General features: G+C 42.2%; 2 protein-coding genes across 7 annotated transcripts; one reads left to right on the forward strand and one right to left on the reverse strand.

The window, feature by feature from the left end:
- Nucleotides 1–921: 921 nt before the first annotated feature.
- Nucleotides 922–73,482, forward strand: ENPP2 (ectonucleotide pyrophosphatase/phosphodiesterase 2). 6 transcript variants are annotated; one of them, XM_075141245.1, is made up of 25 exons: nucleotides 922–1,017; nucleotides 16,966–17,068; nucleotides 22,938–23,093; nucleotides 25,189–25,314; nucleotides 27,361–27,421; nucleotides 28,646–28,743; nucleotides 29,844–29,923; nucleotides 31,119–31,238; nucleotides 38,574–38,629; nucleotides 40,856–40,921; nucleotides 41,650–41,722; nucleotides 50,217–50,328; nucleotides 51,697–51,822; nucleotides 55,289–55,320; nucleotides 56,134–56,261; nucleotides 58,369–58,456; nucleotides 58,589–58,676; nucleotides 59,606–59,778; nucleotides 60,067–60,115; nucleotides 62,635–62,771; nucleotides 63,263–63,398; nucleotides 64,601–64,678; nucleotides 67,224–67,356; nucleotides 67,963–68,119; nucleotides 72,866–73,482. In XM_075141245.1, exons 1-25 carry the CDS (start codon nucleotides 997–999, stop codon nucleotides 73,034–73,036), a joined length of 2,568 nt encoding a protein of 855 aa, XP_074997346.1. In that variant the 5' UTR covers nucleotides 922–996; the 3' UTR covers nucleotides 73,037–73,482. The 6 variants fall into 6 exon arrangements, with proteins under 6 accessions (XP_074997346.1, XP_074997347.1, XP_074997342.1 ...); XM_075141246.1 differs by lacking the exon at nucleotides 922–1,017 and adding an exon at nucleotides 15,763–16,114; XM_075141241.1 differs by lacking the exon at nucleotides 922–1,017 and adding an exon at nucleotides 16,405–16,525.
- A 39,776-nt stretch (nucleotides 73,483–113,258) lies between these two features.
- CCN3 (cellular communication network factor 3) lies at nucleotides 113,259–119,531 on the reverse strand. The gene is made up of 5 exons (XM_075144568.1): nucleotides 119,457–119,531; nucleotides 119,129–119,360; nucleotides 118,533–118,784; nucleotides 116,463–116,671; nucleotides 113,259–114,451 (listed from the first exon to the last, which is right to left on the reverse strand). The coding sequence occupies exons 1-5, from the start codon at nucleotides 119,529–119,531 to the stop codon at nucleotides 114,155–114,157; spliced, it is 1,065 nt and encodes a 354-aa protein (XP_075000669.1). The 3' UTR covers nucleotides 113,259–114,154.
- Nucleotides 119,532–144,179: the final 24,648 nt, after the last annotated feature.

A 144,179-nucleotide genomic window follows, 5' to 3' on the forward strand; every position in this document is an offset into this window, starting at 1 on the left:
GCTGACCTTAACGAGGCACACTGCTATTGACCTTCCCTGTAACCTAACAAAGAATCGCTCTGAGGGACCTTCCTTTGACCTGCCATAGCTGCAGCATTCGCTACGGTATCCCAGCATAAGGATGATAAACTCCGTCTTCACCCCCCCCCTCCAGCCTAGCTATAGCGATATTTGGATTTCATGTGTGCTATGTATTGACAGCTTCTATTTTATATCCAGTCAAGTAGGAAGCCTTCAAAATACTTAAAAACCACAGTTACCATAAATGAATCTATAATAAATAAATAAGACACTCCAATCCATTAAAAATCCAAAGGCTCTGTTGTTCTTATCTGGATGCATAAATTTAAACCTATATGCACTCTAGCAAAGGTGACCTGAGCTTGGAAGTGGCTCACAGGCTGGCTCAGGACACGGGATTGGAAGTTAGGGTGCTCTGGTTTTGTAGTTAAATTCCTAAAAGCAGATAAAAGCACTCCAGTTAGTAGATTCTGGTGAAGAACTTTGAAAAGTGAAGAAAATAATCCTATCCATTACTGAATAGCTCTATTAAATGATGAGAAAGAGCTTGGCACCACCTTGTTATCTGCACATGACCTCTCCTGAGGCATCTGTGGCCAAAAATAAAAAAGAAAAGAAAAAAAAGGACAGATTAAGCAAGCGCCGCAGACTGCTGCGTTTGAAAGCAGATCTTCAGGACAGGGCTTTCCATAGAGTCATTTGAGGCAAAGGTCACATGTGTGCATATAAAATCATTCCTGAAAGCAGCGCCTTTGTCCCCCAGCTATCTCCCAATGGAGCCATTGTCCCGACGGAGCAGCTGGCACCCTGACTTCAGCTGCACAGCATCGGGATCCCAGGCCCAGGGTGGCCAGGCAGTCCCCCCAGGAGCCGGCCCAGGGCCAAGGTAGCCCGTGACTTCCCCAGGCAAGTGCATCTGCCAGCAGCCACTGCTGGGGCCAGGACGAAGCAAAGTTTCCACGTCAAACTTCAGTCATGGAGAAAAAAGACCCACTGGTACGGTAGGAGCATCTTCCCTCCCCTTCCACCCTGTGTGTTCTTCTGGCTTGTTGAAGTAGTCTTAAATAAATATAATTACAAGTAAAGTCAGGTTATGAAGTAGCATGAATGTGTTTTTGCCAAGTGCAATTTGGATTGGGATTTGGCAAGTTGGAAGTCCTTTCAATGTGCATTCAGGGGTGATGTCGGAAGTGCTCTGATTCATAAGTGAAGTAGCAAGTGTTATTTAATGCACAGAGAAGAAAATGTATTGTAAAAATCATAGTAGATCTCTTATAGCTTGTTTTACCTTCTGAAGATGTCTTCTCTCTTAAACTTTTTAATATAAACTGTTTCATATAAATTGTTACCTTATAGCAATGTTAAAATTGGCATCAAGCACAGACACAAGCAAAGTATCTTGTGTTTTGCTTGTATTTACCTCCTACAATATTAATATTGGGCAAGTACATAATTATGAGTTTAAAACTCCCACATCGCTTGGCTTTTGATTTATATTAAAATTTTCAGTGTCTGGAGCTTCACTGGCAAAGTCTTGGGCTTAAAGGCAGTCTGTCTAAATAAGGTTCCTATTACAGGCACCTCTATCTAAGCCTTTTTCTCCAGAGGAAATATATGGATTTCTTTAATCAGGGCAGTAACATCTCAAGGGTCTGTAATTTTTTTCATAACTCCCTTGCCACAAATGTAAAGTGCTGATTAGAGAGGCAAGTTGATAAGGAGTTAATAAAACAGTGCATGCCTTGTAGTTCTCCTCCGTATGGTTGGACTCATAATGGTTTTGATTACTCTGATTTTGAAGTATTAATCATTGGGTCCATCTTTTGAGTCTCTTTTGCTTCTGATTTGCTTAGATTTTAATTGTGATTTGCTTCTAATTGCTACTGATCTATGCAAGCTTCCTGCCAGCATGCGTCAGTGGTGTGCAGGCTGCTCCTTATTGCTATCACATCTGTGATGGTAACGCTGAGCTCTGCAAGTCAAAGCAGGGCACTGACTTGTCGGATTCAAAAATAGAGCATTTCTGTTGCAAAGCAGGTGTTGCTCCCTTTGTCTGAAACACTGCGTTACCAGAGCGGTGTCGAGGCTCTGTCTGCAGCTTGAGCCAGCACTACATGAGTGCCAGTCTTCCGCACTGGACATGCGGTGGGGTGGTGGGAGTGGGCTGGGGCTGGCAGAGAGCACTGGCTGTGCCTGGTGGGTAGGGAGAGGTTAGCAGGGGGCTGCATGTCCCTAAAAGACAGAAGAGGCTGACTCTGCCCCTAACAGTGCCTGCCCACAGGTGACCTGCTGAACTGTTCAGGGACGGCTACGAATATTTTTAGATTAAGAAAGAGCTCCTCATGAAGTCCAAGGCTGTAGAAATACTTCCTCCTAGCAGGCCTGTGTAGGATGTTCAGAAAACAAAACAGTGCTCCATTTGTGTAGCAATATTTATTCTACAAAATCTTGCCTTATTTCAGAGGATGTAATATGATGGTTAAACTATGAGTTTAAAATCACTGCAGCGGGGAGGTTTCCAATTATTCATCAAGGATGCCAGCTGAATTTGAATGTCAGATAGCTAAAGATATGTTAGCATCACTCTTGAAAGCTGTAGCTGTTAATAACAGCGCTCACATAGCAGCCTTCATCGAAGGACGCCAAATGTAATCCTTTGACATTAGTTGAACTGGAAGTGGAGGTAATGAATATTTCTCAGAGACAAATGAAAGGTGGTAGCATGACACTGCTCCTGGCAGCGCTGGGGCTAGCACCACCTTGTCCGAATTCCCATGCACTATTGTAAGTGCTCGTTTATGGCGCTTCACTAAATTAATGGGTCACTTATGAAAATGGAGCAGAACCTGTTATTGCTGACATGCCAGTAACACAAACTGGTTTTCATGTGCTTGCAAATCTGGAGGCATCCTTGACCTCCGCACTTTGCTGGACAGGGGCTTTTGAGACTCCCAGCGCTGCTCTCCCCATGCTGCCCGCACCAGCCCAGCTGGGATGCACCCTCCCTTGGGCTCTTCACCGGGTGGAATGACGACTATGTTTGCAGGGTGTTAGACCAAATGATCTCACAGGCTTTCTTTGTCTCAAAATCCATGAAACTGCACTCCATGCACTTGGAGTAAAGAAGAACAGGGTCACTGTCACTTCAGTACACAAAGACATGTAAATATAGAAATAAAAACATATGGACTCTATCAGCATTGGATAAATATTTTGCTGTTGTGTGCTGTTTAAATTCCATGGGAAAGATTCACGATAAATGGTCTTTTGTCCTAGCAGGCTTCATATTTCAAAGTACTGAAGTGAAGAATTGCTTAGAAGTTCCAGTTGCTAGTGCTGTACATGAAAAATTGGATGAAAAGAGATTAAAAATACAAAATAGTAGCAGGTATGCTCAGCTCCTGTCTTCTCACCCTGAGCCAGACAGAGTTTTTCTCCTATTGCAAATGGGCCTTCCTTACATCTGTGACTTGAAGATAAATTGTGTCTTCAGATAACTCCTCTTCTAATAAAATTCTTGTCCAGCCACTCTCTTTTCATTTCTGTGGGAGACTTCATGCCCTCTTTCCACTCTTTTTATTGTGAAGTACCTCAAAATTTTAATCTATAAGCTTTCCCCTTTGTTTATCTAATTTCATAATATCTTATAGAGATTTTTAATAGGAAGCTGTGGTGGGCTGACGTTACCTGGCTGCCAGAGCCGCTCTCTCACTCCCCCTCCTTAACAGGGAGAAAATATGATGGAAAAGCTCATGGACTGAGATAAAAACAGGGAGATCACTTACCAGTTAGCATCATGGGCAAAACAGACTCGACTTGGGGAAAATTAATTCAATTTATTGCGAATTAAAATAGATTTAGATAGTGAGAAGCAAAGACAAAAATTAATACAGCACCTTTCTTTCCCCTTTTCCCAGGCTCACCTTCAGTCCTTCATTCCTGATTCCTCCGCCTCCTCCCCACTACCCCAGGCAGCATGGGGGGTTGTGATCAGTCCATAACAGCCTCTGCTGCTCCTTCCTCCTCACACGTCTCCCTGCCCCACTGTGTGCTCTTTCCACGGGCTGCAGTCCTTCAGGATAAACCCACTTCACCGAGGTATTTTCCATGGGCTGACAGAGAATCTCTGCTCCGGCGCCTGGAGCACCTCCTCCCCTCCTTCTTCATGACCATGGTGTTCTGCAGGGCTGTTCTCACACTTCTTCCCTCACTCCTCACTACCTGCACAGAGTTTTTTCCCCTTTCTTCAATGTGTTTTACCAGAGGTGCCACCATCTTGGCTGAGGGGCTCAGCCGTGCCCTGCGGTGTGGCCGCTGGAGCCGGCTGGAACCGGCTGTGTCTGGCACGGGGCAGCCCCGGCCTCTCCTCACAGAGGCCGCCTGCAGCCCCCACTGCCAGCACCTGGACACGGACACCCAATACAGAAGCCTTAAATCTTGACCTCATATCTACAAAAATAATGCACAATTTTACATGTTGCTGGACTCTCACCTTCTGATCTTCTGTTTCCATGTATTTTTTGGCTATTTAAATATTTTAACCTGGAAGCCTTCTAGTTTTGGAAGGCATCTCTGGCTTTGCTATCACTCATCTCTTCATTGGCTTTTTCTTTTTTTTTTTTTGTTTTGAGGAGTTCTTGGGAACTCATCCTTGAACATAACCTTATTTTTTCCTCTCATGTTGTCTGGTGTAGAAACCTGCACATCATTTGTGGAACATGGCCAGAGTTGTTCCTGCTGTTCTTCTCCTGAAACCCTCCCTCCCACGGCAGCTGCCTCCCATCCCCATTACTGCAGTTTCCCATTTTATTCTCTTCACAGCTCTTTATTTTTTGCTGCTTGTTATTAAATAGCATGTTCAGCTGAGGTCCTTCCTCTCATCCCTGTGGTGCTCAAAGAACTTGGGATATATGAACTGTCCCGGGTAACACCACTTTGTTCCTACAGGCTTTTTGATCTAATGCCAAATTTCAAGCTTCTGGCTTTGATTGGCATGTGTCAAAATGCAGGTAGCTGTAAGGACACGGCAGGGTGCGCTTCCTAGGCTGTCGGGCCACGCGTGCACTTAGCTGGGACTAACCCATGAGGAGATGTTCCCAGACAGGTCCATACGCTTGTGTTTACAAACAAACCATCCCACCAGGTCATTCTTTTGCCAGACATGGATAATTTGCAAGGGGGAAACATGTGGACCTGAAGAAAGGATGATTTTACTGCTCTGTCCGTGCTGTAGCAAAAGTTGTTAGAGTCAGTGCAGGCAGGACATCTCTGAATGGGCTCCTCAGGGAATCACTCCAGATTTTACGGAGAGCCCTGTGCAAACCTGGGACAGGATTTGAACACTTGTCTCAGCACTTTGCAAACAGCATAACAAAGCAGAGGGGAGGAAATACAGCCTAGGGACACCCCATCCCATACCCTGTGTTTTCATTGACTTGACTCTAGTGGCTCAGCTCTGCAGAATTTCTCCAAACTGCCTTATTTTAGTGCCAGTCCTTGAGGCAGGACGAGATTTTGGTGCAGCAGGAAGCACCAGCACTCTTGACAAATAGCTGTAAAAAAGGTGAAAGAGAATAAAATTAATTTAAAGATAGAAGTTACTACAGAATATCTAAGGATACAGATAGCCGTAGAAGTTATTTACAGAATATTTGCGCACCTATTGCTGTATATTTCCCCTTGCAGAAAAACCTTTTCAGTCATATTAGCTGTATGTGCCTGGTGCCATTGCTGAACGTGACAGTTTGAAAAAGTTTTCTGGCCATGGCAGGAGAATAGGGAATGGGCCAAGGGCTAGTGGGCGTTACTGGAGCTGGGACAGGATGGTGGTGAGGAACCAGTGTTGTGGCAGCAGCAGCAGAGGGACTGGAGGATCAGCCCTGCACCAAATTTAGTGTCAGGGCTACCAAAGCTGGGACAGAGAAACTCTGATTGCAGCTGCAGGGGCTGTAACAAATTGCTACCCCTCTGGTTGCTCCAGTCCACAGTTTGGTATGTCAGCACGGCCTTGGACATGAGTGGGGTGGTTGGAAGAGGCTGAAGGCAGCCTGGTCCTCATCTGTATCAGCATCAGTGAAGAATGTTGGGTGCAATACTTTCATTTCAAAGTTTTAATAGGTTGTATGAAGAGAAAATATGGCTTCTTTCAGCCATCTTTGGAGAAAGAAGAGCATGAGCTTGTGGCTGGGATTGGTACCGGCAGCAGATGACCATGGTGGGATCTGGAAGATGAGGACGATGGCTCCTCCATGCGGCCTGAGTGCGTGGCTCAGGCCGGGAGAGTCATTCCTCAAAGACTCTCTTTGCACTCCCAAAAGGAATTTTGGCTGAGACAATCAAAATCATCCCATGGATGAAAATATGGCCATTACGAGGAGGTGAGGAAAAATGTCCTGATGAAACAACACTTTGTAAATAATTAACTTGCTATCACCTGTAAATGCTTGCTTTCCTTTCTTTGCATGCTGCGGCTGCATAGCTAAGGTGGCAGTGAAGACAACAGGCAAACCCAAGACAAGGTCACCCCTTCAGGGTGGGACAGAGGGGAGGGATCACTGCTATAAAATTGGGTGAAATTCCCTTGGACTGATGGCCCTTCATTCAGGATAAATGTAAGAAGCCCTTAAATGCCTCTTGGATACCGAAAACAATAGGATTCCTTTCCCTGCTCAGGGAAACAGCATTTTTTTGTACATTCTTTGTAAATGACAGGATTGTACTAAAGAATTGCTTGTTGCCACAATCTAAGTCCTCTCTTAAAGGAAACAACCTGAAGGGTCTCAACCTCAGCTGGCTGCCAAGTCCAAAAGGATTCATTACTTAGGTCATTTGTGCTTGACACATAAATTCAATGCATCTAAATAGGCTCTAATTTTTTAACATCCCTTAATGTATATTGGACTTGTGCAGTACAACTGAAACAGAGCATTAACAATAGACTAGAGATCACAAGGACGGTTTTCTCTCCCCAAGCCCCACAACAGAGAGAACAAGAAGGAAAGAATCCCTTTTGGAACCTCCAAAGCTCTGTTCTCCTAATATATTTTGTCTCTTTTTTCACCCCCAACACTAAGATGTCTTTTTCTGCCCTTCCATTGCTCTGCCCAGGCAGCCCAGCATTTTGCAGGAGATGGCTGTGACAGTCATGGGATATTGGGTGCCCGTCACCTACTGTGCTGTCCTGGCAGTTCCTGCTGGCAGAGTCAGGCCTGGTTTATTTGCTGAAGCTGCTGCCTCTCCAAAAGCCTCCCACGCCTCTGCCCTGTGCCCTCTGTCCTGCAATCTGACTGCACTTCCACCTGCCCTTATACAATGGGGCTTTGGAGTTAGCTTATTTGTTTTATTTATAATGCGCCAGAGTAGGAAGCAATGAAAATAGAAGCTTTCTTAGTGTCATTTTTTTAAACCAATACCTTCCAAAACCATGCTGAATTATCTGCAGAATCAGGCTGCCTACAAGCAGGGGTATGAACATGAAATTATAGTCTAATACTCATTTTCAAAACAGCTGTCATGGCTTAAGCTACCACAGAGGAAGTTTGTATGTGCTCCTGTTCTGTCTCAGTGCAAAGTGAACCCGGTTTGCCCCAGGGGTAGGGATGTTCCTCCTCTGCTGACTTCAGCTGTCACCTGAAGATATTGCTGCTCCCTGCCTGTTTCCATCGTCTATCCTGGCTTCTTTAGCCAAAGTCTGTTGTTTTGTTGTTGTTTTTTTTTAAAGGTGATTTAATCATAGTGTTCCTAAGTACCAGGCTGGAGGAAGATCACCCAAGCAGTGAAACTCCTGTGGTTGGTGCAGTGTGGTGCAGAGGAGGGGGAACCAGGCTGGGCAACTCTTCATCCGAAAGGGTGAAATGTTGAGTTTGGTGAAATGTTGAGTTCGCACACCTGAGCAGGGACAGCAGGCACTGGAGGCCTTCCCTTCAGCTGGGAAAGCTGTTGCTGGAAAAGGAGGTGTCTCCATTCTCTTCACCAGAATGGTAGTTTACTCAAGTCCCTTTTTACGTGGGTTGGATCAGACGTTGCCTTCAAAGGTGTTTGGTTGCAGCGTCTTGGAGACGGGGCAATAACGGACAGTGAAAGGACGCTAAATTAAATAGCCCCAGCTGTTTTGCAGGCTCTCTGTGGTTGCCCAGGAACATCTGTCTGCCCTGAGAAACTTCAACAAATATAATTTCAAGCTGACTTTAGTCTTGTCTGCTGTGAAAAAGAGATTTACTGGGGTGGGGAGCCTTCTGTGAAGGCTGAGCAAAGCAGAGCTGCTTTTGTTTTACAGCAGTCAGCAGCCATTAAACCGAGGAACTGATTATTTCTGAAAATCTGGTATTGCTAGATGAAAAAAAAGATAAGTTAGAGGAACAAAACTTAACTCAGTAAGATTATTTGCTTTAAAAGATTGAAGAAATCTATTAATATTTAAGTGGCCAGAGTTTCCCTGCAGTCTACTTGTTTAATCTGTTAAAAAAATGATTCTTTATTCCTTTTCAAAGTTTTATGCTAAAAGGTGAAAAAAGTATTTACATCAAAAAAACCTCAACAGTCCTTATGCACACCCATGCTAGCACAGTTGCATATTTTTGATTTCTAGTACTTTCCTTTATTTTTTTTATATTGCATTCCTGCAGAGCTTGAAATTTATTGTTACACATTATGATATGGGTTTTAAAAAAAATCCAGCAATGGATCACATTGTTTTGTTGTTGAAATGTCGTTTATACTTTTCTCGCCCGGAGAAAACAGGGAGTACTGTTCCAACAGGATGTTTTTCCCTTTGTACTTACATTTGTCATCTTTGCACTCAGCTGTAATCAGAAAAAAAAGCTGGCATTCGACTAAAGCGGTGGTGACATGGTTCAACTTAGGAAAATTTGTGATGCTTGGAAAGTAGCCCATCTGTCCGAAATGACCTAAAAAGTAATATGCAATTGTTTTACGCTTTTGTGTTTTGCCATTAAAACAGGCAGCAGCAGATGCTTGTGAAGAAATGGAGAAAGCTGAGCGCATGCTGCGGTGCCGCTGCTCCCCTGGGAGCAGCAGCGAGTCGGGGGGAAGAGAAGCGCTTGTCTGTGCTCTGCCCTCGCTCCCCTGGCCACGGGATGCCACTTACAGCACCAGGCTTGAGGTTCAGAAGCAGCAGCAGCAGCTTGCGGCTCACTGTATCTCACAGACACGCTGCTTCCAGGGCTAAGGAGCAGAGCAGGGAACTCATCCAACTGCAAAACCTGTCAAAGGAAGGGAATTCTTTAACCTGTTTTGACTTGCAGCATGGCCCTAGGAATGGTTGTTTGGGGTGAGAGGGATGGAAGTGATGGCAAGGATTAGGCAGTCTGCCAGGGCTGCTGGTAGACGCTTGGTATCTGGACTCTACCTGCTGGTTTTATTTCTGTTCTGAAGGAAGAGGGCAGAAAATCCAGTTATTTCCAAGTTAATTAAATGCCTCACCCCTCTCAAAAGCTGCGGATAGCTTAAGCTTTCATAAGTTATAAAGATGATTCTTTCAACTACGACATAAATCAGTACTTCCAAAAAGCAGTTGCAGATGGGACTAAGTCTGTGACAGTGTTAGCTGTGTCTTCATTTTATGCGCTTTTCTTTGAGCAAAAGCCTGCGCAGTTCCTATTGTATCCTCCTCCACAGAAGTGTTCATGGGGCCACTCAGTGAATCAGATCAGGCAGTTTAGCCAGCTTTTAATAACTTATTTTTCTTTTTCAGAGGACACCTGAAAAAGATATCCTGATTTATTCAGGATTTTTCTTTAATAGAGGTTTTCCTTCTCTTTATGCTGGACTGATTGCATTTAGTGGTGCAGTCTTGCAGTCCCTGTGCAAATAAAATAGCTCCGCACTTGAATTGGATTTGTGTTCATGTGAAGTAGCTTCAAGGCCCAGAAGGCCCACAGCCTTTTTTCTTAGCTGCAACACTGTCACAGCCTGTCCTATGTTCATGCATTCATTTACCGTGCCAAAAACGCTTTCATAGGTACAGACACCTGTAGGTCACCATAACAGCAGCCAGTTCTTCAGTCTTGAGATGCCTCCTTGTGCATAGAAACAGGGGGAAAATGTGCCCACATGAGGGCATGTCCCTGTTTGTTGTGGGGAAATCCTCTGTTTCCAGCCTGATCGCACTTTGCTTTTTCCCCAGAAGTATCAGTGCTGCCGAGCATAGATGTCCAAAGCCTCAACTGCAGGCAAATTGAGAGCAATATTCTTAGTGACATATCTCTTTAAACTGAAATCAAATAGGGTTTTGCTATTTAGAAAATACCAGTGTTTTTTTAGATTAACGATAAGAAAAATATTAATTAAAATACTTCTTTTTTGATCCAAGTGCCAAAAACATTAAAAAAAGAGATTTAAAACAAACAAATAGAAACTCTTGTTTGGCAAAGAAAACAAACTCAAAGTAAACAAAACAGTATTAATTATATCCACATTTTACTTGTAGGGAAGAGATTAGCACTTGGAAATTTTTTAATCATAACCAAGCCTTGAGCTTGAAAAGGGTGCCAAAATAGAGTTTGGGCTGCGGGTAAATATGATTAAGTAGGAGAGATATGTTACGGGATTATTGTAGAAGTCCCCGCGAGAAGTTTTATATACCCAGGAAATTCAAAGCTAATATTCTACTGAGAAAGGTTCGAACATGGTAAAGGATGTACGTACAAGTTTCACAAAGAAACTAGGAACATTATTTGAAGTAGAGAAAACCTGCTTTATTGCATCTTTAAGTATCTTTCCCATATTTGTTCTGGGTTTTTTTTCGTCTTTTAGCTTTAACTTGTTTCTAAAGGGCTGTGGTTTTTGTGGGACAGAATAGGTTGTATCACTTGTAAAATTCAAATAAATTAACAGTGATTGTGTGTGGCACATAGACGGTACCATGCAAGGCCCTTGAGACCTCCAGACTACTGTCAGGGGGTAGGTGGGTGATTTTCACACCACTGAAGCCTACAGCTCTTTTAAAAAGATGGATGTAAAGTCATTGATGGGCATCTGTGATACCCATCACCATCTCAAGCAGCAGAAAGCAAGGACGAGGACCTGAAGACATATTTAGTCTTGCATGGGCTGCATTAAAAACACATATGGGCTCTTTGGCTCTGTGTTTCACTCATTCATCCCCTCCATGAAGAATTGATTTTTCATCACGGAACAGTTTTCATTCTGCAGAATGCTAAATTTTTTATATATGATTATCTTAAGAAATATAGTTCTGAACTCAGTGCATTTTAGTGAAGTACTTATTCTGCTTCATAATAATAATATTGTCCAGAAACTGAATGGGAAAATGTTAGTTTCTTTGAAGATGATGAAGATATGTATGTTGGACTAGTGTTAATGTTGCTGTTGCTGTCATGCGTGCAGTTCACAGGGAGAGGTGTAATACTCTGTATTGGAGCGGTTGGTCTATTAGCTGTAGTACTGCTGGGAGGAGAGAGACAGGCATTCAGGCATGCAAAGCTTTCTTTGGGTCACTGAAAAATTGTCTTCTTTTTTTCAGCTAACCTAGCTGCTCTGATAAAAGACATGACCTCGCTTATAAACCTTGCTTTGTTTGTGTGTGGGCATAACTGGTGATTGCGTGTGTAGGATGCACTTCAGCTAAGGTCCCTCCACCGGCATCAGAGGCAGCTTCAGGACCTGCAGTGCTCTTGCCAAATCCACAGCCCGCGTTTAGCCACCGAAGCTGCTGTATCTGATGTGGGGTGTGGGAGAATTTATTCCTGTACTGCATTATGCCCTCCTTTTTTCACCAGGTTACTCACCAGCGTTTCAGTCCTTGTCCTGGTGAGTATGTAAGTGTTTTATATGAGTAAAGCAGAGAGACTGGAACTCAAGTCCTCCCTTGGCTGGCCATTTCTCTTCTCTCTCTGGGTAGGCAGAGCATGTAGGCTCAGTTTCAGACAGGTGTGCACACCTTTGTTTTTTGCAGGACGTGGTTTGGTAGCTGTCCTGGGAGGGCACTTACAGGAGGGCGAGACGAGGAGGAATGCGACGTGCTTTGCTGGTCGTCCTCAGTGAGATTAAGGCCAGGTTCAGACGCTCAGCTCCCAGCCCTGTGAACCCTGCAGGCGTTATGTAGGGTGCTCAGAAATGTTGATGGACCTATAGGTGCCTAAGGCACTTGGTGCCTCAGGGGTTGGGCTGCTGCAAACTGCAATTTTAAAGACTTTAATTTGTCCATGATCATCCCTGAGGGTCTGGCACCCCTTTATGGATCTTTCTGGTCGAGAAAGTTGTCCTCAGCATGCTCCTCTGGTGCACCAGGCACTATTTGCATACCATTCCCCTCAGGGTGGTGATGAGCAGACAGATAATTGGTGACTGTTCATCAAGCTGCAAGGTGCTGTCAGGTGGTGCTCTGAGGTACTGCGGTGAGCAGGGTGTACTTTCATGAGCACAGCTGGTCTGTGGGTCTTCCCAGTCTCAGGGGATAGCAGTGGGCATGGTGGTGCAGCTCCTCGGCAGTCAGTCCTCCGCCAGGGAAATTACCTCCTTGACAAAATGCAGCTTTTACGTGTGTAAGAAAAAAAGATACTTGCAGAAGCTTCTGCGACTCTGACAACATGTCCTAAAGTCCAAGGAAGGGACAGTCTGACCCTTGTCTCTGCTAATAGCTTCTTTTCCTCTATAGCCTGCCTGCCCCCTTAAAGCATCCATGCAAACATCTGTGTTCTCTCCTACCCTTTATGATCAGATTATAATTTTTTGTTTCCAAGCCAGCTTGCCAGCCATTTGAAATCTATCACTTGCTGGAGTGTTTTGCCTCCATCAGGTAAAAAGGACTTCTCAATGACCCTATTGTTGGGGCTTCAGTGGTACTCTTACAGACTGAGCAGATACAGGTCCCTCGTCCTTCAGCAGCTCTTGTGTATTTTTTCCTGCATACCCAGGCTGTGCAATCACGTTTCTGGGCTCCTGTGTGGGGCTGCAGCCTGGATCCTGGCCTGATCTCAGCTAAGGGACTGCTCGTCGCAGGTCATCACCCTCCTGCACTGACTCTTACTCTTTTTGCCTCTCTTTTTGTCATCAGACTGCTGACCCTGGCTGGCTTTGCTGTCCTTGCCCTCACACGCTCGCCTTCCCTTCCTTCTCCGTCTTGTTTATCAGTCACTGCTCTGGCTGAGTGCCAAAGATATTTGGTTTTGATCTATAAAATCCTACAAAAATATGGTTTAAAGTCCTTTATACACAGAAATTGGCTCTTCTTGTTATGTCGTGCCTCTTTGGTTTTGCTAAAATCCTCAAGGTGTTTTCAGTGAGGTACCCATATCTTCCCATGTTCATTTCGGCTGCTGGAAGCTTATTTGGTTTCACAGTGCTTGTATCTGAGGAGACTCAGTGTGGACACTGCTTGAGTTTCTATAGCTTATCAAAAGGTTTTGTTCTTTGAAATTGCTATTTCGTGTATCAACTAACTGTTTTGCTTGGCCACAACTGTATGTGGAAGCTGTGTTTGGAAGGGTGAGAGCTCTGGGACAATTTGGGGAAGTCCTTCACCTTTCTGCCTTTCATGCTGCTGTCAAGCATACTGGAAGCTTTCACCCTGGTCCCCCGATCACCCGATGTGGCTGCACCCAGCAGTGCAAAGTGGAGATGAGTAGTTGGGGGTTGGACTAGATGACCTTTAAAGGTCCCTTCCAACCCAAGCTATTCTATGATTCTAAAAAGGCTCATTTCTCTAGAGCCCACTCCATCCCCAACCTCTGACTCAGCCAACATACTTGATTTCTCTGCATTTTCTTTTCTCATTAAAAAAACTGCTCAAGAAAAATCAGTTTTATGTAAGACTCTAAATATTGCCTTTCTTATATTAAGTCTGTGCAATAGAAGGACAGGAATGCTTGTAACTGTGGAAATGTTACAATATGAACTTTTCATTTAAAGTGTCACCTAGTGGCCGGTAGGAAGTTTTGCATCCCGAGTTAAATAATAATCAGTATGATCATATAAGCCATAAAAGCCAAAGGCCAATCCTTATGCACAATAATTGATGAAGAGGCATTTCATATTCGGTTGATCTTGTTAGAATTCCTTTTGAATGTGTTTCATTTAAGCCCTAAAACTTGCACTGAACAACTGTGTTCTTGGGCCAGGAATACATTATTTCAGCTTTAGTCTTCCCTGTTCTGATGAGTAAAATGGCAATTAATCGCTAAAAAAGTTAATTGCCAGTGATCCCAGCAGTGAAATTTTGCCTGAACAAAATCATTAGACCTTGTTTATGCTAATAAGTTCCTTGTGCATCTGCGGGGTGGCTTCAGGCAGAATCCTTGTGACACAAAGATGATTGTGCATCTGAGTATGCGGTCAGTTCAGAGCTACTGGAGAATGTGTCTTACATAACACATATGAAAAAGATTAGCAGTTTCAAAGTCGTCATCATCTATAGTTCTAAAGGATATTACAAAGGAGGTTAATTAATATAATGTACTTGGAGCATGGACCAGGAAACATAAAATGAGCTCCTCCATTTATGTGAAATTGTGCAGTTTACAAGCTCCAGAGAGGTTAAATGAATGGAAAAATGAAATATGTATTTTCAAATCAGTAGAAGTCATCCATGATGCTGTATTTTTTGGTTTTTTTTCTTGCTTTATTTTTCTGGGTGGCCGTTTTTAACTTATGTAGGAATTTACTTTCAAAAGAACTGAGCACCTGTGTGTTAGGAAGATATGCAGGAACAGCAAAGACTCAGAATCTCTGAAAATGAGGCTGGACGTATTGGCTTGGGCACTCAAAATTGGCCACCAAATTTGAAAATTCAGTTGTATTTTGCCTGGGTCACTTGGTGACTCGAGGGTCCCAAACTGGAGGAGAGCTTGGGCCTGCTGATTCCCATGTTTTGCCCATGAAATCATGAACTTCATTAGCTGAGGTAGATAGACAACACCGTTGAGTGAATTTATTTGATTGATTTGACATCTTTGGTTTCTCTTCTGCTGCTGTCACACACTGCTGTACTTACCTAGTGCTTGGAGTTGAAGTTGTTTAAACACAGGATATATCAGAGGCTAAGGCTGAAGAATTTTATAGGAACAGCTAGTAAAAATTTTGGTGATTACTTTTCTCTAGACCTCTGGGCGCAGTTGTTTCTGCTAGAAAAATATTGCATATTGCAACCTATTTAATTTTCAACCCAGCTAGTGATGAAGTGAACATTAGAAGATGGGTCTTGACTTCACAGTCCTGGTCTGTGCAAGGGAGAGGAATACGATGTCCTGGTGTAGCTAATATATAGGTCTTCTCAGGCTAATTACATTTCCTGCAGGCTTGCAGTGCAAAGATGCAGCTGCACAATGGAGCCACTTTTGGTTAAGAAACTGCATAAAAATGATCAGCTCCTAGCAAAGGCTGGCAGGCTGATAAGATGTGGGTAGCAAAGAGGAGGGCTTTTTAGCCACTGCCCGGTAAAGCTACATGATGGGGAAAGACAGATATTGCAGCAGGTAAAAGGTACCTCTAAACAAAGCTCAAAATTGTACGTGTTTAATATTGCAAGATAGTTTAAGGAAAACTACTGTGTTTCTTAATGCCAGTATAGAATATGGGACAAGTCCCCAGGGAAGCTCAGTCCATCTGAGGGCTTACAAACCTTGACTCTGTCCCTTTAAATGTAATTGTTAGTAAACATCTTAATGAAAGAAGCTTTCATCAGAGAAAAAAATGGCAAACTACACTGGTAAATAATTTGCCTTGGCAAATAATATTTAAGCCACTGATTTGAACCGTAATTCTGCTCAGCATTATCATTTGCTTTGTAAATAGAAGTGCTTATCCAAACAGCCGAGCTTTCCGTTGTTGTTGATGAAAATGGGAAAATGTGGGGCAGAGGGAACATGTCACTTCCCTTCCTTTCTGGAAGTCTGTGGTTTCCAGCTATTCAGATAAAACGGCTTGCGTTTCCATCGATCCGAGCCTTGCACCGCCACAGGAGCGTGGGAGAACAGCGTTTAAAAAAATACCCCCGCTCTGAAGGTGTCCCCAGCTTCGGGGGACTCTGCTCCATGACCCAGTTAGAAACTTCAGCAGCACCCTTGGAGAACGAGACGGGCACCCGAACTCCCAAAACCCACCCGGCCATCGCAAGGTCAGCAGCTGCGGCAGCATGCTCACCCCGTGCGCCGAGCCCACCACGCAGCAACGCCTGCGATGTTGGGTGACATTTGAGGGTGGCATTGGGATATTTTCATTTCGCAGCCCCAAGCGAGCTTCCCCCCCTTCTTCTTGGAGCCAGATGGAGACGCATTTGGTTTCTCTTTTAACCATGTTACTTTTGCGAGGAGAATAAAATGAGCAGGAACAGCTATTGGCCGCAGCAACATAAGAAAGCCCTGCTTTGCCAGAGGAAACCACATAAAAGCGTGCGTGTGTGTGTTTGGGGGGAGGGCGCAGCGAGGGATGATGCCTGGAGCTTCTTGCACTCGGAGCTGCGATTTGTGAGTGAAACATGATGAAATCACCCCCTGGACAAATCACACGAGCCTGTCAACCTCACCAGGTGGGATTACTTGTAGCTAATAGCCCAAACTCCCAGAGCAAAGAGAGCTCTGCGCTCACTATAAAGAAAAGGCGACGGTGCCGCGCAGGCTTTTCAAGAATTCCCTAGTATGGCTAAGAAGGGCTGCGTCCACTCGCACCAGGTAGGGGAGGAGAGGAGCGTGTTTGCTTTTAGAGGAGGAGTAGCCCGTCTCTCCTGAATAAGTTCCTACAAAAAGGAGTGTTTCAGCTTCGGAAAGAGATGTTTTATTCATAAACCCCTTCTGGTTTGTGTTACTCTCCAACGGTGACGCTGTCAGCTGCTGCTCCAGTGATGGGAACTGCAGTGCTGGGGAGCTTGAATGTACAGAGGACCATCTCTGCCCCTTTAATCGTAATGCGCTTAGCTCCCAAGTCCTGCTTTTTGCACAGTTTGCTCACTTTGCTGTTTTACTTTTGCAGGTTATATCTTTATTTGCTTTTGCCTTTGGAGTAAATGTCTGCATGGGATTTACAACAAATCGATTTAGGAGATCTGAAGAATGGGATGAGGGCCCCGTCTCAGGTACAGTAACACATAAATTATACATCGCAATACCCTTATGTTATATGCTGTGATTAGAAACCACTCCTACTCCGAAACAGTAGTTTGCTTGTTCCTTTTCCCTCTAGGATGTAGAAAAGAATAAATAACTTGCCGAGCCTGAGTCAGTTGACCTTTGGGACTCACCTATAGGTCTCCTATTTACTTAAACTTTTGCTCTGTGTGCATGTGACTATGGAAAATCTAGCTTATTTTAGGACTGAGCACTGTCAGTCTCACAGAGACCTCTCTCATCAGCTCCTACAGGGCATTTGCCATGTCTTGTGCTCTGCACTGTTTCCGTCTACAACTAAGAGAAATGCCCCAGTGGGTTTAAGGGTACTGGTTTTATTTTGGTAGCTATTGAAGCGGTTTCTAGAAACTTGATTAATGCTTTCAAGAGGCGCTGGCGAGAAAAGCTTTTGGGATTTCTGTGGCTCCTGAGGTCATGCTGGTTTGTGAACAGTAGACGGCAGACATCTGACAGCGGAGAGGGCTGGGGAGAGGAGAGCAGGTGTTCGCACAGATGTGCTGTCACCGAGTCGTCTGTTTTTCTTTCGCCTCCCACTTTTTTCTTTGGAGGAAAGCAAGAACACGCCACAGAAGGGACTGTTGTTTGTATTCTGGGGCAGTATAGGGTTTTGTGAGCTCAGGCATAGTCCAAGTGGAAAAATATATAAAATGGAAAACTAGTCTTTTTTTCTTTTAAGAAAAAAAGTAGGCTTGACTTGTGTCTCTGTTCCTTCCTTTGGCAGGAGAAAGGAAACCTGTGGTCATTCACTTAGAGCTGGTTAATACAACTGAAGTGAAAGGATTTCATTTGCAATACCCGTCTGTAATGATAGCTTGTGAATTTTAATTATAAAATTGTTTACCGTGTCCTGAGTTTGTTGTTTTCCTGGTAATGAATCTGTGTCCCTCTCTCCCCCGCCTTTCACAGGAATTGGTGTCTAATCACAGCCACAATCAGGGCTGCTGATCTCTGAGCAGAGGCATTTTAGGTAACCAGAAAGATAATGGCTGTTGCTTTGATCTTTATATAACAGTAAAAAAAATTTACTTGAAAAACAAATTTATTTCTGTTTTTATCTTCTAGTACTTTAACCGTAGAGCAGTTGCGTAGCGTGTGTAATAGTGACATGAAGGATTTGCATTTCATGTCTTCAACACCTGACTGCCAGTTGCTTTGCTTTCACTGGTGACCATCTAGGCTTTATGGCAGGGCTGCTCAGTTGATTTTTACTGAGGTCCTAAAGGTCTGATATTGGGGACCCACTGCAGCTCATCAGTGCCAACTCTGCTGAGCCAACAGCACTGTTCAATGCTGCCAGGGCTGGAATCAGTAACTGCGGGCTGTTTCCAATAGCAGGAGGTTTAGCTCAGCATTCCAGGAAAATAGGAAGAAATACAGGATCTCTTGCAAGAGGGCAGGAGGTGGGGTACTTTTGGCAGTCTAATGAGAATTTGCTTACAGGTGGGATTGGACCAGCACTTGGCATGGAAGTAGTCCAGTCCAGGGTGCAACAAAGAGAGACAGAAAAGTAACGGAGGGTTTTGTCCCTTCTGTGTTTACGCAGCTTCGTTGCTTTTATTGCAGTAAAAAAAAAGGATGTGATAGCAAAGAATAAAGTATTATAGTCACATCTGTCTAAAGGAGAAAGTAAAAAGTTACACCGGAGAGGTGCTTTTCTTATTAAAATTAAAAGACTGTGATGAAAGAACCTATTTAGGCTCTCATAGCTGCATGACATGCGGTTGTACTTCTTCAGAAGCCCAGTGCAATGAACTATCCAGAATAAAAAGTTGTTATAAATTCTTTTTCAAATCCACTCTGCTTTGGCTTATTTATTCCCAAGTTTCTTGGTGTTTAGAGTTAATTATTTTGGATTGACAAAACACTTTCTCTTTACCAACCATTACTGTATATGACCAATTTGTTATTTCTCCAGGGGTATGCCATGATTGTAAGCAAATTTCAGTTTTCATCTAGCATAGAACTCATCTACGAGTCAAAACCATGGTTTTTTTCCTAGTCCCTTATAAATGCATGTCAAAGAAGTACCATAATGCCTAAAACCCTGCCCTTGTTCTCTTTTTACAGTGTACAAATATATATATCCCTTTATACATTTGAGATGTTTAATATTTGTACCCATCAAATTATTTCATTGAAATAATTTTTTAACTTAAAATTTCTAAAAACCATTAGAAAACCAAGGCTTCCATTTTTTCATAACTTTACCTTTGCAAGTTATTTGCTTTATGAACTTTCTACACATCTTTGTAAGTACTTTCAGGGAAAATGGCCTTAGTAGTCTCTTGAAGCATGTTTTGTCGTGATAGGATGATATCTTCAATTTTGGAAGGAGAAACTCTGACGTTTTTCTATCCCTTCTCACTGAATTTTTAAGCATGTCATTAAAAATGGAGTCATCTCTTTCTTGTGCTGCAACAGTTAGGAGGTATTTTTTACTTTATGTGACTTTTCATTGAAATTTTATTAATTGCAATGGCATTCTGCAAAATGAAATGCAAGTTCATAATATGAATATTTTCTAGCAAAACTGGTGTTCCAGATGTTTTGTATAGGTATTTAGTTGATCCATATAGGTTCCATATAGGATCTATAGAATTCAAAATGGCAAATTCTTACCAGGTAGTTTCCTTCGTGTAATGACTGTGTATATATTGTGTAGTCTTATGATTGAAATACCACTCAAAGTAAATGGATTTTTTTTTTTTAAATATTATAATCAGATAGAATCAGAGCAAGTAGTTTTATATGGCACTTCCCAAGGTAAATACAACACATTTACAATGGAAATGTAATAACCTCCATGGACTGAATCAGGAAGGCCCTATGTAACTTCTCTCTCTAACTTATGACATAAGAGACAATCCTTAGATGGTTGTTTTGAGCTTAGTTAGCCAAAAAAAGAATGCATAGAAAAAGATATGAAAAGCTTTATGTATTAAATAAGGAGGGGAGGATCTTCATGTTGAGGTCACTCTGCTTGCTGCATGGTCTGATTGCAGGAGTTGTGGAGGGATGCAGGAATTTTGAAAAACATTTTGAAACTGTCTAAGTTTGTTCTGTACAGGGGCTTCTGTTAATTTGAAAATACTCACCAGGGATGGAGCTCCTGATGATATATTTTCAAACTATTCTGCATGCACCAGTACCCATGCCATGGCATTGTGCACGACCTGAAAATCATGGTTTGGCTGCAAAGGCAAGGTCAAGCGTGATAAACAAAGGAACGATCTTAATGTATTCAGAGATCAGGGAAATTAAACTAAGTCCTCTTTTGCGTTGCTATATGGAAAGTGTCCTACATTGACTCAGGAGGTGTAACTTGAATTTGCTAATTGGAGATAATTTGTCACATCAGTAATAAAGCAGTTGTCAACAGATGTGAAAAAATAACAGACAAGGTAACTGGGCTAAACCTTTTTTATGTGAAATAGAAACCCTACCTGCAGTTATAGAAGATGGAGCTAGAGGGGATAGCTCTCTATATCCCAAGACATGGTCAGTTATTACTGAAGCGCTCCTGACAGATCTTGGTCTAACCTGTTCTTCAAAATCTCCAAGATCAGAGATTGCACAGCCTCTGTGGGCAATTCGTTCCAGTGGTTTCCTGATAAATGAGCTGCTCTTTACAACAGCTAGACATTCCTTGAGCTGCAGTTGACTCTGTCCCTTATGTAATCTGCAGTCAGATTTACACCTTCTCTTTCCTAAATGCATATTGATATGTGTTTTTTGACCTTTGGAAATGCTCTCCCTCTCATCCCATTTGGGGAAATGAAGAGGGCAATGCCAGTGTAAGGGATATATAGTTTATGCTGGTATGTAATACCTTTGAATCCATAATACCTTTGATTTGCAGCTTACTGGATCTGTGATTATATATTACCTAGCTTCCAAAAGAAGCAGTAGAAGAGGTTAAGTAACGTGAAAATATTCTTTAGTAACAGATTTTCAGAAGCGTTTGGCAAGAAGCAGCTGTCACGAAGAATAAGGAACAAGACTTCATATCTCTGAAAATCTGAGGGTTAGCATGCTTTGAAACAATTCTCATGTGATTAATTTCCAACATAGCTTTGTGGCCTATTTATGTGAGCAAAGACAATACTGATCTGTGTGTTACCAGCATAGATACACCTTTAGTTTCTTGGAACTTCAGATGGCCAAAATATTGATGGCTCATTATGAACATACTTACAGGTTATGTACCTTATAGAGTGAAACTTCACTGTGTGTATGACATTACTTGCTCTGATCATTACTGACCTGATTGATTGAAAAAACCACAAAAGTAAAGAGAGGCATAGTTGTCTACTACTACCTTTTCCAGCAGTTGTATGAATGTGCCTTGCCACTGCCATGATCCATGACTGCAGCCGTGGTAGGTTTAGTTTTCTTATCCGTTACCTTGCTATAGGGTTGATTTGCTGCCAGGTTTGCTCCCGGAATTGGTTTATGCTCGTGTCCAACCAGTGCCAGTGCCACTTCAAGGGAAGCGGTGGACCGGTAGTGCTGGGGATGGGAGCTGGTAGGACATCAGCTACTACAATGTCACCTCCAAACTCCCCCTTCATCTTCTTTTCCATTCATTCTCACAGTGTTAGGGTAATGCCATCTTGTTTGGGAAAACATTTTCCCTCAGTTTATTGGAGACTAAACTTTCAGCTATATAAAAGAGTAGGGGAAAAATCTATAAGAAAAGATCAGAGCAATGGTTTCCCAAAAGTGCCATTGCATCAGTCCTCTTAAGATCATACTGCTAATCATGGTGAGGTTTGCCAAAACCAAAACCAAACCATGGTCTAAAAGAAAACAAGACGATTTCAAAGCCTTAATTTTAATAGGTCTCTCACGGACCAGAAAGCATTGTGAAATTTTCCTTGGAACACCTCTGTTTTTAAAGAATAACATACATTCATTATTTTATTTCATAAAATATTATTAACCCTGGAGAGTAGCAGACAATTTTCCTGCTTCATATAAGCTGCTGTGTATGATTCTCTTATAGGAAAAATGTATGAAATGTATAAAATATATAAATTGTATAAAATACTAAGTTTTGAGAAAAAAGCAGAGAAGTACATATCAGCTTTGACAGTAAGGGCCCTTACTAATAAATAGATTATTGAAGTCTAATACATTATTCATGGTTTTCAGACTGGCAGTTCTGCATCTAGTTATACACATCAAATATATTGATTTCTTACACACTTTTGTATTTTATTAAGTTTTTATAATTTAATGCTCTGCAGAAGCCCACCAAAAGGCCTTGCTTTGTCTCTCCATTAATTTATAAAGCATCTTACAGTTTTCTTTCACACTTGACATTGATTTGGTGCCTTCCAGTATAGCAAACCAAGTCCTGCTGACTGCATGTAGATTAATTGCAGTCCTTTCCTATGCAAACTGCCCAGCCAGCCATGAAAATGTCACTTGGTTTCTGAAAACAAAGGCCTGCTTCTGAGGAATTGCTGCAGCTCCTGGAACAGGGCCGTGGAGACTTCAATACATTTCTGCTAATGATCTCTTGATTGTTACAGAGGTAAAGCCAGGGCTGTTTCTTTGCGGGACATTATCACAGCACGCTGCTTCCACCTTTTTTTTTCCCCTTTTTATTTTTTTTTCTCCACAAAAAGAGCAACTTTTTTGGAATTTGTTCTTTTTTTTTTTGTTTGTTTGCCACCCTCCTCCTCTCCCTGCTCCCTTCCCTTCCCCTTAGCAGGCAGCCGAGGTTTTGGTCATCCGAGTGGCTCAGGGCTGAGCCGCCCATCCCACCACTGCTGGCCTGACAGATGTTGCCCTGTTTCTTGTTCCACACAGTCCTGTCAGATTCCCCCTGGATCAGTACCTCTGGCTCCTGCAAAAACAGATGCTTTGAACTTCAAGAGGCAGAGCCTCCTGGCTGCCGCTGTGACAACCTGTGCAAGAGCTACAACAGCTGCTGCTTCGACTTTGATGAGCTGTGCTTAAAGACAGGTACGATGGGTCTCCTGTCCCGCACTGCCAGGCGCTGCTGATGCCTGGCTTATGCCAGCAGTCGGAACCTGTCACAATAAACCAGAGCTCCCTGCCATAACCTGCATCTCCTCTGCACTTCACTTTGCCAGGAAGGCTTGGCTCAGCCCAAAATGCAGCCCATGTTTCCTTGCAAGGAACTGTAGGGATGCGCACCTATCGCTCCTCACTGCTGGGCTTCAGCCATGGTTTCCAGGGCAGAAAAAGCAGGGTACTATTCATACTACGTGAAAAGTAGATCTTCTGATACTCAATTAAAAGCAATAATCAGCGTTCAGGCACCAGTTTGACCTCCAGGTTACAATGAAAAGCGCCATGGTAAAGGCTGGAGGTTGGTCATTCCTTTTTTCTCCCAAGTGATAACTTAATATTGGAGCAATTCATGCTTGCTTGTGGACTGTGCGTTACGGTTACTCATGAAGGCGCCTCTGAAGCTGGGAGCATTGAAGCGGCACAGGTTCTCTTGGAGCGAGCTGCAGGTGACAGTCTGGGCTTGTTACCCTTGCCCCAGACTCCAATTTCCAGATGTCAGGATGCATATAACACACTGGTAAAAACGTTTGACTTCAATTCATTGGACCCTGGGGGATGGAAATACAGCACTGAGTTCATTTTCTTTTTGTTTTTTTCATGAGTCATAAGCAAGGAAAACTTCAAAGAGGGCCATGAGTTATGTTTTACTTCTTAGCATAGTGCATTTAAATTATTAATTGTACCCATCTCCTTGAGTGTTTGCACAGTGGTCAGAGTTGACACAGGTGCCTTCTACTTTTGCCATTAAACATTTTCTTGCTTTATCAAAGAATTACACTTACTAAGCAGCCAGAAGAGAAGTCTAAGGATTAAAAATATCATTGACCACGGATGTGCCATGCTTGAGAATCCTGACTTCCTCAGTTCTGTTTATAATGATATCATTTTAATAGCTTGGTACAAAAAAATGGTGAGCTAATCCAGTATAAAAAACTACTTCGGTTCCAGGCCAAAAACTTCTGAATTTTAGGCTGACGCCGTTTTGCCCCTAGTGTAAATGACTGCAGAATGAGAGGCTTTTTTTGAAGATTTCTAGCACAAAACAAGATCTTTGCTACCAAAGGGAAGATTTTCAGTTCCTTAGCCTCCTGCCCGCAGCGCACCACGTCCACATGTGTGTATGGATACCTGCATAGCCCTTGGGACTGTTGTGTGAATTGTCATATACTCCCATAGGCATTTATTAAGGCAATTATCACATGTACCATCTGTAAATATTACTTATTTATAGAAAAAAAGCCCCAAATGAAGGAGAAAAGAGGGTAAAAGACATTGCTCTGATGTGGTGTGTTTTTTACTGGGTGCATATTGTCTAAAGTGATTTTTAAAGTTTCTTGTCGGTTGGGCCAGGAAGTGGAAAACCATATGCTTACATCCTTAGGACCTATTCCAAAGTGTAGCAATGTACTGCTCTTCAGAGACCACCCTAATTTAGACAAGCCCTTAGATCTTAAGCTCATTTGCAAGATGAGAAGAGCTGGAGTGTTTTACAGCAGCTGTACCATGCTTTTCCTTGAAGAGCAGCTCTTGTTCTCATAACTTTGCCGTTGGTGCTGAATGACCTGGGTGAGGAACTGATGGGAGTAAAGCATCAATTTGTATCTACATAGTCTCTTTTCAACCTTCTATTATTTCCCATGGATTGAACTAGGGTCTGGAATAGTTGGGATTACCAAAGAAACACCAGAATTCTTAGTTTGTGCTCCAGGCTCCACCATTTGTCTTTCAAGATCCTTTCTTGTCTTCTCCTTTCCACACTTTTTCTGGCATTCAGGTTGTACAAAGCCTGGAGTACAACACCTAAGAGTAGCAGAAGCACTTGTGTGTGGGTGCACCTGCAGGACACCAGGGCTCTTTTTGTTTCTGGTTGACATGCCCAGTTCAGAGATCTTGAAATCACTAAAATAGGGCCATAAACTTTACATCCAACTTTAACGACTGGAGTGTTGTCATTATGGCTTGAGTGAATACTATTTGTTTTGATTATAATCTCTCATGCTTGCTTACCTTGTGAATATTTTAGCTCGGGGCTGGGAATGTACCAAAGATCGCTGTGGAGAAACCAGGAATGATGACAATGCTTGTCACTGCTCTGAAGACTGCTTAAGTAGAGGAGATTGTTGTACTAATTACCAAGTCATTTGCAAAGGTACGACTTTGGTCTTTCTACCTCTTATCTATCCAAACCTGACAGAAGACAGCCCTGTGGGTATAGAATTTTCTTCTAAAGAAGGAACCCTCTCCTTGTTTAGTTCTGATTTTTGGGAGGAGGGGGGAAAAATGGGGAGTTATACTTGTAATTTTTTGGGCACTAGCGGAGGTGAATACTTCTAATTTGTTGATAGTAGAAGGAGGTTGTCTTTGCCTGTAGAGATACTGATAGAAAGAGAAGAGGCGTGGCTGGATGAAGAAGAGTTTAAAGCAAAACACAAAAGTGTTCAGATACATTTGCACCACAGGGAAAGCAGGGATATCTGATGGTCTCAGAAGGAATGGAGCATTCCTAGATATGTTATCTCCATCTCAAAGACCTCTTCTCACCCCCACCACAAAAGTTCCTGCTCAAACTACTTGGCCTAACACCTATAGACTTTGTTTCTTATGGGAGAGGGGTTGCAAGAATACAAGGGCTGTATTTCACAGATGGCTGGCACAGGTTTCAGATGACACATTGGGGATGACCATGCCACCTTCTAGACACACCATGGCTGCAGTATGGCCTGCACTGGTTAGTGGGTGGATGGGCTGTGAAGGCTTAATTTTCATCCTCTACCCCGATCTCTTGGAGCATGTCCTGCTTTGTGTAATGTGTCTCCCATTTGGAGCAGGTCTTCTGATCCTTGGTAACGAACTTTACAGGTTTTCACTTTTGTATCTCAGCTAGTTCTTAGTTTTTTCATTCATTAACTTTACTGGTGGAAGGGTTACAGTTCGAAATTTTTTCTTCCACACCATTTTGGCCAACCGCATATGTTCAGAAAATGATAATAGTCCAGATCCATACTTTCTTGACTTCTTTTCTTCTTTACTTGAGTTTTGCTGTTGGGAATCCAAATGAAATATTTATCTTCCAGCAAGTGCCCATAGACTATATTCTTCCCCTTCCCAAAGAAACCCAAGGCTGAGAAAGCTTAAATACTGGTATAGTTTTCAGTTCCTGCCTTTTTTGTGAGCTCCCTCTTACAAGGGTCAAGACAGAGGAATTTACATGTCTCCAGCTTTAATGTACATAATCTTTATTTAATTGGCTAATAACAAATGATCTCAATGACCCTGGCACTCTGACAGGAGTCAGCCTTATGTGAGAACAGTGTTTCCTCTTTATTCGTGCCTTTGCCTATCTGCGGATAGTGTGTTGTTTTTTTTTTTTTCCCTTGGAAATTGTCCCTCCACCTCCTGTCATGGTCAGTTGGAATTGCTGCAGGACACATTTCCTGCATTTCTTTTCTATGGTGCTTTTTGTTTTGTTCTTTTAATTGAACTGCAGTTCCTTTAATAGTCCCAGGTTCAGGAAGTGAGCCACATTAGCTAATAATTTGTTTTTCAATTGACCTGTGAAAGTGCAAGTCATGAGCCACTCTATAGTCAGCATTCAGCAGTGAAAACCTTAAGAAAATAGTTGATTACATAAAGCAATTTTAACTAATCTTGCTCTGAAAGAGTATTAATGCTTTTTTTAGCTGTGTCTGACTCTCACCTGATCCATGAGCTGATCAGGTCTCTAAACCAGCTGGAAACTATTTAGGGTTGTTTTTCTTCCCCAGAATGAATTTTGTTTTGTGTTTTTAGCTAGCTGAATCAGCTCATGGAGACATCAGAGCTGGTGAGGAGGAGGGTGGGAATTCACAGCCAGAAGCAGCACTACCTGTTTTTGACAGATCGAAAATAAAAAAAATAAAATAGATGACCACTGTGCCTAAAGCGTTACCACTGTCTCCTGTGGTCAAAAGGACACTTTTAACTCCAGTTTTAACAGCTACTTCTAGGAGTGCTAGTTTGGATATTCTTGTTGAATAGAATATAACCAGATCATTTGTTCAGCTTTGTGAAAAGACCTGCTCATTATTCATGGGAAGTATGACAAGATAGTGCATTAACTGGAGCTAGACTTTATTTTTTTGACATTTTCTGTGAAATCTGTAGCTGCGTCCACAGTTTTTTTTTTTTTGAAACTCCAACGTGACTTTTCTGGTAGGAGAAACCCACTGGGTGGATGATGACTGTGAAGAGATAAAGGCTCCTGAATGTCCAGCAGGGTAAGTGTTTTGCACGCAACTGGACAGTCAAATTCAGCAAGGCCAATGATCCCCTGCTCTGCCCTGGACCTCTGAACACCGCATTTCTGCACTGGCCCTGTCATGCAGGCTGAATGGCTGTGGGTTGGATGCTTTCCTGTGCTTCACCGTTTGTACAATTAGGTTGATAATATTGTAATGCATTTATCTTTGAGCTGCTGGGTGAGTAGTGGTGTATGATATGTGGGCTTGAACTCTTAGTCTTTGATCTGATGGGTTTGCCTGCTTCACTTACTGGCATAGGGAAGGTAACCAAACTCCCTTGAAGTCAGTGGAAAGGTTTAGATTTTTCTGATTTCAGTAAAATTCAGGTTGAGCCATATGTGAACACAGTTCAGGCCATTTTTTTTTTAATTGAATTTTGTCATTCTAGTGTTTTATTCCTAAATGAAAGGATTTCTAAACTGCAATGGGATACAGGCTTGACTTAGTGAGGTATTTAAGCACATGAATAACATTAAGAAAGTAAGCACTTTTGAAATCAGTTGACTCACTATAAAGGTAAGTGTCTGCTCAGGTGCTGCATTGCGTTGCAGCTCAGCCTGCGCTATTAGAAGGAGATAGGAGTCTCTGCTTCTCCTGGTGACAGTGATGGCTACTTACCCCCGCAGCAGGTGACTAACATTAAAAGCCCAGGTGTGTCTGTCCAGGGCACATCTCTGCCTGCTTAGGGTCAACTCCCAGTAGCAGTAGTAAATAAAAATGTAATAAAATAACATGAAATACTGTCATCTTTAATATGTGAGAATGAGCTCTGCCTCACAGAGCTCACTCAAAATGCCACATGGACTTTTCTTTGTGAAGAGAGAAGACCAACTGTCATGAGACATGTGGTTTTTAACTACAGATTGTATGCTAGGGTGGGTACTCATGCATACTATTTTTTTTCCTTCTCCGTCTCCTTCTATAAGCACTTGCCCTTTTGGACTATATGCTTTTAGCGGCTCAGGGAAGATGCTTTTATGTCGGAGCTCAGCCCTTTCACTGATTGTGAGTGAACACTGGATGTTACAAAGCGTGAAGATTATCAGTTTGTGCTGATCTGTTAAGTAAGCAAAAAAATTATAGACATATAGCATATGCAGTAACTGTACTTCAGATTCTCTGGAGTCTCAGTGAGCAAGCAAATAAAAAAGTAATTTTTTTTGAAATGCTGTCTTACACTCCCACTGCTTTTGCTTTTAGCTTTGTTCGTCCTCCTTTGATCATCTTCTCTGTTGATGGTTTTCGTGCATCATATATGAAGAAAGGGAACAAGGTCATGCCCAATATTGAAAAACTGAGTGAGTACATCTGTTTTCCTACAATAAACGAAAGACAATCTCTTGCAGCCCCGTTGTTTTCATTTTCCATTGAGCAACAGAAGTCAGCATGGACCTGGTGGGTAGAAGGGCTGCGCCAAACACAGGGCTCCTCTGACTGAAAGATCTAACAAAAATTAAGTCTTTTTCCATGAAAGTGAAATGGCAGAAGTCCCCTTTGGTTTAGATGGTATCAACTGGTGGCTTGAAAGGACCCTGGTTAAAGTGGTGCACAGCAATCAGAGAGTGGGGAGAGAGCTGCTGCTTTGGGGAACGCTGCTCAGAATTGGTGGCCTTCATATGGTTTTGTCAAGAAAGAAATGCATCTTCAGTACATGATATGTATCATGCACTCTTATAGTCTAGTTGGGACGTGCCCACAAAATTTTCCACTTGATTCAGAAATGCTGAAGATATGGGTAAGTGGGTGCAGGCGCTGCAGTGAATGTGTGATAACTGGCTGGGGACATGCCCCAGTGATGAGCAGCCCTGCACTCACTTCTGAGGGAGCGGGCATCCACCTGCGTTTGTGGAGTACTAGATGCAAAGCATATTTGAGCTTCTCAGTATAGCATGGTAGTTTGTATGTGTGCCCATGCCCTTGAAAGGTGTTTGTTTTTTTTTTTTCTCCCCTGTGTGTGTGCTGACCCTCATATTTCTGTAGCGATCTGGGGAGCTGTGGCCAAGGCCCATTGTGAAACTGTAGCTTTAGTATGTCACTCAAAATTAGCCTGTGTTTTCTCATGTTGTTTTACTTAGCAAGATAATTCCAATGATTCTGGACTCTGGAAGGAGGCTAGCTCAAAAAGGAAAACATTCTATGGAAGTGTAGCTGGTTCTGTAGTCCTCTGGCTGCATTATTTCAGTTGTTTATTGTGAAGGACAAAGAGCGTGTGAGTGGATTTACTACTGTCTCGTGGGAAGACCTGCCAATGTTAAGCAGCAGAATGTTCATTTAAATTGGTTAAAATTTAACCAGTTTCTGCAGCATTTTGAGTCACAGCGATTGACTTCCTCTGTTTTTATTTTCCATGTCTGAGAGCTTCACTTCCTAATGTTTGCATTCCCTATTGATTTTTCAGGATCTTGTGGAACACATTCTCCTTACATGAGACCTGTCTACCCTACAAAAACCTTCCCCAACTTGTACACCCTTGCTACTGTAAGTCCCTGGGAAGGACTTTTTGATGATAAAATGTTGCATTGCAGTTGTAGGAAGCAAGATTTTTTTTTTTTATAAACTTCTTCGCTGTCCATCCTTTTCGGCCTTCAGTTATGTTAAGTATTTTCTTCAGTATTTTGAAGTTCTAAGATAAAATGTATCACACTATCATACACTGTGTTACAGCTTTCCTGTACTTTCTTATGCCTGCTTTTGCAGCTATTTGTACTGCTGTGTAATTACAGGTCACAGTTTTTCTAAGGGGGAAAAAAACACCCCTGAAATCCTACCCAGAATACAACCAGCAGTTGTTCCTTCATTGGAGTAGCTGAAGTCAGCGGGGCTGACTTAGCAGCCGACTTACAGTTCACAGCTGCTGAGTGTGTCTGGATGCTGCGTTGGTCCTGCAGTAAAACAAACCATCACTTCTGCACTCTGGTGGCACAGCTGGTGGCCAGGTTGTCCCCACCGTGGGATGCGAACGCTCCTGTGTGACAGTGACAGTGCTCCCAAAGCTGGGCTGAGGGACTTCCTACCTGCAGCTGCATTTTTTTCCCTTCCTTTTTTTCCTGCAGCCTCTGCATAGATGTTAAATGGGAAGAGAAAGGAGGGGATGAAGAAACAAATAGCTGGGGATGGGAGAGGGCCAAGAGAAAGGGAGAAGAGCAGAAACCTCTTAAATTGCCTTTACTGCTGGACAAATTGTGATATAAAGCTATGGCTTTGGGTGACTTGCTTCGTTTTTTTCTTGGAAATAACTCTTATCTCACAGCGGTTCTGTGAAGAGAAAACATTGTAAAATGGAAATGCTATGTGTTACTTTTGCAAGTAGAGAATGAATTACTGTTTCCAGAAAGGGAATTCATGAAGAGGAACTGAAAGTTCAAATCAATCTTCTTTTCATAAATCTTTGCTTACTTTAGATGGCCTCAAACTAACATTTAACCAGTGTGAAAATACTTTAAAGTATCGAGTAACAGGAGTTTTTGTGCTTTTTAGCACAATTCAATCATCTCCTACTGCTTTCATTACTACAGCCAGTTTTAAATCTGCTTATCTTAAAGTTACAAACTTTTCTGGTGTGCGGTTACAAAGATACCTATTTTAAAATAATTTAGTGGTATTTGCAGATAGCCATGAAGAACTGGATTTGTGCGCATTAGGATTTTACTAATTAATCTACTTCTGCACAAAGGGACTCTATCCTGAATCACATGGAATCGTTGGCAATTCGATGTATGACCCAGTGTTTGATGCCAGCTTCAGTCTTCGAGGGCGAGAGAAATTCAATCACAGATGGTGGGGAGGTCAACCAGTAAGTTTCAGATTCCCTCCTACTCCTTCCCTCCTCCCTCTCCTCCCCTCCTCTGTGCTGTGGAACATAGCCAAAATAATAATTAAAAAAATACATCTGTGAACAATTTGTACCTAATCTCCCCCCCGGCTGGCCCTGTGTCTATCAATTTAATGTAACATTTTGAGTTGGCTTTTGCTTTTCAGAATAATAAAGCCATTGATTATGGAAAGGTACTTGCGTTGATAAGTATAAATTAGATGTGGCTAGGAAAAAAATCCTCGCTTTAGGCAGCAGTTTAACATGAATTACTATATTTTCGTCACCGTGGCATAATGTTTCCTTTTCATTATCGGTTTCTCAGGTTTTCGTCCTAGTAATGTTCTTGTGGCAGTTTTAGTATTAATGTTCTGTCAGCGTAGCATGGCACAACTTCATAATTATTATTTGTTAAGTCCACAAGCGATGCTGTTACCTGACTTGCTGCAGAGGCTGTAGAAGTGAGTTAATTTCTGCCTTGAGCACAGCATCAGTGGCCGAACTAGGCCCTCTCTCTTAGATTAGTGTTGGACTTGGTGGTTTCTCTAGCTCTGAATCCTTATTCTGGGCAAGGAAATGGCCTCCTTCAAAAGATCTACTACAGCTAAGAAGGTCCCCTTGCTTCTGCTGCACTTTCCCCTATTAGGCATGCTGTGGTGGCTTGCTTTGCCAACAGAAGTGGGTTTAAATTAAGCTAATAAGTTTTATGTGCAAGCAGCCAAGGTACATGCACAATTCATTGCACTGATTGCTTAGGGACCTATACTTTAAAAGCTCCCTGACCAGTTAACCCCATAAAAGAGTGGGATGATAGAGGTGGGGAAATCAGAAGGGGTTTGGGAACACTATAATCTGTCATTGCTGTTTGCTGAAGTGATCAGTGTCATCCCCCAAATCTCTTAAGACAGAAATATCCCAAAAGACTAAAGGAAGTTACTCAGATGGCTTTAGGCTTAGCAAGCGTGTGTGTTATTTGTCTGCGTGTGGTTTTAGTCTGCAACAAATGCAAGACAAGACAATTCAGAGCTGCAGGCAGATGTGTGACAGGCAGATGTGTCTGGCTGTAGCTGAGCCAGAATGAGATATTTGTGCTCTTGTAAAATTTGTCAGCATAACAGGGAGTGTAGTCACTCCCTTGCCCAGCTATGAACCGGGTTAGCTTTTAGCATGGCTTGTGTGGAGAGGAGAGGGTGAGGAAGATGCCTGGCTATTATCCCCCTAGATGTGAGCAAAGAAGCAGTGAAAGGGCAGCAGTGGGTAACCTCTTCCTCCATCTCAGCTACAGTCAGAGCCACACAGCTAACAAACGGTGCCTGCTGCAGTCAGGTATCGAGCTCATAGACAATATTGGGGCTCAACTGCTGTATGACAACTTGTTAAGCAGCTGTAATTTAATTATGCATTGCAAATTTAATTGTGCATCTTACCTCAATCACAATTAGGTAGGAGTTAGTGGGGAACTAACTTTTAGGGACTGTACAAATGTCTCTATTTTTAAACTATGATATTTTTAAAGTAAAATATAAGTCTATAAATACTTCATCACCTACTGTGTTGAGTGGGGAATATTGGTAATTCCCACAGCCATCCAGTAGAAACACCTATGCTGCTCCAGAGAATAAAAGTCACTCTGGATTGTAAACAAGGGTCATGAAAAATGTCAGCTGAGAAGAGTTCAAGAAAGTTACACAACAGTGGATAACCATACACTGGATGAAATCCTCAGAGGACCAGGAGGAGTGTTGCATACACTCACACAAGTAAGGACGATAAAATAAACCAGCTGATCTGAAGAAGTGTTAAAAAGGAAAAACACGAAAATAATGTAATAAACTGGAAATGTGTTTGGGGAATTGGAATTCAATCCCCACACACTTAATATGAGGGAAACCTGTAAGTTTGGCAAACCTGATAGAGTGGCCATAGTGGTTGGGTAAGGAGTTGTACATCTCTTGCAGAAATATGATATAAATGATACTCTCCCTGCACATGGAAGAACCGCACATTTCATAGAATCATAGAATCGTTTAAGTTGGAAAAGACCTTTAAGAAAGGTCCTGTTAAGAGAATTGCAGATTTTTATAAGAGAAAAAATTATCTCCATCTATGTATGGATTAGATACAATCCCTTTCTAACTCTTTTTTTTAATTTTCTCTAAATATCACGTTGACATACACTGCCAAAATTAGCTGGGTGTTGAAAGACAAGACAGTAGAATTAAGGGAGGGGAGGAAGGGAAATCTGGTCTGCATATCACAGAAATCTTGTCTGTCATATTACATATTCATCTGATTCTTTTGGTCTCAAACTGGAGTACTCAAACAACTGCAGAGTGGTACTTGGTTTGCACAAAATTGGGAATTAATATTTTTCTGTCCAGGAAGGCAGGAAAAGTGTCTGGGAGCCCCAGCCTCGTATTATGGCTAAAACTACCTAGAAGAAAATATCATTTAATGTTGATAATTTCTGAAATACTATCTTGCTCCTGGGAACCGGCCTATTGTATATGGCTTTGTTAAAATGTGGGGGTTTTGGTGTTTTTTCTTTTTTTTTTTTTTTAATTACTTGTTCTAATACTCAGCATCTTGCTGGGAAACAGCCAGATTACTATGGACATCAGTGGGATTTGGCAGATGAGTAGCTGAACGTTTCTACACCAGGAATTATGAGAAATTAAGAGCATTAGGAAAAGGAGAAGGGGGGAGAAGGTAGCTTGGACGTGTTTCGAGGTGCTCTAGCTGGTTGTGGGACTTCCTGAAATCCAGTCTTCTGATTTAGTATACAACCTTGATTTATTATATAAGCTTAAAACCACCTTGCTTTCAAAACAAAAGTGTTTGACAGGAAATGGCTGCAAAACCACTCCTCGTATTGCTACAGCATCTCACAGAAATGGTGAGCATCAGAGCTCATGCTCCCAAGGAGAAAACTAAGTTTACTGCTCATTTTTCATGACACTGAGACTCTGTTTTCATCCCAAGTAACTTTAAGCACTAAATTAGGCCCCAGCTGCCTTTGGCTTCTGTTAAGCAGTAGTTCTCCATATCTTGATTTGATGTAGTGAGCTTAAGCGTACACTACAGACAATACATTGCTTTTTTTTTTTTTAGTGATCTTTCATGATCCTTAAAAACAATCCATTGGCCTCCCCAAGGTCAGAAGATGACAGGTATAAAACTGCCTGTCTATGGTTAATGGGGACAGAGAGGCTCCCTCAGAAGGTAACCCAGCTTGGATCTGAGTTTGGCTCTGAAGATGCCTCTCTCTTCAGAAATATCTTAATTATAAAAGTATTGAAGATTGTTTAGGGCACCTTGTATGAAGCTTTATTTTCACTATTAACCTTTTAAAAAGAATACAAACCCTCAAAAAGGGCCCAGCTTGGGATCCTGAGATAATCCTTAAAAAGGGACATGGCGTTCCTAGGCAAGTGACAGCATGTTGTGAAGCTGTCTTTACGGTCTGCAAGGTATGTCTGTAGACACTAGGCATCGTCACTACACATCTTAACTGGATATTCCTGATTTTATCTAATGTTCACATTCATATCAACCTTTGGGATAAAACCATTTTACTCTCCTCTTCATTGGAATGTTGTTGGTTTTGACTGTCTAACGGTTACAGAAAGAACTTATTTTCATTTTCTTGCCTAGTCAGCCTGAACATTGGTAGGATAGTTACATCTGAGGAGCCCAGGCTCTGCAGAAAGCTGTCATCTGTCTTTTTGTCCTGAACACATTTTGCAATCACTTTGTTGATTGCTGGGGAAAGCAGAAGGAGGCATGTCTATAACTGTCTTTTCATAAGTATTTTTTTTTCCTAGCTTGAGCATAGAACAAGCATCAGGGCTCTTTGAGTCTGTCTAATTATTTAATAGGCTTCTTGTACAAAAATCTTCCCTGGGCAAGAAGGCAATGCTTAGTTGTCAAGGCTGTGAGATCATTTTTCTCCTGTTAAAGAGTAAGGAGTGTGGAAGTGGCTACTCCATGTTTTACCTTGTTGGCAGGACAAATTACAAATGTTGCAGGAGTGTAACATTTGGCACCACCCTGGTATTAATTCTGCATGTTTGCACCGATCTTGTACATGTTTCTTTACCTGGGAAATGCTGTGATTTCCCCCCTCCCAGCTTTGCCTGGACGTGGAAAGGATTTCCCATTCATGCATTACCAGCTCTCTGCTGCAGTGGGTGTATGTGCTTCCCCTGCTCCTGACATGAATCTCCTTCCCTGTTGGCGAGCGGAACATGTTTGCACAACTTGGCCCAAGGGTCGGACTTCAGAGCCGTCCCTCCCATCAGCCCTGACCTGAGATGTGCTGCTGCCGGTCCTTCATAATGCAATAAATACGGGGCAGCCTTTGCAAAGTTATGGGCTCTTATTTATTCATGGAAGATTAAAAGTAGGGAGGTGCCCCACTTTCTGTGCAGGTTTTCAAAGACAATTAAACAGCTATCTTGAATAACTCTGTATGTAGTATCTGTGTACAAACGTGTCTAGCAGTTAGAAGAAGGGAGAACTTGGGACTTCCATGTTCCATACGGCATTGTCACCTAAACTCTTGCTTAGCCTGTCTATTTTTAGCCATAAATAAAGGAGAAGAATTGTAGTCATTCAACACAGAGGATATAAAAATGACAGTAATTCAAAAACAGCTAGAAAAGCATGTCCAGGACAACCAGGGGACCAGGCCCAGCCAGCATGGGTTCATGGAAGGCAGGTCCTCCTTGACCAACCTGATCTCCTTCTATGACCAGATGACCTGCCTAGTGGATGAGGGAAAGGCTGTGGATGTGGTCTTCCTGGACTTCAGTAAAGCCTTTGACACTGTCTCCCACAGCATTCTCCTAGAGAAGCTGGCGGCTCATGGCCTAGACAGGTGCACTCTTCGCTGGGTAAAAAACTGGCTGGACGGCCGAGCCCAGAGAGTTGTGGTGAACGGAGTTAAATCCAGGTGGTGGCCGGTCACGAGCGGTGTTCCCCAGGGCTCAGTACTGGGGCCGGTCCTGTTCAATATCTTTATCAATGATCTGGACGAGGGGATCGAGTGCTCCCTCAGTACGTTTGCAGACGACACTAAGTTGGGCAGGAGTGTTGATCTGCTGGAGGGTAGGAAGGCTCTGCAGAGGGACCTGGACAGGCTGGATCGATGGGCTGAGGCCAACTGTATGAGGTTCAACAAGGCCAAGTGCCGGGTCCTGCACTTCGGCCACAACAACCCCAGGCAACGCTACAGGCTTGGGGAAGAGTGGCTGGAAAGCTGCCCAGAGGAAAAGGACCTGGGGGTGCTGGTTGACAGCCAGCTGAACATGAGCCGGCAGTGTGCCCAGGTGGCCAAGAAGGCCAATGGCATCCTGGCCTGTATCAGAACTAGTGTGGCCAGCAGGAGCAGGGAGGTGATCGTGCCCCTGTACTCGGCACTGGTGAGGCCGCACCTCGAATCCTGTGTTCAGTTTTGGGCCCCTCACTACAAGAAGGACATGGAGGTGCTGGAGCGTGTCCAGAGAAGGGCAACGAAGCTGGTGAAGGGCCTGGAGCACAAGTCTTATGAGGAGTGGCTGAGGGAACTGGGACCGTTTAGTCTGGAGAAGAGGAGGCTGAGGGGAGACCTCATCACGCTCTACAACTACCTGAAAGGAGGTTGTAGCGAGGTGGGGGTTGGTCTCTTCTCCCAAGTAACAAGCAATAGGATGAGAGGAAATGGCCTCAAGTTGCACCAGGGGAGGTTTAGATTGGACATTTCTTTACTGAAAGAGTGGTCAGGCCTTGGAACAGGCTGCCCAGGGAAGTGGTGGAGTCACCATCCCTGGAGGTATTTAAAAGACGTGTAGATGAGGCGCTTAGGGATATGGTGTAGTGTTGGGTTGATGGCTGGACTGAATGATCTTAGAGGTCTTTTCCAATCTTAATGATTCTATGATTCTATATTATTTCTTGGGATATTTGCCAGTGTACTAGGGTTGAATCTGTGGGTTTTTCTGCTTTGGAAAATTAGATATTCTCTAATTCCTGTGTTATGGTGTGAAAAGAGAGTGGTTAATCTTTAATTGTGTTTTTTTTTTTTTTAAATATTTATTCCCCTCCTCTCTGCTTAAGCAAATTAATTCAGAAATATGGCCTTTATATAGCTTGCAATACAGTAACGCTTGTCCCATATGCAAACCAGGGGTGCGCATCTGACATAATTAAATGGCTGACTATAATATTCTAAGGTATTAACAGTTAAAACCAACGTGTTTACATATGGCAAATAAATTACATAAGCTCACAAATGGTACTGACCTTGCAACACCTAACACAGCAAACTTTATGATAAGTGACCTGAACAGATGTGACGAGCCATAGAGTGTATATAACATGGTGCATTTACATGCTCAGTACTGGAACATCTAGGATTAATTAACTTTAAGACTGTGACTCTAACCACAGAGAGGAAATGGAAAATAACCTTTATTCCCTTCTTAATTTTAATTGTTTTGGATGGACAAGGTTGAGAGAGCATCAGATAGCTTTTTTTCTTTCCTATCCTACTTTGACTGACAGTGTAGACTAATGTTAGACTGGGAGAGGCATGACTTGTAGTGGAACTGGCAGGTTTAACCAAACAAAAAGAAAAATACACTCATGCAGTGTGTGACTGCATTGTGGAACTTGCTGCTACAAACTGATTTATAGCCAGAAAAATATATGGAATCTGAAGGCTTAAAAAAAGGATTTGAAAAATTCATGCAGATTGTTTCCGTCATTTCCATCAATCACTTCAGGTGAGCTCAAAAAGTTCTTAAGCGTGTATGGAGGAAGGTGTCCCCTCCCTGCTTTCTTTATACCCCTGCTGACTTGTCTGCACCCTTTTTTGGTTACTCCTTCCTAACACATTTTCTGTGGATGGCTACTGATGGTAGAATATGGGGAAAGAGGGACATTTATGCAGACACTGATTAGTGTTAAGCTGTATTCTTTCCTAACTGAGTATCCTCCAAAATTTGAACACTAAAAGGCTCAGGTGACTAATGGCTGCTTTTTGAAAGTTAAGTGGAATACTGGAGAAATTTCTGGCCATGAATCTTAATGCTTTGTATTAAAAGCAACACAGAGATTTAGGGGTGAAAATCTACAGCACAGCAGCTGATCCACTGCTACAGAATTTGCATAGGTTTGTCACTCCACGTGTTCGAATCAGGGATGCAGGCTGAAGACTGCAATTTTCACTTCTAGGCTCAGGGTAGAAGAATGTGTCTTGGAAAACATTTTCTTTTGATTTCAGAGGGTCATTAAAGATCTGAACACATTCTAATCCTCTTATATTTTCCTCATTAGATTTGGATTACTGCAGCCAAGCAAGGGGTGAAAGCTGGCACGTTTTTCTGGTCTGTGTAAGTGCCCTCTGTTTTCTGGAGATTTGTAACTAATAATTCAGAATTAATTTGATACAAGTGTTTATTAAGTCATTTTCCTTACTCTAGGCATTCGGTAGCTTGGAGACTGTACCTGTAACCCTCCCTTGTTTCATATGTGCAATGTTTCTGATAACGAAAGCTAATGCTACAGGTTGCTGCTTTAAGTTCATACACAGATTTTTAGCAGTTGTCTGAAGAAAAGATGTGTGACTATGTAAAAAATCACTTTCTTTCATTTCACAGTGTGTTGTTTTGCCTCCTTAGTATTGCTAACAATGTTTCCTAGTCCTCTGAGTGTTTGTGGAAGACTCCTTTATTGTCCTCTTATGTCATCTGACATCAACAGCCTAACTGACTCAAAAGCCTGACTGACTCACTCATTTTAGAATCCAGTCTGACCTTTGAGTAAGATATTCAATTTCCTTTCCTAAAAGACAGCCTTGAGGATCTTTGCTGTTTATTCTTTTGTTTGGTTCCAAATTAATTTCCCTTGTCGCTACTAAGACGTATCTTCCTAACTGAAAATGAATGAATTTCGATAATTTCTGAGTTCTGAGGAATTCATGTGGATCAATCTCCTTCTTTCATTTTAGTGGCAGGATTGCAGGAGCAAAGAAAATAGGCAAACTGTCAAGACTGAAGTACTATGGGAGTTTGACTTTTTTTTGTGATTCCATTAGAAATAATGCTCTTTGCTACTCTAAATATTATATAGCATATGGAGGGAATAATAAAATGTACCACGTACAAAGCTGATGATAGGTTTGGGCTTGCAAGACGGTTATCTGACAGTGCTCCAGTCTGGTGCTCTACAAAACAAAGAAATTAATGTGATTCCTAAGCCCTACAACTACATAGTCACCATAAACACCCTGGCCAATGCATGTTTGGGGATATAAAATGTTACGGAAAGTAACCAAGCATATGTCGTATGAATGACAATAGTAACGGAGTGAGACAGCCACTTTATGTATGAATGAAATATATATGCCTTTAACCTATATTATTTAATTTGGGTCACAGAATGTTTTTTTGGGGGAGAATTCAGGCAAACTCTTTTAGGAAAACAGAAGTATTGAAAACATCTTAGTCACAAATGACTTAATTGAAATAATGGATTTTTTTTCATATTGCACAATTAATAAAAGTTTGAAACTGGGCCATACCCAAGATTATTATTCCACTTTATGATATTGTCTTGTTTGCAAATTTTAGCATAAATTCTCAATTTATATAGTTGTTTTACAACTGAAAGTTCTCTGTGTAGTTGGAGACTGAGGACCACTGTTGTACAAAGCATTAAAACCAAACTTATTTCAAAATGGCTGTTGGCATCTCTATTTCTCTGTCGGATGTTTCCAAAGAGTGCTGAATTCAATTCAGCATGGTGAATCCGAGATAGTTGTGTATTATTCCTGTGCTGGGATTCTGCTATTGATCTAAAGGAATCTGGACTGACTATGCTACTGTATTAAAATAACTGCGTGGTCACTGGCCTGCAAGCTTTCCTAAGATTAAATACTTGAAAGTTTAACAGCTGTTTTTAAGGTTAGTCATTCTCATAGCATCAACTTGGCCTCAGCAGCCAAGTGAGAAGTCTCAGGATACGAGCAGTGAAATAGGATGAGTCTGTTCTGCAGAGGGAGAAGCTGTCAAAGTTGTGTAAGTCACCACGCTGATGACCTGGTGTTTCAGATGGCTCCGTTTTGATTTACACCAGCCTAGCCCTCAGTTTGGTTGCTATTAAGTCAATGGGAACTTTTCCAGTGTCTTCAAGACTGCCAGAGCAGGATAGTCGTTTAAACCCATACTGATGTGAGCAATTTAATGGTTTTTACTCATACCAGCTATCCAATGGTAGCACCATTGTGCATAAAAATGGTTCATCTGGGTTAAAACTACCAGAATGGACTTTATTCACTCCTATTTGGAACAGTTAGATTTACTGCCTTAAGTTCTGACTCCAGTTACAAACTTTTAATCATCTTTCTTTTGGAGTATGTGGACATCCAGGAAATCTGAAGTGATTTTGTTTGCAAAATAAGAATCATTAGCAAGCAAGAAAGAAGATACAGCATAGTAAAAGAAAATGATGTTATTAAGATTGGTTTTAATCATGTTAGAATCAGTTCAGAGCAAGGCTTTGTTGATGCTTTTTGTATTCTACGATAACAAGATATATTTTTGTATTTTGTGGTCCAGTGTCATCCCCCATGAGCGCAGGATATTAACAATACTGCAGTGGCTAACACTTCCAGACAATGAAAGGTAATTCACTTATTGTCATCTGCTGTTGGATAACTGCTAGCTTGTCTTCTCCCTAAAAGTAGCTGGAAGAGTGAGGGGAAATTTAATTCTAAAAATTATTTTTGTCTGTTACACGCTATCACTGATTTCAGTATTTGTTGGGGGTTTGTGTTTACATTTTGGGGTTTTTTTTGTTTGGGTTTTTTTTTTTTTAATCTCAGCTTTTAACCATAAGCATTTTGTTTCTTCTCAATAAATGTATGGTATGAATTTATTTCTTATCAAGAAGCATTTAGTTACATGGATTAACTTGGATTGTTCTTATCCTACTGAGTCTAATATGGTTTAACAATCTTACAGGCAAAGGCAGTTGCAGAACTGGACCCTGAGGACTGGGAAAATGTTAAGATTTTAATTATGAGTATTTTTTAGCACACAAGTTCCCACATGCTGCTGGCTGTAAAGCTTACGCGAGCTGCTGTTGTGATCTCTCCTGCAAGACTTAGAAAGAGCGTGTGTCCTCAGATGGTACCCCATGTGCCTCCCTGCATGTGTTCTTGGATTTAATAAAACTGTAGAACAACTAATTGCTTAATCATACCATGGAAACATGACTGAGAAACAGTTCTTTTTCCATAAAGCTGAGTCTCATTGGAAAGTTGACTTGATTTGACTTGACCTAACAGGTCTGGGGTTTTTTGTTGTTGTCAAAGGAAAGCTATCTTGAACAAGACCTTTCTTTCTTTCAGACCTTATGTTTACGCTTTCTACTCTGAACAACCAGATGCTGCTGGCCACAGATATGGTCCTTTCAACTCAGAGGTTAGTATAGATTTTCTTCTGCAGAAAAAGCACATGGCTCAAATATGTTTTTTGAATAATTGCCACTGCTCAGGAGTAACATTTTTAGCAACTTTTTTTCACCCGTTTCTGCAGAATGCTTCCCCACTGCCAGAGAAAGCAAAGTTGTTGTCTTAAGGATTTATTATGTAAGATTCACTTCTCAGAGAAGGAACTGCCCATGCCTTTCAGGAGGCTATTTCTCTGTGTGATATGATAATGCAAATGGAAAGATTTATTTGGCAAAGACAGGAGTATATTTGGGTGCAACAGCATAATTTAACTTTCCTCAAACTATTTATCCTTCTTAAAAGTAATAAAAATATAATGCAGAAAATATTGAGGAAAAATGCAGAGAAGAAAAAGCTTTCTTTAAAGCTGACGGCCTGCAGTAGCTACAGTAATAATTCCAGTCTGTTGTGAACTATAAAAAGCTGCTATTTCCAGTTTCATATAGGCCCTACAGGGGTTCAGAAAGCTTTGCCAGCACTGTTCCCTCAGGACCAGACTGCTGAGTTTGGAAAAAGTTTTGAACCACCGTAAGGTATTTTAATGAAAAATTACGTGCAAAACACTACAGTAGTTAACCCCTTGTTTGAGCTTTGGGTAGCTGGCTGGGACTGATGAATACTGCTTCCCTGCCAACACTGTCCAGGTGACAAGAATTTAAAGACTATGCACTTGTCTGGAATTTGTGGGAGGGAAAGTAAATTCTGCACCCAAATATCCTACTACTTCAGGTGGCTGAGATCTGGCATCTCCAATGATCTCTGACATCTCCGATGATCTCTGACATCTGGCAAAGGTCCCCTAGTTTCAGTGCAAATGTATACCTGCGTTGCCATTACAAGACTTTAGGACTTTTTATACATGCTTTTTAAAGAGTAAACAAATGTTTGCAGATCTTCGAAAATGGAGGAGTGAAGGTAATACAAATCTCCCCAAGCAACCAGGTACCCAGCAGTAGTTTCTTACTTGTTTGGTATACATCTGATAGCTGTTCTCTAGTGGAGGAGAGAGCAAAGAGAAGCAGCATTAATCTTTTTTAATATGCTTGAGTTATTTGGGTGGTTTAAATAAGTTTGCAGCGGTTATCCACTTGCTGTGGGTAGCATCCCTGTTGGAGCAGTTTGAGCCATGGTCCCAAAGCAGTGGGTGTGAGGAATTATTCCAAACCAGCACTGAAGCATCATACTGGATAGGAAGAAGTAGTCCTTTTTCTGGATAAGCAGTGGTTAAAATCTGCCAATACTCTTGCTAAATTGACAGGCATTTATACGTCTCCATGTTGTCATTTGGCTCACAACAGGAGAGATGTCTGACTCAGTCAAGCAAGGTATTGGTAATGAGAGCTCTCTGATTCAAGGATATATTACTCAATGATGCTTTATAGTTCCTCTTACTGGCGTGTTACAAATATTATGTGTAGCTTATGACTGACAATTTTAATTTTATTTATCTGTAGAGAACCACTTCCTTCTGAACAGAGTTGTGGGGCTCTTTCCATGGACTTAAAGGAGAATATGAAGATGATGTCATTGGATTTGTTCCTTAAATTTTAGTCTTTAAGAAAACCAATTTAGCATCCAATGCGGTAATCTAGTTTCAGGTTAATTATAAGTGTCTAAATAGTGAAGTGTAATTGTATCATCATAGGAAAAGTCATTATAAAAGCAAAAAGCCCCCAAAGGCTCTTATTGTTTGAGGCTTCTTCTGGATGGTTATCTGAAGGTTGACCTCTAATTGCAAGGCAAAACTTAGGCTCTTAATAAGTGTGAATTAATAGCTTATGAAAGTTTTACAAATAAATTGATTTATGCCACTTGTGTTAAACACAAGAAGAGCATGAGATTGATTTTTAGCAAATTGAGAACAGACGAGTTAGCAGATGAGCATGTATGGGTTTGCAGTTCAAACAGTGGCCATAACTTTGTGAATGGAAATTTGAATAAATGAATATAGCTGTGTAAGTATACAGATGCTGAGATTTGCTAGGGGCCTGGTTTCAGGATAGAAAAGCTAGGAAGTAGTTTATATTGTTTCTCTTGACACTGTTTTCAATATAATTTTTAGGAGCTATGAAATTTACATAAATCAGCTGGGAAGAAAGTCCTCAAAGGGATCCCTTTCTGCTGCTTCCTTGATACCGAGAGCATGACCTCCTCGTGAAATCATTCTTTTCTTGTATACAGCTGGCAGCAGTTAGACAGTTGGAGTAGTTCTGACCACTTCATTTTTCTTCATGCAAAAGCAGATCAGCCAAACAATAATGTTTGAAAACAAGCTCTTAACAATCCTATGTTATATTTAAGATGGGCTTCTAATTTCTTCTTTTGAAGAGTGAAGATTTTATGCTGAGTTTTTCTTGCTGTATTTTGTAGCTTGAGGAATATACCTTGAAAACCTCCACATCCTACAAAAGTCCATTAGAGTAAAGTGGGTGTTTACTAGCACTTCTTATGCCAAACAGTGTTTTAAATGTATTTTAAATGTATTACCTTTAAGGTCTAATGACGTCCATGACTGATAATTTTCAGCTTCTAGACTTCAGCAGATGGCACTGAGAGCTTCACAGGACATGCACAACAACTATGTGCAGAGTGTCTTAAAAGCTAGAAATAATGGGACTTAGATGCACTTAAACTTAATTGGTGAATTGCCAGTGTTGTTGATATAAATGGAATACAGATTGTGGCCAGTGTCCACTAATGTAACTTTGCATGTCCTCTAACATCATGAATTTCAGTGCAAATGAGTTGGTGGTCTAGGTTTTGGGGTTTTTTTTTTTGGCTTTGGGTTTGTTTTTTTTTGTGGGACATGAATAAACTTCTTAGGAAGTGTTTTAGTGGGTTCCATTACATTTCCAGGAGTAGTTATGGAAGTTATCAAATATGTGCTTGCTCTTGATTTACTTCTGCATATATTTTTTATTTCCCTCTGTGCTTCTGCAGTTGAACTCTGGTAGGTTGGTCCGTCTGGGTCAAGAAGCAGAGCTTTGGCTGGCTAGTTACCCTTGTGATGTTACAGTTCCCTTCTGTAGGTGGGGAGGGATTCATTTCCCTCCTTCATAACTCTATTCTGACTCTTCTCAAGCAAGACTAAGATTTGGCTGGTTAATAAGAACTTGGCTTTTTTTTTTTTTTTTTGTCCAAGCTATCTTCTTTTTTTTAAAAAATAATAATTCTAGAAATATGCTACCATAAGAGCTCTAAAACACATCGAAATCTGGCACTGCTAAGCCGTTCCTGCTGCTCCCCTAACATGCTGTCTTGAGACGGCCATTTTCAGTGTTCAGACCCGGGTCTCCTGCGCTCGCGTGTTTCTTGCATTGTGGAGCTCTGTCTGAGCCGATTCAGAGACAGTAAAATGAGAATCCTTCCTCTCCCTGCCGCTCCTCTCATCAGGACTGCACAAAGCTTGAAGCGTTTTAAAAACAGAAAACTCTGGTGCTGCTTTATTAAAATGCCTTTCTGGAGAGAGACGAATGAGACTGGACTAGAATCTCCTTTCCAGCTGCTTGCCTTGGAAGCAATGAAACAGCATGGCAGATGGTAACATCCCCTTCCTTCCCTTCCCTGTTTACATAGCTCTGTAACTGAACAACTGTGAGAAGCTGCCTAAGTACATAGAAGTTAAATATCATCATAAATCTCTGACTCTTCTCAAGTCCACTCAGCGTGCTCTGTTATACACAGCATATCTTAGTTACTATCTCCCAGTAGGTGTCATTTATCAGCACTTCACACGCAATCCCGAGTGGTGCCAAGAACCTTCAACTTGTGTTAAAGTCAGTGAGAGTGGTACAGTTTAAAATTATGAGCAGGTTGATTAATGAGATAGTAGTTTTTCCAGTTATGTCTTAAAATTTTTTTTCCCTTCTGTAAGCCTATCTCAGGTAGTATTTGTACATTTATGAACAATAATATTACCCAACAAGATGCCATATTGAAAGTGCTAGGAAATTAAATTCTCAGATTGCCCATAAAGCTGGTAATAAGGCAGGTAGCAGTGCAGCTTCTGCACTGCCACTAATAAATATGCCCTGCCTAGCTGATTTGAAGGATACAAGCTCCATGCTAACTGAGTCTCACCTGCAGACCCTAAATAGTGGCTAGTGGGGTTCTGGTTATTTCAGTAGGGTGCATGGCACGGCACACAATGGTGGCACCTGCCAACGATACTGATGAGGGTACCCAGTGTCACTGATTCAGCCAAAAAGTGGGTGTGGGAAACCTTGCAGAAAGCCATTCGGACTGGACAGGCTCTCGTACTCATACCTAAACCATCATCCAAGTGAAATGTTGCGTTTCCACCAGCACTCTACCCCAGAGAGTCATTAAATTTTATGCCATGAATTTTACATAAATTGAAATTAAATTTACTTAAATTTTGATAATATTAACGGATTAATATTTGATCAATAAAAAACCCCACACAACTATATATTTTCAAAACCAGAAGCCCCACCTATCTTCTGAAACACCAGATTAATTTGCTTTTATGCTGTACGCTCTCGTAACTGCTGTTCTGCTTTCAGTACAATTTGGTGGTTTCCTCCTTAAAGACAGACAGATCCTAAATTGTCCAGATGCCTAGATTTTTGAAAAGGCCACAGTATTTGTGCTTCAGAGTTAGCTGGCACAGGTAGCTTTACTATCTGATGTGAGTCGAGAGAGGCTTTTTTTCTGAGTCCAGACATCTCTCCCCGCCAGTACAGGAGAGTAGTTATGGCTCCCCTCTTACTCCGCCCAAGAGACCTAAGAGAAAGCTTCCTCCTAAGAGGAGACAGGAAAGACCAGTTGCAGCTCCAAAGAAAAGAAGAAGAAAAGTACATAGAGTGGATCAATATGCTGCGGAAGCTCGTCGGAAGAAAGTAAGTTTACATATGTTCCAAAATTTTATGATGGAAGTGCCACTTTTTAGGCACTACTCTAGCTTTATTTTTTTGAACTTGGGAGTTCACTCCATGCTTCAGGTTGGGATTTTTCAGACAAAACTTCTATAAATGTACTGAAGGACCCAAAGGAAAGGAGCCAAACCAGACCAAGTCTTCTGGGAGCTATGTTTTTCTTGTTTCAGACTCTGTTTGCGTTAGGGAAAGTCATCTTTATAATCTCTTTATATTTTTAAATCCAGCCATCAGCTGGAGGCAATGTCAGATAAATCCCTGGGAAGGCACTACCAGTGTTGCTAACCCTTCTGAGCTATTACAAATTCTGCAATATGTTGTAGCCTCCTTAACGCCTCAGCTCTTGGGAGCCTGGTGGTTATTTGAGATTCTGTGTCTAGTCATTGTGGTTGTGGAAAAGTCTTGAAAATGTGACTCATAAAATCTAAAAGGGAAAGAACTTTTAAAAGTTGTAAAAAATATATATTTTAAAGCCAGTTTGTGACTTTGGAGGGTAGAGGATTCTTGATTACATGGTTTCTGAATGCTGTATTTGCACTAGAAGTGGTGCAGTCTGTTTTCACAAGAAAAAAAGGTCAAATAGAAATTGCTTTACTAGGAAAAGGTGAAAGCGGAGGAAAAGTGTATTCCTCAGTGTACTGTCTTTCTCCACCTGGAACTAACTAAGGGGAGGGGTTATAGACCAGTATTACTTTCCTTTCAGAAATTTAACTGAATAATTCAAAACCTCTTCAAATAAACAACCTAAATATTTGTTCTTTAGGCTTTAAACAAAAGCCTTGACACTCCACTGTATCCTACAAGAGGCTATAAACACTCTTCTCAATAGCTTTTTTGTGGGGGTGTTTTTTGACTTCTTGCATGATTCAACTTAAAACAGTTATTTTAAGACTGATTCTTTAAGTGTAAAGATATGGCACACAGGGACATGCAAAAAATTATCAGGTATAAGACTTTTCCAGAGAACTTTTAACACAGATTTACCTGAGAGGAGAACTGATAACTGCTGTGGATAATATTGCTATTACTCATTAATTTGCCATTCCAAGTTATACCCTTCTGGCATGAAGTGTAGTAGATAGCTTGTAACATTCCTACTGATGTGAGCATATGTGACTCTCTCTTTTTTTTTTCCTTTCTTTCTCTGGATGAAAAGGTCATCCAAACTTATCCCTGAAGAACTCTTCCTGATAAATCAACTGTGAAAATTTATCACTATTATTTCAGAAAAAAACATCCTGATATTACACAAGAGGTCCCATCACATATGCAAGTTAATCTTTTGGTGCTGTTTGAGAGCAATGGAATATAGTACAAGCTGGATCCTACCAATTTAAAAAAAAAAAAAGGATAAAGTGAAATTCTTTCTTCCTTCTAATCAAGCTTCTTCTAAGGGAAAACTCAGGAGATAATCCAGTTGTGGTCTGTATGTCTCAGATCCCATACCCAATAGTACCAACTCGTTATTGTAGCACCATCTTAGAGATATCTTGAAAGATAAAATGTTTCTGTACAGCCTTCTAAAGTCTTGATATCAACATATTAGGTGAAGAAAGATATATGCAGGAGTTTTATTTGTTTACCAATAACTCTTTGGAAGTTGCATCTGAGAAAGGACATGAGCTGTAAGAGCAGCATGTCCACACAAAAAATCCTTGTCTGAATATGCCACCTACAGCCAGCCTTAGACTGCAGAGACCATTTGGAGAAAAACTTGAGCATCATATAGAATAATAAAAGATAGCTCAATTTTAAAACTGAAGAGAGATAGAATGCAATGAGATGAAGAAATATTGGTGAGGGCCTTTCTAATAGCTGCTTTGAACACAAGTAAGCTGCTTTGAAAACTGCAAAGTTGAAGGGTTTTTTTTTGTGGTTTTCTGTGTGAGTTTTTTGTTTCTTTTAAAACCAGGATTTTTCATTTATATTTACTTTCTTACTGTTTCAGAAATGTCCCTGCAGTTTTACAGATTAAATTGGTGAAGAGGGTAGCTAAACAAAATTACCATCACTCATGAATCCTTGAAATCGCTGGAAGTATTGTTGCCTTTTTTTTTTTTTTTTAAAAGAAGCTCAAACTTGCTGACAAAAGTAAACATTAATGGGAAATCCATCTGGATTTCCAACTTCCTTGAATAAGCTTTGGATTCTAAGTAAAAGTTGTATTTCCCTATACGATTGATGTTATACAAATAGAGTTTCATAAAAATGGAATTCCCATTCATTGAAGAAACTCTTTGTATTTGAGAGTGGAAGAATTCTGAAACAGACAATATTTTCTTTTTTTATTAACTCAAAATGTTTTAAAGTTTTACCTAAACTGACTACTTAGGCTTTCCTGAATTAAAATATTTCAAAATTTCACCCTTTGCCTGAACCACTCCCATATGCTGCAGAAACTGTTCCTCTTGTTCCCCACCGTGATTCCATCTTTCATGAGCTGCTTCTCTGTGTATTTATAGTGCCACATGGGAGATGACATTTCCTGTCTCATCTTATAAGCTATCAGACTCGTTTAACATCTATCCCTTAATGACTCAGACAGAGGGATAATTTCTGAACCGTTTCTTTCTGGGTCACGCTAACGTGGTGTTTATTTTTTCTTCTCAGAAAATTCTGCCAAAATCTAGTTTTTTCTCATCCAAAGTTTGTTAGCATTCTGTTTGTCACTGGGAGGATGTTTTGTTGTGGATGCTTGGACCAGCCAAATCAAACAGACAAGTGAGGAGGAAGTTGGCATATAGTGACAAGAAATGTTTTCTTCTCAAAACCAGAACAAAATCTAAGTCCTCTGCCTAAAATCTTACTTTAAAATGTTTCCCTTCTCTGTGCCGTCTGGTAAAAAAATGTTTCATTTTCTTATAGCTGAAAACACAATCCTGTGAACATGTCTTGGTGTCTTCTGTTGTTTCTTAATAAAAAGGAAACTTAAATGAAGAAATCACAGTACTGTATCCATGTCTTCTGGGGCCTGCTGACAATTTTGCCAAAACTGTCATTTGAGATGTTGGAAACTCTTGGCTTTGAAGCTGAAGAACGTTCCCTCCGAGCCCCATGTGCTACTCAAGTGACTTGCATGTTGTCATCCTAGTATCAGATGTCCTTTGAAGTGAATTTCATTAAGTGATTTGGCATATGAATCCCAAGTCCAAACTTCATTTCGTGTTCATGTTTTGACTAAACCATTCACATAAAATAGCCTTTTAAAAGTACTGCTATTTATCTATAAGAAACAAATCGAACCCCAAAGTCACATGCATTTTTCTAATATCTATACTTCGTTTTACCAAATGTACGCATGTCCATGGGAGGCCTGGGATCAACCATAAAGACCTTTTGCTGTCTTGTGTCAGCATCTCAGCAGGGCTTTTTCATTATGAAATCACAGTGTGGATATAGGAAAGGAAATGGTACAATAATTGTAGGTGTAACAGCTCAGCCAAGGCTTTGCCTCTTGACCTGGATGGTTATCCTATCAGAGTTTTGCCAAAGGACCTCCATTTGCAGAACAAGGGATAACACTGCAATGACAGAATTAGCATTTTTCCTTTCTGCATATTTATACAGATGATGGTGAATCCCCTGAGAGAGATTGACAAGACAGTAGGACAACTAATGGATGGACTGAAACAGTTGAAACTACATCGATGTGTCAATGTCATCTTTGTTGGTGATCATGGTAAAATAAACAATATTCTTTATCAGTATATAAATGCTTAAGCAATGTAGCGGTACATATAATAGTGGCTTAAATGAAAGTTCCATTTAAGATATTTTTGTGCTGATCTTTTCTGGTAGTTTAAATCCCCCAAACCAGCCAGTGGGTGTAGACTGGCCACTCAGCTCACCTGTTAATTGTCATTGGAGGACAATTATCTTTCACAACAGCGATCTGGGTATTTACATCTCCACTTAGAGTTTTTCAAAGCTTGGCATTTTTGATATCACATCCAAGTGCATCTCTCCTTGCATGTATTGGAAGGCTATGATGTGCCTAGAGTAATCTTTTTGGCAGTTTTTATGGCAGGAAACAATTTAGTAGCACTGTTCTCCTTTTCATGAGGGGAGGAGTACGACTTTAGAGTGAGACATTTCCATGGCAATTAGTGGGTCAAGTTATCCTGCTAGGAGAAAGAGTGGAATATCTATAAGGGACTGTGTCCAGCTTGGATGGAAAATGTCATCAAAATAATGGAGGAAGGAGGAAAACGGTATAAAGATATTTCAGGGTCAGATGGAGAGTGACCCAAAAGCAGAGATACTATTTGGTAGGTCTCATTCTTTCAGACATCAGAAGAAACTTTACAATAGAAGAAATAGTAAATACTAGCAAAGACAAAAAGAAGGAGAAATTTTACTAAAGGAAAACGTGACCACGTTTGAGATAAACCTGTTTTTGCGTAACTTTTTAGCGATGCTACCAAAGGTCCTGTTCTGTTTAGATCTTTGTTCATGAAAGTCTCACAAGAACTGCTACATTAGCAATGAAATGGAACATGCCTCCTCTCTGGCTGTGGGGAGAGAAGGGTAAGGGGCAGGAAGGGTTTCCAGGGGAGGCAGTTTTGTGCTGAGAACTGCCTGTGACTGTCAATACATTCTTCCCCGCCACAAACGTCTGTAGGAGAGAATTGTTTATCTGTGGCTGCCTTAGAACAGACCACCAACAGACAATACCTTTTGTGTGCAACTTCTCTTAAAAGCCTTTGTTTAAAAAAAAATAATCCCAAAGTAGTACACTAAACTAGAAACAGACCTTGATTTTTCCATGAGCTTAGTTTGGAGATGTGTCAGTGCACACATGGTATATGTGGTGACTGTTTCTACGACGGTGAGAGTGGCATTTCTCTTGTGTAGGCAAGTGCTAAAATCACCCCTAGTTTGGCTCCTACCAGTGTCTGATGTTAGAATTAGATGACTGGAAAGAACAAGAATAAGATTAGTCATCCAAAAGAAAAGAATACATAAGCTGTTTGGGGTTTCTTTCTGTGCTGTTTTGGAAAACATGTTTATTTTCAAGCTGGATTAATCTTGCATTTTCCTTTTGCAGGGATGGAAGACACTACTTGTGAAAGAACTGAATTTTTAAGCAACTATCTGACTAATGTGGAAGATATAATTTTGCTGCCTGGATCTTTAGGGCGAATTCGCCCTAGGTCTAGCAATAACCTAAAATGTAAGTTAATTTAATTGTACCCCTTATGTCCTGAGAACTAGAAGCCATCCCTTCCTTGGGCTGACATTGTACGAAGGGTGTAAATTTGCAGTGTGTCGGCGGGACATTCAGAGGGAAGCCCACTAAAGATCAGCTGCTTGCCCTCTTCCCAGTCTGTAGCTCACAGATCCCACAGTGGCAGAGCTGTGCCAAGAGAATGGCTGAAATGTTCTGGGTTGAAACCCACTCTTTTATGGCAAGGAGAAGTGGGAACTCTTGAAGCTAGTTTTGCATGGCAGCATATATATCATGAGTTTATTCACACACTTCTCCCCTCTGTCAATGAAAATGAGACTTGAGGGAGCTCAGCACTGCACAGATTGGATATAAAAAAAGTGTCTGGTACCTCTGCTGAGCTAATGGAAAAAAAAAGTGAATTATTAATTTTGAATTCAGTAGCTCCTTCATACTTTTGGCACAGATGAGAAGAAGCGTGGGTTACTAAATAGCAACAGGCTGGAGATGTTGAAGGATATAAGGCAGCTGTAAAGCATGCATTCAGGGCCAATGGTGACAGTAAAACTTGCTGCTCTTTTTGTACCATGCTGTTAGAAACTCACCCTGACTTGGTGTTTGAGATTAGCTGATCTTCAGTGAGAGCACTCAGGGCTCAGGCAGGAGTCGTCTGGTGAAGCTAACTCTGCGATTTAAAGCATTACAGACTCAGCTGCCCCTCTACTGCTCCGCTGAAGACTACCACCTCCAGGGCAGCAGTAGAGGATGGGGCTTGTGCCAGCACCATGGCTGCTCCAGTTCGGTGTATCAGAGCAAACCTGGCTTTGCCAGCAGTTTAAGTTACCATGCAATCTGTGAAACTCATAAACATAAGTACCTATGTTTGTGCAATGTATGCTACATGAGCTGGCAGTGTGCATGTATCCTGGCCTGTATCAGAACTAGTGTGGCCAGCAGGAGCAGGGAGGTGATCGTGCCCCTGTACTCGGCACTGGTGAGGCCGCACCTCGAATCCTGTGTTCAGTTTTGGGCCCCTCACTACAAGAAGGACATGGAGGTGCTGGAGCGTGTCCAGAGAAGGGCAACGAAGCTGGTGAAGGGCCTGGAGCACAAGTCTTATGAGGAGTGGCTGAGGGAACTGGGACCGTTTAGTCTGGAGAAGAGGAGGCTGAGGGGAGACCTCATCACGCTCTACAACTACCTGAAGGGAGGTTGTAGTGAGGTGGGGGTTGGTCTCTTCTCCCAAGTAACAAGCAATAGGACGAGAGGAAATGGCCTCAAGTTGCACCAGGGGAGGTTTAGATTGGACATTAGGAGAAATTTCTTTACTGAAAGAGTGGTCAGGCCTTGGAACAGGCTGCCCAGGGAAGTGGTGGAGTCACCATCCCTGGAGGTATTTAAAAGACGTGTAGATGAGGCGCTTAGGGACATGGTTTAGTGGGCACAGTGGTGTTGGGTTGATGGTTGGACTCGATGATCTTAGAGGTCTTTTCCAACCTTAATGATTCTATGATTCTACAAGGGTGATAACTTCCGGTAGAGGGGAAGATCAGATAGCTGGGACAGCCCTCATAACACTTCAGATACACTTTGGTTGGGGACAGATTTCACAAAAAATTGATCTTAGAAGATTAAAGATTTCCAGAATAGTAGCAGAAATCACAAGAATGTGGTAAAATTTTCTTAGATACTGATTTATGTATGTATTTATTTTACTATAAACTAAAGAAAGACATGGACCTGTTGGAGCGGGTTCAGAGGAGGGCCACAAAAATGATCAGGGGGGTGGTACGCCTCGCCTATGAAAGACTGAGGTTATTCAGCCTGGAGAAGAGAAGGCTCTGGGGAGACCTTATTGCGGCCTTTCGGTACTTAAAGGGGGCTTATAAGAAAGATGGCAGCAAACTTTTTAGCAGGGCCTGTTGCAACAGGACAAGGGGTCATGGTTTTAAACTGAAAGAGGGTAGATTCGGACTAGGTATAAGGAAGAAATTTTTTCCTTTGAGGGTGGTGAAACACTGGCACAGAGAAATGGTAGATGCCCCTCCCCTGGAAACATTCAAGGTCAGGTTGAACGGGGCTCTGAGCAACCTGACCGAGTTGAAGATGTCCCTGCCCATGGTAGGGGGATTGGACTAGATGACCTGTGAGGGTCCCTTCCAACCCAAACTATTCTATGATTCTATGATAATTTAGCTGGTTATTTATGCTCTAGGAATACGGGATGAATGTGTAAAGATCTGTTGATAATAGTGTGTATGTTGACACAACATACTAGACTAGCATAAAGACTGAATTCCAGCACTTCACAGTCTACTGAAAACTTGTATTTCAGTCTGAGAAGATTTTTTTAAAGATCTTTCAGCCCTTGAATTCCCAAATTGCTGAGAAAAATTAGTTTTCTTTGGAGGATGAATGGCAATATCTTCCAAAAAGATCAGCTACTCTGACTGACCTCTGAGTCATACTACTGGTGTTCCCGCAATACCATTTTCCTCTTTTGGCCTTTGTCCATAGCTTCCTTGTTTAAATACTTGCGATTGCTTATAAATCAGCAGTTTGAACATAGAACAAAGGAGCATATTTCTTAGTTTTAGAACTGGGATTTGCCCCCTTAAATGGCAAATTAGCAGTTTTTTATTCCTCTTCCGTTTTCCTATTGATAACACTGCCTTAAGGCCTGCAGAAACACCTTTGCAATGGATAAGCCTGTAGCTTGTGTTTTGAGATTCAGTAGAGCTCATTTCGAGCTCAGCAAGATCATACCTTAAGCAAACAAAAAAATAGTAGTTAAGCAAGAGATTTTAACTTCCTAAGATTTTTTTCTTAGCCTGTTCTTTCCTCCTTTCCTTCCTGGAAAAATGCTTTCTCTCCACCACCCCCCCCCCCCCGGAAGAAGACAGAGTTAATGTGGACTGTTGCTGGGTTTGGGCTTTCTACATCTTGCATGTCCCTTTAATAGACCAAAGACGTATCTAGAATATTTTATACTGTGGCTTTTCACTTACTCTGTAGTAGCCTATGAAATATGTAAAATGTTAAAAGAGACAAGAAATGCTACATATTTATCTTACTGCTTCTAAGGAAGTGCAATGTTGCATTCAAATGTGCTTTCAAAATTTTTCAAGGAAAACCTTTGTGTTTGTGGATGACTTTTTATTTTAAAGGAAAGCAGTCAAAAGACTTGAAATTATACGTTTTCAGAAAACAGAATAAATATTAAGTCAAGTCCCGAATCATAAAACAGTGAGCAACGTTACCTAAGCAACTAAAATATCACTAAGTAAAGTGTATATAGTTAAACTTTAGTTCATATTCAGGATATCTTATCTGATATATACAATGTACTTTTAGTAAAGATCAGCCAACATTTAGGAAGAACGTTTTTGTAAAACTACGTTATTACCTTGTGTTTTCTTCTGCAAATTGTTCATCTTTTATATTTCTGTCTTTTTTTTTCTTTGCTTAACAGATGACCCTAAAGTGATTGTTGCCAACCTTACAGTAAGTATTTAGGACTGGGAGGTATCTTTGTCTATACTGCACTGCTCACTTCACATCTTAATTTGGGGCATTATTCAGCATTCTCTCCTCACTCTTTAGGCAGGAAAACCAACCATTAACATGAATAAAGAGCGTTAAATGGTGCCTTTCATGAGTACAGATTAATGTTTGTCATAAATTCCACTGTTTGCTGCCGTAGTAGCTTTTATAACCTTTTTGGGCAGTGCAGAGCCAGAATCTCCCTGACCGTTTTGACTCCCTGAATTGAGTCTATTTATTCGTTCCTTCAGAAATGGAAAGTAATCTTTTAGGGTAAATATTTTACTAGCACTTTGAAGACGCTGAAAAAGTTCATTTGATAGCCTTCAACTATAACCTTGTTTTTAATGGAAAAAAGTGTTTAAAATAAAAACTGATTAAAAAAAAAAATCAAATTTTGTAACCAGGTGGCTTTAAATATATCTGCAGACAAGATGTGTTTTGAGCATTCAGCTTTCCTCTGAAACTTAAGCTTTGTCCAGTTAGAATAGAATTCTTCATCTGTGAGCTAAGTAAGTGTGATGTTTTGCATGATGCTTTCAAAAAGACAGTCATGAGAATGAAGCTTTCCAAATACATCTTTGAATGACTCCCTGGGCCTTGGTCTTACATAAATACTGCACAGAAAGGCCTGGACCATGTACTCTAGATGTACACTTGATGTTTTCAAGACATCATCAATAATGACCTTAACAGCTTGATTTCTGTAGTTCAAGGTTTTATGCGTGTCTAAGCTAATCGACAGCAGTGTCATTTGTAACCATTATTTTTCAGTGTAGAAAACCAGACCAGCACTTCAAGCCTTACTTGAAACAGTACCTGCCTAAACGCTTGCACTACGCTTACAACCGAAGAATTGAGGATGTCCATTTACTGGTGGATCGCAAATGGCATGTGGCAAGGTAAACTCTCGCTTTTGCTTCCATCCTGATTTTCAGCCTTCTTTTCTGAGGAAACGAGACACCTGGGATTGCCCTGTCTGTCAGCATCCCACTCCTGTACCCCATGAGCAAGAGGAATTTTGAACTTCTGGTGAGGTTCAATCACATTTGGTGCAGGGGGATGTGGCTTAGAACACAAAATTGTTTTAAAATTTGGGAAAATCAGTAGCTGGTTAGAAGGTAGAAACCCAGATTGGTTTCTGGGTTTCTCCTCAAGCAGCTATGTGGTTTTTGACTGATTAGCTCAAGTATAGGAGCTGATAAGCTTTTTTAATGAGGTGCAAGCTTATTCCAACCAGGAAGCAGGGAATATGGGAGGAAGGCGAAGGCATATGTGACCAGGGGATGTTAAGGAACAAGAGGCTGAGTGGGTGCAATGGGTGAATGGAAAGAAAATGGAAATATTGGCAGAGTAGGTGAATGCCTAAGAACATGTGGAAGGGTATGACAGGGTGGCCATCAAAGCGCCAGCAGTGTATTGTGTTGCAAAACAAATCCATAGAAAACCAGGATGCTTTAGCTCAGAGAAAACCCCGTTTTGGGTTGTTCTTCCCCATATGCCTCTGAATTTTCAGTTATAAAATATGGGCCGTTTTTAATATTCTTAGTAAGCTAAAAATTGAGCAAGGAAAAACAAGTTGGCACATATATGTATAGAGTGAACAGGAGAGGAGTAGCCTTTGTTTATGAATTGTGCACCCTTTTCTGGTTTCATATATATTCTTTTTCTTACTTTGATCTTTTGACACATGTTGTGTATTACAGTATGAGAATGGTTGGGTCTTTATGCATAAAACTGACTCAGTGGTTCTTGGAAGATGACACAGCTTTTGGCTCATGGTAGTCTGTTATGAGCTTTAAATTACGGTGGGTTTTTTTGCCCGTATAACTGCCAGGCAAACACACAGTGTGTTGTAAGTGCCTTTTGACATCTGTGCTTATCTTTACGTGAATTATGCAAGGATCACTCTGCTGAAGCAGTGAATGAGAAACCCCATTGCTTTCTTGCATAACTTCACCGGCTGGCTGGCTGGTTGCCCCGTACAGTTTCTGTGGCTAGGGTTCATGTACATTTCGAAGAATCACACTCGGAGTGTTAGGCCTATAAAAGTTTTAGTTTTAAGAATTATACTGGAACTGATGGGATGGCCCAGGTTGATTTACATTTAGTAATTTCTTATTCATTACATCAGACTTTCTTTGGCTTATTCATTAATTAGATTTTCTGAAATCTCATTCACCAATAATTCATTTGTTAATGTAACTGTAATTCATTGTATATTGACAGCCAGGAAAATGGTAGTTACAGACCTGATTGCTGTAACTCTAGTAATTTACAAGGCCAAAATCAAACTGTGGTTGAGCATCATTTTATTGCAGATGAAGAAATTAACTTGTAGGATAATCTGGTCCACTGCCTGTATTGCCTGCACATGGCCCTCATAAAACTGTAAAAAAGTACTCTGGAACAAGAAGGTAATTATAATTCCTATAACACAATACTTATTCTTCCACATATTTTGTAAAAAAACCCCTTCAGTAACAAGCGTTCCTATGATACAGCACTTATTTTCTCAGTATTTGTCTTCATTACAATCTTTCTCTTTTCCCTCCAGCTTTGTTTCTGCTCCCCGTTTTTGTTTAGTGGAAGGCGAACAGGTGAAAGCATTTTACAGCATTGTATGACATTTGCAGCATGGTAACATCACAAAAGTGCTTTCTTAGAAGCCTCTGTTGGCCTTTTGGGGATTGGAAGAATATGGTACAAAATACCTCCAGTCTGCAGAAGACTATGTGATAGAGGAAAGTCTGAGAAAATAAGAAAATAGATGCTAAGGTTGTTATCAATGAGTAAGAGTTAGCTCTTAGCATTGCACCCTCCTACAGTGGGAGCAGAGGGAGAAACCCTGGGTTGTTGGATAAGCCTGCAGTCCCCACTACTGCTATTCAAGAAAGATGAGCAATGCACTGCCTTGTAACCTTATCCCTCCTACCCCCAAAGTACGTTGTCAGGTCAGCCACCATACCTACACCTTTGAGGAAATTTTCTAATAATTTTTCAATTTAGGAAAGCTGTGGACGTTTACAAGAAACCAACGGGAAAATGTTTCTTCCATGGAGACCATGGCTATGACAACAAGATAAACAGCATGCAGGTATGAGCAATGCAGTAACCTTTGCAGGAGGGTCATTGAAGGTCTCTAAAATGTAAATATTCACTGGAAAAAAACCTATCTTTTAATGCTTTTCTTTTGTATTCTTCTCTCTTTTTTTTCTTTTTTTTAAAGACTGTCTTTATAGGTTATGGCCCTACATTCAAATACAAGACCAAAGTACCTCCTTTTGAAAATATTGAACTTTACAACGTCATGTGTGGTAAGCTACCTGCTTGAGAAATTGCAAGAGAAACACGCTGTTTTAGCTAACAGGGCTTCACTTAGGCACCCGTGAGCTCATGCCCTGACTCCCTCCCAGTGTCCCTTCCCCAGTCCCCCCTTCCCAAGCACTTGCCTTTTGGCCAGGAAGGCTGAAGGCAAACTCAGGGGCCTTAGTTTGCTCTACTCAAGCAACTGGCCAATGAAGGGGGTTACTATAGTTTTGCTGCATGCAGCTTGGCAGAGATCGAATACGCAGAGATCAAATACAGTGCGTGGTGTCCACACCTCAGGAATCTAGGAAGGAGGTTTCTGTTCAGAGACCGCTTCTGCACTTGTATGTCTCATGGAGCAGCTCAGGGGCATCATTTAGTTTTCTATGGCATTTCTATGGTATGATTATGTTTCCTACACTCCTACTGTAGCCATGAAGCAGAATCTGACAATGTATACAGATATTCATTATGATTTTTCATTAACACTGATTTTTCCAGGGTAAAAAAAATTTCTAGCTGAAGGTGTAATTCACTTATTGAATTTCTTTTTGCAAACATGAAATACCAAAAAGGTAATTATCCCTTATCTCTAAAGCAGGTAACTAATAACACTGCATTCCAGGTGGTTGGTGTAAGGTCAACATATTGACGGTAGGTCTGCACTGGAAGCTGCAGGAGTAGTTATAATAAAACTGTTTTCCAGTTTGTTGATGCAAATTAACCTTCTTGTCATAAACGCCACCATACTATTCAGACAGCATTTGCAATTTTATGATTTGGACAAAAGGTTAGTATTTTTATTACATTAAAAACGTTCATTAACGTGTCATGGGTGTAAACAGTATTGCAAATAAATGTCTTGGCTCAGTAGAGGTGCTGCTGCATACACATTTGCAGTCTAACCATCATTCATTTATCTTTGGTGTTTTCATAGATCTGCTTGGATTAAAGCCTGCTCCCAATAATGGCACCCATGGAAGTTTAAATCACCTACTGAGAGCCAATGTTTATAAGCCAACTGTGCCAGATGAAGTTGCTAAACCACTCTATCCTGTCGCTCTACCTTCTGCATCAGATTTTGATATAGGGTGTACATGTGACGATAAGGTAGGTTTTTAGGATCTGCTGATGCTTCCCCTATTAGCAGTAGTTGCCTAGTAAAGTTGTAGCCGTTTTATCTATTTTGAGAGGGTTTGAGCTGTAAGAATTACCCAGATCCTTCCTGTGAAGTGTTTCTGCCCTTTTGCAACAATTATGGCTTTTTGTAAAACAGGAAACAAAAAAATATTTTAGTGTTTTATAGCACTAGTTTTGTTTTGCTGGATGCCTAGTAAAACGAGACGTCAGAATGCTCCAGTGATCCTAATCTTGTCCCTTTTTTCTATTCTTGAGAAGAACAAGTTGGATGAACTCAATAAGCGCTTTCATGTCAAGGGAACAGAAGGTAAGATCCCGGTGCCTTGGTTAATAAAAGCTGCTCTGGGGGTTTTTTTGCAAGCTAGTTTGCATCATTGATACCAGACAAACTCCTGCTTTGGTTTAGTTAATGTGTAATAAACCGTCTTTTCAAGTAACTGTCAAAATAGCACATAGACATATGGGCAAGGTTAAGTGCTGCTAGTATGAGGAAGTGCACACTATCTTTGCTCTAACCAGGACTAAAGTATTGCTCAAAGTGATAGGAGTTTTAGCTCTTCCTTTCCATCACTGTTAGGAGGTTTAATCTCCGCTGTGGAAGCGGAGAGATGAGGAAAGGAGAGGGAGCATGAGGAGGTGCTCCACTCAACCACAAGTGATAAATGGGGTAAAAAACATAGACCGGATCTGCACACTGTGTTTTACCACTATTCTTCAGGCTCAGGTTTCACCAGGTCAGTGTTGGAAAGGATGGTACAGCTACTTTGACAAGCCCTGACTGGGTCTTTAATGCTTGGCTTTTAGGGTGCAGGTTATCCACTGAAACAAGTGCAGAAATGTTCTGCTGGTTCAGGGATGCTCAGAGCAATTCTGTCCCTCATCAGTGTTCAAGTCAGTGTTACTCCCAGGAGAAAGCATCCCCTGCCCTCCTGGACACTAGTGCCTGCACCCTCCCTGCTGTATGCCAGCGCTGGCTTTTGTGTGGCTGCGCTCTCAGCCGCATCAGGGCTGTGGTCCAGGTTAAAACGTAGCAATAGGACCAGAGGGGAGGGGATGGGAACTGCTTTTCTGAGCAACAATACTGACTGAAAGGCACACCAAAACAGAGCTTTCTTTCTCACAGCTGTCATCTGGTTCAGCATAACAATTCACAGCATTCCCCTCACCATAACAATTGTCCAAATTAACAAATTCTGAAGCTTTGAGTTTAGACATGGACTTTTGAGATACCTCAAATTGTATTGCTCAGATGACTAAGGAGATTTTTAATTCCCTTGTGAAGCTACTTCTTCAGTTTTTCTGTTGTAAACAGGCAATGCAGCCTATCTTCTGGTTTCCAGAGGTGAAATTATTCCTTTTCTTTGTGAGTTAAATTGCCTTTCTGCAGCTTTCATCTTGCTAAACTGATTTTTCCAATTAGTGAAGGGCTACTCCCTGCTGCGGCAATTTCTGGCATCAGGAAAAAACACCCTTACCATTGTACTCCTAGATATCTCAACATCTTTATTTTGGTTTAAGGTTTTGATGCTTCTTCACTTCAGTAGTATAAAAATAGTCTTTTTTATGTATTTTAAGATATAAGCATTTAAACCAATTTCACTTGCTAATTTGTAAGTTGTCTGTTAAATGGAATGAAGTGCCTATTATTTAAACAACAAGCAGTTCTGCTACATGCAAGTTATTTTGTTGTATTTTATGACAAGCTGTAGCACCTGTTCAGGGATCTTCCTGCATTTAGTTGGTAATTCCCTTCTCTGACATGGTGCACCATGCATATTTAGCTGGTGGTGTTATTCGCATGCGAAAGAAAAAGATTCCTTCAGCTTCTCTTGAATAAAGCAAGTTTATCTTTGTCATTAGACAAGGCTTTTCCTGCTTTTATTTCTTGTGTCCTATAAAAATATCGTCTATTTGGACATAAACACTAATAAAACATGCCCTTTTCTCTCAGGTTAAATGCCTATCTGTGAACAGTGTTAGGCCACTTTCCTTGTTTCTATGTTTTGATTTCCAAAAGAGAGCTAAGCCTGTTTGCCAAATGGTTATCAAAATCAATGAACTGTGCAGCACAATGCAAGATTAGCCAGGAAATGTATTTTTTGTCTATGTCTTCAAAAAAGTTTTTGTTTTTTTTATAAGCAAGCTTATCAGAGGTACCTAGTGATGTTTAACCATAACATATCTTCGAGACAGAAGAAAACCAAGTTTTGTAGAGTTGGAGGTGGTTTTTTGTAGCCAAAGTTATGAAAAGGGGTTTCTTGTTTGTTTGTTTTCTTTAATATTACTGACAGAAAATAGCATATTGTTCTTCGGAACATCATCTGTATCAGCCAAGTGGAAAAACATACTCTTTTAATGAGTAAGTACCTTTGCCTCCCTTTTGTGAGGGACTTCACAAAAAACATAGGAAGAAGACAAAGTCTGGAGAAGAGTGGCAGGAGTGATAGGATAGGGGTAGATTTAAAGGTAAAAAAAAAATGCTTTTCACCTCATGTGTGACCGAAATGTAGACACGAAGATCCTTGTAGGGTCCCCTGTGTTTGGAGAAACACCCTCTCTCCATGCTATAACCCCAACAAGCTTTCAAGTGCAGAAGGGACTTGTAACCTCAAAGTGGGTTGTGAGCCTGAAAAGGGGATCCCAATCAAAACTGTTTGAAGAACTACTGCTCTCTCTGTTACAAGATTTCCTTAGCAGTTATTCAGGGTCAGTATCCCATTAAGGATCACTGTAAAATCAGCATGTGTTGGAAAGCCAACCCCTTTTTTTTTTTCATCTTTAAGGTTTTCAGTAATAAATGTAAATGTAATTTCTTCTGATCTGTAGAGAAACATCTCTTATATGGGCGCCCTGCAGTACTGTACCGCACAAAATACAATATCTTGCATCACCATGACTTTGAAAGTGGCTACAGCGAAACATTCCTGATGCCTCTCTGGACATCCTACACTATTTCCAAACAGGTCAGTGCTGTCTTTGCTCTTGGAAAGTGCTTAAAAAATCCTGGGGAAATCCATCCAGTACCTTTATTCTTGAAATTCTAAAATCCCCTGCCCCAAGTAGAGTTTCCCACCAGAAATTATGTCAAATGCCATTGAAAACAATGCCAAAATCCTTTTTTTCCTTCAGAAGAAAAGAGTTTTAAGGCAGAAGGGCTGTATATTTCTTTTCCTGTTTTCATTTTCTTTCTAAGGTTTTCTCAATGGGGCTTTGTTTTATTATGATAGCATAATCAGCAACTTCATTTGAATTATTTCCCATGGTGACTTCTGCTACCTGAAGGAGGGGCTCTGTGGCAGGTACAGGAGCAGGACTTGGTTGTACAGCTGGGTGGTTTATTTTACTCCACACAAGACCTTCCATCCAATCTGTTGACTATATGAAATTATTTTCTTTTAGCTATAAATGCTGGAATTACCTTTCTTGTCATTTCTGTCTATGTTCCTTAATGCAGGCAGAGGTATCAGGTGTCCCGGAGCACCTGGCCAGCTGTGTGAGACCTGACCTCCGCATTTCTCCAGGAAACAGCCAGAGCTGCACAGCCTACAGAGGTGACAGACAGCTCTCCTACGGCTTCCTTTTCCCTCCTCGTAAGTTCAGATAGCTTTTTAATACCTAGAGGGTTTGTAAGTTTCTTTTTTGTTAGGGAAAACCTTAGGTATAAAAAAACCCGTCACCAGATATAAACAGACTAAGGGTTTTTTTTTGAGATTGCTGGGAAAGAATATAGATAGGAATGGCTTCATTTCCCCCCGCTCTGGGATGATTTCTTCGTCCGTGATGTCTTCTCCTCAGAGGAGCTGTTCCTGCACTGGTGTCACATATAAAGGTGGGGATGGATGCGTTATTCTTGCTGCACTTGCAGAACACCAAGGGCCCAATGCCACAAGTTGCCATCACGGCTGTAGTCCCTCAATTCCACGAGAGATGCTCCAAACTGGTGCCCAGCTTCATGCACTGAAATAGTGAAGTGTCCCAGTTTAGTTAATAAAAATAAAGGTAAACAAAGAATTGCACAGAGTAGGATCACAAGCTAGAAGACAGTCTTCAAAAGCCGGTCCTTTAGAGTCAGTGGATAGATACCAACTTATATGAACTGGGAATCTAGTCAGAGTTTTTAATTTTGAATTCAAACAGCAGAAAGATAAACATATATTTAATTTACAAATCCATATTAGAGTCTTGCATACTGTAAAAAATTTTAACATCCTATAGAAATAGTGCTGGTAGAAAACCTGTGTGAATGAGTGTCCTGGATTCCCCTGTTGCAGTTACATTGGTTCAGTCTTGGAGCAATGAACTTCTGGGATTAGTAAATGTTCAAGGGACACAACGGTCTCACAGTTGTGAACTTCATTGCTCTGCCTTCGTCACTCCGTGGCTGAAATATTTTATGGTGGATTTCTAATATGGAATAACTGGTGCAGAGGCTTGACCAGAACTAGAAGATAATCCCGCACTCCTCTCCCTGGAAATTGTTTGCCTCTTTTGTAAAAGGCTGCAGCGCAGCTCTCTGACATTTGAAACTGCAAAAATAGATGAGCTATAAAAATATTTTGAACGAGTTGACAGTTGAAGCAAAGACAAAATCCTTACTTTCCATGTTCAGCTGTCACATTAAAGACGAATTTTATGCATATAATGTGCACTTCTGAATATAACATTCAGATTGCTGTTCAGATGACAGTATTTCCTTTGGTTAACCCCTGAAGCCATTTTTCAAAACATTTTTATGTTCCTTGAATTTCTGATTTTTCATCTTATTAATATTTTTCTGTTTTATTGTTTTCAGAATTAAGTTCCTCTGCAGAAGCAAAATATGATGCTTTTCTAATAACAAATATCATTCCAATGTATCCTGCCTTCAAAAGTAAGTGCCCTTTCCATGGCTTTACTTCTCTTTCCCATAATTTTTTTTTATTAATGATATGTGTGTTGGGCTATGGAATGAATTGATGGGAGAAGTTTAGAACATAAAGTTCAGTTACCTGTAGTGAGCAGGTAATAGATGTGGGTACCTGGATAGTTCTAGGTATGGGCAGGCAAAATACCACAAGAAAGGTTTAAGCTTTAAGAAAGGTTTATTTTCCTTGCTGCTGGGCTAAGATAAGAACACAGACGTGCTGTAGTTCAGAAATTTTTCTTCAAGCCACAGTAATTCTGTTTGTGTAAGACCATTCAGATTTTCTTGTCTGTAGCCCAAACTAGTGCAGAATGTACTTAGACAACATTTTTACTTCTCAACTGGAGCCACCTGGGAGTGTGCACAAGCCTAAGAGTGTGCACTTAGCATGGTGCTGTAGTTCAGGGACAAGTGATTATTTTTTATTTTCTATCCATGCCCTTAGAGGGAGACCAAACATATTTATTACCTATAAAGAAAAAGGAAGAGGAAACCAATTTACAGAAAATGAGGAATGACTTAAACCTGGCTGAAACTTTCAGCACTGCAGGGATACAGTATTAACATTTCTCTTGTCTGCACATCCCTTTTCTCTCTAGCTTTGCCAAGAGGTAGGAAAACCATCAGACTATTCTGGTGGCATTTTTGGCTCGGCAGGAATTGAGAAGCCTTGGAAGGATCTCAAGAGCCTGTTCTTGTGAGATTTCCAATTCAGATTTTAGGCCAGAGAGGTTTGGATAAACATCAAAGCCTATGGGAGGCTTTTTCGTTTTAACCAGAAAAGAGTGTTTTTAACTGAAAAACATCTGAGTAGGAACAAGTGGTGATGTTTGCTGGAAATTTGAGCAAAGGCACTTAACTGATTACAGAGTGCAAAATTACTGGGGATTTCCCACTCTCAAATCACTTCATAAAAATGCTCTTTATGCTAATGTTAGTCTAAGCAAATTAGCTGAGATGCTAATTACAGGAGAACAACCCACCACCAGCAGCTCCTTTTGTCTAGTGGCCTTCCTCTTCATTAGAAGTGGGTGAAGGATTCCCTGAGAGCAAATGCTGGAACTAATATAATTCCTGGGGAGTTATGAACCACTACGTGTGTGCAGGCTGCAATGTAGAGAGCTATTATAAGCTTATTATACAGAGCTTTTTCCACAACAGGGAACATACAAGGTGGCAGTTTCATGCTATGCTGGCTTTGGTGGCAGTGCTAGCTGCAGAGGCGCCCTCCTCTGCTTTTTTTTTTTTAATTCACTGTCCCATCCCATCCCCCCAGGCAATAATTCTGTATCGATCTTTTCTGTACTGAGTCTGGCTTAAGCAGCTCTCGCTTTGTTGGAGCTGCAAGATGAGGCCCCTGGGCTGGCCCCCCGTTGCAGTGGCGTTGCTGTCCATGTGGCTGCAGTGGGAACCCAAGTGGGGAACTGATTCAACTGGAAAACTGAAGGCGGGGTGGGGGAAGCTTTCCTTTTTGGGCTATTTTAATTGTTAAGGCTGACACACTGGAGGAGCGAGCAGCTGGAGGAGTGGTACTGCCAAGTGGTTACCGCAGCTGAGGTTCTTGTTAGACCATTGCTTGAGGGGCCCTCTGCATCAGCCCGAGCAGGGAGTTCATCTGGCACTGAGCAGTCTTAGGACAAGGCGTACTGGGGAACTTGCTGAGACTGGTGTTGCCATCAGCGCCAGGGAACCATGGCCTTAACAGTCTGTGCTGGCAAGACAGAAGTTAAACTTTTACAAGTTTGAGATGTGTTGTTTACACACGCTTCTGTTAGTGTTAAAATAAAAAGGAAAAAAAGAAGGAAAAGAATGATGTAACTGGGGATTCCAGTGTGTTTTCCATCTCTGCAAGCATCTTAACTTGTTAAGGTTGAGGAGGGCGTGGTGGAAGAGTGTCATGCTCTTCCCAAATGTTGCTGTAATGAGATGCCATGTCATAATTTGGTCATTCTTGATGGCACCTAATTTAAAAGTTAGACATTTTGTATCCAAGGAGAATTTAACTGGAAGAGTATGACCTTTGTATTTCCCTTTCTTTTAAAATATTTGGGGTTTGCTTTTAATCACGATGCTGTTTCCTTTCTAGAATTAAAAAAACCACAACACCATTCCGTGTAACTAGATAAGAAAGACAAAGGAAGTGTTTACAGGGACATCAAAAGCGTGTGAATAGCTGTTTCTACTGCTTGGTGAAGGAACAGCAAGCTCTCTGTGCAATGTCTATGGCAATGCCAGCCTGAGAGTGGCACGGTGCATGTCCTTTATCACTGGTTGGGGAAAAAAATCAACAGAGAACAAAGAAGTCTGAATAGGCTTTATTGACCAAACTGAATGAAGCTGCAGTAAATCTGTAATGCTTAGTCTTTGATTTCTCCTACCATCCCATTGTATGAATGATGTCCACTGGATTTTTATTTTCAGGAAAAAAAAAATTGTTTATAATCTTGACATGTTTTGACTTATCCAAATTTTGGTGTCTTTTATTTTTTGTTGTTTTTTTTTTCTCCCACAGAGGTATGGAACTATTTCCAAAGGGTTTTGGTGAAGAGATATGCCACTGAACGAAATGGAGTCAATGTTATAAGTGGACCAATCTTTGACTATGACTATGATGGTTTACATGACACACCTGACAAAATAAAACAGTAAGAGTTTGTCTTTAAATTGGTTTGCTGTTGCTTCTCTTAATGATGGCTTTATCTTAAACAATTCATTACCTGCTCATTATTCGATTTTCATTATTCTAGCTCTTTCAAAAATTATTGTTCATCAAGCAATGATGAACACACACTGAATGCCCCTGTAGGTAGGACAGTGGTAAAAATAAGGAAATGGCAATTCAGCAGGTAACTGTTCACCTTGACTTTGAAATTAAGTGTTCATTCATCCTTGAGACAAAGCTGAATTATGTTCCAAATAATCTATTTTCTCTAAGAGTTGACAACTGGATACCAGAGCAAACCATAGCAGTGCTATTGAGTTAGATACTCAAGTCTTTCGTTAATTCTGTAATGCTTTCTGTGTCCCTGAACTGAAGAAGCCTTTCAGTGCTGGTGTGTGGTATTTCTATAGCACAGTATCAAAACATGAGCTAATTGAACACTCACTTTCAGATAGTGTTTAGGAATTAAACACATCTCAACAACGTACATGTGTCCTCACATGTAGGGGAGGAAAGACCATGGTGTTTGTGTAACCTTCTTCCAAAGAGGCTTATCATTTGTGGATAAATGTTTGCTTTATTCCCCCAGGTTTGTGGAAGGCAGCGCCATCCCCGTTCCTACTCATTACTATACCATCATAACCAGCTGCTTAGATTTCACTCAGCCAGCTGACAAGTGTGATGGACCACTCTCCGTTCTCTCATACATCCTTCCCCACCGACCTGACAATGATGAGAGCTGTAATGTAAGTTCTGCTGCACTACTGTAGCCCTGTGGTAAATATGTCCCTGGGACATGTGAAACCCTATTACTGTTAGATGCTCAATGATGTCTTAAGTGAAAGCACAGAGTACTGACTCTACTAAGTGTCATTATCAACTCACTAGACAAAAGCACTCCTCTGTGATATCAGAGAAAATACAGAACCATTACTGCACCTGAAATTGTCTGGAAGAACTGACATACAGTAGGTTGGCAGTAAACAACCTGTAGGCTTCTACGTTTTGGCAGACAACACCAGTATAACCTTACAGCAGATTGGGGGGAGGTTGTGTGCATAGACGTATTGTGCTGGCAGCCAGCCTGATGTTTTTATTGAGGTCTGTTTCCATATGGAGGTACAATATAGTCTGTCTGCTATGGCAGTCTGGGTGCATCAGACAGTATGATTACATCCAACCCACAAGTATTAAAACTATATTCTAAAACCTGCCGAGGGTAGAGTGCCAGCTCTTGCCGTTTCCAGAACATGTCTTGATTCAAGGGAAAAGTTTGGATTCTTATTAACAGAGGTAACCAGACACCCTCCTGGTTCCTTTCCTATCTTTCTTTAGGATGTAAGATCCTATAGTGTAAGAATCTTGGTGAAGTACAAAGGCTTCGGTCTGGTCAGCACTGCAGAAAGTAACACGCACACTTGGCAGCTGACCGTGTGGCAGGAGAGTGGTCGGGTCCCCATGGGCTCCGGCACTCTGCAAGGACAGCAGTCCTCCCAGGCAGCTGTATTTAGACTTGTCCTTCCGCCTGAACTTGTTCTCCCATTACACAGCTGTGTGGATTCCTGCACACAGACTCTTCACTATAGGCTGCCAGGAGACCGTTTCCTGAATGAACGCATTAACGTTATGAATTTTATATTGGCATAAAAAGTTAAGACTTCTATTCCAGCTACAGGCAGAAATAGTCATTCCAACTCTGTACACAATTCACCTGGAACACTGTCTCTTTCTCATTCATCAAACATCGCCTGCTTTCAGGTTCCTCTTTTTAAAACCACGCTTTTGGAGCAGTATCCTTCTCTCTTGAGCAGGTCTGGCTTCCCCCTGTTTAGACTCTTAACTGCTTTGGGCAGAGTTGTCTTCCACCAGAAGTCTCAAAAAGTCCTACTTATATTTCATTGTGGTTTTTCTCTGGACTGCTTTCCTCTGAATCAAGGTCCAGTTGGTGATCTGGAAGTTACTAATCTGGCAGTTATTAGTGCTTCTGTCCTTGTATCTCTGCCCATATGTAACTTTATGACAAAGTAAATTTTTTTTTCCTCCCTATATTGCGTGTCACGGTACTCTTAAACTGCTGAAATCTTTTTTATGAACTATTTAGAATAACGGCCTCTTTTACTCTTTGATTTCTTATATTCTAACCCAATTCTTTTCTCATGCTACTTACAGTGTATGTATTTAGAGTTCTGGGAGGAACTTCAGTGCTACTACAAAGTCATCAGCAGATATTGGTCTATGCTTTTAACATAGCAAAGAATCACTCCAAAAATATTTAAATGTAGCTCTTGAATGAAAATACAGTCAGGCAAAATTTTGTCATTCAAATACAGTGTCAGTCTTACTTTTGCACATGGTGTTCCATCTGATTTGTTCAAAGAAGTGATTGTGTAAAACCTCACATACTTCATGGGTGAAATGCATGGGATAATATAAGAATTTTTCCTTAGCCTCTCCACAGCTTTCTTTTAAGATCTGAAGAAATATTAGCTTTCCCCCGACTCTGCTCTTGTTGCACACACTTTCTCTCTCTTCACACGGCCGTTGGAGAACACCACTACTCTTCTCATTTGAATTTGTTCCATTTCCAAACTGTGTTTATTCTCGGTGAGGTTATACCCATTTATTCTTGTGTCAACATTTTTCTATGGCTTAAATAGCCCTTCACTGGACTTCTTTGGGATTTACCCTAGTGATGATTTATGATGATTCTCAAGGCATATATTCATGAGAGACCCAGGATCTTTTTTGCTCTTCTTGTAAGAGAGGATGAGTGTTTTAGTAGCCTTCCTATGCACCGGTTCCAGTCTGATTTTTTTTTTTTCTTTTCCCTGGAACATGAATGAGATAAAGTACTCCAGCTGAGGTCTCAGAGTGAAAATGGTTTTCTTTCCACTGGACACCACTTCTCTGATACTATCTAGGATTGGCTTTTTCCATAGCTGTGTTATAATGATGGCTCACAATCATGCACAACCAGTACACCCAGGTGCTTCTCTTCTATCTGCTGTTTCACCTGAGAAGCTCCCAGCTTAGCAGAAATTTTTGTCGTCAATTGGATAACCCAATTTCATACTATACCAGGGGTCTGCATCCTCCAGTACGCTATTCCAGTCTTCCTCTGCATTGACAGGAGCTCCCAATTGTGTTTTGTTTTGTTTTGTTTTGTTTTTTACTAGCACACTAATGACCTTGGCACAAAAAGCATGTATGAAAACAGTACACAAAATCCTTTCCAAGACCAAAGCTGGAGGAATCCTACTAGAAACTCCCTCCAGGCCACTATTTTCCCTTTCAGTAAAAGTTTTGAATTTCTCTTTTAATAAGCAAGTTCCTCACACACCTGTCTACACTCTGATCATGTTCAGCTTTCCAGCTAATAACGTGATATCCAGAAAAGATTCTTTTGTCCAGAATATCTGGTATCTTTTCCAGTGGATTTTAGGTTGGCCTCCTAACTGATTGCCTATTTCTATTTACCTCCTTGGTTTCAATTGTTATTTTTTCCTTCTAAGATTCACTATACTATTGAGGTGAGACTAACCAGCACAGATGGAGAAAACTCATTTTAAATGTATACGGTTCATTCGTTGTTCTGCAGTAATGTAATACCATATTAGCTGATCACTGTGTTCAAAATCCTTGCTGCTGAACCTGAGGTTTCATGGGTCAGTTGTGGAATAGAAAAACTAAAACCTGGATCAGTTCTTTGATTTTCTGGGGTCATGCAAATGCTGTCTTGCTGGACTTGGTTTAAAACAACCTCATAGTCCTGTGATTTATTCATATTGCAGATCTTTTGCAAACTCTTAGGAATACTTGTAATCAAAAAAAGTGAGCTTTGTAGCAATGGGACTTCCTTCTGAGGTCTGTAACATGCAGATTTCCAACTTGGAGGACTTGAAGACAACAAAAATGTCACACAAAAATTTGCAGTAATGACGCTGTTAAGGCCCACTTGCAGACTAGCAACCTGATCGCCAGGCTGAAGGCTGGGCAGAGGGCTTCCTGCAGCTGTGTGCTGCCAGGCGGTGTTCCTGGAGCACAGCACTGCAGGTGAAGGGGAGGGAGCAGGGCATGCTCCCTTCTCTTCCCTTTTAATTTACATCTTTCTTTTCATGTTCCAGACCTGGTTTTAGGCCTCAGGTTACTAGCAACATGGAAAGTCAGTTTGGAGCTGAAAAGCTTCAAAACAGACAAGTGCTGACTGGGTCATGGACATTTGCTTTATAGCAGCTGGCTGGTACTTCGTGTCCTCTCTGTGCAAACGATCAGCTCACCCTCCTGGCCTTTGCGGGGTGACCCACAGCCTGATCTACTGCGTTGGATAGGCTCTGGCAGTGCTGAAGCTTAGCTTTGAACGGTGAGAGGATCACTTTGTAGGAGGACCTGGCTGAGACAGTCAGAAAGGAGCTCGTTTTCAGGATTAAGCCCAGAAATAGTTTTACCAGCAAGATTTCCCAGACACATGGGGTCCAAATGTCCGGAGGCACAACCTCCTTTCCTAACCTGCTTCCCCAACAATGGTGTAGACATTCCAGCCTGAGAGGCCAAAGGGGGAAAAGTCCTGTTTGCTCTGTCCTTTTCCCACGTCTGCTCCCAGCCTGGGGTTGGCTGCAATGATCATGGGACATCTCGCTGGGCTGGTTAACACACTCAAACAGCCAGTAACTGCAGTCTTTTGCAGGGCTGATTTTTGATGTGTTAGTGAGTTACATTACTTTGTGGCTGAATCCCACAAGCGCCGGAGCTGGCACAAGGCATGCAGCAGGAGCAGTCCCCTAAGAGAGCTTACACCCACACAACCCGACCCTGATCACTCTGGCAGCGTCACTTACCTGATTTTTTTTTTTTTTTCTATTGGGAAGTGCTTAGTGAAAGTCTTTTTTCTATCAGTGAATAATATGTATGTTCTAATAACTGGATTTTACAGATACCAACATAAATGATAGTCCTAACTATGTAATAAATCATAATGGTCTCCCCACAGTAAAGTGGAAAGATTAAAGTAATATTGTGTTAGATGAGGTGCTGATCAGATGAGAATAATGTGTAGGGGTAGGGTTCAAAGCTAAACAGTCTAGAGTTTGGGCTTTGGTAATACACAACTGATTAATACGGAGCTCTTTCCATGAGATAAAAAAATATGTAGGGACCAATGAATCTTCTAAAAGCATATGGTTGTTATTCTGAAACACCTGCAACATGGGGCCAGCTTTTCCCAGATGACTATGGTCATTGTCTCAAGCCCATATTAAAATGGGTCATGAAATAAAACTGTAGGAATCATCTTGCATGTGAAGTTTAAAAACTGTTTTCTTGGAACTTGTTTACCTTGGTCATTCTTGAATAGGGCACAGAGATTGTTCAAATGGACCCAATCTTCAAAAAAGTTGCTTTTGCTTCCAGAGCTGACTTTTGACATGACATGTTATGGTTTGTGGTGTGTTTTTTTTTTTTGTTTTGTTTTGTTTTTTTTTTTTTTTACATTTCAGAGCTTGGAGGATGAATCAAAGTGGGTTGAAGATCTCCTTAAGATGCACACTGCGCGTGTGCGTGACATCGAACAGCTCACAAGCTTGGACTTCTTCCGAAAGACCAGTCGCAGCTACACAGAAATCCTCTCCCTAAAGACATACCTGCATACGTTTGAAAGTGAAATTTAGCTTTCTAACCTTACTCAGTGCATCCCTTTATCAACTGGTGTATATTTTTATATTGTTTTTATATTTATTAATTTGAAACCAGGACATTAAAAATATTAGTATTTTAATCCTGTATCAAATCTTAAATATTAAAACTTTGTGTCATTTGTTTTGTTTCTCTAATGTTTAATATAGGTATGTCTCTTGGTTTATTTAGTAGCGCTTGTAATACTGCAGCTTGAGTCCTTACTCCGAGCTTTTAAGTGGTGCTGTAGAATTTGATACGTGCATCAAGGAAATATTAATTTCCCATGCTCTTTTACAACACTTATAGTCCTGTACTGTGTATCAAAATACTGAACATGTAAAATTACATTCATTTACTGTTAACTATGTGACAGACATATTTAAACCCTATAGACAAATAGCATCTTAAATATAATAAACCACACATTCAGTTTTTTTAATGTGTTTTGATTTCCTTTCAGAGGGACTTGCGGGCAGCTGAGTGCTGCCAGATCTCTCTTATTGCCTGGGCAGAGCCCTTCTCAAGAGCTTAGGTTTGCTGGTAAGAGGACTGCCAGGAGCCCTGGTGCCCTGCCCTGGTACTCAGCAGTGAGACCATAAAACAGACACCCACAGTAGTCATTACTGGTTAGGTTTTGCCGTAAGGGCAAAGCTGGGAGAGGAAGTTGGTTGATGTCATAAGCTACTAGGGCTACCCCACGCTTGAGGCCACTTGGCCCTGCTCTGGAGCCATGGGGAGGATGCGAGGTGACAACATCCACTGTCACCAGTCAGGCTGTGTCACATCCCTTTTCCACCGCTGCTGCTCTGGGCTGGTTCCTGGGAATACCTGTTCCATCGTCTTTTGCTTTGACTTTGAGGGAAGCTGAGATAAGGCAGATGTTGATGGAGGTGACATTGCTAAACACCCAGCAGTGGGCTTTTACCTGGGAGGGGAAAATCTGATTTTCATCATCTTGTTCTAACGGCCAGAATTTGCAGAGTTTTCCCCTAATCTGAGGCTGAGTCTGAGGTTTAATGCCAGTCCTCATTCTCAGAGGAAGCTCCTTGACCTGACTGCACTATATAACTTCTGGTATTTTGAACCCCATACAGAGCATGTGATTTACAACCTACCTGGTCAAGTGGGTCAAGCCTCTGTTGGCAGTCACGGTCTCATAATCCTGGCAAGCCCCTACGAGTGACACTTATGGCACAGTCCTAAGCCAATGGAAGAGACACTGTTGTATACTGGTATCTAGATAATGGCCTGATTTTGCTTGGACAGCTTTTATAGAAAGCATATGGTATGGAGCATTAGCATTAGTGTAATTAGATGATGTAAAAGATAAATTGTTGTGTAGAATGCCTCTTGAGGCTGAACCCACTAGTGGCATTATTACAAAGTCATTGTTTGGGGTTACAGATTTCCCTCTCTCTACCAAAGTGGTTTGTGTCTATTTTCTCTTCGAGGGTTGCAAATGCTGGAGGGAAGCGGGAAGGGCTGGAAAGCATCTCAGCCATGTAAACAGAGGAATAGCCAGATCTCCTAAGTAAAATTAATCTGGCATGATTTTAGCAATTTGCATCCCTGTAGCATCCATCTAAGAGAAAGTAGTAAACCGGAATTAATCATGTTAACATTGGTGATAAAGTTCTTGTGACCAGTAGACAAAATTTTATTATTCTAGGTGCCAAATTCTGTTTAAATTAGAAGAGCACAAAACTTGAATGTTTTAAAATCCCCCCCAGATGTTAGGATGGAAATTCTAATAACTGCACAAAGCTCTGGGAAACATCCTATTCTTGCAACTTAAAAATTGTCTCTTGTGGTTGTCTGGTAGCACAGAAATATTTTTCTGTAAGCTTTTGGCAGGGCTTCCTGCCATGATAAACTTTACGTTCTTACATGTGCTACAAAGGGTATTTCCTCTGGATTTAAAACAGTTTTCAGTTAAGACCTAATTCCTCCAACACCGACTTTAGCGATGATATAATGTGGTTTTTCATAAACTAAACTAAAGACCACCACTACTGTGTTGCTTTGACATTCATCTGTTGCTTTGTTTGTTTGTTTTTTTTTTAATGCAATCTAACAAATGATATAATTCTTTTATTTTCTTCCAAAATAAGATGATATTTATACCAAAGGAACATTTAAGCTCTGAAAGATACTACTCTTCTTGTATTCAGAGAAGTTTGCTTTTGAAATACAGTAAGTGACGATTGTTGGGAGAGATGGTTTAACTCTATCTTTATTTCACTGAAGATTGACGATTAGTGTGTAGGGAAATGTGATTTTTTTACTCAGTTGCTTGCTGTGAGGATAAATATTAGTAATTTACTTCTGTTCTACTTATTCCTCTTCAGCCCTTGGCGCCGCGCTCTTGTATGGTATTGCTGTTTTATTTTACCGTGCTGGCAGAAGTAGCTGTGTTGGGGAATGTTTGCGGTGACTTCTGTGAATCGCATGGGGTTTTTTTCCTGTTGAAAGGTGCCTTATCAACACAAAACCTCCAGTGCAAAGCTAAAGTCTTGTAAATCCCTCTAAGCAACATGAGCTCTGCAGGAACAACAGACAGTTTAAAGGAAACTTGTAATTTCCCTTTGATATTCATCAGGGTGAATGTTAGCTTAGGGCAGAATGTAGGAAGGAACCCCTCTGCTTTCCATTCCTGTTAGACCATTTTGAAAATATGAAATACCACTTGCTTCTGTTACATGTTTCCTTTTCTTAATATTACTCTGGCTTCTGCAAGAGGTCCATTGAGGAGAACAAGCACTGAATTTTTTTGTTGAGCAAACACTAGTTTTGAGGATTTAGGTAATTACTATTTTGCAATTGGTGATGTAAATTTGAGGCATGTTTAATGAGTTAGAGGCTGTTCGGTTGAGCAATTGTCAAGGCAACAAAAGCCGTAGGTGTCCTGCACACCTAACAAAGTCCTTTTGCTCTGGGAAAAATCTGCCAGAGGTAGTTATGCAATGGGAATATCCCTGCTACAGGAAACTGTTACTTTTTTTAACCCCTTTTTCACGGTCACATCTCCTTAATAGATAAGCACTGAAAGGAGGTCAAGTAACCTGACCAACAGCATGGTTATGATGCCAAAATTGTAGCAAAAGTCATCGTCCTATACCGGCAGTACTGACATACTTAATTACCACTGATTATTTCTGTCTTGGTCAGCTAACAGCTTGATTAGATTGATACTTTCTGCTTGCTGTTACTTCCCTGTTCTTCATTTCCAGCCTTTCGTCCCTTTATGGTGTTAGGTGCAGCGTTCAACAGTTTCTGCACTCGCTTGGACACTGGCACTGTTTTGGTAATAGCAGATCAGTTTGTATTGTGTTACAAAGCACTTTCAGCTCCAGATGAACAAGAAAATTAAAAAAATACTCGTCAGGTCTGTGTTATCTTGTGAAGGTTTTCCAGTGTTCACAGGGGTATGGTGTGAGTAAATTTAAATACCCATGTTTAATTAGACCAATCTTTCTGTGTCCCTGGAGACTGCTCCAAAGCAATCCTGCCATAGTCCCCAGTTTCTCAGTGCTTTATATGCAAACGGTCAGTCAACTGATTGTTCGAAGACATTAGCAAATGAAAACACGGCACTTCTTGTAGGAGAGGCCAGAAAACAAAAGCAGTGATAAAGAGATAAGAGAGGAAGTTTCCCCCTTCAGGAGACAGAAGAGGCTGAACAGGTTGAAGGTCCAGGAGATGCTGCCAGAAGGGAACCGGGGCTGGAGAAGATTTATTTGGCAGGTTTATGAAGTCCCTGTTGCCCCTGCATCCGGCTTCTTCTGGTAGATCAGTCCTTCACATACACAGATGAAATAGCTCCCTAATTTCTGCACACAGCCAGGAAGCAGAAAGCTTCTCAGGAAAGTTGAAGGAGTTCCCCTCTGAAGGTGTTGCTGGTTGCAGGAGCAGCACATGAACTCCAGAAGTGTCGGGGCCTGTACGGTGAGGGCAGAGTGCAGGATCTGACCTGAAAGAAACAAATCTGTAGCAGCTGGAGCTGACATTCCAGCAATCCTTCCTTCAGTCTCACGTCCACCCCAAACATCTTTAAATAACTTTAAATTTGCGTTACAGAGCTGTGCAGCTTACCTCAGCTGCTCTCTGCAGGAGACAGAGGAGATATTGCTGGTGGTGCTAAGCAGCATGATAAAATTCCCTCCCCCTTCCCCCCCCCCCCGCCGACAGGAGGGGAAATGCCCTTGTTCTGCCCTGCGAGAGAGGTGGGAGAAAGCCAGGCTTTCCCAGGGCCGGGGAGTGTGTGGGTGCTGCGGACCTGCTGCCTCCCCTCCCCTCCGATCTGGTACGGTGCTCTTCAAACACATTTTGCACTTATGGCAGTGGGGTTTATTCTGCTGTTTTGGCACAGAGGACAAACGAAACTTCACAGCCTTCCTCGGAAGCGGCTGTTATCCCAGCCATGGATGAAACTGTGGCATGGAGAGGTTGAATAATAAGTTTAAGGACGTGTACAGTAAGCCCAGTAAAGCTGGTCACAGCACTGCTGCATGGGCTTTGATATGTGGTATTTTTAAAATGCTTCGAGTAGTGCTACCACTGGTGGGAGGGCACAGGGTAAGTTGTGTAAAGCCTCGGAATCATGTAGCTGAAATAAAATTTGAATGCAGGGCTGTAGAAGCAAAACTCCTTTCCTTTGGGGACAATAAATCATGCTGAATTAGTTTTCTATCAGTCCCATCCATCAAAATGCTTGTGATAGGCCTGGTTCCTTACCAGAGTCCTCCCCTGTCTCCAGAGGGGTGTCACACTACGTGTCTGTCCATCCTGTCTGTAGTCCTAGCCCAGCTCAGTTTTGTGACTTTAGTTTCCATTTCCCTCGCTGCAGCCCCAGACAAGCGTTGCACTTGACCTGAGATACACGGTGTAGTCATGGTAATACAAGTATACTCTGATCAGGATAGACCTGCCAGCAAATGATTAGTACCACGCTAACTGTACATCTTCCAAGTGGGGCCGTATGTGTTTGAAATGTTTAAAGTTCAGCCCTTGTTCAAGACAGGAGAAAAAAAGGCATTTTAAACACTGTGGAAAAATACCTAATCTCCTTTCTTTGCGCTTGTTGTGTAAATATAAGATAAGAGTTGTATTTCCAAGGTTACTGCAAACAGCCCCCCACTACAGAGTACAAACTAACATTTACTAAAATGTATGTTGACATAAAAAGCAGCATTGCTGCAGTCAACCGCAGTAAACAAAACCACAGGTTTCTTTGCCTTTACAAGTCAAAAGTTTGGGATGTAACCTATTCAGACCTGCCCTCACAAAGAGAAATCCCTGCCCTGCTATAGCATCCACAGTATGTGCACAGTTGTTCTGGAGCCTTATCTTACCCGCTATTTTCTAAATATGGTACAGAAAGGCAGACGGAGGTCACCCTGGTTTCATCTGCAGGATTCACCATGGAGAGATCAGCAGGCAAAGTTAGTAATTATGGATTAGCACAGCTGTAACTGATTGACCCTAAAACTGGAATTTACTAGAAAAGAGGTGGGATTATTTGTCATCATAAACCTTCACCGGAAAAGTATGAAATCCTTCTCAGGGGATATTTTCTTGAGAAGTTCTCTGTTTCCCGGCTGTGTGCGAAAAGTAGGGGGCTATTTCATCTGTTGTATGTGAAGGACTGATCTATCGGAAGAGGCTGGATGCAGGGGAAACAAGAATTTCATAAACCTGTCAAATAAATCTTCTCCAGCCCCAATTCCCTTCTGGCAGCATCTCCTGGACCTTCAACCTGTTCAGCCTCTTCTGTCTCCTGAAGGGGGAAACTTCCTCTCTTATTTCTTTGTCACTGCTATTTTATTTTTTTTTGCTGGCCTCCCTGCTTTCTTCCAGCTTTGATCTGTTCATCATCTCCAAATAGCTCTAGTGTTAGCCTAGCCAGTGCAGTTTCTGTGCACGTGTATATCTCTACCGCATGCACTGCCACCAGCTCTCCCAGCTCTTAGCTCTGTCAGGTCTTACACACTCCTCCTGCAGAAGAGAGGATACGGAAGATCCTGATATATTCCCAGTTTCTTCTCTAGTACAGTTAAAACCCCAGGGCCAGCTTTGGCAGCTAAAAGCCCTCCTCAGAGTATTTAAGGTGGTAACCTTTACCTACGTGTGTGGCTTTGTATGGAGGCATTTAATGTCGTTGAGGGTAGGACGTCAAAGATCTGATGTATCAACCAGAAATTCTCCACACAGGCTATGATCGACTAGATCATTACTAAGAACTGAGAAAATTAACTATTAACCATGTCAGTATTTTCTCCTCTGGGACTGGGAAATTCAGACCCAATCCAGACACATCAGAGGTCAGGATCTGTCTCAACATTGACTTGGTGGGAATTGTTGCAGACAATCTTCTCCGCTCATCTGCCCCTTTTCATCTAACAAAGTCCCTAGGACATTGGTGATGGCTGTAGTTTCACCTGCTCTCTTCCTGATGCAAATGACATTGTCAATTGTACTTTTAATCTTTTCCGTGTTTCTAGCTGGCTGTTGGGATGTGTTTTGGGGTGGATGGACATGCTGTTCTGGGTCAACAGCAACTGCACCCTCCTCTTCCTCCTCCATTGTACAAGCGTAGGAACAGCTGTCCACCTCACTTAATCAGATGCTCATCTGCCTTGACCACCATTGCCTCTCCATGCCCAAAGACCCCTGGCTGAACTTCTGGTCTGTAGTCCACTTACTGGCCGCATCTGCAGAGTCTAGAGAAAAAGACAGCAAGAAGCAGGTCACAGCGGATGTGTTATCTTCTGGCAGGCTGTATCTAATCTGTGTGGGCTGCAAGCTGGTCAGATGTTGATAGTCTTTTCCCATGTGAGAAAAATTGAATCCCCAAGCATTATTCACTGGCAAAAAACTCTTTAATTTAAAAGGTTCTCATTACTGGTAACACCAGAAGAAACACTGCTGCCTCAGGGATCTAACACCTGACATTTTTATAATGATTCTTATATGGCAATAGAGAAAAAGAAGTTTGCGGAAAAAATAGTTTCTTTTGTTTCCTTATTTTGTTGAAGAAGAAAGCCATTATATGTAACATGCTCAGCTGGCCTAGCAGGCATCCAGTCTGAACTAAAGGTGCAGCTCCATGGCTTTCATCTTCCATGCCTCATGATCTATTTCTGACCTTTCTCAGAAGGTTTCCATATGCATTCATGAAACCTGGGAGCCCTCCTGTGGTCAAAATCATGAGCTATTCTTCTGGTTGTCACCCCAAATCTGATGTAGTTCTTAATTCAGTTTTAAACTTTATCCTTGGAATATTCATTGAGAAAAACTTCAATCAAGTGAAAAAAAAAAGAAAGCAGTTTACATGATTTTCTGGGTCTTTGGGGAATGACCTTATTACATCTCACTCCCCTTGGCCCTTATCTGACGCTGTCCACATCTCTTTTCCAAGGTTGGGGGGATTGCCCGACAATCTGCCTGTTATTTCATCTTTCTTGCCTCCTCCTTCCTGTCCTCTGTCCTGCATAGGCTTTTCCTGGTCTGCTTTGATTTAGCCAGGTTCTCTCCACCAGTCTGTATGAGGACCTTCCAGTTGTGCATTAAATAATGTAATTAGGATATATTCCATGTTTATTGTCTCATTGTCTTCCAAGTTGGACAAATATATGATTCAGAGGGCTTTGGTGTACTTAATTTTCATGTTGTGTGGAAATTGGAGAAAACGTTTTATGGTTCCTCAGAGAGTTAATTTTGTGGTCTTTGTCCAGCTCCCCCCCCGAAAATTCTGTTTCTGCATGGGCATTTGCTTCCTTTTTAACAGTGTTTCATCGTACACGAGAGGGAAAACTGTCAGTTATCTAGAGCAGGTTTATGAGGGAGTAGGAAAGGGTGAGGTGAAAATGGGGAAGAGCGAGGAGTAATGGCCCCTTTGCTTTTGCCTTTAATGGGGCTGATGCTGTATGCTTCTTCCCTGCTGTATAACTAAAGAGGGGAACAGCCACACAGTTGTGCTGTCTAACACCGCTGACATCATGGCTGTTTGTGGTCTACATCCCAAATCCCAGGATGGTCCATTGGAGATGCTGGATTCACTACACAGAGTGACTAGCAGAGAAGGGCTGAGATTCTCAGCTCTTCCTAGTACTCTCTCTGCCCTGGAATACGTAAAGGCAGATGGTATTCATGAGGGTAAATACTTCAAGGCTTGTCGTTTGTAACATAATACAGCACATACCACAGGGGCTTGAAAAAGGTTTGAAGCTTCTAGCCTATACGACTGTTACAACTTTTGAAGACATGGAGAAGCGTGGAAAATCCCACCCAAAATTTCAGCATCAGGTATGACTTGAGGAGGTCTCACGAGGCTAGTCTAGGATGGGGCAGAGTTTGGAACTTTGCTTGTATCATAAGCATTACCTGACAGAGAAAGAAGTATCCAAACCTCCGCAGTCTTAGAGTCTGCACTTCTGAATTTCACCCAAAAGAGTGCACAAATACTTTCAATAGTGAGACTTTTTCAGATCACTCTATCCCAACTTGACACTGAAGGCAACTGGTCTAGGAAACCACCAGTAAGAACTGCAACAAGCTGTAGCTCCGGTGGAGTTAAGCTGTTGGCATCACTGCTCTAACTGGAAGCTAGTTCAAGAACTGTAATAATAAAAAATGACAAGCCTAAATGTGTTCGTGGTCAGATTATATCTTCTTATCCCTTTTGTGTCAACATCATTCTTATCTTAACAAGCTCGCTTTCCTCACTGGTATTTAAATAATCCACCCACTCCTTCCCAAAATGATGATGGTTTTTTTTTTTAAGCTGCAAGCATCTCTCTTCTAAATAAGAAAAGAAACTGTTGCAACTGATTCCTGGAAAAGAGGCTTGTTTAATTTTTGTCTTTATTTTATGGATTTAGATTTATGGGAGTACATGCCTACATTTTATGCCCTGGGTACCTTTGCTTAATTCTAGTTTTACAGCATGGATGTCATAGAGAGAATTGTATTTTTCCATTCTCATAATTAAATGTACACCAGCAAATAAAGCTTGTACAAAGATAATAATTCTCCAGCAGCCACTAAGTCCATCCCCACATAATTTAGTGTTGGTTTTTCCCTAAGGATATATTCTTGTGGGACTTTCTGGAATGGTTTAACAAGTCACCACCTCCAGCAGAAGGTTAAATTTCTTGGCGTTGCAGAAGCAGAGCGTGTGATGTTCCAGGGCTTTGGACATGGACTCTTTCAGCTGCACTAAGTTGACTGAAGAAATTATTGCCTCCTCTCCCTGCAAGGGTTATTGTTTCCTCATTGCCTGCAGAATTTCTCCCCATTAACCCACTCCAGTTGGAGTAACAGATTATTTCACTGAACAGTTTAAAAGCTAGAGATCTACTCACGTGGCTCATTTTACTTGGAAATGGGTTGGGAATTAGTGATGGAGAAATTGAGTTGATCTAGTGGGGACTACAGATATTTACATCTGGGACAGCTGGAATTAGGAGAGATGATCCTTCACAGCCCTTGTCTGCTTCAGACACAAAGCAGCCTGATTATTTTAAATCACCTTTATTAATCGTTCAAGCTAATCCAGTTACCCATGTTGGTGCAGACTTGTCCTGCAGCGCTGCGAGGCAGCTGAGCCTGTTAAACAATGCATTGCTACCCAAAGGTACGGTCTTACCAACCTTAAGCTTCTGCGTGCTCTCAGCTCAGGCCATCTCCTGGCTCCTCATCCTGGGGCTGCTCTCAAAAGCAGTAACTGGGGGCTCAGCTGAGCGGCTGTCAAGTGTTAACAAAGTAAACCTCTACGGCTGTTCATGAAACGTAAAAATGAGTATGTCTGTAGAGTATATCCATGTATAAAAAAAAAAGTATGTCCTTAGCTGCAGTGGGGCAGAGTTAAGCAACTTTTTTTTGCTATGCTTTCTTCTAACTAGCTATGTCCCTGCTTATTGCAGGGGGGGTGGACTAGATGACCTTTAAAGGTCCCTCCAACCCAAACTATTCTATGATTCTAACTATCTCGTGCTTACAAGAACTTTAGTCCAAAGCATGAGAACTTTGCGTGTGCTGAGGTCATAATTTTACAGCGTTTTAAGGCAGTTGCCTGACTACCTATTTGCTCAATTAGCCACATGACTTGATTTTTAAAGGTGCTGGCAGTTTCTGTTGACTCCAATAGGATTGCTTACTTGCTCATAAGCCCTGAAAATAAGGTCCTGACTTTGCTGAGCTCTCTGTCCAGCAAAGCATTTCAGGAGCTGCCTAAGTCCAAGTATGTGTCAGGGTTTGATGCAACTGCTGGGAATGCTCTGTGTGTGAAAAATATACTCCTCTCTGGAGTGCCAAGTATTTCTGGCCTGGTAATGTGATCATGCCATTTGTGTGATTCTCCTCCCTTCAGCAGTCTTTGTCTCTGTGGACCTATTTTGACCCATATAACCATTGGGTAAAGGTCTGAAAAATCTGGGTCCAACAGGTGTCATAAATATGGGGGATGGTCCACCCAGTGCTCTCCTTGGGAGAGGACCTTTGCAAATTAACGTGCATAAACTGGTGGATCACAGACCTGCTAGTCAGGAGGAAGCAGAAGATGCAAACACTGGGGGTATGTTTTGGCATCTATACATTTCTGTATGTCCTGTATATGCCACTTTTCTGGAAGGAAAGCAGCCATGAGGAGAGATGGGTCTGACAGGATGCAATTTCAGCCTGTTCCACTGTACCAGACACTATTCTTGGAAAATCCCTGTTAGATGATCTTATTCTTGCCTGTGCAGATGTTGCCTGCAGTGTGTTCTCGTTTCACTTCAAATGACCCAAGGGCTGGGATTTAATGCCTTCCCTGGCAGTCTGTTCCCCTTCCCCACAGGCCTCCTTGTTGGGACTTTTTCCTGCACCCAACATTTTCTTCGCTGTTTCACACCTTGCTTCCAGCTGAAGATTCTCTCACTGAACCCTCCCAAGCCCCTTTTAGGCAATGCCATTTTTTTCTGTTCACTTTTTTACCTTTTCAGTAGGTATATTTGCAAGCCTGAAAGAACAGGGGAAGCCATTTTTGCAGCACTTCACCGCAAGCTTCAGTGTATGGAGGATGTCTTCTTCAAAATGAGCTTAACATTTGAATGAAAAAGCTCCTATTATCCGATTCATCTGTTTTCTTTGATACCCTCTATTTGCAATGTAAAGAGCAGTATTTCCCTCTGAAAAGTGCTTAATCTCTTTCTGCCTTTCATCCTGGTCTTATGCTGAATTATCTTTAGATCATGACTCTCCACTGTGAATTATTTTTTGTCCTCCCTGCCCAGGTAGAGCATTGCCAAGCCATTTACTAACCGCATTTATTGAGGGAACAAGGAGATTCGTTTTGCATTGGATTCTACATGTGGTTTAAACTTGGGATTCTCCTGGTTACTGAAGCTGTACAAATTAGTAAATTGTAAGTGTAAAGCAGTTCCAAGAAGTTCCTTTCCAAGCAAAAGGAATTTCAGTGCTCCAGACGTTTCTAGGAAAGATGAATATTTCATCCCACACAACAAAATTTTTTGCGAGGATAGATGAACACTGACTGTTACAGCAAAATAGATTGAATCATATTAAATAACAGTTACTTCTTTCTGGCCTGGCCAGTTATTCAAAACTCCGGAGTCTCGAAGGCTGGTTAAGTTAAGAGGAAGAAGTCGTTCCTCTGATTCTGTTTATTTCCAGGGAAGTCTCCTATACTTTAGACTGGGATTTGAGAAGATGGGTGCAGTGAGGGACAGACTGTCTATGGCAACCCAGAGCCTGCCCGGGACTCCTGGATGCTCTGCACATGCCAAAGCCATCAGCGCAGCACCGGGTACATCCCAGGGTCCCGGATCAGATGCATGGGATGAACGTGGCACATCTACCATCTGCTGGGACCAGAACTGCATCCAGAGCCTCTGAAAGCCATGACTGAGAGGCAGCAGTGACCAAGTCTTCAATATGGAAGCTGCCTGGACAAACTTCCCAGCTGGAAAAAGAAGAGGTGCTGCAGGAAACATGGCCTTAGGGTAGTTCTGATTAAACTGAAATTAAAAAGTTGTGTTTTTCTAGATAAAGCAGGATGCTAGCAAAGGAGAAAACTCTTTTCAGTGTCTCCACTCTTTCCTAACTCTTTCATATAGACACCTGCCCCTTTGCAGAACAACTCCTGGGTGAAATACTGGGGTATTGTACAATGGATACGTTGTACCGTGCAACTGCCTTGGCTTTAAACACACGCCCGATACTGGACTGTGGATTCGCTCAGTCATATCAAATCTGTGTCAGTGTGTAATCCAGTAGGATACTTAAATGTGCTTAGCTCACATCTGTATACTTAAATCCCTTTGATTTTTGAGGGCACTTGAGCACGTGTTTAAGGCTGTAAAGCATTTTTCTACATTGGGTTTTACTTTGGAGGAGAAGTACATTGGGCTGTCGGAAAAAAATATTTATAAACTGCAAATTCTTTCATATCTTTTGGCTTGCCTGCTGTGTCTGCCTTCCCCTCTGCAAAGCAGAGTAATAATCTTATGTACATTTGCTAGAGCATTGTGAGGATTAGACAGTGCTACACTGCACTTTCTAAGTGTAGAATGCTATGTCCTGCTGCAGTCCCAGTGTAGGTCCCAGACTTAATGAAAGTCTGCTCAAGGATAATTCCTGTTACTGTGGTAATAGTAGGCTTTGTATTAAAATATGTTTGGTCTCTTACACCGTGAATTATAGGACTGAACTTTTCTACATAGTGATACCAACTGTGACTATGATACATGCTCGTTTTGGAAAGAAATCACAGTTTTCCAAGTCTGTCTAACCATGTCCTTGGCAAATCACTCAATCATTACTCCAGTTCCTAACCTGTACTAAAAATAATGTAGATTGATTTTCCAGACATGGTAATGTATGGTTGAAAACAACCTTGATCTTTATAAGCAAGTATTATGTCTGTCATCTACAAATTATATGTATAAATTTACTTGCCCATTGCATTTCTGTGTAACTTCTGCATGCTGGCATAGTAATTGTTTGCTCCATTAGCTTGAGTTTATTCCAAAACACATGGGTTTGGAGGGCTTCCTGTTTGTTATTTTGTTATTTTTCAAGTACACTGAACTGCAGTAAATTCTTATATTCATTGATTATGCAGAAGAGCATATAAAAGGAAATGAGATAATAATTACCTATCTCTAAGAGTGCCTGCAAAACGGCAGTGGTTAGAAGTCTGATTAGTGTGCAGTGAGCTTAGTATTTCATGGCCTACCAGGTAGTGAGCTTTCAGTAAAAACAAAGCAAGCAAGCAATCTTTCTCTGTTGGTGAGATGTTTGGTATTATAAATTATCGAATGATGTAAAAATTGCCTTTTATTTTGGTTAGATAAATTGCCTTGACCTGAGGTTGTCCAGGAAGTTGAGAAAAGAGTTTCTGCAAAGTTTGGGGAGAGGAAGGAAAAACAAACTAGATTTTGGCATTTGACTACTATCTTGATATGGGCTGTTGACTACCCTATAGTGTTCGTGCTGGTGCTGGTTTAGCGCACAAGTTTCAAAGCTTAATAAAGAATATCTTTAACTCTTCTAAAAACACACACTTGCAAATGCCTTTCAAAATCTGTTTTTTCCCTGTATTTTTTAAGTGGCACATTCATCTCAACTGATTTCTTCTCAGTGTAGATGAAATTTTAAATGTTTAACCATGGAAGATTTGTAAGCATTTAACACTCAAAATAGTTCTTAAATAATCTTTAAATGTCATCAAATAATCTAAGAAGGGAAGAAAATGCCACGAGGTGAGGGAAATCCCTGCAGCAGACCCCACCACCAGCATCACTCCTTGAAGCAACACAGTGGTTGCAAATAAAAGCTCCGTGAGCTTTTTCTCCAGTCTCTATTTCTGTGTGGAAATATATAGAAATGGGGTTATATTTCCAGTCCCTCTTGCTTCCAGGGCTTGCCCTCCGAGTAGTTTGCCCCACTGCCCTACGAGGGTCCCCACTGGGGTGGCAATGGGGGAGCAGCCCGGGCTCCCCAACCAGCTGGGCACCAAGGCAGGGAGGAGGCGGATCAAGCCATGCTCATGTACATGTTTGCAGTTTATTTCTACGCGTACTTGCACCACAGTTTGGGAATTCCATCTCACAGGCAAAAGAAAAAAAGGACCTCACCTCCGACCTGTAAGAAATTCTCAGCTCCTGGCTGGCACTGCCCGAGGGCATTTCCGTGCTGGAGAGCCAGGGCAGGGGCTCCAGCCAGCCACAGCCTCCGCCTGGCATCGCAGGGTCATAGAATCATAGAATCATAGAATTATTTAGGTTGGAAGAGACCTTTAAGATCATTGAGTCCAATATACTGGTCATTTCCCAGTAGCTCTTTCCTCTCTGGGCTGTCCCTTAAATGTGGCAGAAACAGGCAGCAAAGCCCTGTTTTGCAGAAACGTGTCTGTGGTTGCATTTCTTCCTTTTCTAGCCAGCAACTATCTTAATACTCCTTCGGTTGTTCATCTCTTTTTTTTTCTTCCTGAGGAGGATGGGCCATGAAAATATTATTTTAAGGCTTCTCATAGAACTAGGCAATACTTATTTTTTGATTGTTTTTTTCTTTTTTGAGTAATATTCAATGCAAAAAACTTGTCTGGAGAGGGTGGAATTGCGGCAATGGGCTAAAAGCCCTCAGTGTCTTGCCTGGGTTTGAGCCTTGGCTCCGGGTGATGCTGGCTGTGAGAAGAGCAGGTGATACCCAGCGCTCTCGGGAGGGTCTGTGCCTTTTCCTGAGAGCGAGCATGCCCAGACACCGGACGAGCTTGTGAACTCCACGGTCAGGCTTTACTGGAAGAGAAATTATGGCAAGAAAGCTTCAGGGAAATCTGGAATTAAATGAAAAAGGTTTGTAAACAACTCTTGCTCCTGCTCATTGTGTCCTTACAGACAGGTCCTTTCCTTCAAGCCTGGGCTTAGTCCTGCCACCTCGCATCAGCTTCTCCAACTGCACCCAGCCCTCCCGGTCCCCTCTGGGCACCTGGGAGAAGCACCTCGCTGCATGTCCCGCTTTCTGCTCCGTCGAAGGGTTCCCCCTTCGCCAAAAGAGGGACGTTCCCTCTGCTCACAGCATCCTCCTGCCTGACAGTTTTCTCCCCTTCCCAGGATTTTCAGGGAAGGCGCCATGTCCCTTCCCCACAGAGGACTTTGTCTGACCCGCAGCAGCAGCCAGGACAAGAGAAACTGGTAGCGTTCTCTCTGTTGCACAGCCAAATCCTTTCAAAAGAACGTAACGCATTCACATACAACCAGCTGTGAGCAAAACACATACCATCTGTCACAGCAATTTAAAACCACTGTTCTCATGGCCTGACTTCTTGGAAGTCATCGTAAATGCCATGGATCAAGTTAGCATAGGAGTCTGGACTTTGCAGTCACTTTAAGGATGCCTCTTGTAGGGCAGATGAGCATATTTCCAGTGAGCACTAGCACTGACGTCAATAATCTTCCAAGGGTGGGGTGTCAGGCTGTATTAGAGGCTAAATGAACTGGCAGAAAGCCTACAAAACCCAAGAGATTGTGTGCCTGTGTAAGGTCCCAGGCCCCGCCAAGTTGGAGACTGTGGGAGCTGGACATGGAGGGCGAAGGAGGCTTTGTGCTGGCCCCACTGACTCTGTCCACCTCTGCCTGATCCGCTGCTACCAACTGTGGGGACCAGGCATTGGCATGCAATTCAGAGGCCTGGATTCAGTGTTTAACACATATGGCCTTGGGTAGATCATACTTGGGTTGCTTTTTGGGCTCCTGAGGTGCTCGGAGACCCGCTTTGTCACTTAGCACACAGTCTGTGCTGCTGTGGGTATGGTGCATAAAGGTGGACAAATCTGCAGCATGGGAGAGGGATCTCCTGCAGGACATCTCCGTCAGCTTGCAAAGCTGAGCAGTGTGGCCTCTTCCTCCTCACATGCATCCTCTGGGCCCCCAGGGCACTGTGTGCCTGACTTGGCATCTGTGGCGGGACGGGGCTGTGCACGCAGCCAGAAAAGGTCCATCTTCACACCTTCCCTGCCACGCACTGTCCCCTGGATCCAGCTGCCTGTCTCAGAGGCACTGAACAGTGTTACTTTGGGTAGGCTTTTTTGAACATATTTAATGTGTGCCAAATTGAATTTTTACTGTTGCATTATTTTTTCCCTGTTCTTCAGTTCTAAATCAAAATCTCCTTATGGAGATTTAAGTACATAGTGACAACATTATGACCTTTGTCAACAACATTTGTAACCTCAACAGAAACAAGATGTGTGTTTGTTTGACAAGGTCTATTTCTCATGTATCTATTGCCACCAACTGTGTTTTCTGCCTCCCCTGCACTCCCAGCTCCTTACTAACTCAACCCCATCACAGCTATTCTGTTGTTTTGCCTGTGCTGAGTGCCAGGCAGATAAGTCTGTAATTCCTTCAGTTGCCCTTGGTCACCTCCTCCGAAAATTGGCCAAACTTTAACCTTCTTACCGTCCTGTATGTTTCTTGATACTCTACCAAACTGAAAATCACTATATTACTGTTTAAAAACTTCACCGCTGGGTGAGACACTTGATTGAAAGTGATGTGGGCTTGCCACTTTATTTAGGTCTATTTTTCATAACCTTGTCATTGCATTTCACCAGGACCCCAGTCAGCACAGTACAGAACTAAACTAAGAAATTTTTTCCTGCAAATGGGAAAAAAAAAAAAAGAAAAAGAAAAAAAATCCTGAACTATGATTCATAGTTCTTCCAGTTTTACCATCTAAGAGTGAATAATTACTACTCTTAGGAGGCCTTTTTCCTCTGATACACTTAAGAGAAAAAGTCGCTTCCCACTGTCATTCCTATGGCCATACACTCCGCTTTGTATCCCGTTGCTTCCCGTTCCCATCGTTTACCTTTGCCGGTGTCAGATACACGGTTTTTATCAGCAGTTCCTTCCTTATTCATTATGATATATGTGTTTTTGGTTTGTTTAGTCTTTTGTTGCTGGGAGAATGGGAGGGCATTGTTTGTGGAGGTTTTTACAAAAGCTGATTTAATTTCCTCTTTAAGCCAGCTTGTGATTTTGTTTTGCTTTGCTTTTTTTTTTAGCTCCACTTGACCTCTTTTGTGCAATGTGAGAATGTGCCTTTTGGGGCACTTAGTAAATTGTGTTTAAATAGTTCCCAATTATCACTCACATTTTTCCTGTTTAAATTCTTTCTCTGAAATAATTTGGCTCATAATTGTTTCCAGCTTTGTGTAATTTGACTTCTTGAAAGCATTAAGTGTATAGAATTGCTGGTTTGGATTTCATTCTGGTTGCATGCAATTAATGTAAACCAGCCTCTCTGATTCTTTCCTTTGTAACTGTCAAGACAAGTCTAATACTAGTACTACCTCGAGTTGGGTGCCACATTTCTTATGTAAGAATTTCTGTAGGTGTTGTTACATGTCCATTCCTGTAAAAACTGTGTGCTCTCTAGTCCTTCACATCATATTTTCCCACTTTTCCTTGGGGATTCCCCTTCTTTCTTCTCAAGCTGAAGGTGTTTCTTAATGCTCTCTACCATGATCAAGTGGGTAAGAAATACCCTTCCTCCTGCCTTTTTTCCACTGCAAGTAAGGAGCACTGCGAGAAGAATGGATAATCTGTGATAAAAGCCAAATTAATGTTTCTCCTTGACTTACTGTGGCCAAAGTAGAAGAGGAATTGTGAATATATTACTTGCTGCTTTTCATAAGAGAGCTCCAGTTTTGCACAGCCCTTTGCTGCAGGAGAGCAGGGCCTGCCATGAGGGTCACCAAAGTGATTATTATCATTATTGTTTAATCCACCAACCTGTTTTGCTTTTGGGACTGAACCTTCTCCCCACCCCTATTTTGAGCATCTATCACAAAGAGGAACCCCAGAAAGTGCCGTTTGGAAGGACACACCCTGCATGAGGCAGGAAAGGGGTCAGTATGGGAGCCTGTCCCCATGGATTGGAGGTGGGGGCACCTGTAGAGGTTGTGAGGACCCACATTCAGTTCACTCTTCCACTTGCGGAGGTCTGTACCTCCTCTGTATAGGTGCCTCTCTCCAGGCACATACACCAGCCCTCGTGGTATGGGCAGACCACTCCGGGATGTCCCCTGTGCTTCTGCTGATGCTGGCTCCCACTGCAGGTAATCCTTCAGGATTCCTGCAGCGAGAGGAAGCAATAGTCATTGCCCAGCTTAGTAGTTGTGGTTACTTGGGTTTCAGACATAGTGAATATTTCAGTAAAATAAATTGACATGTTTTTAAAGAAAAGATAAGACCCCATTCTAGAGCTCCATATGGTTGCTTCTGAGTTAGAAGGGAATTTAAACTGGCTCCCCTATGCCCATCTTGGGCTTATGTCCCTGGATGTTCCTGAAGGCTAACACAACACAACATTTATCCATCCACAAAGTACTTATTTGCTTATGCTTTTTGCCAAGTGATTTGGTTGTTTCTTGTGTGCTTTTAAACTTCTCTCCTCAGCCATATTTCGTTGCCAAGCATCTAGGATTTTAATTTAATAGTCCTAATTTAGTCCATAAAAATCTGCATGTTTCATGGGAGAAAAATGTTATGTCAAAAGGGCCACTAATGAAAGATGATAACAGCTTTGCACAATGAAAGGAGGTATGGTACAGGGTGAACAAAAAGCCCTTTTACAACATTATAAGGTTGTTCCCTTCTGTTTTGCTTAAGGCTCTATTCATTTTAAACTGAATGGTGTCTCTAATTCCACACTCTAATTTTTCCTCCTCTGGGAAGGCATTGATCAGTATCATTGCCTGGGTCACTACATCGGATCTCAAGCACTGCTACTGTTTACTCCTTCCCCAGAAAGCTAACTTTGGTTTATTTACCCATCATTAGTAATCCCTGAGGTTTGGCTATTTTTTCCAAACCGTACGATGAAAGTAATTTTCAGTCTGCTTGGAGTAAGAAGTCCACAATGTCTTTAAAAGCACAGCTGCTGAAGCAATCTATCCTACATTTGCAAAGATGAATTTGTATGGTTTAAACATCATTATACAGCAAGGGCAACTATTGTTGTAATAGTTGCAAGTCGATCTGTCTCAGAGTTTGTTCTTGGTTTCGAGTTTCTGGACATAGCTGCCTATGACAAGTAAAAATATATAAATAATCATTCAAGCACACACTAGGGAAACCTTCAGTGCTTGCTAAACACAAATATCAGCGGCAGTAGCTTCTTAGAGAGTAGGTTAAATGAGCAACAGCTAATATGAACCACGATAAAGGGAACTAGGGAAAAAAATCTGTGTGGTTTAAGAAACGTCTCAGTTATGACTGCCTCTGTTTCAGAAAAAGCCTGTGGTTCCCAGTCACCAAATCTCTCCTGATAAGGCTGGTGCAGATAGGCAAAATCTGCTATGAGCTGTGATTTCCTCTTGCCAGTTTACTCTGGTTTCAGGCAAGGGTGAGCTGAACCAATGTAAATTGTGGTTTCAAGCACATTTTCCTGCGTAATTAAGAAGATGGTTTAACCACAGCAGCTGCAGGGGCTGAATCTTGGCTTTTGAGTCCCTGACCAAGCCACCCTGGCAGTAGCAGGAGCTGCTGAACTCTTCTGCCTGCCCTGGAGAGGCAGGCCACCACTGCTATTTCTGGAGAAGGCATGGAGAGATGGTCCTTGGTGGTGCCTGAGGTCCTCCCCTGCTGCCTTGGGCTGCCACAGGCCCAAGGTGAGACGCAAGGTGAGGACAAACGCAAGACAACGGGGGCTGCCTGGGGGCAACCTGCCCTGGAGCTGCTGTCCACAGCTTTGCTTGGTGGGCCCAGCCCAAGGGATGTCGACTCCCCAGGGTAGTCATTCAGCTGCAGCATCTCTTCTGGACACATGGGCTGAAGGGTGTTCATGCAATTTAATAGGCAGGAGGAGGTAAGTGTAAGCAAGGCCTGAGCAGTACATGCAGTGAGGTGTTTTAACCTCCATAGGTTTTCTTGGCTGTTTTGCATGGGTGGTGTGCCTCAGTCTGCCTTAAGTAAATCAGGAAAGTCTTTCCAGAAAAAGACTTTTATCATTTTTCCAAATTTCAAAATCAAAAATGTTCCCCAAGAACGCAACTGTTTTGAAAAAGTTTTGCTTTGGGGAAATATAAATAAAGCCATTTAGATAAAGCTTGAAATGTATCACTTGACCTTCTTGGAAGGGAACGTTTCACTTTTTAGTTTAAAAAAGACTGTTTTAACATTGATACCATGTTTTTAAAATGTGCTATGCCATTATTAATCAAATAAAGCAAGGACTTCGTTGAAAAGAAGTATCTTATGGTTCCAGAATGACTTTTTCAAAATGTTTTTTCATGTAAATATTGACTATTTTTTTTAATAATGTGGAAAGAAAACTGATTTCCAGATGTCAAAACATTCCTTGGACTATGCACTTCTTGACTTTACATGGCTATACATTACAGTTTACACCAATTCTCTTTAATTATTGTAATATCAGACTGTTTTTTTGTATTTACCATAACTTGTTTTCATAAGAGAAATGGCAAGACAGTAGTACGTTGTTTTGACTCCGTCCTCCTCGGGATTCTTTCCTTTTTTATTAGAAAAAAATCAGCTGAAGCTTACTGCTATTTCTCAGCAATTCATTGTTTTAGGCTTTTATTTTTTAGTACATTTAGCCAAAACCCTCCTCTCTAAACCTCAAGATATTCAAACAAAATGTTGGGGTTTTTTAAGCAGCAGTTGATTGGAAGCCAATATGAGAACTCCTGGATGCGAAAAAATAGTAGTTTTAGCATGGGAGAAAGAGCCTTTCACTTTTAGGTCACTGGCTCAGATCCTGCCAAGAACAGACTTCCCTCAGCTCCGAGTCAATTAAATGAAGACTCATGATGCCTCACTTATTGGAGCCAGGTGCCTGGCCCATATAGCATGTCATAGCCTACCATACATCATAACATATGATAATATGGTCTCTAGTCTCTAGTGCCATCGCACTTCACAGGACGGTAGGTGTGAGGGCTGTGGCTTGATGAAGAAGACCACATTGCACCCCGTGTTCAGCCTCTTGCTCTTCCACAGACCTCATGTGTGACCCTCAGCACAGCCGCTGAGGTTACAGCAAGCCACGGCAAGGCCAACTGACTTGCCCAAGACCAACAAGGAAAACCCAGATGGGTATTCAAGCTCCCTCGTCAGTGGAAGGAGAGAGCAAATCACCTCAGGAGCTCAGTCCAAACAATGCATGGAGTGGGGAGCAGCCTTGAGCCAGCCCTCGAGGAGCAGAAGCACCATTGTGGGTCTGACACTGGAAGAGGCCTGTCTCCTGAAGTGAGACTTGCAAGGCTGGTCTTTCTGTCCATTGAAACCTAGCATGCTGATGGTGAACAGAGGTGACCTCAGGAAGTTGCCTTAGTTTTTAGGCTGATATCAGGGTGACTGCTTTTTAGTAGGAGCTCTGGGTTTGCATCACTTCAGGTTGAGGAAGGTCTCCAGCCTCAGCTCCCACTTCCTGGACACATGCCTTGTTCTCCAGACAGAGAAGGTGGGTTGTGGTTGCACTCCATGCTCCAGCTGCTTCCTCAGAAAAAGTGGCTGTAGCTGCATTTTGTGGAAGGCCTAATCCTGCTGGTGTGCGTCAAAGCCCAGATATCCCTGCTGAAGGAGCCTCAGAAAGAGCTGTCCCATCCAGGTGATTGTGATTTTTGGTTCCCAGTAGGGTTTACATAGGAGCTTGGTGACTTGGTGTTGAGCAAGCAGAGCTCAGAGGTGCCAAGTGGCAGAGCCTGGGCATCTCCCCCGCCAAACACAAAAACTGCTGACTCAAGGAGTTACTGAAATTGGGATTTTGGACTTAAGGACAGAAGTCTCTTTGCCTAGATGGGAGATTTCTATGAGGAGTCTCAAAAATGGCCTTTGCTTTTCAGCGTTGTCCTGTGGAGTGGGGATCGGTGTTTCCCTACCTCTCAGGCATGCTGTGCCACAGGGGGCAGAGAGAGATGGGGACTCAGGACGATATGCTGTCCCCTATATGAGCATCTCCTTGGAATTGTTCTACTGTTAGGGGCAGGAGGTGTATCTGAAGACCCCTGTCTACACTGATGGGGACAGATAAGTCCTACAGAGGGACTTTAAAAAGAAGAGTTCTTTTTAGCTCTCTGGTGGAGTGAAAACTAACTGCACCTTGGGAGCTAAATCCCTTTCTTCTTCTGAAATTGTTTGGGGTTTTTTTTCTGGATTAAAACTAATTCAAGAGGAAACTACCGCGAAAATTTGTGGCAGGCCTCAGAGGCACTATTCATGGGTGAGAAAGTGTGGGGAGACCCCATTGTACATTAAATCAGCTGCTGGGATAGGTTGGAGGAAAAAACCTCATTTTTTCCTGTGAAAGTATATGCATTGGCAGACCACTTCTTAATCTGACTCCCTCTAAATAGTCCCTTTTTCAGCAGCTGAACCTCCAGATGTGCTGTGACTGAATGATGCCACTGCTATTTTATGGGCATATGACTTTCTAATGCACTAATAGTGCAGCTTCAGATATGCCCATTAAATGCACTGGAACGTGAGAAGTTTGCATTAGAAAGTTGGTAGCAATAATAGGCTTAGTGGAAGGATGAAAACAACAGTGGGATCATTTGCTTTACATTGTCAAGAACAATATCAGCACCTTTTACTTGACTTTGGTTGGTTGAAAAATAAGGGAAAGGAAACTTATACTGTCTTCTGGAAAATAGAGCGAACGCTTGCATCCAAAACCCGCCCTGAAATGGGGAGATAAAGTCACAGACCAAAAAACTAGTTTGTAAGTCTCCTTACCCTGAAAGGTCATGATGGGTGTAGTCAGAGATGGAAGGAGTTACTGGTCAGGCAGTTGGGAAAAGTAAATAAGGAGAAGAATGCAAAGGGATAGAGATGAACTAAATGTGCACCACTTAGTGCCCTAACAAATGGCAAACATAGTTTATGTAGCTCTGTGAGTCATAAGACATCGGAGGAAATATCATCTCAGTGAGCAGTGCTATGCAGTTGAGAAACATGTGTTTAGGGGAAACCCAAATAAAGCTGGATTTCTTTGTCTGTGGGTTTCTTCTCTTTTCTTTCTCTGTTTGTTTTTGGTTTTTCACAGGCTTTTCAAATTCCTCAAGGAGCTTCCAGGATGAAATAAGATGAGATTAGGTCTGGTCTTCTTGCCGTACTTCCTCCAAGCAGAATCTGGGGTATCATGAGAAAAACAGACCTCGGGTTATTTCAGACCCATAAGCTCCCAGATTCCAAAAACAGTCTGTGAAAAAGATGAAAAAAATGTACGTATAAATGCTAGTTCACATGTATACCCCTGTCAGGAAGCAAAGAGCTGGCTCTCTCCTCCTGGAGAGCTGCAAAGCTGCAAAAGGACACAAAGCCATTGCCTCCCTGGCAGCCGAGCTGCCTTGCCTGCAGCTCCCCGGCGGAGGTGGGCTAGCCCAGCACGCGGGAGCTGGCGAGGGGTGAGGCACGTGCTGCTGCACCGTGCCACGTCCTAACGCAGCTCCATGTCGGCACGAGGAGCTTGCCGCGTGCTGGCTCCGAGCGTGGGAAGCGGGGCTTGTGCATGCCTCTGAGCATCGTAGCTTCACATGTGCTCGCATTGGAAGCCAAAGAAGAGACATTCTCTTTTTTTCCAGAGGGACTTAGGTTGCTTCATTAGATGTCACATTAATTTCTCAGTCACGGAGGCTGAGCAGCGTTGGAACAGCGCATTGTGGTGGGGTGCCATGCGCGATGGCAAGCATTAGCTTAGCATCAGCATAGTGTTTGTGTGAACGGAGTATATGTGCATGATCTTCCTTGTTTAAAAAGACAAATCTCCATGGCTCTTCCATCTCATGAAGCCATGTGCTGCTAATATATTTCTTCCCAGAGTACAGCTTTCCCCAGCTCTACTTTCATTTTTTTTCCCAATAAAAGGCCAGGGATAAAGAAGAATAAGGCAAGTTTCTGTTACAACCAAACAAAAATGAGTTGGTTTACTGGCTCAAGTCCATTCTTGAAGTAACTTTGTCTCTTTCCTTCACTAATGTTGCACAAGAGATAAATTTGTCTCCACAGGCTTGGCCTGGGAGAACCGCTGCTGTTTCCATGTGACAAACAGCTTTTTAGGGGTGGTATGCAATGTCTTCCTCTCTGCAATCTCTTTTCCAGATTTTTAAATCTTACTCTTCTTTTACTCCCTCCCTCTGCTGTGTTTGCCTTAGTGAGAGATGCCTTTTGCAGCAGTGGGATGCAGGCGTAGGGCCGAGAGAACAGAACATGTAATCAGCACTCCTCGCCTTGGTTTTTGGCCCTGCCACTGATTTGCTGTGCAATTTAGAGCAACTGACCCAACAACTCTGTATCCAAATGATAACGTGCCATTTGCTTCCCAAGCAGACATAAATACTGTCCGAAAAACCATACCAAGTCCAAATCAGAAAGTGCTAAAGATGAATTTTACATAAAAATGTCTTCTGAGCCTTTAAATGCTTTTGCAAGGGTTCACCTTAGGAGTGGTCAAGGAGCTCTAAAGAGGCTCACTCATCCCTTCTGGCAGTTTGAAATCCTCCCGTTGTGCTTTCTTGGCCTTTGCATATTGTAACAAGCCTGTTGCTCCCTGGGTACTTTGCAGCTTCACGGTGCTTATTCACCTCTCCATGAGAGAGAGAGTATTGAATGTGAATTTGCTTTTCCAAAGGCACCACCGAAGCCTGTAAGCATGTTAGTAGTAAAGAATATCTCGCTTACAATATATCTTCACTGCTCCATGAGGTCGTGGCCACACTATTTGTAGTATCTGAGTAAGCTTGTTCAGAGACAACTTGGGCTTCTCTACCTTGTGGTATCTACTGACACCAGAAACGAAAAGGCTGGCCTTTAAGGTCCTCTGGGTTTCTGAGCACGGCTCTATGCAGTGCTGTGCAGTGCTCAGCAAGGTCATTTAGAGATAGTTAAGGCATTTCTGCACAGCACCTCACTGTGTCCTGTAGATAAACCCTCTGTGTATGTGTGTACCTGTGTGTACATGTATATTACAGCAGATTAAACAAGTATCTGCTATTCAAAGATCAATGTGTATTTAGAGTTTGGATGGACCTAAAAACATAAACCAAGAATTCAAGAATGCCCAAAACATGTAAGAAAACTGTATTTGGGCAAGACTCAAAGTAGTCATTTGTGGCTAGAGATCTCTGGTTTGCACTGCTCCACCTCCTCTATGTGAGGAGGAGAACCAGGCCTTAAAATACAGACCCACAAGACTTGGGGACTTTGAAAAAGCAGCTCAGGCCCGTAACTAGTTAAAGAATGAGGCAAACAAGAAGGAGCCCAATTAAACTATTTTATTAGATGTAGGAGAACCATTGGTTGTGAAATTTACTGGTAGCCAAGTTTTCCTCCCTGCCCTACCACATATAATTATGCCTTAATTGTAGCTACTGGCTGTGGCACAAAGCTCATGCATATAAACAAGTCCCAGGATGTGCTGCAAAAAATACACTGTATGGGAGGCATTAGCAAGAAGACAATCAGGAGCTGGAATTGAGTTCCCACATGGAAAGCTGCGGGTGGTATAAAGAGCTCTGTATCCATACGGTTAGTTATGTGTAATATCTTTGTAATGACATTAGTACCCCACCATTGCTTTTTCTGGCACGTTTCTAGCCTTGAGTCACTTGGACCGATAGTTACCAAACTGAGGTTTGCAGACCACTGGTGGTCCACGAGCTTATGGTAAGTGGTCCGCAGCTGGGCTGCAGAACCAAACCGAACAGCCTTCAGTTGTGTTTTCAATTAAATTTTGATGATATAGGGTACATGGTGGTCCACAAGAGGGTCTTAGCATTAATGGTGGTCCCATTACCCTAAAAGTTTGGAAACACTGGCTTAAACAATCACGCAGATCAACAGTCTATTTGTGTTATGCTGTTTGAAGTTAAATGTTACAGCATGTCCTCTCCTTTCATGTGTTAGGAGCTGCGTTGCCTGCTCTGCTTGTCAGTTTTAAAAATAAAAATACCGTGAAGTAGTGACAAATAATACTTAGTGGTTTGGTCTTTCCAGTTTATGATTTATTTAACTCATAATTTCATATAGTTTACTGTAGTCACGTATCAGTAGTATTTGCCCAAAAACTTGCAGTATTTTGGGAGGAAAACAAGAGGGGTGTTTTTCATGTTTCATTCACTGAAGTGGGAGTTGGGCAGATGTGGGAGTAGAGCTGAGTAGCAGAGAGACTTTGGAGAGACAGTCATTGCAGTCTGTTCCCAGAGATTAAGCAGAGATGAGTAAATAAGGAGATGAACTTTATTTTCTTTGGGAAGTTCTGTTGGTCCTTTTATTGCTTCCTTAGGTTAAAAACTGGGAAATCCTCTAAAAGGGAAAATACCTCAGTTTAGGCTGGATATTTAGGATTAGGCAAAGGAGAGGGACTTTTTACAAGGGCATATAGGGACAAGGGGTTATGGCTTTAAACTGAAAGAGGGTAGGTTTAGATTAGATGTAAGGAAGAAATTCTTCACTATGAGGGTGGTGAGGCACTGGAACAGGTTGCCTGGAGAAGCTGTGGATGCCCCATCCCTGGAAGTGTTCAAGACCAGGTTGGATGAGGCTCTGAGCAACCTGGTCTAGTGGAAGATTGGCAGGGGAAACCATGGCAGGGAGGTCGGAACCAGGTGATCTTTAAGGTCCCTTCCAATGCAAATCATTCTACCATTCGATGAAATAGTCTGTTTATAAGGTTTGTTTGATCTTTATAAGCTCTGGCTAGAGGCTTACAGCTTTTAAAGAAAGCTGTTTACAGATTTGTCAGCTAGCAAGTAGGAGCAGCCCAAGGCTATATAAAGGCCGGTTCCCCTCCCATACCTGGAGGCAGGCTCCAGCAGCTCCACAGGAGCATTATGGAGAAGACACTTGTGGCCATGCTTTAGCCAGCAGAGCTGGATTTAGGTGGGACAGGCTGCCTCATTGCTTGGCCCTTCCACACTGGGTTTCTGAACGCTACTGCAGCAGAATGTCCTGTTGAGTTCCCTGTGTACTCCAGGGGCTGGTGACTTTCAGCCTCATGGAGCAGTGTCACTTCAGATGAGTACACCCCATCCATGGGAACCAGTAGGATGTGCTGAGGACAGGGGCATGTCAGAAATCCCACTCCTCCCTGAGGGTTATCCTGGAAAAACTTTCCAGCTCATTTGTGATCCTCAGCCTAGAAACCCTCGCAAAGACTGTTTTCTCTGAGACCAGCGTGACTCACCTCCACCCAGGTGCAGTCGGCCGTAGTATGACCGCAGAGATGCTGCAGGACATGGCCTGAATGCATCACATGTCCCACGGCATATATCTGCTGATAAAGAAAGTGGGGGAGGGAGTATATCCATGCTTGCTTTTGGTGCTTACAACAGTTGTCCATCATTTAAAACCACGGCTGCCATCAAACAGCAGCCTCTTAGTCACCAGCTCTAGACTATTCTGGACTGGGCAAGCTGCATTGCTCTTGGGGAAACTGCAGGGAAGAATTCAGGATGCATTGGAGGAGAGGAAGAACACAAACCTGACCTTTTAGTCCAGGGCACAGGGCATTTAGCTGGGAAGGAAGTGGCCTGGCTTCTCCTCTCTGCTCCCAGAGCTGTTTTCATATCTTATCCGAGGTCTGGTAACATTACAGAGAGACTCCTGGGAGCAGGGGCAGGACCTACGGTTCCTTCTGCCCACAGACTTCTGACCTCCTCTTGCCTTCTTTGTCTTGCTGAGCCATGTGGTCCTTATCCCCTGCTGAACGTGAGTCAGGGTGAGTTCCCACCAGGTCCATGTTTCCCATTTCCCAGACAAATATTTTCACTGCTAGGATGTAACACACGGGAGAGCAGCACCCCTGCTGCTGTCACCTCAAAGAAAGCAGAATTGCAATTGCGTGTGTATAGGTGGCTGATACTGCTGGCTGGTGGTCCCAGAGCAAAGCTGGTACCTCAGCCTGAACCTCTGAACTGGTTTAGGAGGAGCAAAAGACCAATTTTGGCATCCCAGTTAAGTTCAGGTGTCAGTGAAGTGCCCAGCTGCTTCCTTTGGTAAGACTGTGCACAGTCAGGACTGTGCAATGTCTCTGTCTGTAAAGTAATCCAACTTCAAACTCAAGTCCTTTGCCACTGCAATAAAACAGATGGTTCAAATGAATTTAACAAGCACTATCCTAGAAATAAGTTGTTTTTTGTGCCTTTTCCCTTCCTACTGGAATATGCTGCTGACTTTCTCCATTAGGAACCCCTTTTAAATTTCCAGCCTAAACTTTTTCATTGCCATGCTGTGCCTGTGTGTTCTTGGATGAGCTTTTCTAGTTTACTTTATTAGCTCTTTTCCTTCTCTGTTTTTGGTCTGCTTTTCTGTGTTTATAGAGAGTAATCACAGCTTTTCTCCATGAGTGTTTGCTTCAGGCTAACCCAGACTCTTCTAATAGTCTCTTGTAAGGCAGGCATTCCCCTCCCCTGTTTTCTCCCTAGCTGCTCTAGCTTAAATTGACCTTTACTGAAAATGGGTATTTTAGAAAAAAATTGCATGTCAAATACTGTTCCTCACAAAAAATCCTTTACCTGTTCTGGGTAAATCCTGGAACATCAGATGTATTCTGTACTCACAGAAATATCTCTCCTTGCATATGCTGTGACACATCCCTGGCTGCCTCGCTGTGGCAGCTAGGATACATGTCGGTCATTCTCCTGTGATGTTCTCCAATCACGATTCCTTGTTTTCCACCAAATATTCTTCTTAGTTCCCAAAATGCACAGCTTTGCATTATATACCATAAAGTTTCATCCTGTTTCTGCTCCTCCAACCCCCAGGTTCCTCCAAGTCTCCCTTGGAACTGCTTTGCTGTTCCTGTAGGCTGATCAGGGCTGCTACCTCCGAGCCATCAGCCAGGCTCACTGGCACGCTCCCCACGCTGGTGTGAGCCAGGGCCAGACGCACTGAGAATCTGCACCTTGCTGCGATAAAAAGAGTCACATGTCCCAACAATACTAGCGTTTGGGGATGATGAAGCAAGGCAGTATGAAATCACTTTATAGGGACTCCCTGTGCAGACCAATATCTGTTTTAATTTGGCCCAAACCAGAATGCTCTTTGGTAGCGAAGAAGATGAAGGGTTGGCCAAAACACAGTGGATTTCTTGCTGGATCTGAATGGCTTTGCAACTTTCAAACACCCAGAGGTCGCACGGTTTCAGTTTTTGGTTAGGCACAAGTGCTATCCCAGTTACAAGAGCTCCAGGTGTTTGTGTGGAGGTTAATTCCACATTTGACCTATTATTATTATAATTTATCATGACCTATATTGCATCAGAGCTATAAGTACAAGCACCATCATGCTAGGCACAGGTAATTAGGTTTGTTTCCAAGTGGTAATATAAATATTTGAAAAATACCTAGAGAAAGTTTATGGTGCGATTTTCATCTCTCTCTTATTCAGAAAGCGTTTTCCATGAGCCTTGCAATTTTTGTTTCAGGTAAGCACCTGCTTTGTGTGTGCCGCCTGATACTGTTTCTTGACAGAGGGGGCTGAAACAGTAAAACTCGGAACAGAACCAGTAAAACTGGAAACTGAAACAGTAAAACTCAGAGCCAAAGTGGTTCAAAGTTTAGAAGTGTCTACAACATGGTCATGTTAGGGGCAATTTTCTTCTGGTGACAACTTCATTGCAGTCTGTGAGATGCTACGGATCTTTATCTTTGCTAAATCTTACAGGTATATTTTAACAGAACACAGATTTTTTTTCCCCCATGTCATTATCTTTATCTCTACCACTATTAAAATACTGACTTGTTCTATGAAGAAACAAATATTCTTTGCACAATTGGCTTTTATTCAGACCTCTTGAGACCTTGAGGAAGCAGATCAAAACAGTATTGCTCTGCAGAGAGACTGTGAGATGCAGTGACAGGGTTGTGCTCAGGCTGGCTCGCTACCCACAGCACTGTGTGGGCATCACAAATCAAGTTTTACATTGCCTTTTGATGTCGTCAGACTGAACAACACAGTCTTCAGAGGCTGTGCCTGGGCTACATCATGTTGGAGGTGATTTCACAACCCTGTTTCTTATTTATGTATGCAGTATGATTCTGGGACTTGGGAGGTGCATAGAAGGACTGCCTGGAAAAATAAAGTGTATTAAAACACATCTTGATACAATTCTCCTGTAATGATTTTCTGGATGCAAATATCAAACAACTTCAAATCCATGAAATCAATCAGTGGAAAACAGACCTGCAAATGGCATACAAGAGAGAGCCCTGAAGGCTGGAGGACTGGTCCTCACTACTTGCATCTCAGCTGCCAAAGTCATTTACTGGAAGTGTCCCCTGTGCAGAGCTCCTCTATGCATACAGGACAAGTTGTGAAGATTCCTGTGGTCCTTGGGATTCTTTCTACTGGGTGATGACCCAGAAACTTATTAATACATTTCTATCACTTCTAGCTTTCCAGCCTCCTATTCTTGTCTTATGGTGTCCTCTTGTATTCCTAGAAGTGAAATGTAAATGACATCTTCATCTGAAACATAGAAACATCTAAAAATGACCTTGTAAAAGCAAACGCCCCAGGCAGGCCCTATGAAGAGCTCAAGTCAAAAAAAGCAAGAAGGTAAAGAGAGGCTATGAGGGATCATAGGAGCTAAGATATGACTGACGTTACAAGTAACAGAAAGCACTTCCTGTGGCACAAGCCGTCAGATTACAATCCATACAACCTATGCCCATTCTAATGATGGTCAATCAATGCGAGTAATTTTGGCTATTTAAATGCAATAAAACTGTCTAAAGTTACTTCCTTAATTCATTTTTCCAAAGGGACAAATTCAAACCTTAATTCATACTTCCATGAGAGAATACATGTCCCAAAGCTGTAGACACTAGAAGTGCTCTGAACCAGGTAAGGTCCATGTATAAGTCCCATGTTGAAGACGATGAGGAGAACATTGTACATGAGTTACTCGCTTGCTTCCTTTAACTTCTCTCTGCTGGGCTTAGTAGGAAGTGAAGACCTTGGAGATACAAAATGTGGATCTGGCAGAGAGAAAATGCCCAGAGGAATTAGGATGGTGTTCCTATGATCACTCAAAGCGTCTGTGGCATCCACTGACCTTTCCCATATTTGGACTGTGGTCAAGAAGGACTTCTCCACTACAGCCATGTCATCTCCTGTCTGGCTGATTTCACCTTATTTCAGAGGTAACATAGATTGTTTGGATAACACATTTTACGTCCCTGTCTGTCTGCAAGGGAAAACCAGCTCCTACTACCTTGGCTGTTGTCATCTTGGTTTGTCGTCATGGAGCCTGCTATTTTGGATTGCGTCTGTTATACCCAGTACACCCAGTATCTTCAGAGGGGGGCTCTTGGGGTTCACGGTAGTTGTTTTGACCACAGATCCCAGGTGAAATGTGAGTTCCTGGTTACTTTCTGCTGTGGGGATTGTAACATCAAGATTCAACTCTTAAAGAAAAGAGGCTGATGAGGGAACCTGTTTGAATTGCACCTCATACAGGCAACTTTATTGGTGGCATTCCTAGATTGGGAGGGCTTGAATTTGCAATAATGTTAATTCTTCTCTTTTAAAATGGATTTAATTTTTAATGCAGATATTTCTTCTGTGGCAGTCATGATTGCCTGATCTCCTGTGCATTGGAGAGATTCTGTTGACTTTCCTCCGTGTGATTTGAAGTAAAGTTCAATCAAGATAAGTCCCAGTGTTGTGCCAGGTTCTAGCTCACCATTGTCCCATGTTCCTACATGCCATCCGCATGCCCTTTGCCTTTAGTTGCAGCCTGCTCTTCTCCACAGGCTTCCTGCAAATTCCTCTCCGTGTGATTATGTATACCTCCATCAGAAACTGGGCTGGGTGTGGGATTTTCATTTTGTGGTAACGTGGGAAACGACTGTGCCTAATGGGATGAGACCTTGCCAAGTGACATTATAGATCTGCACTAGGGTCTGAGAATTTCTTCCAAGATTTCTTTTCTATGAAATTGAGTTTACCCCAGGCCGTGAGACACCATCTGTAAACTGCACGGATCACAGGGGGCATAACATGCGCATTGTCTGGGGTTGGCTTTGCTGTGGACTGCGTCACGTAACTGCGGGGGTGAAGATACCTTTTCAGTGGTGACATATTACAAAGGTTACACAGTTGTTCCCCATCGTAGCTGCCATATGATACGGTCCCGGTTCTCTGCAGCTCAGCAGGCTGCTCCTACAGCTGCGGCTTGAGCAACTCATGGCCACTAATAGGTGGAAAACAGAGTCAGGCAGAGTCAGCTCAGCAGGGTACTGAGGGAGCACAGCCCCTCATCCAACCCTGTTAGTGCCGTGCTGTGCAATGCAGCCTCGGGCTCCCGGGATGGGGTGCCGCTGTGCAGTCTCCCCTCACCACGCCGCTCAGCATGCAGGCACGCCAACCTCCTGCAATTAAGTGCCACATCTTCCAGCAATCACTTAATCCACTGTCCACAGAGCGAGGCTGAAAGCCATCCTTCCCTGCCAAGAACCCTAGGAACTCAAAAGTATGTGATGGTGAACATCTAGAAACTAGCACTTTTGACCGTGGTTACCCCCCTTGACCTGGCGGGTGTGCGAGTAGCCCTGCTCTGGGCTTTTCAGCATTGTCCTGCGCTGCAGCACTGTTGCAATCCCTGACTTCTTACGCTGTGGAAACTGAGGCAAACAAAGGCTGAGTAAGTAGACCAGTGCTACACAGCAAGCCTGTGGCAGAGCTGGGAACCAAACGCAGACTTTCTGACTCCCGGTCCTGGGCTTTAGCTACCCACTGAGCGCTGACGTGGGACGAAGTGAATCTCACCAGAGACATCAGATAACCACAGTTTAATTTGGTTTCTCTGTGCTCCGTACCCTGGGGAGATAGCAGACCTCTGGCCACGAAAGGCAAGTTATTGAGAGATTTACTGTTAATTCCTCCTTATGAGGTCCATCTTGTTATGTTTGGAGTTGCCATAGGTTTCTGTTTGTTTTGCCTGTTTTTTTGCGTGTGGGGCTTGTGTATTTTATTAAGCCCTTGGCTAGTATCTTGCACATGTTTAAGATTTTATAAGGGTTTCTTTCGAGGTTATTCATTATAGCTTTCAAAGGTGGCCTATTCTGCAGGCTTGCTATTGAATGCCAATCTTTGATAGACTGATGTCTCACACAGGGGAGAAGACCATTTCTCATACGCTCATAATTAGTGTTCCCAAAGGGTTCCCCAGCTGCTTTTCATAGCTCTACACTCACGTTGACCTTGGACTTTGAATGCTCCATGGCTTGTTGAAGTACAGTCATCAGAGAGAGAGACTGAGAGAGAAACCTCCTTTTATTTTCATCACTTAAAAAAGAAAAGTCATCCAAGAGATACCTTGCTAGTACCTCGTATTTTTAGATCTGCCACTGATCTGCTGGAGACCACAGGGAAGGGAGCTGACCGCTCTCTGCCTCATCTGGCTTTTTCCTCTGCCTTGTCTGCTGGTGCTGTGGGCAGTGGAAGGTTTTTGGTGACCTTAGTTATCGCTCTAAGACTTTTCATGTTCTTACCTTTTGGTAGTTATGTCCTTAAAAATTCTGTTTCAGACACACAGCAAATTAATTAGGTTGGGGAAAAGATTTGGAGTGTGTAGAGTATTCTATTAGAAAGAGAAAACAGCTGCTTTTTTAGTACAAGTATGTATTTTTTGATTCAATGTGTAATTTAACCTGAAATTTAGAAAGATTTTTTCTTTGATCTACTTCATATTAAACATGCAGCATGTGTTTGCTGGTTGATTTAAATTCTGGAGGAACTATTTCTATTATTTCACTCCATATACAGAAGCAAGAGCATCATTTCCATTAGTAGATTTCCTTCCTCTGGGAAATGCTGAATTTTATTCTAATTAATAAGATTTTTAAAATAAACCTTACTTAAAAGGATATGAAATGATAACATCCATGAAAAGGTTAATATTTTCTCTAAGCCCAAAGACAGATTTGCTTGCAGTCTTTTTGGGGATGTCCCTGTGTTTTTCACAAAAAAACGAGTTCTAAGAATGGGTGTCTGATAATTTTTCAGCTGCCTCCCCCTCGTGGTAAATCTGAAAAACCTCTTTGCATGGAAATACTGAAAAGCTGGGTAAAGCTCAGCACTTGCATTTCAACAGATTCTTTTTTTCTTTTTTTTTTTTTGGGGGGGGGAGCTTTAAAAAGCTGAACAAATGTGAATTAAGGCAAGAACATACCAGCTCCTTCCAGGAAGCAAAAGCCCAACTCAGCTTAAATAAAAGAGCACAGATACCTCAAAGAACTTGGTGTACCAGCTGCAACTGGCTTGAGGCTTTTTCTATCTCTCAGAACTATGCTCTTGCCCTTCCCTCTCCCCTCCCACTTCAGGCAGGCCGAAGGTTGCAGCAGAAACTTCTCTCTTCTTTTTCTGTGTGCCAAGTGCCCGGGAGGGAAGGCAGGGGCTCCCTCCCCAGCCCTGGGGCTCCTAGTCTTCCTCGTCTCTCTCCAGAGTTGTGGTTCTGCCGCTGTACATGGGCTCCAAATACTGATCCCTAGGCTTTGTGGTTTTTTCACACTGATATGAAGCTAAAATATTCACTACAGCTTGGAAGAGGAAAGATTTGGCAACGATGTTGACTAACGGTCAGTCCAAATGAGAGATGAGCATTTCCTCCACAAGCATCCCAAGGAAGAGAGATGCAAAGCCACATTCCACCAGGCAATGTGTAACCCAAAACATGGTGGTTTGCAATCAAACAAAGTAGGACTCTCTTCAGTGTCTGTATCATACAGTATGATACAGTACATCTGTATCATACACAGAGAGCAGCCTCTTCACGATGGAGCGAACAGTCACCATTCCTGAGACCATCATTTTCCCTGAGCTTGTTGTCCTTCTAGTCTGTAAAGGTCTTACGTGGTGCCTGAGATCCCTCCGGTTCTCTAAAAAGAAAGCGTACTCCTTCATTTCCTCTGCAACATGATCCTCTGAAGTGCCGGATGGACTTGAAAGGGAGGAGGAGGACAGCCTTTGTGGTTAAGGCTGTAGATGGTGACTTAAGAAAATGGGCTCATTTCCTGGTTTTACCACAAATTCTGTGTGGTGAGGAGGAAGCTGCTCATATATTCTGAGCTTTTAGTGCCTTGTGTGCTAACCAGAGAAAAGGGCCTCTACTTCCCTTCATCCTTTGTGTTTTTTCCATTTATCTGGAAAGTGTCTGGGATAAGAAACTTTCTTCTGCATTGTACATCTACACCAAGGAAACAAGGTCCCCGATGGGGCTGGGGCCTGCCATAATGCTAATAATAATTTGGATACATTTAAAAATCAGACAGCTATCCAGGCTTCTGTCCTCCCTCGCTGTTAATGTCCCCATAACCAGTGACAGTTGTCATAAGTGACATCAGTTGGCCTCATCCTTCCGGGTGCATCCCTGCTTTCAGGAGCAGGCCCACAGAAAGGTCATCATCATTGACAAGACAAAATGGCCTGTAGCCACCAGGTGTCCCCCTTCTCCATGGTTTGGAGGAGCACTGGGCCATCCCACGGAAACCCGTACGTTACTGTAAATTTGAAGTGAAATGCTGCTTGCAATTCTGGCCCCAAGCGATGGGCGCTTTCGTCTTCCCTCTAAGCAATGCAGTGGTGGCAAAGGCAGCCCTTGGCATGGCCCTTAGCATGGTCCCAGTATGAGAACAACAGAGTTTAATGTACAATCACAAACTCATATCCCACAGAGTGAGAACATTAGCTGCAGAGTGCTAAAGGGATGTACTTTCAAAATGTTGAAAGTCTGATTCTTTTCCCCAAAGAGGTGCATTTTGTTTCTTAAGCAGACAGCCTAACATGTTACAGTCTAAAGATACAGTTTTTGCTAAGTGGTGAGGGTACAACTTTTCAAGCATTTCAATGATTGTAGTTGCAGAGGATTTGATTCTGCCTCAACCTGTGCAAGAATTTCTGGGATGTGCTTCTTTTTGCACAAAAACCTAGTTTTCTATTGACGTGTAATTCTTTAATTAAAAACAGAGGGGGAAAAAGGCAAAACAACCCAAACTAGCAATCCTCCCACAGGGGCTAACGTGCTTACTTTTCTGTCCTGATTGTCAGAGCACACTAGTGCGTTATGTGCAGGCTCAAGTCTCTGTTTGGCCTAATGGATAGATTCTTTCTTTCTGAATTTCTCTGAATCAGGCAACATGAGGTGCTGAGCCTGGGTTTCTAATGAGCCAGACCCAGTGGTGCAGGAGAGCAAATCTCCCCGCTGTAACACATCTTTTCCTCTTTAGAATATCCTTTATTATATGATTTAAAATATCCTTTATCCTTTACCTTCAGCAAAATTAAATTTCATATGCTTCAAAAAGCTCTGATTAGCTCCAAGTGAATGTTTTTGCAACCACAATGGACATAACATGTACCCTGAGGGCTGCAAGACTCACGGAGAAAGGGAGAAGGCAGGACGCACGGGGTGCATGGGGTGCATGGGGAAGGCCTCTGACAATGGGATATGCATGTTTAATTTACCACTTGAGGGCAATGTAGAAGTGAATAATAAAGAGTGGGCCTTGAGAACTGGAATAAAAATAGTGTTTTGTGGAGGAAAGCATGGAAAAAATATGGAAGAGGGTGGAAAACAGACTCAGCACATGCTGATAGAATGAGAGGCTAAAGGAGAAGAGAGACAACCTAGGAGACCAGAGATACAGGTCTCCCTGTACGAACTGAAATGCAGCATTTTGGGGGCAATATTTTATTCTAACATTGAGAATAACAGCAACCAGGTTAACGTCCATGAACACTGAAACATTTTAGGTCAGTGGGGCACTTCTCTTCATTATTTTAATGTGACCATTTGTGTGTCCAGGGCAGATAAATCTAGTTCTTGGGATATAAATTAGTATTTTTTCCTGTTTGCTAATCTACGAATCATTCAAATAAATCAACTGATCAGCAATGGCTATTCCCTACTGTTTCTCTGAGTGGAGAGGCTTAGTGTGAGATTAATTTCATGTTATTCCAGCAAACTCACTGGCAGGCCTTCTTCTGGGCTCCCTCTACAGTTCATGGGGAGAACATGAGATTTTAAAGATGTGCTCAATCATAAAGAAACAGCTCTAACTTTACGCATTTATAGGAATAACAGTATTAACTGCAGGGATTTAAACAAATATAAAACATATTTACTAGATATTTGCAAATAAACTGTTCCTCTCACAGCTGCATGGTAGGTCTCTTGACTAATATTAGCATAGTGTCTCTGGTCATAGAACAGGTGTTCATACCTGTGTAATGCATAAACTGGGATTGGTAATGGGAAAATCAGAGCAGAATTTTCCCTCAGGTCACACTAAATTTTGTGCCTGCACTAGATAGCTCATATTACAAAATTTAGCATGGTAGACATAACTAGAATGGCTTTTTTCCAAAAGATATTTTTCCTGCTGAAATGCTACGGCATTGTAAGACATTGAGATTGCAATAGTTCTGATGTTAAAAATAGCAAGTAAAGATTTGAACACTGTAACACTTTTCTTTCATGAAGGTTGTAGTGCTCATAACAATGCAACTCCCTTCTCACAAAATGGGTTGAAGACATGGAGATCACGCAGGGCAGCACTAAGGAAGGTTATTGGGGGCATTTTGGCACTGGGTGTACTGAAGGGGAGACCATAGTTTACAGTGCTGGGGAAATATCTATAGACAAAAGGAGTTACTTGACTTAGAATGGAACTCATATGCCATAGTGCACATAGTCCTTTTTTCAAAGGAAGTGATGGACGAGTCACAAGAAGTGTCTCAACAAGAAGCTGGGTTTATGTCTCTTCGAAAATATCGGAAATCAAATCCTGCCTTTGGAGAAGAAAAAGCCACAAACTTAAGAGTAGTGAATGATCTTAATGTACAAGGGGTCGTGGGTTCATATCCCCGATAAACTCTTCAACTTGCCTGCAAAGGGGAAGCTACCTATTGAAGAGTTTCTCCTGGTGCCTGAGCTTTGCTTGTAAGATCCAATGGAAGAAAAACATGAGGAATTATGTGAAAATCCAAATAAAATGAAGGGAAAGCAGAGGGATAAAGGGGAAGCAATGCAACAATGATAAGCTAATGCACAAGTATAAATTATTTTGGGTGTGAAAGGAGTAGATGAACTGTTAAAATAAAGTGATTGAGTGAACCATTTTGCTTCTTAGAAAATCAGTGGTTGACTGCATTCCGCTCTAATTACACCTGGCTCAGGATTAGCTGGGTTTTATTCATCCAAAGACTGTTTAAATTTGTCCAGACAGTCAAATACTGCATTGCTTGGTAGTTGATGCGTCTCTTGCAAATCAAGGTAATTTGCAAGATGATCCTGAGAAATACTCGATAGCTTGCGTTATATTAGAAAACCATTGCACAAACCGGCCTGATTCTCGGGGGGCAGATAGAGATGTGGGGTGAAAGTAATTTTAAATAATCTTTCTTCCCTCTCTCCTAGATTCTAACCTGCTCCTTAAACCACTCCTCAGACACCTAGAGGAGTCCTGGCCTTGTGCTCTCCAGCACTCAGCATTTCCTAGCACATAAGGTTGCTGGGGTGCTAAACCAGGAAGAACTTTACAAACTCTCTACATTAGAGAGACATGGACCTGTTAGGGCGGGTCCAGAGGAGGGCCACAAAAATGATCAGAGGGATGGAACACCTCTCCTATGAGGAAAGGCTGAGAGAGTTGGGGTTGTTCAGCCTGGAGAAAAGGCGGTTTCGGGGAGACCTTATTGCAGCCTTTCAGTACTTACAGGAGGCTTATAAGAAAGATGGGGACAAACTTTTTAGCAGGGCCTGTTGTGACAGGACAAGATTTTAAACTGAAAGAAGGTAGATTTAGACTAGATAAAAGGAAGAAATTTTTTCCAATGAGGGTGGTGAAACACTGGAACACGTTGCCCAGAGAGGTGGTAGATGCCCCACCCCTGGGAACATTCAAGGTCAGGTTGGATGGAGCTCTGAGCAACCTGACCAAGTTGAAGATGTCCCTGCTCATTGCAGGGGGGTTGGAACTAGATGATCTTTAAAGGTCCCTTCCAACCCAAACTATTCTATGATTCGGAATTAATCAGTGCAAGTGCAGGGAGTGTGCATATATGCATGAACATGTGCCTGATGAGGGACAAGGCTAGTCTTGTTCCAGCTGTTTGAACAGCATAAAGCAGGCAGGGATGTGTTGATAACAATAGCAATGACCACAAAGAAATTGGCACAGTTAGTGCCAGATGAGGACCCAAGATCTATCTAACCTGAACTGAACCAGTATGGGGTTTAGCATCCATTTCAAGGGGCCTCATCCTTTCAAGGATGGCTTAAAAGTTACTAAAAAACTTCAGCTGTTAATGCTTGCTCACAGCTTTACTTTAGGCTTCATTGGCTAAAATAGGCCTTTAGATGTCTACATGTAGACACCAAATTTAGGAGACTTAGCCTAGAGCTGAATTCCACCCTGTGTGTATCTAGCTCAGGAATTGCCAAACTGGAGGTTGCTAGCTCCTCCGGAGAAGGAGGAGGCTAGGCCAAATATGCTGAGATTTGGCCCTCTGCCTGTTTTTCTCAAGAGAGGGCTGTTTCCTACCACATGGTTATAGAACGGCTGTGGCATAAGTGCTACTCTGGTATCTCTAACAGAGAGATACACACACCCCGCAAAGCTTGGGCCCACAGTCTAGGCAGTTGAATGTCTGCACAATTGTACTTATGACCTGTTTGTACAATCCTGCTACATACAGGATTTAACATATGTGAAACTGCCACCCTCAGGCTCCGTATTCCTTGGGGATATTGCCATACAATATCTAGCACAAGCAGGGTCACAGGCTGCTTTTATGAGGCAGAAATGCTGCAAGACACAATTTAATATTTCAGTAGTACTTCAGACCCAAACCCAAACTCCGGATCACCTAATTATTCTTCCCCATCACCACTATGTTTCAGGGCACACCGCATCCAAACCTAACTTTATTTACATCATCCTGTCTCCCAGGCTAACTTACTCTGAAAGAAACCTCCCTTCTGATGTGTGCCTCACAAATTATTCATCCTTTCCTGCACCAGGACACTGCATACCTGTTAGGGCAGCAATTAGGATGAGGTACACTAAGAACATCACAAGATAGGGTCTTTTGATTTTAGGAGTCTGCAGACCCTTTTTCTTCCCATTGCTTTTAGCTGTTAAAAGTTGGTAGTTTAAGAAAAACAACTTTAGGAAAAAAATATTTTGAATCACATAAAGTTTATTTACTTAGTAAAGTTATATTACAATATATACAGTTTCTATTTACATATACACCTTTCTAAGAAATGAAGCACCATATGATACAGTTAGTATTTTAGAGGAATTTACAGAATTTTTTTTTTGGCATCCAAATAGTTATATCTACAGACACACATCAGTTAGAACCAAGTTCTCCTAAGGCGCCGACTTCAGTGGGGTTTGGATTAGACTGCTAGTGAAGTTACCAAAGAGAAATTTAATTGCTGCCAACTATCAATCTGCTATGCTTCAGGATAAGAGACCTAAGCTACGTCATTTCAGAGTCTATGTGCAAACTTAATCCTCAGAGAAAGTCGGAGGTACAGATAGAAGGTATTTTATAAGACATAAGAATGCAACACTTTCGTCAGCAAGATTTTACTGTCATCAGAAACAGAGTTTCATTAGAATGGAAAAAGAACACTGCTTAAGTGTTTATCCACATTATGCTAAGTGAAGTTAAGAACCAGGAAGCTTATGTGATACAGTATCATGCATTCCCCAAGGAATCCATTTACTCTTAAAGAGCCCAGTCTTACAGCTACTGAAGCTCTTGGCATGATCCCCTTAAGTCAAGGAGAAAGACTAGCTGTTCGCCTTGTAATCTTTATGTCATCGTCAAGAAAAAAAGAAGGCTCTGTCCAAGGTACAAAATTTCCTTCAAGTGAGTAAAAGACATTTGGAGGGGGGAAATGTAAAATGAGGTATTTAATAAACTACAGGAAAAAAGAAAGCGCCTAGACTGTTTTGAAAAACATCTTAGATATTTTACATATGTAATTGTTACATTCACCTGATTGTGGGTCAAGTTTTGTATAAACTATTTATACCTTTTGCGCTACCTAATTTATGCTTTTCATATTTTGGCTTCACTAGACGTTGGATCTAACGGCTGGAAGAAAGCATTGTTACTCTGAGGACAGTTATTATGACAGACACAGGTGTTGATCAACATCATTGGCTTTCTTAGGACTTTGCCCTGAGGACAGCGGAACTCAACTTGAATCGTTTTGGTGTTGTGTGGGGTACAGCATCGCCCATCATTGCAGAGACCACAGTAACGAGGTTTGTATGTCTGCACACTGGTGCAGTTCTTGTATTCAAAGCGAACAGCTTCCAGGGACTTCTTTGTTCGGACACATTTCTTCCCTTTCTAAGAGAAATATGAAGAGACATTAGATACATCATTCCATAAGACAGAAAGCAGTTAAAAATTGACATGCAAGGATATAGGTCTATTCTGAAAACCTAAATTTGTTGTCTTTGCTCATTCAACAGCAATAAGACTCTGCAGCTACTTCAGTAGTTACTTACAGGCAAGATCTGACCTTTGACACCAGTGTGTTATTGGGCCAGTAATAAATGACAAATAATTAAAGCCCACTCTTGTCATCTGAGACAAGCCAAACCAAAATTCATTATGACACTATACTCTATTGGAAAACTTTTCAGGCTAATGTAGTTCCATCAGAGAATCAGGAAGCCAAATGAGTAAGTTACAGGACTAGATTCAGGGGAAAAAAAGAGGGTTAAAACAAACCTCAAAAATTATTGCCAATTCTTGTGACCCAAGGCAGAATCAGCTTTATCCATGTTATTCTTAACAGACGGTTGTCTAACTTGTCCTTGGAAGTTTTCAGTGACAGAGACTCCACGTCTGGCCCAGACAATCCTAACAGTTCACTATTCTTACTTCTTGGACGTTTTTCACTCATGTCTTAATTTTTACGCAGTATAAACTCACCATTTCTTGTTGTATCCCCCAGGGACTCAGAACAGGCTGCAATGTCTGAATACAGTTATGAGAATGCATCTCCATTCTCTTGCATTCAGAAAAAGTTCCGTTGAATCAATTCGTCCCTAGCAGAACAGGTTTTCTAGACCTTTGATCATTCTTGTTAGTCTCCCCGACTCTTCCCAAATGTTTCATATCCTTTTCAAAACACAGTATTTAAAACTGCACAGAGTATTCAGCAAAGGCCATAGCAATGCTTTCCAACACTCAGAATATTACATAAAGTGATGGTCCTTTTACCTAGCTACATGTTATTCTCCCTGACAGTAACACTTGTATAATGTGTAGAAGCAGCAAAAAAGTTAGCTCCCTCAAATACACATTTATTGCACCTGAAGTGTCAGTTGGATTTGCTTTTGGAAAAAGCATCATAAGGATTAAGGTAAGGTTTAATTTACCCAAGCAGATTTTGTAGGATTTCACGCACGCCTCTGCAGTTCCAGATGCTCAACAGACTAGAAATCTGATATATCCATCTGCATGATTGGAGCAGCTCTGAAGTATACATACAGGTAGTACAATTGCATTTGTGGAAGAAGTTAGAACTGCATGAGCTGTGAAAATTGTCTGCACATGCAATACATCTGATTTGTTTGGGATGGCTCAAATTATCATAGAATCATAGAATGGTTTGGGTTGGAAGGGACCTTTAAAGGTCATCTAGTCCAACCCCCCTGCCATGGGCAGGGACATCTTCAACTAGATCAGGTTGCTCAGAGCCCCATCCAACCTGACCTTGAATGTTCCCAGGGGTGGGGCATCTACCACCTCTCTGGGCAACCTGTGCCAGTGTTTCACCACCCTCATCATAAAAAATTTCTGCCTTATATCTAGTCTAAATCTACCCTCTTTTAGTTTCAAACCATTACCCCTTGTCCTATCACTACAGGCCCTACTAAAAAGTCTGTCTTTCTTATAAGTCCCCTTTACGTACTGAAAGGCCGCAATAAGGTTTCCCCGAAGCCTTCTCTTCTCCAGGCTGAATAACCCCAACTCTCTCAGCCTTTCCTCATAGGAGAGGTGTTCCATCCCTCTGATCATTTTCGTGGCCCTCCTCTGGACCCACTCCAACAGGTCCATGTTTTTCCTGTACTGAGGGCTCCAGAGTTGGACGCAGTACTCCAGATGGGGTCTCATGAAGGTGGAGTACACGGGCAGAATCACCTCCCTCGGCCTGCTGGAGGTGCAGCTCAAAGCTACTGAGCAAACATGGCAAATCTAACGCTTACCAAAAACGCTGGGCTTGCTGCACATATGCTAAAAGGTGTATTTACATACACTTGCATCTGGAGCATTCTAGACCACAATATTGCAACCTTGGAATTACAGCTGAAGAGACTCTGCTCCCCTGCCACTCTTTGCAGCATACCTTATCAGATGGCTCTTCATTATCACAAGGTCTTATCATGCAAAGCCGTGTCTGCTTCACCATCTCACACTGTTGATTTCTGTTGGTAACACGGGTGGAAAAGCCCATTCCACAGCTTTTGGAACAAGCACTCCATTCTGTTGTCTGCTCAATACAATTGGCACTTGAATCCGACACATCGATCCCCAGTGTGGCCTCTTGTCTGTAGGCTGGAGACAAAACCTCACAGAACTTTATTACAAGAAAAACTCATGTGAAAACCCAGTATCTAATTAAGCTCTACCACATCTGGGAAGAAACACATGAGACAAAAAAAAGGTCCAAAATCCATGCTTTTGACAGGATTTAGGAATTTTAAAAGCTGCCTTTTTAGGAGCCTTGGATGGCAACTTCCTACACCTAAAAATAACAGAAAGGTGCGTATCAGTGTAATCAGCAAAGCATTTAGATTCAGTTCACTCAAGTCCACAGCTGGAGAATTATTGCCAATTTTTTAACCAGTTTAGAATTCTACTTTAGTAACTCTTTGTTCCTCACTCTTTCCAATGGAAATACATCACGAATCTGTTCTGAAGCTACGTCATATAAATATTTATATTAGATATGATTTGAGAGAGGCTGAATGATTTATCTAAACTAATAAACAGCATGGAAGTAAAGTCCTTTATTCCTAGAGTCATAAAGTCACCCGATCCTGTCAATTATTGATAGATTATAGCCAGGATGATGGTGGGGAGGGAAGAAGGAAGTAATTTCCAGGTGTTATCACAGCTACTCAAAGACATAGCCAACTCTGATCATCATCCTGCCCTCATGGAAGTGTTAAGCTGTATTATGCAAATATTGCTAACTGTATAGTTTGGTTCAGCGGTTATCACAGGAGTAAACAGAGTGAGGCAACACAACTGAGCCGTCAGTCACAGTTCTTGCTGTTAAGCTCCTCTACAACAGCAAACAGCATTTTTGCCTTTTGCATGGTAAAGCTCCGGAAAAGGTGGCCTCCCAAGAGGGATGGTCGTTGCTGGAAAGAATGCAGATAATCCACCTGTAGGCATTTTACGGATTAGCCTGTCACTGTCAGACAAATCAAAGAAAAGGAAAGATAGTAGAAAGGTGCAAGCTTTTTATTTATACCTTATGTGCCTTACAACTGACACTTCATAGCACTCTGAAAAGCTATTAGAGCTTTTCTTCCTGGATCTTTCCTTACTTGTTTATCAAATGGATTAGGTGAGTTTCAGCATAACTAACTGCTTAAGACCACAAAGAGCAGTGACTGGAAGAGAATGCAGTGCCCTCAACCCTCAGTAAAACTAGCTTATTATTCATGTTGAACTAATAGTCTAATTAAAGGGGATGGAGACATAATTCAGTAAGAAAACAGGGGGAGAATATTATGTAGCTCTTTTCAATTACAAAAGCATTTTATGAGTTCTGCGTTTTGGAATGGGATGTTTTTTTTCAGATCCACTCACTGTGTTTATAACCACTGCTTCTCCAAGTACTTTGTAATGCTTTTAATGCCAACAATAATGATGAGAGCTCTAGCACAGACAGGCAGGAATTGGTTGGCATTTTAGCTACCATGCTGACCACTTGTAATAGCTGGGGAATTTAGAGGAAAAAAAAGTCTTTTGTAGACTAAGCTGTAGGATAGTATTTATGATGTAACATATTCTTGCAGAGCAACTAGCAAGACTGCAGCTTTGATTTGGCGGGGCAAGGGAGAATGTTTGGAGGTTTATGAGCTTACCCCTGTTTTATTCCACTCACAGAACTATCCTGTACCAGATGAACAGCAATTTCAGAACTGGTAACTAACTAAAGTTAACTACCTTTTAAAACTGCTATGCACATTCATCCTCTGAATATCTTTTCTTTTACCTACCGAGCTCTGCCTTTATTCATAACCACTAGTATACTTACTAGTGACTCTAGATGAGAAAAAAGATCAGAAAAAACCAACCGCACAAAGCAATGTGTCTTAGATTTGGCAACCCCATGGATATTTCCAGTATGATATCACCTCCTCCTCACAATGACTGTGATAGATAGTTTTAGTTTCCTCACCAGCCATAGCAAAACCTCCCAAAATCACTTCATCTTTAGGGTCACAGATCCACTTCTCACAGCACTCTCCAGGGACTTCGATTTTTCTGGGGAAAGGACAGTCGGGGCCGGGGAGCAGCAGGTCCAGGTTACAGCGGGGCAGACAGCCGATCTGTCCGTCTCGGCAGGTGCACTGGTACTTGCAGCTGGGCTGGAACGTCTCTCCGTTGCGATAAATCATCCCATCAAACACGCAGTTGTCTCCCTCCAGCACTGGTGAGAAAAGTGAATGCATTTCACTGAGACAGAGGGAGTCGGCACCTCCCGGCGCCTCCCACAGCACTGCGGCGGCCGTCCCTCCCAGCCCCAGAGCACCGCTCCCGCAGCGGCGGAAAGCCGTCGGCCCGCCGCGGCGCAGGCAGTCCTGAGGAAGAGCCGCTCCGTCTGAGGGAAGGCGGGAGAAGAGCGGGACAGCGACACCCCTCCGCCGACAGCGCGGCGGGCCCCGGCCCGGGGAGGGCCTCCCCACCGCCCCGGGGAGGGCTGCCGCAGGCGGGGGACGCCGAGCCGGCCTCCCAGCCCCGGCGACCCCGGCCCGGCCGCCCGCCGCCACCTACCCATGCATATGCCGGCGGCCCCGCCGCCATCCTCGGGGCCGCGGTCGCAGTAGAGGCCGCTGCTCTCGTCGCAGGGCAGCAGCGGGGAGCAGCTCTCGCCGCGCTGCCGGGCGCACACCAGGCAGCAGGAGCAGCCGTCCAGCACGGCGGGCACCCCCGGGGCGCAGCGCGGCGGCTCGGCCGGGCAGCGCCCGCCGCAGGGCCGGGGACACGCCGGCTCCCGGCCGCTCACCTGCGGGGACAAAGCGGCCCCGAGGGCCAGGTCACGGGGCCGGCCCGGCGGCCGGCTCCCCCCACCCGCCGGCCCCGCCGGGCGCCCCGCACTTGCCTCGAACAGCCGGAGGAGGAGGAGGAGGAGGAGGAGCAGCAGGGCGGGCCGGCCCTGCCCGCCGCCCGTCACCATGGTCCCGGCCGCTGCCTCCCCGCCGCGGCGCTCGGCTCTGGCGGCAGAGCCATTGCAGCCGCTTATATAGAGGCCGTTGGGGACCCCCCCCTCCAACACCACCCCCCCTCAGAGGGCAGCGCGGGCCGGAGGCGGGGAGCTGGAGCCGGGCCGGGCGCTCCGCTTTCCCCGCTCCTCCCGCCACCTGCGCCGGCGGCGCCGAGCCGCTGCCCCAGTCCCGCCGGGCCCGCACCACCCTGCCCAGCCCGGCTCCGGGCGGCACAGGCGGGAGCCCTCTCCCCGGGGGCGTTACATGGAGAGGGGACCGGAGCCCCGGGCGCAGAGCCGGCCCCTTCCCGGGGGTCGAGCCGGCCGAGCGCCTGAGGCGAGGGGCTCCCCGGGCGGGGGCTGCCGCCCGCAGCCCGGCCCTACGGCCCCCCTAAACCACCCTGTTTGCCTGCGGCATCTCCCAGACGAGCTATGCTGACGGTTATAAATTGTAGGGAAGCACGATGCTGCCTCTCTGCTGTTGAGGGGCTATGCCATGGTCTGTGGCACGGCCAACGTGGTTGGGCAGCACTTGGTGTTCGAGACTGGCCACCCCAAACACAAGCAGCTCTTGGGGCTGCACTGCTTCTGGCCCTTGCCTGAGGCTTCTTGAGCTTTGCGGGCATTACGGAGGCGCGAATGGGCCCCATGAAGGTAAGGGGCTGTGTGGTGATGTGTGCTCCCCAGCAAACTCTTCAGTTTCAAGTCACGGGCACTGTTCGTTACCAGAGGGGTGCGAGTGTATCGGCTGGTAGGAAACGGGAGTTGTACAGGGAGCTCTTTGAGGTCTGTGCACCATGAAACTCCTGTGATGAGCTGAAAAGGTAACAGACTCCCCAGTGCTCGCATGGCGTGTGCAGCCATGGGAGGTGCAGAGCCAACATGTCAGGCCTCAGGAATGCTTTGGAGAAGTAACTCCAGTGCTCTGTGCTGTGCAGTTATTTTAGCGTGTGCAGGACGGATTTAGGCCAAGCGTAAGGGAGACTAAATCTGTTAACGGGTTTTACTTGTCAGGAATTGCCTTCTGCCCAAGGCAGGCCTTCTTGGGTCTTGCTAGGATACAGATATTCTCGATGCCCGGTTGTCTGGGGCAGATAATATGCGCTGGATTCTGTTGTGGCTTGTTAAAGAGAAAATATTTGAAAAATAAACAAAAGTTGTAGACAGACTAGTGAAAACAAGATGCCTTTTAAGCTTAAGACATGACACAAGTGGTGCTTATGAATTTACAAGGCTGCTGTAGCTCTCAGCCAAAGAAATACTCAGCACAAAACCAGAAATCACCAGATACAAGTTTTGTTTTGGATAAAAGTCACCATTCCTTTCTCGATGCTGAGTGGCAACAGCAGGGTTTCTGGAGAAGCCTGTCATTCTGGGCAAAGCAGACTTCACCGGCGCAGAAACATGTAATCTCCAGTCACATATTGGCCCTTCGTTTTCTCATTCACAAACAGCAGGGCCAGCCAAGGGGAACATTGGGTTGTTCAAACCTTATTAGCAGCTTGGCCATGGGTTTGAGATTATTTCAGTCATCCACTGCCTTAGGTGTCACCTTCCTTATCTCCTTTTTCTTTTTTTTTTTCCTTTGCTTCTTTGCCTCTTGCCTCTGATTTAGGCAGTCAGCACAAAGCCACTTTTTACAGTACCTTGCTTATGAACAGAATGACCTATGATCTTGACCAAGTGTTAAGATTTGCTAAAGAGAAGCAAGGCTGATCCTGTAGTTTTCCCAGAAGCAGGACTGTAAGTCAGAGGGGCACATACAGGATCTGTTTTTGCCTGTCCCTCCATATATGAATCTGATGAGGTTTTCAGTGCCAATAATCATTCACAGCCACTGAAAGTTGCTTTCCCTCTCAGTGAGGTTACTTTACACCACTCTTAAATATCTTCTGGTCTATAAAAAAGGTTTCACCACATAAAACTGCAGAGAGAATCAAAGAAATGAAAAGAATATTTACCAGCATACTTAATTTGGGAAAAATAACCATTTTACATGCATTTAATAAATTTATTAAGTCCCTGTTTGTTTATAAAATACCGGTTATGAAAATAAGGTGATGCTGCAGTTTAGTACGATAGGGCCAAATACCTTTTCCGGGACATTTCAGTCCCTCCAAAGCATGCATAATTTGGAATCCATTGGAACTACCAGTTCTAGGATGCTGCTTCATCTTCCAGACAGTGACTCTTTTTGTCTGCACTTGTTTTACAACTTTTTTAAGGGTGACATACTTTTCTTATCATATGAAAGTATCCTTTGTTACTCCTCACAGAGTAAAATAATGATCAGGTGGAGGGAATCATAGAATCATAGAATCATTAAGGTTGGAAAAGACCTCTAAGATCATCGTGTCCAACCGTCAACCCAACACCACCATGCCCGCTACACCATGTCCCTAAGTGCCTCATCTACACGTCTTTTAAATACTTCCAGGGATGGTGACTCAACCACTTCCCTGGGCAGCCTGTTCCAAGGCCTGACCACTCTTTCAATGAAGAAATTTCTCCTAATGTCCAGTCTAAACCTCCCTTGGCGCAACTTGAGGCCATTTCCTCTCGTCCTATTGCTAGGGAGAGAGGGAGAAGAGACCAACACCCACCTCGCTACAACCTCCCTTCAGGTAGTTGTAGAGCGTGATGAGGTCTCCCCTCAGCCTCCTCTTCTCCAGACTAAACAGTCCCAGTTCCCTCAGCCACTCCTCATAAGACTTGTGCTCCAGGCCCTTCACCAGCTTCGTTGCCCTCCTCTGGACACGCTCCAGCACCTCCATGTCCTTCTTGTAGTGAGGGGCCCAAAACTGAACACAGGGTTCGAGGTGCGGCCTCACCAGTGCCGAGTACAGGGGCACGATCACCTCCCTACTCCTGCTGGCCACACTAGTTCTGATACAGGCCAGGATGCCATTGGCCTTCTTGGCCACCTGGGCACACTGCCGGCTCATGTTCAGCAGGCTGTCAACCAGCACCCCCAGGTCCTTTTCCTCCGGGCAGCTTTCCAGCCACTCTTCCCCAAGCCTGTAGCGTTGCCTGGGGTTGTTGTGGCCGAAGTGCAGGACCCGGCACTTGGCCTTGTTGAACCTCATACAATTGGCCTCGGCCCCTGGATCCAGCCTGTCCAGGTCCCTCTGCAGAGCCTTCCCACCCTCGAGCAGATCAACACTCCCACCCAACTTGGTGTCATCTGCAAAATTACTGAGGGAGCACTCGATCCCCTCGTCCAGATCGTTGATAAAGATATTGAACAGGACCGGCCCCAGGACTGAGCCCTGGGGAACACCGCTCGTGACCGGCCACCAACTGGATTTAACTCCGTTCACCACAACTCTTCGGGCTCGGCTGTCCAGCCAGTTTTCTACCCAGCGAAGAGTGTACCTGTCTAGGCCGTGAGCCGCCAGCTTCTCTAGGAGAATGCTGTGGGAGACAGTGTCAAAGGTTTTACTGAAGTCCAGGTAGACCACATCCACAGCCTTTCCCTCATCCACCAGGCGAGTCACCTGGTCATAGAAGGAGATCAGGTTGGTCAAGCAGGACCTGCCTTCCATGAACTCGTGCTGGCTGGGCCTGATCCCCTGGTTGTCCCGGACATGGCTTGTGAGCGCCCTCACAACGAACCGCTCCATAATCTTCCCTGGCACCGAGGTCAGGCTGACCGGCCTGTAGTTCCCCGGATCCTCCTTCTGGCCCTTCTTGTAGATGGACGTCACATTGGCAAGCCTCCAGTCGTCCGGGACCTCCCCTGTTAACCAGGACTGCTGGTAAATGATGGAGAGTGGCTTGGCAAGCTCCTCCACCAGCTCCCTCAATACCCTCGGGTGGATCCCATCCGGCTCCATAGACTTGTGAGCGTCCAGGTGGCATAGCAGGTTGTTAACTGCTTCCTCTTGGATTATGGGTGGTTTATCCTGCTCGCCGTCCCTGTCTTCCAGCTCAGGGGGCTGAGTACCCTGAGGATAACTGCTGTGAGTATTAAAGACTGAGGCAAAGAAGGCATTGAGTACCTCAGCCTTATCCTCGTCCTCGGTGGCAATGTTCCCCCCCCGCATCCAATAGAGGATGGAGATTCTTCTTGGCTCTCCTTTTGTCATTAATATACTCGTGAAAGCATTTTTTGTTGTCTCTCACGACAGTGGCCAGGTTGCGTTCTAGCTGGGCTTTTGCCTTTCTAATTTCCTCTCTGCACGACCTAACGAGATCCCTGTACTCTTCTTGAGTTGCAGGTGATAAACTCTCCTTTTTTTCCTGAGTCCCAGCCAGAGCTCCCCATTCAGCCAGGCCGGTTGTCTTCCCCGCCCGTTCTTCTTATGGCACATGGGGACAGCCCGCTCCTGCGCCTTTAAGACTTCCTTCTTGAAGAACGTCCAGCCTTCCTGGACCCCTTTGCCCTTCAGGACTGCCTCCCAAGGGACCCTCTCGACCAGTGCCCTGAGCAGGCCAAAGTCCGCTCTCTGGAAGTCCATGGTAGCGGTTTTGCTGGCCCCCCTCTTTACTTCACTAAGTATTGAGAATTCTATCATTTCATGGTCGCTAAGCCCAAGCCGGCCTCCGACCACCACATCTCCCACCAGCCCTTCTCTGTTCGTGAACAGCAGGTCAAGCGAGGCACCTCCCCTGGTGGGCTCGCTTACCAGCTGCGTCAGGAAGTTATCCTCCACACACTCCAGGAACCTCCTCGACTGTTTCCTCTCTGCCGTGTGGTATTTCCAGCAGACGTCTGGAAAGTTGAAGTCCCCCACAAGAACAAGGGCTAGCGACTGTGAGGCTTCTGCCAGCCTCTTGTAGAATATTTCGTCTGCCCCCTCGACCTGGCTAGGTGGTCTATAACAGACTCCCAGCAGGATATCTGCCTTGTTGGCCTTCCCCCTCATCCTCACCCACAAGCACTCGACCTCGTCATCACTACCATCGAGCTCTAGACAGTCGAAGCATTCCCTAACATACAGGGCTACTCCACCGCCTCTCCTTCCTCGCCTGTCCCTTCTGAAGAGCTTATAGCCGTCCATTGCAGCACTCCAATCGTGAGAGTCATCCCACCATGTTTCCGTGATGGCGACTAAGTCATAGCTACCCCGCTGCACAATGGCTTCCAGCTCCTCCTGTTTGCCGCCCATGCTGCGTGCATTGGTATAGATGCACTTGAGCTGGGCTGCCGATTTCTCCCCTGACACTGGCCTGCTGCCCCTAGGCTCTTCTCTAGTGAGCCTGGTTTTATCCCCTTCCCCCTTCGAACTTAGTTTAAAGCCCTCTTGATGAGCCCCGCCAACTCACACGCGAGAATCCTTTTCCCCCTGTGAGACAGCTGAACTCCGTCCGTCGCCAGCAGGCCCGGTGCCGTGTGAACCTCCCCGTGGTCAAAGAAGCCAAAATTCTGCCGATGGCACCGGCCCCTAAGCCACGTGTTGATCCGATGAGTTTTCCTGTTCCCTTCAGTATTCCTCCCCGCTACTAAAGGGATCGAGGAAAACACCACCTGTGCTGCCGATCCTCCCACCAGTCGCCCCAGTGCCCTGAAGTCCCTTTTGATCCCTTCGGGACTTCTCTCTGCAACCTCCTCACTGCCAGCCTGTATAACCAGTAGCGGGCAGTAATCGGAGGCCTGCACGAGACTAGGGAGCTTCCTAGTAATGTCCTTCACCCAGGGAGGCAGCAGACTTCCCTGTGGGATGGGTCTGGCCAGCAAATTGGGCCCTCCGTCCCCCTCAGAAGGGAATCACCAATGACAATTACCCTCCTTTTTTTCTTAGCGGAGGCAGTCGTAATGCGTGGGGCTGACTGCCTCGCCCTGGGCAACCCCCTGGATGGGCCTTCATCTGCGTCCTCGTTTCTCTGGCCCTCAAGATCCAGAGCGCCGTATCTGTTCTGTAAGGGCAACTGGGAAGGTTGAGGTGAGGGAGGCCGGGCGGGGGTTCGCCTGGCGCCCCGAGCAGGGACCTGTGTCCATTCCCCCCTGTCGCCTGGGTTTCTTTCTGGCTCTGGGTTTCTTTCTGGCTCAGCTGGCAATGAATACAATTTTTTCATGATATAAAATTAGTAGGTACAAATAAATATTTTAGTTTCTCTGGGTTTGCTTTTTTTAAAGAACTGTATTTAAGTGAGTTAATATTTGGGTCACCAACTTGGCTCTAGCTGTTGCAAAGAGAATCCCTCCTAATATGTAAAGAAATTAACCTCTGCTTTTCACTCTGCAGGAAGACACAGTTGGAGAACAGTGTCGAGGGGTGTGAGTTCAGGAACAGCATCCAGCAGCAGAGTCCCAGGATTAAGAATATACTTAAGAGCTTTCCTGCGGTTGGGTCGCAGGCAAGGAAAGTGTTGCATGGTACCATTAAGAGGAAAACAGGTCAGTAATCTGTAATTTCTGACCATTAGTGACATAACCTTTATAGGTATATAAAAAGCTAACTAGGGGCTGCGGAAGAGAATAAACACTGAAGTGTTCTCTAATCTTAGATTTGAAATTCAGCTTCTAAATGCTGTGAATGCTTAAGGAAGCCAGGTAATGTGTCTCATGGTGCACTTAAGCATTGTCAAGACACAAACTGCTTTACAGATATCTTTTCTTTTTAGAAGGAATGCAGCTTTGTACTTACTGCAGAGAGCATATACCCAAAGTCAGCAGCAGCTGGTATGAGCTCTTGTATGGGCCAGTAACAGGTTTTGCAATCAAACATTTCTCACGCTGGATTTCCATAAGTCTGCCTGGGGCTAAATCTCTGGCATGGTTGTTTGGACATGATCTTTATTCAGATCTTTACCTCCATAGAGCTAATAACCCTAAATGTGTCAATTTTACCCATCCTGTTTACTTCCACACCACCAGATGGGTTATGTATTACCACCGAAACGCCAAAGGAAGCTCTATCTAAAAGACTGGAAGCAGAGGTTACAAATAAAACTGGCTTAACTCTTAGAGAGTTTCTAGTTGTTGATCCTTTTCCTATCCAAGGGTGTCTAGGTATGTATCAAGCATTACAAAAATTCAAGCATTCATGGTAACATCTTTCTGTTTAAAGCCAGTCTCCTGTCCAGCCTCCTGTGAAGGCCACTGCTTCACAACAAGCAGCCCCACAGAATTCTCTTCCATTCTTTGTGTATGACAAGTGATGCAATTTTTAGAAAGTAAAATTGTCATAAATATCATATCCTTCTCTTGCTCTTTCTCCTCTTTTGTCTTATGATTTTTTACTGATACAAGTGTAAGGTGGATGATTCATCCCTTGCCCTGCACTGTCTCATAAATTTACATCCTCTCTGGTAGTCTACCTCACAAATCACGATATTTTTCTTGAAAATATTGTCATTTTGAATTTTTAGCTAGCCCTTCTGAGCATAGATGACAGCTGCAAATTTCTGGCATCTTTTGGGGCTGTTAATGTTGCACATGACCTAAATATGGAACAAACAAAAATTCTATAAACACCCCAGTAAATTCATAATATCAATGATATTATCAGCTTTCCATACACATTGATATATCAATAGCAAGCCATCAGACTTGGTAACAAACTGCATTGGTTCCTCCCTCAACATACGGTAGCAGCGTAAGTTCTTCAGTCACAGATGAAATGGCTATGACTAAAACAGTCCTATTTGTCTGAGCTGGTAGAGATGCTGGAAGATTTGTGAGGTATGAATCATGTTGCTCACTTGGATGACTGGGTACCTAAACTAATATTTAGGGTCATCCTCATGGTCATTCTCATCTAGCCTGAGCCATTCAAATCAACCCTCCTTGATTACAGCATGCTTTGAGGTATGTACCACAGTCATTGTGGTCCAGAAGAGATCTGTCCAAGATTCAAGTGGACTCTCCTATATTTGTCTCTGCTTATATGACTAGTCTATAAGTACTGTGGAGTTTTCAAGTTGCTGTTTAACTTCATGAGATTTTAGCCTTCTGACTCCTTGATTTCCATACATGCTACAAGAGCTAATCCAGACACGAACATTTAACTGGGCTTTTGAGTTCATCCTCAACACTTAGGGCTTTAATATTGATGAATTAATCTTGAAAATGGTACCTGAACTACAAATATGAGACTCAGATGCTGGCAACATTACTTCTGATGTCAGTGTTAATGAACTGTTTTATTTCTCATCGAGCTATTGAGAATAGATGAGAAGATTGTTTCCTATGAAGATCTATGCAAATTCGTGAATGGTCCTGGCAGCTTTGGATCAAGACTCAGTGTTTCCTATTCATAGTAGGACGCCTATTCCCATGAGGCAGCAGAACTGTGTTCATAGAAGAGGCTCTATATTTTGATACGTATAACCTTTTCAGCAGGATCAAGTGGATAGCATCAATACCCAGAAGATACCCTGAGTACCCCACTAGAAAGATTCTGAGAAGGAAAATGGTCCTGAACCAAAAAAGACTGCTTGAAAATTATCAGAGGAGCAGCAGTAGTCCACCATGGGTAAGACAACCTGTTTTTGAAAAGATCTGTTCACGCCGAGACAGTTTAGTGGTAATCCTGTTGCATATACCATGCTAGGGATGATGAAGATATTGCTGGCCATTAGAGATCAATATGGTCATGTATGCTCTTGCTGAGTAAACCAGGCCAGTGAATTTTCCCCACTAGTGCATCCACTGTACCCAATGACTTCTCTCTTCAAAAGGCATTCTCTTCAGCTGAAAGATGGATATTCCAGGAAAGGAGCTGGTTTGTTCAATGGTTAACACTGTTAACACTGGTTAACACCTATTTTAAGTCGGATTTAAGGTGTAATTATTTTTAACGGCACTATTATCAGAATCAATCCCCCAGACTTAATTATGGTTGTTTTTTTGAGTTGAGATTAAAAATGAATTACCCTTTTGCCTATAGAAAAATTCTACTACTTTTTATTTTGTACAGTGTTTCGTGTGGTGTTTTACAATTCCGTTGATACCATCAGTTTTGCAATACTTAAGAGTTGTGCAAGTGACAGTGATTTGGATTTTATTTTTTTTGAGATATGCCTCCTGTGTCATCCAAAAAAGAACAGTTTTGGCAAATCAGAAATTTGAAAAAATGTCTTGGAAGCGAAATAGTTTAGAGGGTTTTTTAAAAAAAATATTTTTATATACAATTGAAGAAAACTTTGGAATGAAATAAAATTTTGTTTAAAATTGAAACATCATTTAGAAAATGTCAAAATGAATTATGTGGGGATGGGGACTTGCTTTTGACTCACACAATTCTATGCGCTCAAAAGAAATTCACAGAATGTTCCAGTTTGTTCCAATCTGCATGTTCCACCAAAAAAGTTCCATCAGTTTCTTTCCTCCAGACCTATTTCAGCTGTAGAGCCTGCAGGGAATACTTATAGCATAAGTCACCAGGTGAAGTTGCTAGATATGGCTATGTTATTTTGGGGAACATAAGAGGAATTTTAAGTTTCTAAGAAAGCTTCTGTTATTATTTGCTCATTTATAGTTGGTTCTAATGTCTAAAAAGCTATGGTGAGCAGCAAGAACATCTGCTCAGAAGAACACAGGTGGAAGTGTTTGCGGTGATTTCGTGTGGGCTGAGATTTTTAGAAGAGAGCTAAAAAGCACAAACCTGGTATCCATACTGGTACAAATAGTACAAATAGTAGGGTAGGAATGGCTCATGTCCACGCTGCTTAGGGTTGTAATTCTTTAGATACTCTTTGTACACACTAACTATCTTTTAATTTTTCATCCCCTGGGATTCTCTCTACCCTTATGGCCATAAAACATAACTATTATTTTGGTGAGGGCGGGATGACTGAACAAAGTGTCTGAAGTAAGTTGGGTCCATTTTACTACATGAGATGATAATGGATAAACAGAATTGGGGAAATTTTCCTTTATTCTGCACTCGTTTTGGTGCAGAGAGCCAATAAGATCCTTGAGGAACGTATCACCTAATTTCTATTTCAAGAGCTTCAGTAAGAGGTACATGAACAGGTCATGTGGAACATATGGGGGCTTTGTCGCTCTTCCATGCATGAAACAGCTATTACATGGTTGCCTCTCAGATTGCTTTTGAGAATAAGAATATCTCCATAAGTAAGGGCTGGAAGAAGAGGCTGGCAATTTGAAGAACCTAATGGTGGTAAAAATGGGTGTTCTGCAATCAGAAAGTTAGTTAAACAGAGTGGGGTTTCCCCATCTTTTTTTCCTCTCTAAAGAATAGCTGCTCTTCAGGGCATGTCTGAGAGAAAGGGGTATAGCTAATGAGATCCTAATTCAACTAATTGACAGTTCCTGACATTTCCAAGTAAGTGTTATTACCAACTGGCATGATTTAGGGCTGTCCTTTTTGCCTGTTTCCTATATCCTCATTGGTCTCTGCCAAGTGCTGAATAATCTGGACATAAGTAATGAAAACATATTTTATAGTTTGCATTTCATTTTCCAATATGCTTTTGTCATATTCTTTTGTGGCCATAACTGAAAAAGAAAAAGCTTGGGAGAATAAACAAAAACTTACAATGTGTCCTCGGAACGAGCAGTTCCAGAGGTTTTGAATTGGGAAAGCTCTGAATTAGAAACTGTAAACTACTGGGAGTGCAAGGCAAGGAAAACAAATGAAGTACAATTACATTGGACCCTCTTAGCTTGAGCACTTTTTATAATCTCTGTTGTTGCTTTGTGCTACAGGTGTAGAGGCAGTCTCAGAAGTAATTCTTACCATTTAAGGTTTTTAAGGTTAAAACTGGCATTTGCTCATAGAGCAAATGACTAGCCAGTGAAGACAGAGATGTACAAGAATAATATGTTCCCTACAGAGGAATATCCTATAACAAGCTGTCTGACCCATTGTGTAGCAGCTGCACTCTGTGAGGGGTTTTAAGAGTGCATCACAGCCATCCTGTCTCAGAGTGAGAAGGGCAGGAACATTAAGTACACATAAAGAGGGTTGTATCAGGCACATACCTGGCATGAGGTGTTCCTTTCTTCTAGCTGGAATAATCTTGAAGACAGTACATTTCAGTTCAGATATGAGCATCTATCATTAATCTCATATCATTTATCAAATACATCTGCATTTTCTTCATCATCTGTTCTGCGTTCCTGCATTGTCTGTGAGTAACACATTTTGGGCTGGCAAGCTGGATGGCCTTCCAGGGAACCGTTCCCAGCCATAGTTCCTGGACTAATTGTCTGATCTTCCCAAAATCTCCTTGCTGTTTCCGTAACTTAGGGCTTAAAAATACTCATAAGGAAATACTGAAATTTTGGTCTTGTTGAGATAGCCAAGCCTTTACTGCTGGCACTCCAAACAGATTTTTTCTCCTTTAGACAGCCATATGATATCAGCATAGCATACCATCTAACTGCATGTACTGATTCTTGCCAAAGGAAACATGCTAAATTGAGTTTCACCCACCCAGAGGAGTCACAGAGTCCGAGCACTTTATCAGCCATCCAACAAAGAAATCGAAGATATGAGAGATGGAAGAAACGATTGGTCATCTAATCTTTTTTTCTGTTTTTGCTGGTCTGGTTGCCAGGGAGATACTGTATTAAAAGGAGTGGTCCACATATTCACTTCACTTATAAGCTGCCTCATTGTAAAAACAGCATTTAAAAATGAAGTTTAAAAATACTTGTGGATTGAAAATGTTATTGTGTCATTGTTTAGCCAAGCTCAAATAATTTAATGCTTTCAATATTCCTTGTAAATGATCTGTTCAGGCTTTTTTCTGTGTTGCTCTAAATTCTATCCAGGTTTTCCTACTGAAATCCATAGAGCAGAAAAAGTCTTTTCAGACCAACATGCCATTTTTTCTAAATCAAAGTCAGGGGCTTGTTTATAGAGAGTACTTTAACACAGTTCATTCCCTTTTCCCATTTTCCTTTCTTTGGTCCCTCTAAAAGCTTCCAGGACAGACTCCCTCTGTCTTCCCTTTTGTGGAAATGGAATATGAATTCAAATAACTTTTTTTTTCCACATGCTTTTTCCTTAGGACACATGTGCTTGCTGATACATATGTTTTTAAATTTGAAATAAACCCAGTGCAAATATTCACCAAGTTTAGCACGACATTCACTGGCTCTGTAAATGTTCCCAAATTCGAGGAATGGACAGAAGATCCAGAAGTCTATGGGTAAAATTTGGGATTATTTTTTAGTCTTCTCTTCAAAGAAGAGATTTGGTAGGGATGCAGGAGGTCCTAGAAGAGAAGCAGTCCTGCCCCATAGGAAAGAGAAGCTCCATTCCTGGGCAGGGCTCAGTCTCATAGTATGTACCATACACCTCTACGGCTTCTGCAGCTGGGGAGCAGAAAAATTTCAACCCAGCTGGTTATTTTGTAAGTTCAGTTCTAGAGGTGGTGTGACAAGAAGCTCCAGGGCAGTGTTTCTAACTTCAGACTGTTGCTTCTGCCAAAGCTGAAGAGAGTACTGGAGAGAATTTACCAAGGTGAAAGGACTGCACATGTGGTAGCCACCTGATCTGGCACATAATGCTGGGTCTTGTGAGAATTTAGCAACTTCTTCTAGCCTTGAAAGAAACCGGTATCCTAACAGACTAAGTGCTAGACACACAAAGCTAACTGTTGTGGAATACTACAACCTCAACATTTTTGCAGAGGTGCATGGAGTAAGATATAACACTTCTGAAATCAAACATCATCCCATTTGCTTAATGAGTTTGTTAACAGGTATAAATAAAAGCAGATGTTAAGCAAATGTGAATATGAAGTTTTCTAGATTATTAATGCAGATAGAGGCAAATTTTGTGATGTGCTGGAAGTATTACCAGCCATTATCTTCTGAGAGTCCACACAGCTGAGGAAGTAGATTGAAAAGTATTCCTGATATTGTAGAAAATGACGTCCATTGATTTTCATTACTGACACATTGCCTCCTGTTTCACGATTTTTGAACATTTGTGTAAAGTATTGACAAGAAAATTTACAGAAAGCTGGAGCACCCTGCATTAGTATTCATATACATTTGAATTCATGGGCATTTGCACTATAATCATATCTTTCTGCCACATTACTATGCATGCAATGTACAAAGCAGGTAGAACTTTGATGGTGATGAGCAAACAACGCTCAGAAAACTGTAGAACAGGAGTCCCGTTGTGAGTTTCAGTGATTGGCTGTTTAATGTCCAGATTATGAATAAATCTACATTGCAAGCAAAAAAAGGAGGAAAACTCCAAAGAGGTATTAGCAAGACAGTAATTTGATGACTTCATACATCTGTAATAGGTGAGATTGCATTGAAGATCTTAGATCCATGAGAAGTACTATAGTGGATATCCTGTGGCAGTTTTGTTGGAAGAAATTAGGGACTCTAAATTGTAGATGCTCCCCCTCCCCAGCTTCCCCTGCACTTGGCAGGGCACGGGAGGCCAAAAAAAAGTCCCCGGTGCAAGCACCACCCAGCAACAACCAAAGCATCAATGGGCCATCAAAGCTCCTCTCATACCAAACCCCAAACACAGCACACCCCCCAAGCTACTGGGAAGAAAGTTAACTCTGTCCCAGCCGGAACCAGGACATGGTGTCACAAGATCCAAGAATGGAAAATCATGCCCTGTATATCAAAACAGATTGTCAGTGACTGCTTTCTGTACCATCCCACTGCCACAATGAAATAGTAATTCAGAACTCGATGAGTAGGGATGTAATCATCACTACCGTGATCTGAATGTAGATTTCCTTACTCTTAGAAAAATGTGGAACTTCAGATCTGCTAATGGATGATACTATTTGTTCTTAATAGCTATCAACTTTGGTGAATGATGGGTTCTTCAAGAAACATAAATCAAGATGAAAGCCAAAATATTAGAATAGCTGCAAGGGTGAAAAGTGAGAGATAGTGACACGAGGGAATTGTAGTTGGATGCAGCAGAGAACAGAGTATGTTCACAACTGATACTCAGGCTTCAATATGTGAAATCTTTATGCGGAACAAGCGTAGCTGCATAATTACTGTAGTGTAGCACTAGCATGCTGTGAACATGGCTGAGCAGGAGTTAAGAAACCTCTGCCTAGTGAGGAAGACTGAAACATTTGGTCAACAAATACCCATTCACTTTTTTGTTTAATGAAAGGAAAAGCACCTTCTTCCAGGTTCCTTGCCATCTATGCACAACTGGATTTTCCTGTGCAGCAGTCTTCAAAAAGAAAGGGGGAGAGAGGAAGGGAGGATAGTAAAGCAAAGCAGAGCTGTGCTCTGATGCGTTTCCTTTCGTTTCATTGCTCTGCTCTTTAATCTCTGCAGCAGCTCGTATAGGTGTTAACAAGGCTGGGGAAGGCCATTGGTGTGTCCTGCCTACTGACACCCATTCGTCCTTGAGTACCAATGCCAGGCAATTATAAATGGCTGTAAAGTTCTTTTAGTTCATAAAAATTTCCAGAAATATTTGCTTCAGTATAGCTTTTCAGTTGAAATGCTGTGCAGACAGCAGGCTAGGTATGTGAAATCCATGACTACAGAAGTATGTTTTAAAGTCTCCAGGCCGCAAGTTTGTTCCTCTTGCCAAGAAGAGAGGAAAATTTTTATAAACTGGAAACAGAAATAAAAGGAGGTCAGGGACAAACCAGGAGAAAGGAAAAGAGAAGCTATAGAAATACAGGCAGAAAAAGAGTTATATATTGTATTAATAATGTAACTTTTTAATCAGTTGTTATGACGTTCAAACCTCATCTCCAAAAATAGTCATGACAAAACTGGAGGCTAATACTGGGATCTTAGCAAGTTCAGTAAAGCAAATTTTAAAACTTAGTGCTTGGCAGAAGTAAGTCACTGATATGGTACATATGATAATTATTAATTAATAACTATATTACATTTTTTGTAATAGATATTATTGTAGATTCCTAGAATACTATGTGTTAGGCACAATGCAGATATAGAAAAAGACAAAATCCCTGATCCTGACAGCTTTGAACCTAAATAAAATTAACAAGCTTATTTCATCATAAGGATGTATGGATATTAGTGGAAGCTGAAAGCCGAAGTTATAGTATCTATGATCATGCTAGATATTTTCTGCAAGACATTCTTAAACTGATGTATTCATCAGTCCAGGTTTCATAGTGTAAGATAAAAAAATGTGTGTACTGCACCATCCAAATATTGTTCATACAAATATTGTTGCAGCAGTATCAGCTTGTTTTAAACAAATGTGAGTTCTTCGTTGTGTAGATGATCCATTTTCTTTTCTTCTTTTTGACAAAACTATATGCCCTCTTCCCTGAATAACATGATTTCTTGCTTTTCTACTCTGATTCAGTTTTTGTGACTTAAAATATTTTCATTTGAGTAATTCGATTACATCTCTGGTTAACATAATTCAGGACACTTAATATACATGTAAGAGTTATAGATTTTAATGTAAAGTCTAAATTAAACCTTTCAAACCTTTCTTGGGAACAGAAAGAAACTGGCAGCATTTTAAGAAGATGATACTTTTTCTCAAAAACATGTTTGTCAAAAATGGTCAAACTATGCTCTAAAACATTTACTGAAAAGAGAGCACTGGTTCCAGTGAATAAGTGGAAAGGTAGTACCAGATTGTATAAAAATTAGCCTAGAATATGTAAATTTTACATTTAAAAATTAACAAACCAATTAATAACTAAAATGTCTCCTTTAGTAAATAAGGTTTTTACTGGCAATTAAACAGATTACTTGTAAAAAGGCTTAATAGAGCAGCAATTTAGAAGAAGAATGTGTAATCATTTTTATGCTGTTAATGTTTAACAGAGAAATATAGGCATTAACTGTTTTACGTATGATTAGCAGATGTATTTCAAAACTAAGTTTTGATCATATCTGATGGTCTTTCTTAGCTGATTATAATGATTATGAAGGAATATATTATTTTGTAATGTAGACAAATCTCTAGTTCAGCATCCGTGGAACAAGTAACGATATCACAGATACCATTGCAATAAATGGTATCACAACTAGCAGTGTCAGAACAGAGACCAGGGATCAAAGGAGTGTGAGGCAGCTGAAGAAGCTAAGTACATGGGCTGAGTAGCAGTGAAAACTGTACTCTCTCTGGTACAGTGATTGTTCAGGAACATTCAAATTATGACTTATAATAAAGGAAGGGAGGGAAGCTCCTTTCATGGATTCTCTGTGTACTCTTGGTTTTTAATGCACGGTATTAATATCTTTAAAAACAAAGTATTAGAACATTTATGAACATGTTAAATATGAATGGAGAAACATCTCATCGTCAACCAATAAGGATTGTCTTGCAGAAGAGTGAAAAACGGCTCCTCAGAGTGGTTCAAAACCAGTGGCTTGCTTAATCTGTTTCACACTTCAGCTCAACTTTCAGCCATGGACATGAGAAAGGAGGTATGTGAGTGTTCATCTGTGTGTTTTCATAGTGAGTAAGGTCAGTGCTATTTCACCAGATGTTTCTGTACTGTAATATGGGTGGAAAGTTGACAAGGTCCACCAGGCTTCAAAGATCCATAGCTTAATATCAGCAACCCACTAGCTGAAGTGTTAACCTGCTGTAATATCACTTGATCTCCTTGGGGAGATTTTTCTTACTATCAGATTTTGCTGAATATAGTCCTTCTTGGTTTCCTTGGTCTTTAGTACCTAGGAAGCAAGCTTTCAATGTGTTAAAGAAACAAACACAGGAGACGAAATAGTCAGGGAAGAAAGCAGTGCAGGCAAAGCCTGAAAGTGCCTGTCTAGATTTCAGCAGTTCACTATGCTGAAAAGATGCCTTTTGTTTAGTTGTTTTCATCACCAAAACAAGGTGAACTTGCACTTGGAGACAAAGAGAAGATACTGGAGGATATAGACTTCTAGTGCTAATATATACTAAATGCAGTATAAGGTTTTTATGTAAAGTTCATATAATTTATTGAATAAAAGCCCTCCTTAGATTGAGACAGGTGTCACAAATCTACTTCAAAGTGTCCTCTTATATCTGTTGTACTTTAGATGATTCTTCTGCATTAAAATGCCATCAAAAATAAAGACATCTCATTTTGCTTGATTTTGCTATAATATGGTGAAGGGTAAGGCCTGGAGTGGTAAATTTGGGCTAGGTTTTAGGGCAGAAACCTTGGTAACCTTGATCTTCATCTCCCGAAACCTAGCAGAATGGGTTAGGACACTGATGTCATGTGGCTTTATTTAAACCTACGCAGAGATCCAAAACTAGATCCACCTGAGGATTTTCACTGCCCCAGAGGTGGTAGTGCCCTGGCTGCCCAGCTGCCTAAGAATTCCAGGAACAAGAGACAAGATTTCCCATAATATTCTTTTATTCAGGGAATTTTTATATGACAATGTTGAACAATTATGTGGTCAGTGTCTTAGTTCTATTCTGTCAGCCCAGTTTCTGATTCTGCATTGAGTAGAGCACAAAATTTTTTTTTTTCTCAAAGTAAAAATGCTTTTTTCTCACACAAAGTATGTGATGGCCTGAATATTTTGATAGCTTTTTAAAATGCCAGTGCTTGATTTCATACAAGAGAAAATCTTTCTGTGAAATTAAAGAACCTGCTTTTCAAGTAGCAGGATCCTGATGAAGCTGTATTGACTTAAAATTGAACTAGCTTTAAAGTATCCTGCCAGTTTTTAACAGTCCCAACAGCAAAAATATAAATACACCATGCTTGAAATTGCTTCTGTAGCATGCAGTTATTGGGGGAAATAATTTTCTTTTTAATGATGTTAATATCTACTTTTTCCCATATGATTTCCAAACCTCAGAATACTCTGGTTTAAAGACCAGTGGTTTTAGGGTCCTCACATTGTATATTTCCAAATTAACCAAGATTTTTCACAACCTATTTTGTTCTTTCTACTCTTCAGATTTTAACGTTACCCAAATAGACATTTTTCTCAGAGTACTTCTATTCAAATAGTTTCATGGGGGAAGAATGGATAAAGTATTATTCTATCTTACTGTGAATGTTTTGGTTATCCAAATCTCACTCTAAGTTTCAAAGCTGCTGGAAAAATTTAGATATGGAAATCCTCTATAGCTGTCCTGTGGATTTAACACTGCTCCCCATGAAGTCAGTACTGGTCCTGTTCCCAATTTCAGCGTGAGTGCTCAAGTCAATACATCCAGAATTAGCCCAGCCTATGGAGCTTAACACCTTGGTCACCCACATTAACAAGGAGATCTCTGCATCAGAGGGAGAGACAGGCTTTTTTGAAAACAAAAGGATGAGATATTTGAGCCTAGAGGAAGGAGGAAGAGGAAAGTAAGGAAAAGAGGTTAAAAATAAGGGAGGACAAAAAGAAGGGCAGTGGGGAGAATTAACCTAGTACATCAGTTGTTTTGCTTGTGTGCAAATACTTGGGTGCAGCTGGGAAGTCCTTTCCTGGAGTCAGCATGAAAACTAACTCCAGCACAGGGCTCCATCGAGCATGTCCCTCGGCTGGCTGACTTGCTTCTGTGTGAGCCAAACCTCTGAACTGTAAATGAGGGAAAGAGATGGAGATGCCAAATATTGGGATGCAGCTGTCTCAGTTTTCCATATAAAAGTCAGCAAAATAGAGATCTACATATTTTGTAAAACTCAATCCAGTTTCCAAAAGGAGGTCACAGAATTAAAACAAAAACATCCCAAAGCATTTACAAATAATGACCGAATTGGGCTTTGAGGTTCTTTCTTACCTGACAGATGGCAAGCCCAGCACATTTGCTGTTCTGGGGAAAATCAGGCTCTCTCCCCACCAACAGTGGAGAGTATAGTTCATACTCTTTAACCATGTTTCTTAATTAACTACTTTAAGGTAATTAAGCCTAGAAATCTCTTCAGTAGTTTTTTTGACTGAATCTCAGGATTCAGTCATTTTGTAATTCTTTTATTAAGTTCATGACCTCTCTTCATGTTTTCGTTTCTTTTTCCTGACTGACGTTTCAGTAATTTCATATTTCATTCAAAAATATTGCTTTCCTGAATTCTTTGACTTTCTGCTTTTTCTGCTTCATAGCAGTCCTGTCTCCACTCACACTCTGAATCTTATCCAATAACTGTTGATGTTAATAGAAAAAAATTCCATCAAAATCAGCAGATTTGGGGCAGGCTTGTTCTCTAGGGTATTAAATAACAGCAGGTAGGAGGCACATGTGTGGAGCACAACTATTAGATCAAGGGGAAAATCCTGACTTTTCCAGACTTCCTGTGATCTGAGCAAATCACTTAAAATCTTGGCACCCTGAGCTCCTCCATCTCTCGTACTAATGATGATACTCACCAATATAAAGCAATTAAGATCTTACAAATAAAAAGAGTTATACAACTTGTGGGCAATATTGTTCCTCCTGAGGATAGTCCCATAGCATGGCCTAGGAAACTGGAAGTTTCTCAACTGTTATATAGACCACAGAAGACTTTTTAAAAGTTGATGTGCTGTATTGCTTTTCAGATTAGTCATTATACAATACTTAGCTGAAGTCCAAGTTGGTGGCCTTCCAAAACTTCAAGAGCCTCTGCTCTAGGGGAAAGCAGTCTGATATCAGTGAGTGGAAGGGAGTGAGGAGTAATGCTGACAGATGTCCCAGGGTAATATCAGATAGCAACTTAGGCAGAACATGAAGACAAAAAAAGGTTGTTTATGGTTTAGAGGCAAGTTGTGCAGCAACTTCAGGCAAGAAATCAAGGAGTTACTCTTTTCCCTATGGAGGTGATAGTGGCATAGAGGTGTATCACACCATAGCTTACATGGCTGCACAAACCTCCAAGATAGCTCTGGAGCTGGAAGGAGTTGATCTCTGGATCAATCCACTTTTCAATCTGCTGGAGTTTCCATGTAAACCTAGCACCAACTCCTTGTTTTCCCCAGCAGAATGATCTCAGTTCAATGAGAAAGCCCCTCATGGACCTTTGGGTGTCCAATTGTTCAGAGCAAGGGACCATTCTATAATGACATTATCAGAAGGTGGCAAAAGAAAAAAGCAAGACTTTGACAAGAAAATGCCAAAATCCATTTGCTGCTCAAGAGATGTCATTGGAGTCCAGGTATCCATTGCAGTGCTTTTCCAATAGGATGCCTGGTCAGGGGAAAAATAGGTAAAGTGACTCTCAGTAGGACAGTAAAGTTCATTTTTTTCCCCCTTTTTTCTTCAGAATGGTTTCTTTCTGTAAGAATGCAAAGCAAAGCCAAAAGTCTCTGAGGTATCTTTTCAACAGACTTCCAATCTGTAATGATGCCTCCAATTGCCAAAATATTTAAAAGGCCTCTGAAAGTCAGACAGTGCAGATATAAAACCCTTTCTCAGGCCTGAAGAACTAGATTATAGTATTTTTATGGAAACCTTTAGAATAGGACCATAAAAAAAGGCAGGGATAAAATCCTGCCTCTTTTTCTGCTAAATAATCCCTTCCAGGAAGTCCATTGCAAGATGCATTTAAAACTATTTTGGCACCTGCCTATAGCATTTATCTAATTTTCCCTCAGGTTGCTTCTCTCAGTTGAAAAAAGACTTTCTGGTGCCTGAAACTGTATTAGATTCATTAACTTCTGTGTTAATGCAAAACCAAAGTTTTTGAAGACCCTTCCTCCTACCTTAGCTTTTTAGTGGATCTAATTGAAAATTTTTTTGGTCTTTCAATCTCAAGCTATGTTATGTGGATAGCAGAGCAAAGGCAGCATAGAGTTACTGGTTTGCTTTTAGGTGGAACAGGTTTGCAGAGACCTGTTTGATAACGAGGTTAAGAATATAAATAAGCCAGTGTACTAATAAGAGGGAGATGTGTTTCTCTTATTGCTTCCCTTATTGCCAAACCTAGGCTGTGGCCCTGGATGGTGCTACTCCCCTGCTTTGGTTTGTGTGCACATCTCAGCCATGCCTTGGCTACATGTAGGAATGACACTTTTCTGCCCTTTTCTTTTGTTTCTAGTGGGAGAAAATCCAGGCTTCTGGGCCAGAAGCTTATTGTGCTCCAGCAAACCCCTTGGCTTGAATGGTCAGGAGACCTGATCTACCCTGTGGTATTCACCTGACCTGCAATTTAGACAAAGACTATGAGGTTAATGCTAACTCTCCTTTCAGGAGGAGAAGACCATCAATACCTTTTCTACCTCTCCTATCTCTCTAGCCTCTTAGGTGACCTCTCTATTGACTGTGCTCTTCCCCTTCTTCACCAGTCTGACCCCAGCACTGACAAACCCATTTTAGTGAAGGGGGAAGAGGAAGAGCTTGAACCTGATCAAAGCAAGAAATTGGAAGCCACTGAAGATGAGGATGACTGTAGTTAGGTAAGGATGGAGATGTAGTCTTCACTTTTGGGATGTTGCTGTTAAAGTCCAGCATATGCTTATGCCAGCCTGTTTAGAGGTCGGGGTTTTTTAATATGGCTATTTCCTGTAGAAATTTTCCTATCAAGTCTTTCTTCTGTTGGTCCTAGGTTTTTTCCTTTACAAATTAACCTCGTGTAAAAACAGCAGAAGCATCACTTTTGGTAAAGGACTAAAAGAAATGAGAACTGGCTCCACTCTATTAAAACTGATCTCTTAAAAGACTTTCAAAGTAAGTATCAAAGCTTGATAGGAGGCTTTGATTAGACAGATAAAACAGATATGATATTGTTTTCATGTGGTTGTTTGAAAAATGCAAAACAGGGAAGCAAACCTGAACATTAGAGTATAAATACAATACCTATAGAATTACAGCTACATCGGAATGTCACCTTTTAATATTATGTCTGTTGTCTGACATTTTGTACGTACATGTAGAGAGGATAGTTAACTAGACTAAACATTCCCACTAACAGTTCTATAGAAAAGAGTGGAACTTTAACATTATGACATCACAGTTAAGAACTGTTTAAAAAAGTAGGTTCTCACAACAGAAGGGAATGAAATCATCCATAGGAGATGCTCTTCTGGTTTTGATTCTAATCGAAAGTGGAGGAGCTGGTTATGAATGTGAAGGAGAGAGGCAGCAAGCGTGGCAAGGAGCTGATGAGTTCCCTGTTCTTAGGAAAAGGAGAGGCTTCCTGAGAGCAGGAATCCATAAACTCAGGATTTGTAGGTGAGATTTCATAAAGATATAACCCAAGGTAAAGGGAGTTAAGGAGATATAGGAAGTCTTCAAATAAAACACTCTGAAGGAACAAGCACAAACTGTCCAAAAATGGTGAAAGAGTAAAAAGTTTAAAGAAGTTCTGGTTACATGTTCAGCTCTTCACTGACGTCTAACTCTAGAAGGAAGCACAAAGGAAATGGGATATAAATTGGATTGGATATAAATTAATTATAAATCAATAGCACTAGCCAAAGTGCAAACCCCAATATACTTGGCTAGGGACAGCAGAGTAACAAGAAGACATTCGATTATAACTTAATATTATTAATATTATATTATACATTAATGTTAATTGTATACACTAATACTAACAGGAAGCACAATGGCATTTCCAGTTTGCTGTTCATTAGAGAGAAGGAGAGCTAGCAAAAGATGATACCAAGAAGATTCAAGTGTTTTCTGCATCTATTATAATTTAAAAAATATGCTGGTAACTAATCCAATACTGAGTAAGGCCTCAGTCTAGTGCAAACTTAAAACAAATTAGAGAATCCTTAGGTGAGCTGGGTGTTTTGAAATCATCTGAACTTGACAAAATTCATCCATGGGTGCCTAAAGAGCTTGCTGAAGTAAGCTCAGAAAAAATTAGCAGTTATCTTTGAGAATCTGTGGAGATCAAGTTTAATACGGGATGTGTGAAAACAGCAAATGCAGCACTGATCTTGGAAAGAAAAGAGCTGGGAAATTCTAATTAAGCTAAAGTGTTCTAGAACAAATAAATGATTAACGAAACCATCCGTACGCATTTGGAAGATAACAAGAGGATGAGCGATGTGTTTTTTCAAGGAAGGCTCATATCAAGCTCATCAAATCTCCTTCTACGACGAAGAAGTCATTCTAGATGAGTGAAGCAAAAGATAACATAGGTTAACTCAGACAATTTGAATTGTATTAATGACATGCAAGCTAGGAAGATGTAATCTTGCTGAAACTGTTATGCCCACATACAGGACAGAGTTGGAACCCAAAGAGAAGGTATCAATATGTTGAATGAAATCTTCAATACTGGAATAAATTACTTGAGTGAAGGAGCAGAGAACTGTAGTATTAAGCTTGCCAAAGATAAGCAGCTGGGAGAGACTTCAGGAATGCTGGAGGACAGGATAAAGATTCAAAGAAATTGTGAAAAATTGGAGAAATCGTAAAAATGATGGTCTGAAGTTCAATGGAATCAGGGTAGATCATCACCAGGAACAACCAATTGCATGAATCCAGGATAGAACAGCTGGATAAGTGACTGATCTTTAAAAAAGGAACAGAGGTTCAAAATGAACATGACCCAAAAGTGTCATGATGTTGGGAAGAAGGCAAACCTCATTCTGAGATGTATGAACAAGGGTGTGGCCTCCCAAATATAATAATCCAGGTACTAAGTTCAGCAAGGGGCATACAGTGTCTAGTGTTGGGCACTGCCTTTGAAGAAATGTATAGATAGCTGGAGGAAGTTCAGAGCAGCAAGGATTTATCAGAAGGCTAGAAACAAAGATGTATGAGGATAGAATGACTTATCTGGGATTCTTTAACCGAAGACAGACAAGGCTGAGCATGGAGGTAGGTTAACGGTCTTCCAAGTATGTAAAAGTTAGTTCCAAGACTAAGGTAGTATCTCTAGTGAATAGGGCAGGAAATGATCAGCCTAAATCACAGCAAGAAAGATTCTGGCTTAACATTGGTATAAACTTTTTAACAGGAAGGATTGTGAAGCATTGGGACAGATTGCCTGAGCAAACTGTGAATTTGCAGTCAGTGGTGGTCTGCAGAAACAAGCCATAATACGCATTTATGTCCTCAGCCCTTTCCTCCTTGTGCTTAGACACTGCCTTCCTTACAGCTTGATCATATTTTTGAAGTTGTAACCAGAGAAAGAATTTCTCATTCACTGCAATAAATGCTTGAACAGTTGTGGCAGGTTAAGTGCAGAAATAAAACAGAAAGTAAAGTGGGGAAATACAGGAAAATCAGATTAGGATAAATATTAGGTTGTTGCGTATTTTTCTATACACCTTTAATGCCCAAAGTGTGAAAGACTAAAGGAGAGAGGATCTGTAACATCACTGAAGTGAGAGTCCAGGAAAAGAAAGGGACTTGAAAGAGGGAGATTTTTTCTTTTGACTGAGGTGTAAGCAACTGATATTTGTCCACAAATGTTGTGCTCTGTGGCAGAGATAATTGGAAACATAAGATGAAGCTAGGAAATCTTGTACTTGTTGACATTTTCTCAAGAGGACATGACACTGCCTCCAAGAACTAAGCCTTGAGTTGTCATACCTGCAATCACTACATCTGCCTCTCGCTCAGAGCACTGATCCGTGCTCTCAACATTTGCAGTCCCTGCTTCTCTCCCCAGTTTTGGCCAAAATGCTGCCTGTTCAATAACTCCATCCTAAAAGCTGTAAATGCTGTAGATCTTAGTCAGTGTTGGATGAAAGTAAAGAGAGTGTATTCTTTTGAAGAATTTCATGCTAGGCTTGTCTGTTCTCTGTGTTGTGATAGATGACACAGTCAATGCCCATTTGAGGGCATATTTATGAGAATCCTCATCACATCAATACGCTAACTGAATTCAAAGGATGTTTCTCTTCATTGCTTCTTATGATCTGTCCACAAGCTGGAA

The sequence above is a fragment of the Calonectris borealis genome, chromosome 2 (assembly GCF_964195595.1).
Source record: "Calonectris borealis chromosome 2, bCalBor7.hap1.2, whole genome shotgun sequence".
NCBI classification, from domain to species: Eukaryota; Metazoa; Chordata; class Aves; order Procellariiformes; family Procellariidae; genus Calonectris; species Calonectris borealis.

What these genes read in the sequence shown, in the direction of transcription:
- ENPP2 (XM_075141241.1), top strand. Translation starts at nt 16,475, where the DNA reads ATGATGAAATCACCCCCTGGACAAATCACACGAGCCTGTCAACCTCAC. An exon ending in ACACTTCCAGACAATGAAAG is followed by an intron (nt 40,922 to 41,649) that starts GTAATTCACTTA and finishes TCTTTCTTTCAG; the next exon opens with ACCTTATGTTTACGCTTTCT. An exon ending in CCTACACTATTTCCAAACAG is followed by an intron (nt 62,772 to 63,262) that starts GTCAGTGCTGTC and finishes TCCTTAATGCAG; the next exon opens with GCAGAGGTATCAGGTGTCCC.
- CCN3 (XM_075144568.1), bottom strand. Translation starts at nt 119,531, where the DNA reads ATGGTGACGGGCGGCGGGCAGGGCCGGCCCGCCCTGCTGCTCCTCCTC. An exon ending in TCCTCCTCCGGCTGTTCGAG is followed by an intron (nt 119,361 to 119,456) that starts GCAAGTGCGGGG and finishes TTGTCCCCGCAG; the next exon opens with GTGAGCGGCCGGGAGCCGGC. An exon ending in GGGAGGTTTTGCTATGGCTG is followed by an intron (nt 116,672 to 118,532) that starts GTGAGGAAACTA and finishes TTTTGTCTCCAG; the next exon opens with CCTACAGACAAGAGGCCACA.